Source organism: Dipodomys merriami, unplaced genomic scaffold, assembly GCF_024711535.1.
Source record: "Dipodomys merriami isolate MVZ:Mamm:240054 unplaced genomic scaffold, mDipMer1.0.p SCAF_72, whole genome shotgun sequence".
NCBI lineage: Eukaryota > Metazoa > Chordata > Mammalia > Rodentia > Heteromyidae > Dipodomys > Dipodomys merriami.
This window is the reverse complement of record NW_027206313.1, coordinates 956,464-1,100,642: the sequence shown is the minus strand read 5'-3', so window position 1 is coordinate 1,100,642 and position 144,179 is coordinate 956,464. Positions and strand designations below refer to the sequence as shown.

At 43.3% G+C, this 144,179-nt stretch overlaps 2 protein-coding genes and 1 long non-coding RNA gene across 10 annotated transcripts; 2 read left to right on the top strand and 1 right to left on the bottom strand.

Moving 5' to 3' along the window:
- Positions 1-50,073: 50,073 nt before the first annotated feature.
- On the top strand, positions 50,074-93,849 carry LOC138818226 (maestro heat-like repeat-containing protein family member 9). 6 transcript variants are annotated; one of them, XM_070009239.1, is made up of 23 exons: positions 50,074-50,172; positions 50,254-50,319; positions 51,499-51,557; positions 53,599-53,642; positions 54,951-55,030; positions 55,600-55,735; positions 56,270-56,356; positions 58,245-58,349; positions 64,709-64,844; positions 70,462-70,583; positions 73,026-73,175; positions 75,709-75,863; positions 78,205-78,370; positions 79,309-79,451; positions 80,405-80,542; positions 82,309-82,429; positions 85,410-85,547; positions 87,946-88,122; positions 89,637-89,789; positions 89,880-89,996; positions 90,582-90,684; positions 92,554-92,616; positions 93,408-93,849. In XM_070009239.1, exons 3-23 carry the CDS (start codon positions 51,533-51,535, stop codon positions 93,674-93,676), a joined length of 2,628 nt encoding a protein of 875 aa, XP_069865340.1. In that variant the 5' UTR covers positions 50,074-50,172; positions 50,254-50,319; positions 51,499-51,532; the 3' UTR covers positions 93,677-93,849. The 6 variants fall into 6 exon arrangements, with proteins under 6 accessions (XP_069865340.1, XP_069865342.1, XP_069865338.1 ...); XM_070009241.1 differs by lacking the exon at positions 50,254-50,319 and having other exon boundaries at positions 70,465-70,583; XM_070009237.1 differs by lacking the exon at positions 50,254-50,319.
- Positions 93,850-100,611: 6,762 nt separating this feature from the next.
- Positions 100,612-119,934, top strand: LOC138818174 (flavin-containing monooxygenase 3). 2 transcript variants are annotated; one of them, XM_070009119.1, is made up of 9 exons: positions 100,612-100,696; positions 102,053-102,189; positions 108,398-108,586; positions 109,035-109,197; positions 109,770-109,912; positions 112,543-112,742; positions 114,954-115,309; positions 118,135-118,207; positions 118,918-119,934. In XM_070009119.1, the coding sequence occupies exons 2-9, from the start codon at positions 102,058-102,060 to the stop codon at positions 119,258-119,260; spliced, it is 1,599 nt and encodes a 532-aa protein (XP_069865220.1). In that variant the 5' UTR covers positions 100,612-100,696; positions 102,053-102,057; the 3' UTR covers positions 119,261-119,934. The 2 variants fall into 2 exon arrangements, with proteins under 2 accessions (XP_069865220.1, XP_069865221.1); XM_070009120.1 differs by having other exon boundaries at positions 100,616-100,696; positions 101,994-102,189.
- Positions 118,014-120,251, bottom strand: LOC138818175 (uncharacterized). 2 transcript variants are annotated; one of them, XR_011368999.1, is made up of 3 exons: positions 120,110-120,251; positions 118,585-118,678; positions 118,014-118,152 (listed from the first exon to the last, which is right to left on the bottom strand). It is a non-coding gene; the product is annotated as an uncharacterized lncRNA (long non-coding RNA). The 2 variants fall into 2 exon arrangements; XR_011369000.1 differs by having other exon boundaries at positions 120,121-120,251.
- Between the last annotated feature and the right edge of the window lie 23,928 nt (positions 120,252-144,179).

The window sequence follows — 144,179 nt, the reverse complement described above, 5'->3', positions numbered from 1 at the left end:
CATAATCAATCAAGAATTCATCACTTAACCATAACTGGCATTTTCATATTTTAGTCTTCTAGCATCAGGATGAAAATGTTGGTTAAAAAATACTCAAGGTCAGTCCTAGCTCCAAATTTCTCTAATGTTTCGTGGATCCTAAAGAGCCAATGTGCCCTTAAAACTCATGATGTTTAATGAGCATTTTAAAAAACAGTTGGATTATCCTGCAGAGGATTTCTTTCTTTGTGATATGAAACTATGTATGCATGTGAGGTTAAACGAGACGGTCACAGGGCAGGGTCTTCATGTTCATTCCCTCAGCTAGCCTGAATTGAAAAGTACTATTCTGTGTTAAGCTCTCAAGGACACTGAGTTTTCCACGTGAGCGTAAGAGTGTGCAGGAGCCAACTGAACCTACACATGCAGTGTGTTCACCAATATGCTAATGCTGGTTTTGAAGTTCTGTTGTATCTAGGCTCCAGGGGCTTGGGGATAGCTCAGTGTTAGAGCACTTGCTTAGCATGAATGAGGCCCTGGGTTCAATCTCTGGTACTGGGGGAAAAAAAAACACACCAAAAAAAACAACTCATGCAGCCTCTGAAAGATACCCTTGTGCTCTAAAATCCACACACAAAAAGAATCTTGCACCCGTTTTTTTTTTTTTTAAATGACTGACAGAAATAGAATTCCAGCTAAGGGGAAATAAGTGGATCAGCAATAACTCACACATGAAAAAAATTAACCATATAGTAGTACAAGTGCTAAAGAATGACCTATGTCTACATATATGCATTTTGATTTAGCCTACATTTCTCTCCCATGTGGCTTTCATTAGTTAAGTAAACAAATGTTCATTTAGTTTCAAATCCATACAAGGCTTTCTACCAGGCACGAGGCGGGTTACAAAGATGAAGTCAATATAGATGTTTTCTGCTCAAGGAGCAAGCAACTGATTAGGAGGGTCACAGGCTAAACACAGGAGCAATTATAATACAAGAGAAAATATTCAGCTTCCCAGGGAAGCATCTAGAGGCTCCGTGGATGTCCTTAGGTGAGGGGCTTTCATTCTACTAAGAAGTCAGATGGAGCCAGGCACAGCAGCTCACGCCTGTCATCCAAGCTACTCAGGAGGCTGAGATCTGAGGATCATGGTTCAAAGCCAGCCTGTGCAGAAAAGTCCCTGTGAGACACTTATTGCCAATTAACCACTCAAAAACTGGAAGTGATGCTGTGGCTCAAGTGGTAGAACACTAGCCTTGAGCATAAAGAGGCTCAGGCCCTGAGTTCCAGCCTCACAACCCACAAAAAGAAAGTCAGATGGAAAGTACTTGGAAGGTCTACATGTGTACACAGGAGTCTCCGGTGGCTGGGGGAAGCACTTGGTTCTAAGGATTCGAATGCAGGGCTGGGAGAAAGGCTAGGCAATAGCATGCAATCTGGGCCAGGGAGCATAAACTTTATTCTCTAAGTAACAAGAAACCATTAACGTATTTTGGCCAAATGATTATATTATTGTAGTTGGGTATTAGAAAGGTGATTGTCAGAAGAACCCCAAAACGGGCAAATAAGGAAATAGATGGCCAGTGAGAAAAATGTCACAAACTGGAACCAAAGTAGCAAGGGCTGATCTAGGTGCTGGCTGAAGGCTTGGGGGTGATGGCAGGCGCTGGGAGATGAGTCTTCCTGTCAAATGCACTGCTTACTAGCCATGCAAGCTTGTGGGACAGGAAGCTCCAAAAAGGCCAAGAAGATGACCATTAGAAGAGCACAGGCTGGACACAGAGGACGCTGATAGAAATTTAGAGACTGGTCCGTGTGAGATCCTGAGAACCTCACATGGAAGTGACCAGAAAATGACTCCACAGGCCCAGCTCACATGCTGGAAGGGGAGGCTGGCCAGCACAGGCCCAGCTCACATGCTGGAAGGGGAGGCTGGCCAGCACAGGCCCAGCTCACATGCTGGAAGGGGAGGCTGGCCAGCACAGGCCCAGATTGCGAACGGCGTGGGTGTCCGCTGCAGCATTTTAACTGATGTTTGTGAGACCAAGTGGAAACGTCCAGGGAGACAGCACAGCGAAGACCACAGCAAAGCAGTGTTCTCCCTTCATCCTTCACTGTGATTTCAGCTACCTCTGCCTACAAATAGTCAATGGAAGGTTCCAGAAGACAAATTAAGTTCAGTCACGCAGCAAAGCCTCCGTCTGTCCCAGGCTGGGTCATCGCTCTCCCGCTGGCCTCAGTACCCAGTACTCAGTACCCAGCACCCAGTACCCATCCCCGTCATCAGCCTGCCTGTTCCAGTCTCCACCTGCCAGGCCTCAAGTGGCACTTGTTGCACCTAATAACAGCTCCAAAGCAAAGCGTGGCCATGGCGGCTACGCGTGTGTCCAAGAGAAGAAACGAAATCCTGCCCCATGAAAAGGTGTGTTTTTTTTAAATAACGTGCAATACGATATTTTAAGAAAGCACATTTCACCTAGAACTTTTATGACAGAATTATTCCATTGTACTATTAGTGATGTAACTCTCCTGCTGGGTCGTGAGCATGTATGTAATGAAAACATGGAATGCACGTAGGGTTTTCTATCAGCCATGGGGTCAGGTGTCTACTGTGAATTTGGGCTATGGATAGGGAAGGACATTGGTAGACACCTGTATTTTGGCAGAAGTGGACCAAAGAGCACCTAAGAGACAGAAGAGGAATTCTAAATTATACTTATAAATCAGGAAAAAAGAAGAACTGAGAAGCAAAGAATCCCAGGAAGAGACAAAACACACCAGGAAGGGGGTAATAACCATAAACAGTAGCTCCAACTGGTTCCGATTGATTCCAGTCCCACCCAGGTAACAGCATGACTTTTGCTTTCGTCTGAAGCAACAGGGAACACCAGAAGAAATGGAACCCACGACAAACAGCCCTGCCCGCCAGCCGTTCTCAGCCTGCTTTCCTTTCCTCGAGACTCCCGGGAGCCGGTCTTTCTATGGATGCCCGTGTTTATGTATTTTCATTTCTCTCGGGTAACTATCTCAGACTGGGATTTCTCTCTTTATGCTGTCATCTAATTGAATTTTTGCAAGCACCTAATGAAAGATCAGTATCGTTCTCATTTATCTTCAGTGAATTTTACCTCCAAGGGGACTCAAGGAGAAAGTGGGCTAAGACCTTTCTCACCTCATGCTCCTTCATCAAAGCTGTCTCCCCTTCTCTCTCAGGTCTGTCTTCTGCTGAGTGATGGTGAGGGAAAAAGATAGAAAGGAATCTGTGCTAATGTAGCTGACTCACATTACCAACAGATGGCATGTCCCAAAATGCATCTGAACCTTCTGTCCACATCCCCTCCAGCATCTGTTGTTATTAGAGTTCGTGATTATAGCCATTCTAACTGGGGTGAGGTGGTATCTCAGTGTTGTTTTGATTTGCATTTCTTTTATGGCTAGAGAGGTTGAGCATTTCTTCATGTGTCTATTGGCCATCCTTCTTTCCTCTTCAGAGAAGTTTCTTTTTAAGTCTTTAGCCTACTTATTTATTGGGCAGTTGTTTCTTTGAGGATTTGTTGTTGGGGGATTTTTTTTTTGTCAGCTGTGGGGCTTGAACTCTGGGCCTGGGCGCTGTCCCTCAGCTCTTCAGCTCAAGACAAGCACTCTACCGCTTGAGCCACAGCACCACTTCCAGTTTTCTAGTGGTTTATTGGAGATAAGAGCCTCACAGACTTTCCTGCCTGGGTTGGCTTTGAACCGTGATGCTCAGATCTCAGCCTCCTGAATAGCTAGGATTGCAGGCGTGAACCACTGGCGCCCAGTGGGATTTAATTTTTTGAGTTCCAGTTATATCTTAGATATGAGACCCTTGTCCATTGTATGGCTAGTGAAGATCTTCTCCTAATTCATGGGCTTTCTACTGATCTTGCTAGCTATGTCCTTTGCCATACAGAAGCTCTGCAGCTTCATGCAATCCCATTTGTCCAACATTTCTTTGACTTGTGTTTCTGGGTTTCTATTAAGAAAATTTTGGCCTGTGCCAAGGAGACCTAAAGTTTCTCCTATTCTTTCCTGTAATGTTTTCAGTGTCTGCTTTGAGTTTGAGGTATTTGATCCATTTGGAGTTGATTCTGGTGCAGGGTGATATATAAGGATCTAGCTTTAGTTTTCTACTGCATTGTTGGTGGGAGTGTAAACTTGTTCAACCACTTTGGAAAGCAGTATGGAGGTTCCTCAAAAGACTCCACATAGAGCTCCCCTATGACCCAGCAATCCTACTTTTGGGCATTTACCCAAATGACCACAAACAAGACTAAAGCTACCAGCTCGACTATGTTTATTGCAGCATCATTTACCATAGCTAAGATATGGAACCAACCCAGATGCCCCTCAGTAGATGAATGGATCAAGAAAATGTGGCATATATACACAATGGAATTCTATGCCTCCATCAGAAAGAATGACATTGCCCCATTTGTTAGGAAATGGAAAGACTTGGAAAAAATTATATTAAGTGAAGTAAGCCAGGCCCAAAGAAACATAGGTCCCATGGTTTCCCTTATTTGCAATAACTAGTCTGAGACAAGCAGAAAAGGTCAGATAAGTTGATGTTAGGGAAATGAACCCTAAGATGAGGACTCAAGTGCCTTTTTCTTTCTTGCGATTGTTTCTAACACATTTATATTTATAAGGTGATTTTTTTTGTTGCTTTGTATGTCCCTCCCCCACAGTATAACCGCTGCTTTCACTGTATTTGATGTTGGTATAATTTGGGGAGGGGAAGGGGAAAAACAAATTGTTTAAATAGGGATACAGGTGGATCCATTGCAACGATGAGATGTACAGGGGGTAGTTGTGGAGATAGGAGGGCAGGGATCGTAAGGGACAATCAAAGGAGGAGGCAACAATGCTTGATAAGAAATGTACTCATTACCTTGCTCATGTAATTGCAAGCCCTCGGTACAGTATTTTCACAATAAAAAACTTAATAATAAAAAAACACATCTGAAGTATGCATTCTGTACTTTTCCCTTTCATCTTGAGTGGTATGGTGTGACATAGCAGGACTTATCTGCTAGGACTCTTTAAATTACCCATCAAGTAGATGTTATGCACCAGGTAAGGGAAGAGAGTAGTCACCCACACAGTCTCACTGTGGCCCCCTGTGGCTCTCACGTTAGACAAATGACCTATGATTATTACATACTTCCACCAGTGTTCCAGAGAAAAAGGAACATAGCTGTGTGAAAGTATCTGAAACCTGATCAGAATATGGGATCAAAGTGAGCTTTCTAGAGGAAACAGAAATGTTTCAGCTGAGGTGTGAAGACAAGGTCAGTGTGACAAAGGTAAAACACATCTGCAGAAAGATCTTGTAACAGACGGAGACAAAAGGTGAGAGGGACTGGGCTCATACAGAACATGAATGAACGCCAGGGCATTCCTGACGGTGCAGTGCCAAGGATGGAATTGGAGCTCAGAACTGGGCATGGGGCTTAGGGACACATTAGGGAGCCACCTGTACTGTAATAGAAACGAGAAACCATTTCTACCTAGCAGCAGCATAATAGAAGTTGTGTTTTGAAAGTATTTCTCCACACAAGGGGTGACCACTTTTAGAAGAAATCCAAAGCGGATAAGATCCAAGTGACTAAGAAGCTCAGCATAATAGCGAGAGGAAGGAGTGCGCGTCAAGATGTTTAAAAGCAAAACTAAATGTCTGTGGGGTGGATGACAGAAAACTCTTAGTTTCTGGCCTATTCATGGTTATCTTGCAATAAATCCAATAAAATGGCAGCAATAGTAGCTGTTGTAGTTGATTTTGTTGTGTTGCTACCATCACCACCATTATATTACTTAAATACCTTGAATAGAAAAAATAGCAACAACACCTATTATTTCTTATGCAAACTCTTTTCTGTTATTCTAATAATTTATTTTTAATTTTTTTATTTTCTTTAAGTAGTGGTTCTGTTGTAAGCCACACTTTGGAAGATGGGAATCCTGGGGCCTTTATACAACACTAGGGTACAAAGGCCTGCAGCCCCCAAACATAACTAGCACAGTTAGGAAACAGGCCAGAGAGGAAAGAAAGAACAAAAACAGTACCAGTAAGCCAACTCGGCTCCAGTGGAGAGCTGAGTTGGGACACCAGGGGGACTGGAGACGAGCCAGGACACAGGACACGGGACAAGGGACACAGGACATGGAACATAGGACACGGGACAGGGGACATGGGACACAGGACAAGGGACATGGGACAGGGGACACGGGACACAGGACAAGGGACACGGGACACAGGACATGGGACATGGGATACAGGACATAGGACATGGGACACAGGACACGGGACACAGGACACGGGACGCAGGACACAGGACACGGGACACAGGACAAGGGACACGGGACAGGGGACACGGGACATGGGACACGGGACAAGGGACACGGGACAAGGGACACGGGACACGGGACATGGGATACAGGACATAGGACATGGGACACAGGACACAGGACACGGGACACAGGACAGGGGGCACAGGACACAGGACACAGGACACAGGAAACAGGACACAGGACACGGGACACAGGACACGGGACACAGGACACAGGACAGGGGACACAGGACACAGGACGCAGGACACAGGACACAGGACATGGGACACGGGACATGGGACACAGGACATTGGACACGGGACACAGGACACGGGACAAGGGACGTGGGACGCAGGACACAGGACACAGGACACGGGACACAGGACACGGGACACAGGACACAGGACATGGGACAAGGGATGTGGGACGCAGGACACAGGACATGGGACACAGGACACGGGACGCAGGACACAGGACACGGGACGCTGGACAAGGGACATGGGACACAGGACATGGGACACAGGACACGGGACATGGGACACAGGACACGGGACGCTGGACACAGGACAGGGGACACGGGACACAGGATACCATCATGGAGACACACGTGGCTGGTCCAGGCCTCAATAGGGCCAGGGCAGTGGACAGGTCCACGGGAAATTCCCAGTCCCAGGCACTGGACTGGCAGGTTCAATAACCTATCAGCCAAGGGCCCGCCCTGTCTCCAGGGGTCCTGGGAGGTCAGCATGAAGGCCGGACGCCAGGCCCTTCCCTCCGCCATGTGGCCAAGATGGTGCCGGCCAGACCCGACCTTCTCCTGCAGGACAAATGAGTCGCCATTGAAGCAGAGCAGCTGGGGGTGATTCGTCTTGATCAGTGTCGCCCTCCAACACGCACCCCCTTCCCTGCCTCTCTCGGTTCTCTGGTGCATTCTCCCTTCCCCACCCCCTCAATCTGTGTGTCACCTTCCTCTGGCAAGTGCCCATCCCCCACGCTCACGTCCTTGGACTTTGACCTAGTCTTTCTAAAGATTTATAGTATGTGAGCCCTCCAGAGCCCCTATTATACTTCCGTTAATTCATTTGCATCCACTGGCATACCACCCAAGAGTTTACTTACAGATTTATAGGCACCTTTGTTGCTATTCTGACTATTGAAATAGCATCTCTGTAACCTTGAAATTATCCGTGATGAAAGTTTAAATTGTTTTTACATGATTATGTTCATAAATAAACATATGACTAAGTGCTACAAAAAAGAGTTAGAACATTCTGGATATGCTTACCATAAAGAAATGATGGCTACTTTAAGTGATGAAAATATCAATTATCCTGAATTGATTTTATATTTACATATGGTATCTATAAATACATAAATATAAATTTGTAAAACTACATAAATCATTTTATCTATTTAAAAGAATTACTGTACTTAATAATATGTATAAATGTGATTTGTGGCTCAAAAATAGAATAATCCAGCAATAAGCTCTGCCCAGGATGGGTATCGAGTGCTGTACATGGAGAGCTGCACCCTCCCCAGGAGGAGATGCCGCTGCAGCTGCTTTACCAGCAGAGGGCCTGGTCACAGTGGGCAGTCTCACCGCCGGAGTAGCCAATCACAAGGCTCCAGGCCTCCTGGACAAGGAAATTCTTTCAGACAAGACTCAGCAGAGAGGGGGCTGAGAAGGTGGCTCAGTGGTAGAGCGCTTGCCTTGCATGCATGAGGCCCTGGGTTCCATTCCTCAGCACCACATAAGCAAAAAGAAAAAAGCCAGAAGTGGCGCTGTGGCTCAAGTGGTAGAGCGCTAGCCTTGCGCTGAAGAGCTGAGTGACAGCGCCCAGGCCCAGAGTTCAGGCCCCACGACTGGACCCCCCCCCAAAAAAAAAGACTCAGCAGAGAGATCTACATAAATGTGCATAATTTGAAAATCTCTAATCTAAAACCAAATGGAAAATCCAGGGCACAAAAATAGTGGAGCTGGGAAGTGGCGCTGTGGCTCAGGTGGTACAGCTCTAGCCTTGAGCTGAGGAGCTCAGGGACGGCGTCCAGGCCCAGAGTTCAAGCCCCCCATAAAATATTGGAACTGGGTTTGTTTGAAAGCACACAAAAAAACACTATAAATTGAATGCAGAATTGAAATGCAGAATTGTCTTGTTAGAGAAAAAATTAGCCCCTGAATGTAAGTTAAATATAGAGAATTCACCATCTCCAGTAGAGATCAGGGTTGTTTTGATGCTGGATATGAAGCTCAGGGCAATCTATCTTTGAGCTGTGCCTTTGGCCCTCAATAGCTTTTGATAAATATGTATAGTCAAGTTATCATCACCCTAATCAAGACGTATAAGCTATTTGAAAGAAAGAAAAGGTAAGAAAGAAATTTAGTGAATTTGTGAGGAGTTGACTTTAATTAAATCATATTACAGATTCAATAAAGACAAACTTGCTAATGGGTTGGGTATACAAAGGTTAGGAGAGAAGAGCTCAGGATAGCTCCTTAACTCCTGATAAATTGGCTATGAGAAGTATCACTTGTTATGAATGACTGACGTTTTGTATGGAAAATCAGTAGTTTAGTTCTGTTTGACAAGGAGGAGTTAATTTATGTAAGATAAAAATATATATGAATCAGCACTTAGAAGACTGGTCACACAAAGTAAAATGTTGCATCAGTGAGTGGTAAAGATAAGACTTGAACACATGCAGGATTAACTTCACAGCCTGGTTCTTTACCATAAATGTATATCTTTGTGTGTGTGTGTGTGTGTGTGTGTGTGTGTGTGTGTGTGTGTGTGTATGTGTGTGTGTGTGTGTGTATGTGTGTGTGTGTGTGTGTATAAAATCAGAAGAAAATACAAAAAGTGCCTTGTTATTTTTACACAAAACTCTTTGAATTTCTTTTTTTTTTTACTTTAGAATTTAGTGATGGTTTTGCCAGAGAAATTTCCTACCAGAAGGAAGAGAAAAAGAAGTTGACTAATGATCTTTCAAAGGTCGGTGATGTACGGAAGAAAATTACGTATGTTTTTGTTTGAGGAGAAGAAGGGTCAGGGGATTTGAGGCGAGTGTGGGGCGGAGATGGTTGACCAGAGGTCAAGAAAGGGGGTGAACAGCACTAAGAAAAGGTGAGAGAAAGGGGGAGGGAAGGAAAGGAAAGAAAAATTGAGAGGAAGAATATTGAGCAGGTACATAAAGAATAAAGCAGCATGGAGTATAATACCTTGCAAGAAAGCTAAGAACTGAAGGTACTGATTGCCAAGTTAGGCAACCTGTGCATGGTTATTGTCACAAGAATTGCTCTCTGTTTGGTTTTACAGTGTGTGTGTGTGTGTGTGTGTGTGTGTGTGTGTGTGTGTGTGACATAAAAATAGGGTTATGTTTAAATACCTATACAGAAAATATAGTAAAATTTTTAAGAAGAAAATAAGATAACTAGTCATACTTCCGGCCAAAATTACAGCTCAAATTTACCCTTTTGGATTATTTCCACTCATAGACACACACACACACACACACACACACACACACACACACACACACACACACACATTCACATTTCTTTCTACAAAAGCATCCATGTTGGTAATCTCTTTTCTATCACTCAATAATATGTCATAGCCATTCCCCAAGAAATCTCTTCTCATGTTTGTGTAGAATCTTGTGATACAGACAGATGTAATCTATTTAATCAACCTCCTCTTGATGGGCACTGGGTTATTTTGAATTCTGAGTTATTGTAAACAGCACCATGGTGGATATTCTTACCCTAACATTCCCGTACAGGTATCTATTTGTGTACATAGGATAAGTTTTGCTTCCTAACCCTGGATCCCACCTTCCTGTGGAATTTTTATCTTCTCCACTCAATTGCAAATTTTCTGCAAATTCAAATCTTCTGCAAAGTAAATTCCAACGAGAAGCTGTTTTTTTAAAGTGAAAAAAAAGCATATCAATCACTCAAGTGTCTTTCCAAGACAATATGTGACGACACTTCCTCCTTCAACAGGGTGTAAGAACATTTGCCCCTCCTGCCTTGCTGGTTTGGGGCAGTGGCCCGCTTTCTAATGTTACAGGTGACCTTGATCAAGAGCATCTAGAAACTTCTGGAAGGCATTCCTAATTGTGGAAAGTACCGCTGAAAACAAGGGAAACTTCTCTGTTTTACAACTCACTGGCTATGTTGTTTGATTTCTCTGATTAGAAAATAATCATAACCTTCAGAGATACCTGCCAAAAAGGATGCTTAATAAGACTTTAAGCAGTCTAGGGGACTACAGATTTTCTCCTTGTGTGAATCTGTAATAACTTTAGAGATTTCTTTCCTCCTTTAGAGAGAGAGGGAGAGACAGAGAGAGAGAGAGACAGAGAGGTGGGTGGGGAGAGTGTGTGCCAGTCCTGGGACTCTAACGCAAAGCCTGGGCCTCATTGTCCCTGGGCTTCTTTTGCTCAAGGCTAGCAATCTGCCACTGGAGCCATAGCTCTACCTCGGCTTTTTGTTTTGCTTTGTTTTTGTACTTTATTGGAGGTCTTGTGGACTTTGTGCTCAGGCTGGCTGTGAACTGTGATCTTCAGATCTCAGTCTCCTGAGTAGGTAGGGTTACAAGTTACAGGCCTGAGCCCCTGCTGCCTGGCTTATTTTGTGTCTTTTTAAAAGAATCAGTGTGAAGGAACTGCCTCCTCAACTCTTGGAAACTGAGCTCGGGAAGTCTAAGAAAAAGTCTCCTACTTTGAACTCTGATTTGAGGTTTGGGCAAACATTCAGGTATTAGTTTAACTCCAGACAAACTACAGAATTGTGATCATTTATTATAGGTCTAATTTGCTATAGGGAGAGCGGTAATATTTCTTCCAGTGTTTTAGAAGAAATTTAAGATGTATATTTACAACACTTAGTCACTTCCCTTAAAAATAAAGTAAAATCTTTTTTTCAGCCTCCATGTGAATGACCAGATGCCTAATTAGGAAACCTGGCAGTCGGCTGCGTGGCGTTAACAACTACCCGTGGCAAGAATAGCCACGGGTCACAACGGCCGTTCCTCAGCCGTGAGCAAAAACGCGTGTGAGGTGATGCAATGAGCGGTGTAAGAGGCTTGGTAAATTTCTACATATGATCAATATATTTTCTGATTCTTGCTAGCTTGGCGAGCCCCGACTTCTCTCTTTGAAGTTTTACTTTCTACCCTTCATCCCATTTTCCTGTGGAATTTTTATCTTCTGCACCCAAACTTTCCCAACTTTCCTGTAGATGGTTGGAGTTTACGATTTGTTTTCTTATGAACAGAAAAAAAAATCACCTACTTTTCGTTCGTTATGTGGGAGATGTGTGTGATGCATTATTCCCACATTTTCAGTGAGTACCTCTCAACTGTCTAAAAGGCATGGTGGTATTGTGGAAAATCAAGATGGACAAGATTTCAGGATTCCTGCGGGTCAAGTGGCCCCTCCCCCGTAGCTGAAGAGAACACAGTAAATATTTGTGATCACATGTTTTTAACTTGTACGGAAACTCTGCCTAAAATGTAACAGCGTACTTTGTTTAAAAAGTTGTAAAAAGTTGCAATCTTTCAAACTGTTTAACAAATTGCTAGTCTTCTAGAGCTTACTTGTCTCACATTAAATTGACCAACTCGAGTTTGCAAACATGCTAAGCTTCTTTTGGAGTAGCTGAAAGGTAAATGCACTGGTATTTTGTGCTACCTTCATTGCCTACAAGCTAAGCACGTGCAGGAAACCAAAGTAATCTAAAGAGAATGGCTGATCCCTACTTCAAAGTGTCAGCAAAGCAATGAGTTGGCATAAATCGACAGTGCCTGGCCATCGCTCTTACCGCTTGAGAAGTCGCATGGCTTGAACTCAAAGCCCCACCGCCACAGCATGCCTGCTCTGCATGCTCGGGTCTCCCTGGGCTCAACAATAAGACAATGAGAACACTAGTGTCCACTCCCTGCGACCTGGATTCATGCCTAGAAGAGAGCCTGGCATACAGAAAGGGCTCACTAAATGATCCTTTCAAGTGTGGTTGTATTTTAGGTGGTTTTCTTTTACTTAAAATTGGTGCTTCCTAACTGTGCATACTTATGGGGGTACTATGTGTAGATGTATGTGATGTTTAATAATTATAATCAAATCTGTGCACTTAACATTTCCATCTTCTCAAATGTGTATATTTTCCTCTATGGTGAGAATATTCCACATCCCCCACTGCCGCTCTATTGAGTGTATCCTTGTCAACCGCAGTCACTGGGTTGTGCGGTAGAGCATGCGCACCTGCTGCCCCTGCTTGCCTGTCTCTGGCAGTGAACTTTCCTCCATCCTCCATGCCCCCCCCATCCACCACTCCCACTCTGCGTGTCAGAGATCTGTTCTTCTGACTTACCTCATTTAGCCACGTCCTGGTACGTTATCACCGTGGGCTATATAGGCCTCCTCTTACTCATTAGACTGCAACAACCTCAGAAAGTAAAGATACTGTCTAGGTGGTGGTGGTGTGGCTCTCGCCCTTTCTGATTTTGCATTGTGAGCACAGAAGCCCGATTCTGTAAATGCTGCTGTCTTCAGGCCTCAGGGTTTAGTTAATTCATAAATGCAAGTGGTACGAATTATGGTCAAAGTGGTCACTGAGAGAAGTAAAGAGAAAACAACACATTCGTTTCCAGTTCATCAAGAGAAACCAAAAGGGGAAAGCGCCTTGGTTCTTATCACTGACGAAGGCGGCCGGGAGCACGAAGGCTGGCCACGCGCGCCTTGGAGACGTAGGCTCTCTGTGCTTCTCCTGCCGTCCTGTCTGTGGGAACAGGTGGGATTGCCTATAAAAATATGCCAGGCGAGACGCGAGCATTTACAAATGTATGACTGGAGATATGGTGGTTTCAAGGGTGAACTCAAATAGTGAAAGTCCTTAGAAAAGCAGCGCCAGCGTTTGCAGAGTAAACATCAGGAGGGGCACTTGCCAGGGGTCCAGCGTAGAGAAGCAGACAAAGAGGAGGAGAAGGGAGACAACCGGTCAAGAACTCAAGGTATAGATTACAAAAAACTAACAGAGGGGGAGGGGTGGGCGGGAGGGAGGGATCAAGACACAATGTACATTGTGTTGAATGGCAGCTCCTTTGTGCAACTACTTAAAATAATACAAAAAAGTTAAATTAAAAATCAATGGTGACTGCTCAGCTTCTTGTTTCTGATGCCATTCGTGAAGCAACACTGCCGCCTGTTGGATCGAAGAGACAATTCCACTGATGCTGTTTGTGGTGTTTTGTTTGGAGGAGGGTTCACTGTGCCCCTCCTGAGTGGCACAAGGTGTTTGATCGAGAGGTGACAGAGACCGAGAAATGAAAACGACCCCCTGGCAAGAAGCCCCCTTTGTAATAAGCCAGGTGAACTGTCCTCATTCGGCACAGAGCGTTGAAAGTCTGTGTTTTAAAACCCGCGGCAGATTTTGTTTTTCTCCCGCATCTTTGCAAGGCTTTGTCGTCTGCCTTGGCATTTTCTACGGCATTCTTCCTCTCTGTGCACACGTTCCATTTTCATGGAACAGCTGATAGTCAAACAGCAGCAGCCAGCCTCTGTCTTAACTGAGCAGAGCCATCCCCACAGTTTTAAGTTTGTTTTACTTTAAGTGAGTCACAGTCCCTTCGGTCTGGTCTATAACATAATGTGAGTACACATGTGTGGGGCCAATACATCAATGCATGGCCAAAGCACCAAGCAGGGGATCGCCACACCCACCGCCCCAGACCCTCATCACCTCTGCCGTGAGAGGACTCCACGCCCTCCCCCGCTGTCTGACTGCAGCACAGCGCTCACAGTGGCGGCTCCATATTGGGCAACGGAAGGCCTGTCATCCTGTCTGTGAGGTCAAGGCTTTGAGCTCGTACGTACGAGTGGTGGTCACAAACATCAGGGGCATGTCTTCCCGAAGGGGAGATAATTACTGGTAGCAAATCAGGTGATTGTGTTGACCATCCAGCCCAATGTAGGCCTGTGATGTCTCGGTGCTTTGCAGGTCTCCCTTGTAATTGTGGCATGGCCATAAACCTCTGAGAGGCTTTCAACAAAGACAAACCAGACTTTAACACTCTCTGTCTGTCATGACGTTACGTCTGACTCCCCCACTTGGAAAACCAAAACTTTCCTTTTGAGACAGTTAACAAATCCTAACTCCTTAGAAGGCCGAGCTTGGAGGATCTTGGTTTGAAGCCAGCCAGGGGGAAATGTTAGTGAGACCTCAATCTCCACAGACCTTCTGGGTGTGGTGATTTGCTCTTATAATCCCAGCTAGAGAGAGGCCAAAAGCAGGAGGCCAAGCCTGAAGCCCCACAGACATTCGCTGGCTTGCTAAAAACAATCATCTGAGTCTAGTAGAAGTAATGTCTCCTCCATAAAAACATAAGACCCTATCTGGAAAATAATAAAAGCACAAAAGGACTAGAGGCATGGCTCAAGAGGTAGAGTACCTGCTTAGCAAGTGTGAGACTTTGAGTTTAAACTCTAAAACAACAACAACAACTATAAAACGTTCGTTTTGCCTGGGCTTTGGTGTAGAAGAAAAAGCCTGGAATTGCGTGCTGGAATCCCACGTACAGAAACCTAAAAAGGAATAAAAAGTAAGCAGGGAGAGTCAGAATGTCAAAGAAGACTCGCAGGACTAAAAACAAAACGGATCAAGCAGCCATGGAGCTCTCAAGGAACAAGATGTCTCTGCTTCATCCTGGCACTGACTTGCTGGCTTCAGATACCACCCTGCCATGCTGCCGACCAAGAGAAGAGCGGCGCTGATCCTCTGTGCGCAGGGCATAGGCAATGCCCATACACTGGAAAGGAGAAGCGTGTGGGTCAGACACCTCCAGGTGCAAAGACCAGCATGGTTAGCTCGAGGAAGCCGAGTTAGAGACAGGGAAAAGCCAGAGGGGCATCAGAAGCAAGCCAGCCTATGAGGAATCAGGAGTACACAACCACTTCTTTCCACGTTCTAGTCTTCAGGTCGGTAGTACGGTTGCACGCCCCTGCCTCGGTGGACGCCAGCAATGGTGGTTTGACTCTCCTCTGTGGACATGACGGGGGAGCTTTCCTCCCAAAGCCTGAAAGCCAGCCGAGGGGCCTCCGACGCCATCACCAGGCTTAGCGATGTCGCAGCCGCCATGTCACCTGTCCCATCTGCCTCGTGGATATCCAGCGCACTTACAGAGCGTAATGGGAGTGAGAGGAACGATCCAAAGGAGATCTTAGGGAACCCATAACTATACATCGCTGGGGGGGGTTGGGGGGGGTCCGGTCATGGGGCCTGAACTCTGGGCCTGGGCGCTGTCCCTCAGCTCTTCAGCTCAAGGCTAGCGCTCTACCACTTGAGCCACAGCACCACTTCCGGCTTTTTTCTTTTTGCTTATGTGGTGCTGAGGAATTGAACCCAGGGTCTCAGGCATGCAAGGCAAGCGCTCTACCTCTGAGCCACCTTTTCCCAGTCCAAATTGCCGGTTTTGAGGGCACTAGGGGACAGTGGTTTACTGAGTGAATGATAGAGAAATGTTTGGGCTGTGTGAATACCATGCGTTTCTCCCAGCTCCAAACGTGGCAGCCAGAACAGGGCTTCTCAGGGATCTCTAAGATTTCTCTCTGTTATCCATAGTCTTTATCAGTGCCCAGACTAGAAATGAAAGCATCAGCTCGGTTCTCTGTCTCCACCGCACCTACTCAAGCTGTACAGAAGCCAGCAAAGCATCCTTTAGGCACAAGTTCAGGCAGCGGCACTGCGCTCAGGGGCGCTGCGGCTGACCGGGAAAGCCCGTCTTGGCCCTGCGCTCCCTCCTCTGTCCCTCCTTGCCCGTCTCACTCTGTCAAGGTCACTGCGGCCTGAGGACAAGCGACGCTGCCGCTGTCTGTGTCTTCAGACTTCTCCTCCCCCCATCTCAACTTGGCTCACACAGGACCTTCTCTGGTCACCTCCACACTTGAGTAGCTCTGCCCGCCACACGCATCCTGCTATCTCTCTCTCTGGCATGTCACTGATGTGTTCTGCTGCACAAATGCACCACATCCATCTGCTTCTCTGTCTATTCATCATCTGGCTCCCTTCGCTCCTTGAAGTCAGGGACTGGGTGTAGTTTTCGGTGGAAAAGGATCCAGCGTGCATTTGGACGTTGTGCGTAGGTAAAGGGTGGATGGAGAGTATTCTCTCAGTTCTGAACTACTCTGCTCTGCTAAGCCACTCTTGTACATTTTGAGTTTACCATTCAGCACTCCGTGTAACGGCTTGGTCTCCAGCCAGCAGTGCTACAAGGAGGTGATGAAGTTTGAAGATGTCTCACTGACCCCTGCTTTCTCCACTTCCCGGACACCATGAAGTAACATCTTCACCAGCCCATCCTTATACCTTATAGACAGACCGCAGGCCCCAAACCCGGACCCTACAGACAGACCGCAGGCCCCAAACCCACACCTTACAGACAGACCGCAGGCCCCAAGCCCACACCTTACAGACAGACCGCAGGCCCCAAACCCGGACCCTACAGACAGGCCTCAGGCCCCAAACCCAGACCTTATAGACAGACCGCAGGCCCCAAATCCAGACCCTACAGACTGCAGGCCCCAAACCCACACTTTACAGACAGACCGCAGGCCCCAAACCCATACCTTACAGACAGACCGCAGGCCCCAAACCCGGACCCTACAGACGGGCCTCAGGCCCCAAACCCAGACCTTATAGACAGACCGCAGGCCCCAAATCCAGACCGTACAGACAGACCGCAGGCCCCAAACCCAGACCCTACGGACAGACCGCAGGCCCCAACCCCACACCTTACAGACAGACCGCAGGCCCCAAAACCCACACAGCAAACCTCTCCCAGACTCCAACCTCTGGAAGCATGACCCCAAATAAACCTGTCCTCCTTTGTGGTAATTTGTGTCAGACACATTCACAGCATGGAAATTTGCCTAGCACAGAAGCTGGGTGCCTACTATTGGTTTTTGTACCACAAGGTAGACATTTCATTCTTTTCCTTCTACAGATTTTTACAAATATACCTAAATATTTCTTTGTGCTTTAAAACAATAACCCAGAAGAGAGTGGAATGAAATATAAAAGTTACAATCTCCTCCCTGCCACAGTAAACATGTTTTTATACTTCCTTCCAGACCTTTGTTGTATGCATTTATATATGTACACATGTATTATTCTAGGAATAACATGTGAAAGACTTTGTAAATTTGTGAAAGGTAGAAAGATAGAAAGATATATATATATATATATATATATATATACACACACACACACACACATATATATATATGTGCTAGTATATATATATATAAATAAGGTATATACATATGTATATATATACCGGTATGCTAACAGTACTTTATGTCTGAGTGGTCATATTAAGAATGATAAATAATTTTTATATTTACAAATATAGTACTAATAATAAAATTCCAAAATTTCAGCAAGCTGGGGTTGTATGGAGTTGGGGCAAATTGGGGGATGTAAGGATGGAGTTCTAATAGAACAGAGGGCATATTCATCGCGCCTGTCAGGCTAGGTTACACAGGTAGCGGAGGGTGTGCTTTCCATAATTAATTCCTAGATGTAATATTTTCTTGTCCCCCCCACTTTGCTGTCTTGCAGGTTGTTTTGTACTATGTGTATGACTTAATGACTTCTGCTTTTGATTTTTTTTTAATGCCAGTCCTAGGGCATGACCTGGGTGCTGTTCTGAGCTTTTGTGTTCAAGGCTAGCACTCTACTGCTTGAGCAACAACTCTACTTCCAGCTTTTTGGTGGTTAACTGTAGATAAGGGTCTTATAGATTTTCCTGGCCCAGGCTGGCTTTGAACCCTGATCCTCACATCTCAGCCTCCAGAGTGGCAAGGATTACAGGCGTGAGTCAGCAGCTCCAGCAACTTCTGCTTTTATAGATTCTCGGTCTGAAAGAATCCTGAGCTACAGATTGCTCAAGCTGATCAGACATCTTCCCCCCACCCCCATCCCATTTTACCATATTGGCTCATGAACCTTCCTTCAGCTTTGTTTCTAGTTGTCTTGGAATCTGACCTAGAAACTGCCCGGATATGCCAAGTTCATGCCAGGTCACAACCAGCAAGGACCAGCCATCAGTGCCCGCAGGAAGAACGGAGCCCTGAGTCTCATACACCAAGCAATCGACTCCCATGCCTGCCCATTCTCAGAATGGTCTGACTTCTCCTTGGGAGAAACGTGGCCACTATCACAAAGTACATGTACACTCAGAACGCCATCGCCATGCCAGGACCTTCTACAGATAAGGGATTGAAGACCACTAGCAATTTAGATAAGACATGTATATTTTCAGAAAGTTTGCTTTTCACAGATGTGAAGGTTTGAAATCTCTTCCTGAAGCGATTACCAACTGATGTTTCACTAGTAGATGCCAGCCCTGTGTTACACGTTGAAGCCAGAAACCTGGATGCGGTGCAGCTTTAAGAACCTTGTAGCTAGGTGTAAGACCTTTGTATAAATATATGATTCACATGATACGTGCATGTGAAATGATGTGTGTTGTTTTGGCATAAAAGCCAGATGGAGGAGCACCAACACCGTTTGCTGGCACAACAAATGGAGGGAAGATGTCTGTCGCCTCTCTAACTGGCTAATCAGAAAACTATTTTGTCAGCTGTTTATCGAGCAAACCAACTATATCATCCCGCCCAAACACCCACGTTTTTTTCCCCTACACACATAACAGTATTAACTGGCTCTATGGTGGCTGAGTCCCTATCCTTACTCCACTCCAATTGGCCGTCACTCTATCCCTAATCCCGCCATGATCCACAATCTAAGCCTATCAGTGCGTGGCATTTTCTCTGCTGACAATTAACCAGGTAAGAGGCAGGAACGTTGGTTTGATAAAAATGATGTCTGTCCTCAGTACTGTGAGAAACATGCAACACACTTTCTAATGGAGAATACCTGCTATCCAAGCGAAGCCAACATTGCCATGAGGATAGAAAGACTCTGGATTCTTGATTGCACTATTGATGGATAAAGTAGTCCTCATATTCACTTCCAGACATGTGGACCACTAAATGTACCTAATCTTGTCGTTGGCTTTATGTTACATACAGCTAGTCCATCCTACAGTATTCAATCTGCCTAAAGCATTTTTATTTACTTTATTTTATCTTCTGCCAGTCCTGAGGCTTGAACTCTGGGCCTGAGCTCTGTCCCTGAGTTTCTTTTGCCCAAGGCTAGCCTTAAGCCACAGTGCCATTTCCCCCAGACTTTCCTGCCTCTGGCTGACTTCAAACCAGGATCTTTAAATCTCAGCCTCCTGAGTAGGTAGAGTTACAGATGTGAGCCACTGTCACCTGACCCTGAAGCGTTATTAAAACAAAATCACATTACTTCTATTGGTGTTTTGTGGACAAACCACTCTAATAATATTAAAAGGCCATGAGCCTTTCTCTCCTGTGCCTTGTGTGTGTGTGTGTGTGTGTGTGTGTGTATGTGTAAATTATAGTTTCTAGTGCCTCAAGTCACATTTTCCTGGAGAAATTGTTCTTGGTCCGCTCATAGTCTGAGTAACCGTAGGAAGCATGTCAGCCCTACAAGCATTGATTACACATCTACTCTGCGCTCTGCATTACACAGCGCACACAGGGTAATCCTGAATGAGATATGATTCCACTCGTCAGTGAGCTTAAAAGCTTTTGGAAATCAAATGTAATAGAAGGAGCCCGAGTCCTTAAGTCGTAGACTCAGTTTCAAACCTTGTCATGCCTATTAAATGTCAAGCGCTATATACGTATGCTGTCTCATCTGATCTTCACATTGACTGTTAAGATGATTATTTATGAATGAGGAAATTATCTTCAAAGAGGTAACTAACTGTTTCAAAGTGACTTGTCAGACATAATGGCGCTGGAATATAAGACTTAGTCCAAAGTCCGAAGGTAGATCCAACATTTAGGTGGCATCTGTGTGTGTCATTAATAGCTATGTTCCTCTGACAGCCAATTTATGTCTATCGTAGTTTTGCTGTTTTGCAGAGACCCTCTCAAGTCAAAGGTTGGAGCTCAATGAGTCCTGTAGGAGAAAAACTATCTCCTAAATCAGGCAAAGGCTCCATCTGATGGCAATTAGAGCCACAGACTAGAGCACTGGACAAGCGTTTTTAGTTATTCATCCATGCAATGAGGATTTATTATACCTAATATGTGACAGGCATTGTGCTAAAGACAATGAATGGAAAGATTCATGAGGTTCCATTTCTGCTGTAAAGGAGCTGTGACCTTTTAAGTAACAATAGCTGCTGTGCATCAGATGACTACCAACAGCAAGACATTTCTAAATAAATCTGTAATCTTCAAAAGGGCTTGTAGGTAAGTATTGGGGATCCTATTTTATGGGAAAGGCTATTCTCAAATCACACAAGCAAAGGCAACACGTGGCTCTGTGGAACACAAATTTGACGGAGAAGAGTGGACCCTGTCCCAGAGCTGCTCCTCTTTTATTCTCACCCCTCAGCACCCCATGCCCCCCAAAGTGCTGTTTGCTGCAGACACTGGATGCTTGCAGACACTTGGGGGCGGTGAGAGGGGGCTCCACCTGGGATGTGTGCAGCTTCTGGCAGAAACTGTCATCCTCCCCGATTCTATTCAGGTGATTGATCTCTGAAATCTGAAATCTGAGATCCAAATGTTACATTTCCTCTTCTGACCATGACAGCCGGTCTGGCTTCTGCTATCTGAGCGAGGACTTCTATGTGTCTACCTGAGTTCCTTTTTAAAAAAGAATCTGAGAATGTTGTAAACTGTTTGAGGTGAAAGTCAAAGAAAAGCCATACTCTCGCATAGAAGGTGTCCAAGTGTTCAATATAGCTTCGAGGAGATGTCTAAGATGAGTGTATTTCCCGTTCAACGGCGTGGGACGCTATGGCAGGTTTTGTATGGTAGGAACTGCTTCTCTCTAAGCATTGGCTCTTTGTTCCCCTCGTTCCATGTCCACTGTTGCTTCCAGAATCTCTCACATGCATGTGTGCAACCTCTGCTTTGACCCGGGGTGTCTGGTCATAACGGGCCCCGGCTCCACACTCTCTCCGTGGCTGTTCCCAGCGGCCTTCCCTCCACCCCTCCATCCAGTTCACATTTCATGAGAAATGTCTCCTTTGTGGCATTTACCAGAGGGGAAAAACATCTCCCGAGCATCTCTGAAGAGAACAGAGGGTGCTTTCCTCACAGTCTTCTTTTAAATGATGGGGGCAGGCTCTCTTTCCCAACTCCATGACGCATGCCGTCGGCAGGACCCATGGTCTGCCTGGTGAAGACTACGGGAGACACTGAGCTACCCTCCTGCCTCCAGGTAAGTCTCCAAGGAATGTTCTCTTCCTTCCAGAAAGGAAGGAGAGAGGATTGAAATTGAACGTCAGATTTATTTTTTAACCAGTACCTACAATAAAACACAGTAGGACAGAGGAGCTTGTTTGGGTAGTTTTTTTAATTCTGTTCCCCTTTGAAGTATTTGGTAACAAATTAGATTGTTCTGTATTTCTAGAATGTTCGCAGGTTTGTAAAGGATGGTCCTGAAGCAGAGCCATCAGAAGAGAGGGTAAGTGGGAAATGAGCAGGTTCACCTCTTGCTACGTTTGGAAACTTGCGTTTCTGGATGGTCTATCAAAACAAACTTGAAATAAATAAGACTGGGACTGCCCTCGAATTGTGAAAACGCACATAGAAAGGAGAGATGGTCTGTGGAGAGGTTGTCTAAACACCATGCGCTTATCCAACAAGCCTCGCAAGGTCACGAAAAGCAAGGACCAAGGAACAGTAGACCCAGGTTCTTTCCCACCTCAGTTCCTCAGTCACGAAACTGGCTCACCTCGCTGGATTAATAACAGATGCTACCTCAAGAGATGTTAATGAGAAATGATGATGATGATGATGATGATGATGATAAGCAAAACCACACACATAGTATCCAGGTAAGATTCCAGCTGTGATTGTTTTCCAGATGTAAATCCTCGGTGCAGGCCCTGTGTTCTAACAGGGCCTTACGACTTAGATATCTAGCTCCCACCTCAAGTCTACGTGGATTTTTCTGAGATAAAAATGGGATGAAAGAAAAGATAAATATCACCGATGGAAGGAATAGATGAGAACAACACTCTGGCCACCAATCTCATACCCCCAACTGACGCTTGCAGACGTAGTTTCATGTCCGGGAAGCTGGCTCTGGAGGAGGTAGAGGCCTGGAGTTCTCAGCACTCAAAATGTAGCAAATGCCTCTAAAACTCACATGACATAAATCCAATATTTTCCGGGGAAGAAAGCTTCGTAAGAAGGAATTAGGAAGCTTTTGATCAATCCCAGAGTGATTTGAGAAGGAAAGTACAAATGGAACGTTGGATTTATCCAGATTTTGAAACGCAGCACTTCTAACCCAGGAATCTTTAACAACAAGTCCTTTATTAGAGTTTATTAAATTCTTGTGTTACCCTAACAAGGAGGTGGGCAAAAAGGAAGACTGGGGTTCTGTTTTATAATCTAGGAGCTTACAGGCTATTTTAGCATATACAAAACATAGGTCTTCCTAAGTTAATTTACTTGCCTTAGATCTTTCTCTGCTTAATTACAGTCAGACGCTGTGATATCTGTGACGCAGATATTACAACGCCAACCTGGGTGGATTGGCTCTGGATTTTTACAAAGCTCAGTTTCTGGTCCAGCAAGCAAGAACTGAGTTTTCCCTCATCCTGAAGCTGGCTGGCCATTCGCTCTAGCGCTGCTTCTGTTGAGAGGTTGTGGAGAGACAGGGAAAGGCAGCCAGGATGAATCGGACTCTAGCTCTACCGCCCACCCAAATTTCTTTCCGATAACTATTAATTAGCATTTGAAAATGCATTTGAATAACCCATCCTCCAGACCTCGGTGGCTTGAAAGAACCATCGTCAGTTTTCACAAGTGGGCAGGGCAGGGCCAAGACTGAACTGAGCGAGGTTGACCTGTTTCAGCTCTGCACATGGCCCTGCTTCTCCCTGCAGGTCCCCAAGCCGGCCAGCTCAGCTCCACACATCTCTCACTGGGTTGGGGTCTGAGAGCTAGCCAAGGCACATGGACTCATCGGGAGAGCAGAGGCAAAAGGAGACATGAGGAGACATGGAAGGCTGCTTGCGGCCTAGGCCTGGCATGGGCCCGATGTCACTCCTGCCTACCAAGTTTAAAAGCCAGTGTCAAAGCCAAGTCTACAGTCTAAGAAACTAGGCAATACGCTCCACCGGCCGGTAGCACGCAAGGAAGTGGGCAGAAGAGGGGTGAACATCAACGTGGCCTACCAGGCAAATCCGTGCCTCGGGTGAAAATCCTATCTTCTGAAAACAGGACTTATTGAAAGGGGTTTCTTTCTTCACATTTTTATAATAACACCAAGTTCAAAGCCTCCAATACCTTTCCCTTCTTCATAGGGCAGACTTTGACCTTCCTTCCCTTTGTGCCCCAAACTGGAAAGCGTCCCCCCTGCGTGTTTATCATGAGTGTGATTACTCTTGGCATCATCTTTCATTTTCATTCTTTAGGAACAAATCTACACAGAGCTCTTCTTGAAGGATGGTACTAACATAAAAATGACACAATACCACTGGTATTGCGTCAATTCATACCTATAAATTATATATATGTGTGTGTATCAATTATATATAGTATGTGTATATACACGTATATACACATACTCTATATATATACTATATATACATATACTGTATATACGTATATATAATATGCATATAATTGATTTATGAGCATACATACAGATATACTTTTCTGAAAGCTATTTATGAAGGATATCCAAAAATGAGAAAAGCCAATTATTGGGTAAGATGGATCAGAACATCTTTAAAGACAGTTTGAACATTGGGTACACTCTGAAGGAAACTGCTGCCCTTTTAAGGGCTTGTTTCTAGTAAAAACAAATTCCACCAAATCCAATAGCAACAATATGCTCACCATCTATGTGGAGAGGAAACGGAGGTAAGGATTGGCTAGCTCTTGGTTTCTTATTCACCATGACCCAACCTTGTCCTCAGGAACATGCAGACTATGGGTGAGAGCCAGGCAGGCTCAGGCCTGACTCGACCATCACCGTGACTGCCCCCTGATGGCAAGAAGAAGCATGCCACCCGTGTGTTCTGTCAGTCTCCACCTCCATGGATATGTGTGCATGTAATGTGTGTTTGTGTGGACACACAGTCCAAGATAAATATCCTGTTCATTAACATAGGATAAGCAGTCAATAAGCTGGTCCTAAGGAATCAATCAACATTATATCTGGCTGACCATCGCTAGCACCATGAGGAGCCTTTGATTCATTAGAAAAAGCACAAGTGCTCAAGTCACTATCTTCACATTGTACTATTGCTTCGCTTTTCTATCTCTAAAATTAAGATTCAAGTTGGGTTATGTACCTCTGTTTGCTGTCTGTATGACACCATGACTACCTTTCTCTGGCACTTACCTCATGTATTATAATAATCTGCTCACATCTTCATGCAATCATAAACAAGTAAGTGAACTTCTCGTTAGGGGGCAGATAATGCCTGCCAGGTGTTAGGTACTCAGTAAGCTTTACTGAGGGCAGTAAATATTTCACTCAAGTATCACTCCAAATGATCCATAAGATCATTACATACAGATGAAGTATTTTGTAAATTGTTAGCGCTGTATAGGTATGTTAAGTCTATGATAATATCCATTAAAATTACCTAATGATGAAAACGAAGGAAAGCAAACCCACAGATTAAAAATGCATCAACACAGGCAATTTGGCAGTATTGCACGCTGTCTCCCGTAAGGCCTTTCCATATCCGTTCTACCATAAACTTGCTTGGTATATTCTTAGGATGTGGGTTATGACAAAGGAACATGCTTAAGGCTGTGCCCACTGGCTGCACGCACACACACACACACACACATACACACACACACACACACACATTGGTGAAAGATCACCTTGGATTTAGCACTGAAATGATTTCACCTCAAAAGCTCCTAGAAGCTATGGAATAGAATTGAAATTTGAGTTAGAAATAAGATATAAGTTTTACCAAAGGAAAAAAAATGCATCTTCTTAAACTTATATTTTTTCACTCTGCTGAACGATAGCACCATAATGATTCAATTTCTCCCACACCAATCAGCACTAGCCTGTGAGATACAGACCTGGCACATGGAAATTTCAGCCTTAAGTCAAATATTATTTCAAAGTTAATGACAAAATCTATTTTTGCAGTGGTCTTGTTTAAAATATTTCCCCTTAATACTCTTGAAATGCTGTAATTGAAAGCAGTTATTTGAGATGCCAGCGCATGCTTGTTTAATTATGTCCTGTGCCATCTGTTTCCAATGAAAGGCCGGTATCTGTTTGCAGTTACCAATCTTATGAAAAACAGGCTTGTCCCGAAATAGATTGGAGCTAAAACCAGAAAGCATTGCTTTCAGAGGCATCCTTTCAAGCCAATTAACTTTAATCATTACAGAAATGTTTATTTCCCATCTTAAGTCTCTCTTCACATGTAAATTCCTTCAGGGGAAAAGATCTCTTTTTGTGACTGTTTGAATAGCTCCAATTTGGATTAATCAGAACCTGCTGGCCTGTTTATGTTCCAATTGTGAAGGCTGGCAGCTTTCTTGATGAGGGAGGGACACATCCCCTATCTCAAGTAGATCCTCCCCCATGGGAGACACACACCTCCAGGCGGGAGCAAGCAGAGCCCTGCGCGCCCCTCCTTCCCTGAGACTTCCTTCTTGGCTAGAGCCACGCAGCCCTTTGGTGGAAGGCGGAGTCCTTAGCTGCATGCATGTGGCAATCAGTTTGCCAAAGGCCTCAGCCACCCTCTCAGACCACACACTCACAAGTCCCTCACACAAGCTGTGAGACGCTTGGTGGCCTTGCAGGCTACAGCCTGCTGCCCAGGAGACCGTTATTTCTGATCCACTTTGTTCTTCAAGAAAACTTTTGATTTGCAAGTCAAAAAAACAAAACAAAACGGTTTATAAGGGGGGAAATGTGTGCTAGGTGCTACTGGCTCACACCTGTAATCCTAACTTCTCACAAAGCTGAGATCTGAGGATTGGGGTTCAAAGCCAGCCCAAGTCCATGAAACTCTTATCTCCAATAAACCACCAGAAAACCGGAAGTGGCGCTGTGGCTCAAAGTGGTAGAGCACTAGCCTTGAGCAAAAGAACTCAAAGACAGTGCCCAGTCCCTCAGTTCAAGCCCTCTAAGAGATTAAAATATATAAAGTGCCAGTTCTGGCTCCTGATCCCAGGGCCTGGGAACTGTCTGTTTTTCTTTTTTCCTTTGTTTTTTTGTTTTAGATGTCAGGCTTGTGGCAAATCTATAAAGACTGTGATTATGTAGCTTCACCCACTCATTCATTCATTCATTCAGTCAGTCAGTCAGTCTTTAAAGGCAGTCTTGGCTGCTGTACCCACTCACGTGTCCCAAACACCCAGAAACAGTGTCAACCAAAGACAGGCTCTCAGTGAGTATTTGTTGAATTTTTTACATTGATATAAGACATAGATTCTGCTCTTATGTCATTTGATGTTAAGTGTCTGAGATTCAAAATCAAAATGGTCTATAGACACAATATATTGACTGTAAACTTCTTGAAGATTAAATAAGAGCAAGGACTTAGCTCTTTTTCATTTTGTTGCCTACACATACAGTGTCTGGAACAAACAGTGTTTAATACATATTTGATTAATTTAACACAGCAAGCCTGTGTGTGTTGGCCACCATCTAATAAACCCATCCTTTTACTGAGCTTTTACTAAGCGCCATTCACTGTGATGAATGTTCTATATACATCAGCTCCTCTAATCCTCGAAACAAACAAAACCTGGGAAGCAGATATTACCAACCTCTTATGTCTAAATGAGGAGCTGGGGCCTAGGTACAGAAATAATCACCTTGGAGGACCAATCTGTTAATAAATGCCCACATGTGGCAAAGATGGTCTTAAAGTCAATATACCCTCTGCTGCCTCCTCCGACTGTGTCCTGTGGAAAGTCTTGCCTCTAGCATGCCAGACACAAGCGTTTCATGGTCACATATTTAAGATTGCTAAAAACATTAGTAGTATCATTTTGGGCATGACATTTCTCCTCTTCATCTCTCCCTTGAAGTTTCTGGAATTTTATATTGACTGGGTCTTTAATAACAGCTATATCCTTCAAGCTCGGTTTTCAAAAGCTTGGATGTCTGTGGTTTTTAGATCTCATGAGTTCCATCCAAAAACATATATTCTCCTTGTCTCCCAAGAATCATGCGATTCAGTAATGTATACACACGCATGCACACGCACACACACAGACGCACACGCACGCACACACGCACACACGCACACACACACACACACACACACACACACACACACACACACACACACACACACACACACACACACACACACTGTCATTGAAACATGACCCTATCAGGTCGGATGGATTTGGCAGGCTTGAAGTAAAGAAAGCCACCCTTCCGTCCCAGGCTCTCTCCATCTGATTATTCACAGTAGACACGGAACAAAATTCTTTCAACTTTCATAAATTAGTCCCATCACAAAACTTTCTAGAAATCAGTGGGGAATTCCCGGGGGAACGTCCCCTGGGAGTAGACAGGGTGGCGTAGCAGAGGGGACGCTGGAGGGAGTGGTGGAAGGTTGGGCAGGAGAACCGAGGCGGTGGACGGTGGCTTGCACCCAGTGGCTTCCGAGAGGAAGTCCTGCAACCTGGAGATGGACTCCGCGTCTCCACGCCCTTTCTGCAGTGGCTGTTCCTCATTTCTGGATCCGAGCAGACTAATGAATTATGACCAAACCACAGGCACTAACTCTGCCTTAGCATGGTTCTAATTTATTTCTCACTTCGGCATGTGTCGTGTGGAAGTAGCAATCATGACTCCTCGGGGTGGTGAGTTCCATCCCGAGAAGTAAATGGCATGCATCTCTAGCCAGAGATCATCACATCACCCACCCTTCCACACACACCTGGGAAAAGAGCTCTCTCAAAGAAAATGAGCATCAGCGTAGAGCCAAAGTCAACAGCAACGAAGGTAGTCAGGTTACCATCTAACCAGTGTTTCCTGTGTGCCAAGCACTGTGTGGAGCTTTGCCCCTTTAAAGACCCTTTGAGATGCAGACTCTCATTCCCACTTTACAATTGAGAAATAACCAGTGCCGACATGGATGAGTATCGATGAAAGTGAGGCACGTGTCTGGAGCAGCTGCCTGCCACAGTGACACCGAGATTCAAGGCAGCTTTTGTTAGGAGCAAGCGAAGACCACGGGAGCAGCATGTTCAAAGTGATCACGTATGTTTTGTACCCAGGACTTTCTATTGAGCTAACCTCTTATTCAAACCAGGAATTACACTCAGCTTACCCCATGCACAATCTCTCACTACAACAGCTAGAGGGGGGTATGCTTTATGGCATGACCATTCAGGTCAGCCAGCTCTCCAAACCCTCGTCCCCTGGCGATTTTCTTTCTGCCTCCATTTTTGTTGTGCAATTCCCATCACAGAAGCCTTGAGTTTAAATGGAACCTGCCTTTCTAGTGTAGATGTGTAGAATACTAGACCACCCTGCCAACACCGCCCTAAGCTCTCTTCTAGATCCTTGTGTTATCCCAAGAGTTTGAGGTGCTACCAGTGGTCACACCTCTAGGCTCAAGAGGTTGTCGTCTGTGGTGTTATAGAAGGAGATTGGATAAACGAGGGAGCAAATGACAAATGGACGTGGGAGGCTCTTTGCTCCGTGAGACAGAGCATCCGTGACAGCAGCGTGGATGACTGACACTGAAAACCAAGGCTGTGACAGGGCATCACTTCCTGCCTTGGAAATCCAGTAAGCTCAAGATGGAGAGAGATTTATTTAACAGCTTACAGGTTATACGTAGAAAGCTTCGAATAGATAATATAGTAAGTAGGCCTAAACTCATATTCAGCTCTACACCCTGTGAATATTGGGAAAAGCCTGGAAGTAAGGAAGCCCACGGGAATATAAGAAGCAAGAGTATGTATGAAAATTAATAAACTGTGCTACTGTGTTATTTAATGTGACTTACAAAATAATGACCGGTGCCTCATGCCTGTAATTCCAACTACTCAGGAGGCTGAGATCTAAGGGTTGTGATTCAGTCAGCCATGAGACTCGTATCTCCAATTAATCACCCAAAGCTAGAAGTAGCACAAGTGTAGAGGGCCAGCCTTGAATGAAAAAAAACTGAAGGACAAGGTCCAGGCCCTGAGCTCCTGCCCCAGGATCTGAACAACGATAGACCTATTTTTGCAGGTTAAAATATGATAAAGCTTAGCTGGGTGCCGGTGGCTCACACCTATAATCCTAGCTACTCAGGAGACTGAGATCTGAGAATTGCGGTTCAAAGCCAGCCCAGGCAGGAAAGTCCATGAGACTCTTTTTTTTTTTTTTTTTTTTTTTTGTCGGTCGTGGGGCTTGAACTCTGGGCCTGGGCGCTGTCCCTCAGCTCTTCAGCTCAAGGCGAGCGCTCTACCACTTGAGCTACAGTGCCACTTCCGGTTTTCTGGTGGTTATTGGAAATAGGAGTCTCACAGTCTTTCCTGCCCAGGCTGGCTTTGAACTGTGATCCTCAGATCTCAGCCTCCTGAGTAGCTAGGATTACAGGCGTGAGCCACCAGCGCCCTGCTTCCATGAGACTCTTATCTCCAATAGCCACCAGAAAACCAGAAGTGGTGCTGTAGCTCAAGTGGTAGAGTGCTCACCTTGAGCTGAAGAGCTGAGGGACAGCGCCCAGGCCCAAAGTTCAGGCCTCATGAACAACAACAACAAAAAAGATAAAGCTTATAGAAAATTAAAAGCGTTTTTCAAATAAATGATAATTATTCAAGGGTAGAATGCAAATATTTTACCAAAAATTTAGAGCTTATTAAATACAGTAAAACAACAACAAAAAATATTTAGGGCAAGTACTAATGGTATTGAAATACTTAGTTTCTAAACTAATAGAAGAAAAGTGAATATTAAATTCTATTAATCAAACAGAAAACCAGAGAAAGGAAAAGCAGAACAATGAAATAGTGGTAAGCAGAAAATAAGAGGAATAAATCTATATCTTACTACTTAAACATGTGAATGCAATTAAACTACCTATCAAAAGACAGGTGAACTGTTTGAATAAAATAAAGAATAAGATCTAGCTACATGCTTTTTATAATTGAAATTAAACTATGCAAGTTGAAAATAAAGTTAGCAAAGATAAGGCATATTAAGTCTAACAAAAACCAGGCTTATTTGATACAGCTAATACCAGATAACATAGGCAGAACAAAACAGTTAATATGAATAAAGTATGAGGCCATATAACAAAATAAGTGGCAATCCCCTAAGAAGAAATACCAGTCACCAATACAGATGCCCCAAAACATAGTTCCCAGCACAGATGGGAAGCTCATAAAGGTATGGCTTCCGTCAAAGTAAACCAGTAATAAGCAGGGAGTCAGAATACACACACTCCCAACCTTGGTCTCATGTCCATATTTCTGTCTTTATGTAGATTGTTCACATCTTCATTTCCAAGAATATAAAAATTAAACACATAGTTAAAAGTAAACAAAAAATCAATAACAAAAAGATAGCTATAAAAAGTCAATAACAAAAAGTTATAGTAGTCCAATTTTTAAATACTTTTAAGTAACACGTGACATAAAGATAATAAAACCATATTTATAACAAATAATGAAAATATTAAATTTAATAATTTCAAAGGATGTAATAGTATGACACTTATGGAAGCAAGCAAAAGAAAACTTAGCCCCAGGAGAAAGAGTAGTAATTAATACTATTTCAATATAATAAAATTATACAGAATGTCAGCGAATAGAGATGGAATTAATTTTGTAATTTAGATCATGCCTAAATAAAATAGCTAACGCATAAGTATATATTAAAAAGGAAAGAAACAAATAGATTGCTGCCTTGAACTGTCACTTTTTTCAAATCCCTAGGAACATAAAACGAAGAAAGATAATTGGTCAAATTTTCAAACTGCATTTCCAATTTTAACATAAATTGTCTCTCTTTATCATCCAAAGTATTATTAGCTCTTTAATCCTATTTTTGTTACTTACATTATTTTTACTTATTTAGGAATTAATGTACTTACGGTATGCAACTAACATTGCTCCAATGATTAGGTATTGTTTAATTTTTTTAATTGGCTCAAAACTTTCCAGGTTCTGTTTTCCAAACAGAAGCTCTTAATTTCTTTTAGAAAATCACTTGGTTGAATGGTTTTGACTAGTGAATGTTTTAAGCAACAAATCTCCAGTGGATCCTATAGTTCTTTGCTTTTACCATATATGATGCATCTGTCATTACTCCTGTTTCTCTAAATAGTAATTTCACAGAACTAAATATACTTAGGCCTCACAAACTGTTCTAGAACATTGTTGTCATTGCTTCATTGTCTTCTTCTTTTCCTCCCTGGTAACTCAGATCATATGCCCAAATATGGGAAATATATGCTTTAAAAAGTATTTTTAAATTTGGCAAGTTAACAGTAATTTAAAAATAATGCTTAACCATTGTTTCCTAGTATACAGAATTTCCTCCCAAACTGTTAATTTAATTTATACTTCATGCCAGGAAAAGTTTGTTACTGTGGTCCATGGTTGTTTTTTAATTGTATAAAATAAAGGGGTTTGCTGTGACATTTTCTTTTTTTAATACTTTTTATTGTAAAGGCGCTGTACAGAGGGGTTACAGTTATATATGTAAGGTCAATGAGTACATTTCTTGTCAAACATTGTTACCCACACCTTCATTTTTCTCCCACTATCCCTTCCCTCTCCTGCTCTCCCTCCCACCCCCAAAGTTGTAAAGTTCATTTCCAACATAGAGTCTTGTGAGTATCCTTGTTGCATTGGTTCATCCTGTGTCTTGTTTCACCATTTTGTTATTCCCCTTCCTTTCCCCAGACCAGACAAATGTATATACAAGATGCAGGGGACCAAATTCAAAGACAGTGATTACCAGGGACAACCCAAAGGAAAAAGAAAAATGAAATAAAATAAAAAAAGAATGGACGTGATACAGTACATTGATGACAACAAGGTCAAAGACCAAAAAAGGACCTGTTGTTTCCATATCTTGAGTTCATTTCAATTAGCATCATTTTATATGGGCATATGTGCTTAGCTATTGAGCTATTGTGATCCTCTGCTAGGACATATACTAATTATTACAAATGAGGGACACCACAGAGCCCATGTTCCTTTGGGTTTGGCTTATCTCACTTAATATGATTTCTTCCAAGTTTTTCCATTTCCTTATGATTGGGGTGATGTCATTCTTTCTGATAGAAGCATAGAATTCCATTTTGTGTGTGTGTGTGTGTGTGTGTGTGTGTGTGTGTACCACACTTTCTTGATCCATTCATCTACTGAGGGGCATCTGGGTTGCTTCCATATCTTAGCTATGGTGAGTAATGCTGCAATGCTATGACATTTTTATACACATGTACAGTATACTTCAATCTTATCCAACCCTCATCATCCCCTCCTGTCCTCCACCCTAACTCCAATTGTCCTCCATTTGCTTTGATTCTACTCTCCTATTTGTTCTCTGTTTATCCACTGATGGGCACCTAGGTGGTTTTCATAGCTCAGGTGATGTGAACAGTGCTGCAATGAGCATGCGCTTGCAGCTGATTGCATACGGACTGCGATTCCCTTGGGTATATTCCAGGAATAGTAGCACAAGATCATATGGTACCTGGGCTTCTAGATTTTGAGGAAGCACCATCCTAGCTGGCTGCAGTCATGTACATTCCCGCCAATGGTGCATCAAGGTCCATTTTGCTGACATACTCACCAGTATTTTTGTTTGCTTTCTTGATGGCAGCTATTCTGACTTGTTGAGATGGAATCTGAATGTAGTTTGGGTCTGCACTTCCTTTATGGTTAAATATATTAAACACCCTCTCTATATCAGCCATTTTTTACTTTTGCTGAGAACTGTTCAGTTCATTTGTACAACTAATGATTGGATTATTGATTGCTTGGGTATTGAATGAAGTGCTGTATATATTCTGCAAATGAACTCTTTGTTAAATGAATAGCTGGCTAGATTCCTTCCCATTCATAGGCTGTTGTATCTGACACTTGCTTCCTTTGTTAGACATAAGCATTTGTATCTGATGCTACTCAGTTCTTGTTCTTATTCTGAGTCTATTAGGAAGTAAATATCTAAGACAAAGGGCGCAGATATCAAGAACAGTGACAGAAGGGAACAAGCCAAAGCAAAAAGGAAAGAAAAGAAACAAAGTTTCTTGTCTGATCTGGGGAGGGGAGGGGGAAGCCCAGTGGGACAAAGGGTGAACCAATGCAGTGAACCACCACACCATGTTGGAAACGAACTACACAACTTTGAGGGGAGGGAAGTGAGGAGGAGAAAAACTCGGAGAGAATGAGGGAGGGGGGTGACACTGTCCAAAAGGAAATGTACTCACCACCTGACTCATGTAACTGTGACCCTCTGCACATCACCTTATAATAACCCTTAAAATGGAAAAGGGAAGAAAGTACCTATGACCTAGCTATTCCCCCCTTAAGTGCTTACTCCAGAAATATCAAACACTGGAATAGTCACAGCACTTTATTCATATTTGTGACAAAACTAAACATTATCCTCCAAGAGCACCCACATTAGCAGATGAGTGAGACCTGCCCAATGGACACTGCGTTCAACAATATGCCTGAACTTCAAAATCAACCAAAGAGTTAACGAAAGCAGACATAAAAGAATGCATACTGTTCGATTTCATTCACTGTGGTTTAACTCTTATTCACTTGTTCTACACCAGCTATAACTACTCTCTCTTGAAAGAAACCAGAATAATGGGTCCCCGGGCGGTACCATGGGTGGCAGCAGGGACAGACGGTGTAGAAGGAGGAGAGCTATGTACGGGCTGATGACAATGTTCTGAAACTTGGGAGGAAATGGCTTGCATAATAAACAATTGATATGACATTAAACTTCATTTACTTAAATTTTTGGCCATCTTCATTTAATTACAAATTAAATATAAAATGTCAGTGGCAGTCACAACAATGAGTTTCTCCTCTTAGGACAAGTCTTAAATCATCTTTTCTGACCAGGGATGAAAACTAGAAGCTATGGCCAGTTAGAGAAAAATTAGTCATGCTGAAGAAACTCTTGGTGGTGAAGATCTGAGTTTTGTTTATTCCATAACATCAGATAAAATAATTACTGAAACAACTTTAATACTTAAAAATAACATTAAGGAGGGATTTACCAAAACTCACGAGATCAGCCTCAGGGTTCATTTAACAGGTAGAGAGGGATACATGCCAGAGGAACAGGCTTCTCCGATAACCTGAGAAAAGATGCTCTGTTGTTGGTGGTGTTGGTGTTGAGGATGATTTGCCTGTTTGTTTTTCAAATTTTACTGTCAATAAAACAATGATTTTCTGCTCATTCTTGACCACAGCGCTGTTCAATAAAATGTCCAGCCACAATGAAAGCATTCCATAGTTGCTCATTTCTCCTTGGAGCCACGTGGAACATTTCCTCCTGATTTTGTCTATTTTTAAAAATCAAATTTTTTATAAGTAGTTGGGAATAAAAATGAAATTGGCTCTGTCAGGTCATTCTGGAAATCCACAGACAATCCTGATCTGGGATACTGAGAAGATTCTCAGTGAAAAATTCAACCCTTTGTCAGTTGTCACAGAGATGCTTCGTTTGTCTCTCTTTGAGGGTGGAAGAAAAAAGATCTGAGCTTCAGAGATGGAGCAACGTGATTTTCTAATGCACTTTGTTACATATATATTATATACACACATATATATGTGTGGAAACCTTCTGTTAGTTCTGTGTTACACATGCCATTCTTTGCTTAGCTTTGTTTGCCATCCTCAATTCCTAACAACACATCATGTATTTCTTTCTCCAGTGAGAGAAGGAAATTGTCAAATATGAAGGAAGACTAAAAGATCACTGAACTCTAGAACTGTCTTGGCTTCCTTTTAAAATCCTGATATCTTCTCTCTATAGTAAAAAAAAAAAAAACATTGATTTGGCCCTAAATAATAGAGCTTATCTATAGAAATGATGAGTATGTTGCTAAAACATAACAACTGAATACGTCTTTGCCAATTATATAATTGGCCAAATAGATATCCAGTTCCGATTAGGAAGTGTTAGCATCATTTCTCATTTCAAACCTCCATACTCTCAGCTTTGAAATAAAGAGCCAGCGAACAGTGTGTTTCTCGGGTCCTTTCCCAGTACAGTGGAAAGACACATGTCAATCACTGTAATTCATTACAGGCACTGGTCACTGCTTCCTTCAATAGTCAAGTGAAGAGCAAGTGACATTTCATAACCGCTAATCACTCGTGGAGATGCAGTAATCATGAAGACAAGTAGAAGCAGTATTCTCCAGCAAGTTTTAGTAAAGCTCCTTCAAGCTAGCTAACTGGTCATTTGGTGAGGCTCATAAATAACTAAGTCTTTAGTGCTTGCTGGCGGCCTAAAAGGCTGAGGATTCAGGAATGAAGATTTTTAAAGAAGCCAAGATGTAGGACTGATTCCTTGATTTGCCACAACGTCTGAAATTTCTCTGATAAGTGATTATCGCACTTACATATGATTACATTCCCTGCATGGTATATGATTGTAACACATACGTGACATAAATGACATGCAAATAATAATTGTAATGGAGTTCATGTATTGGTGTAATTGTCTACTTTTTTTTCCTACCCAGTGCAGTGAGTCCCAAGATAGCAATAACTATGGATTATTTTCATGCCACATTGTGCACAGTAAATGCTCAGGATACATTCTTGAATGTACAAATCAAAAGTGAGTAATTCAGTCCAAATCAGAGTGAAAACTTAAATATTTACTATGAGAATTAAGCTAACCAGCTCTCGAAGTTGGAATAGCTAATGAGTTGTTGAAAGAGTGGCATGTCAATTACAGTAATTCATCATTCTCTGCATCTTATCAACTGCCGCTCCCTAAAATAAACAAATGCATCTATGGTAGCTAATTTAGACTATACATTGCTTCAGAAACCAAAGGACAGACACAGCTGTCAGACTTACCACGAATAATGGGCAAAAAGATGCAGCAGCCCTTTGCTGAGCTAAACAGTTCATAAGAAGAGATTTCTTTATTAAGTCAGAACACTAGTGAATGAAATCACTGCTTTGAAAACTCTAAAGAAGCAATGGGAATAATCAATGAACATCAATAGGCACTAAAATCATTAGATGGAAAACTAATGGGAATATTCCAGTAGAGGGCTCAATACAACAGCACTTAAACGGAGTGATATTTACGACATAAAAAGAAATAAATGGACAGATAGTGAGTATTAATGTGATGAATTTCAATAGTCCTGGAAATACCTGTAAAATTATTCTTACTCCAAGTCCCATTTATATGCAGATACAGTAAAATCTAACTTTTAGATAAGTCTGCAAGGGTAAAAAAAAGCATGAAAGGAGACATTTACTTGCTTCCTTTGAAGACCAGGAAACAATCCTAGCACAGATTTTTTTTTTATTGTGGACTTTCATAACTTGTATAATCAACTCTTACCCTTATTTTATATTTATATTGTATATATATTTATATATTTTTTAATATATTTATATTTATATTGTGCCAGTTGTAGGGCTTGAACTCAGGATCTGGGCACTGTCCCTGAACTTTTGCTCAAAGCTAGCTCTCTTCCACTTGAGCCACAGCTCTACTTCCAGCTTTTTGGTGGTTAATTTGAGATAAGAATCACAATGAACTTTCCTGCCCAGGCTGGCTTCAAGACATAAGCCTCAGATCTCAGCCTCCTGAGCAGCTAGCATTACAGGTGTGAGCCACCGGTGCCTGGCTCTTTCCTTTTCTTTCAGTAAAGAGAAACCCAAATCCTAGAGAGGTCAGGTAATCTGCTTAAAAACAAATACACAACTGGCAATTAAACAGCCTCTGGAATCCAGATTTCAAGATTCCCTCCACCCACGAAGCCAATTATGACTAGAACCAGAAGGTATCTTATTCTGAGATCTGGCAAGTGATCCTAACAATAGGAAATAGAAAGAAGTCAGTGCAGTGTGAATAAGGGTTGGAACAGATCGCTTGACAGAAGTCCTTGGCCAGCAGGACACAAAATCATCTTCCCTCACTCATCTTTTGTTCAGAGAGTCAAGTTTCTGATGAGTTTGTAGGTCAGCCCTTCAGGAGAAATGCCTATTATTGGTCAGTCACTGGTGTCTTCCTTACTTGAACACGCATAGCTAATGAGACCCCTGACTACTCATGGCTAATAAGGATCCTGTGCATGGTCATTCTCAGTAACTCAATAACAACAGAGGCATGGGCCACTTTTGAGGTCTGTTTGGAGGCATCTAAAGCACCATTCATTTGCCTCGAAATGACAACAGTGTTTGTTCCATTTGATGGTGTCATACCTGCTCATGGGAACGTCCAAATGAAGCATTTTCTTCCCAGTGGCAGCATCAAGACACTTGGGAGGTACGGAGTATGTCAAAGTCGTAAACCAAGTCATATTTTCATAGGCCAGGTTTTCTTGGGACATTTCAGAGGCTCAACTGTAGAAATGCTTACAGGGAAATTTAAAAATCGAAATCTTCACTTAAAACAGGATTCTTTAAAGGCAGTCTTGAACAAGTGGGCCTTTACAAAGGTCTATGAACTAACCATTATTATCATCATTATTTTACTTTCTTATCCAGTAACTTGATAGGAAAGAGAACTATGATGAAGTTACTCTACTCGGAGATCACTTCCACAAAGAAAGCATTTTCCAAATTAAGCAGTGATTTTCACAAAAATGGGTTAGGGTCTTAAAAACATTTCTAGCTACCTGATAGACTCACAAGACAACCACTGTTCTAGTCATTATTGAACTATTCTTAGTTCCCCTGACACCAAGATCTTTCCAAATGTTCTTTCTGGGATGTCTGTGGCTACTCTTTGCTACTAAAAGACTCTACGCAGTAATTTATTAAAGGCTAGTTGCAACGCGCATCTTGAAGCCATAACTTTCCATACTCTGTCTGTCTTGCACTTTGAGGCCATCTGTCACTCATGTCATACATTGGTAGTTTGGAACATCGCTAGCTTACCATGCTATTCCGACTTTCCAAATGTAGACATAAACTCACACTTATCCACAGCACCACTGAGTTTTCAGCAGCACAAAGTCAGCATTGGAAAGCCTCCAAAGATGTGGGGGTGAATAAAACTTTCCAAGATTCAAATTTTCTCTTGAACTTTAATTTTTATCATCAGCAATGGAGACTTCTTGTCCCTGCAGTGACAGATTCATCTCATTCATGTTTGAGAAATTGCCAAATATCTCAGTCTGAAAAACCACAGTCTGTTACTTCCTTCAAGTAATAAAAGATGTGTCATGAATAACGCGGGCAGTTCAGCTCACAACTCAAGCAACTGCACAAGTGTTTCTCCTCGAAAATGTAAAACCACCGGATCTCATCCTGTAGCAGGAGTGTTTATGTACTTCCCATTTCATTATACAGCACATTTAAGGTGCGTCTGATTTTATCTGTTGCTGTCATTTGTCTGCTTTCTATTTGTTTGTACTTTGTATGTGGCTATAAATAAAACTGTGACTACTGCGTATTGATTCAGCTAAAGGACTGGCAATTTGATCCACCAACGCTTTTATCTCACCAGTACATTCTTATAAAAATACTTTTGCTGCCACAGGCCTCGTGGTGAGATCTCAAGGACCTCCGGGATCTGCGTAGGGCACTTTGAAAACTCTGCCCTAGAGTGTAATAACCCTGATGCATTCCTGCTGACAAAACAGGATTCAAAAGAAAAGAATGCATAGGAGAGCTAAGAAGATTCTTAGCTTATTTGAGAGAGAGAGAGAGAGAGAGAGAGAGAGAGAGACAGAGACAGAGACAGAGACAGAGACAGAGACAGAGACAGAGACAGAGAATCTGAATTTCTACTTGAAGTATGTCAACAGTAACTTTCTCTTTGCAACTGAGAATTGAATTTTTTTTTCTTGACCAAGAATAGGAGACGTAGGAGATAAAAACTCATCAATCAATTTCTTACTCCATGAGGGTTAAGAGAAAATACATAGAGTAAACTAACTAACAGAGGAGTGGGTATGATAATTAAGGGGATTTTCATGACTTCTGGGAATGGGAAGACTTTCCAGGGATTTGGTGCCATTGCTCTTCACTCTTCTGCTTTGGCCCAGTTCTCATCCATGGCAGTTGTCCACTGTCATGGTGCTGGGGGATGTGTCATTCAGACCAGAGGTGGGACTATTAAAAATGCATATTGTCTGACAGTCACCTTAGATCCCATCAGCATTGGCTGGCACACCCAAAGAGAAACTTAGAGTCGATAGACATCTTTGTCCTTAAAGATAAATGCAGTTTGGGATGGTCATCTACACAGCACTTGGGGTAACAAATCCAAAGTGTCCAATAGAGACATGGAGATCCATGTACAGTGTCACACACACACACACACACACACACACACACTCACACACACCACCCTACCTCTGGACAGGCTAATAGTGGAGATCCTCAGCCAGCCTTAGGAAGTAAAGTTTCAGTTACAGGAAAGGTGGAAGACAGGTGGGAGGCAGGCGTGGGGAGCATGGAGGGACTGAGTACAATTCCACGTTCCTAGAAGATGGAGGGAAGATAAAGCATTGAATAGAAGAAAATACCTCCAGCTGAGGCTCTTAAGAAGCAATCACAATATAGGGCAAGAAATGACAACTTGTTTTTGCGCCACTCGGAAGCTGTTTGAACGCCTGCCTTTTCTCTTTAGGCCCTAAAAAAGACCCTGATAATTGCCTTTCCTTTATCCTGAAGTATGGTGCTATTCAGTTAATTAAATAAGGTCCTATCTTCCTTCCCAGTCTACACTCGAGGTGTCAGAGAGTCACACGAATAGCCGAGGAAGGGAAGCAGTGGGGAGCAGCAGGGCTCACGGAGCTCCTGAACTCTGAGGTCTCTGCTCCGTGGATCCCGCAGGCTGCGTGGAATTATGTTCAGTCTCAAAATTAGCAGGAAGCAGCTTCTATCTGTAATAAAGCGTATTTTCTTAGAAGTAACAGTGTGGACGACCGCGAGGCAAAGGCAGGTACCATTGGTCTTTCATCTGCTGGCTCATTAGTATCACTTCTCGGATTGAAGGTCAAACCATTCATTTCCCAAATCCTAGCAGTCATGGAGAGAAAGCAGTCACTGCGGGCTTCGGTAACAATGTGTGTCAGGTAGACTCTGTGCTGTAACAAATCACAGCAACATTTAATTTCTTGCAGCAATGAAGATTTACTATGTCTCAGTATTCGGTGGGTTTCCTGGGAAGTCTTCCATGTCTGGGATGACTCTGCCCGGGTTAGAATGTCTGGAATAGTAAGGGCATGTGGGAAAGGAAAGCCTTCCACTCACTGTCTGAAGTTTTGCTGAAAGAAAATGGACTACCATCTGATGACTGGGAGAAAAAGAGATGGCAATTTATTCGTGTGCACCAAGAAAGATCACCATGCACAACTCCGAAAAGAAAGAAAAAAAAAAAACAAGTCTTGCCAAGATCATAATTTTCCAAGCTACAAAGAGAGATAGAAGCTTGGATCTGGGGGGTGGGGGTGGTGAGAATATTCTGGAGGGTAGTGATTGACAAGCTACGGGAGGTGTCAAGTGAGGAAGAGCAGGTGGAAGAAACTGTGTCTCCTTATCCAGACAGTCTGCTAGAACATCTTCCAGGGATGTGCTCACAAGACCTATGGACAGGGACAGTGGACGGGGCACTAGGCATGGAGATCTGTAGACACGTCTACTGTTTCCTGATGGTCAATCTTTGCTGGTGATTTGCTGAGAATCATAGGGAATAGACCTAAAAGAACCATACTCCTCACTTACTCAAATGAGACAGCCCTCAAGAGCGCTTCTCCCTGAATTTGGGGTTGGGGTGGAGTGGGAAACCACAGGACAAAGGATCTTTATTCTGAGGAAAGTTCTAGCATCTCTCAACATGGCAAAGCACTTGCCATGAAAACTTTTATACTGCTGGGCCGCCTAGTTCCTACTCATGGTGATGGTGTCTTTTTCTATTCTAACATACGAGGAAAAAGGGGGAAATTGTGAAGAGAAATCAACTTCTTAGAATAATTTGTGAACACAGGAAATGTAGATGGACTAGTCTATTTCCTACTGCTCTTCTACCACAAACTTGGTAAGTCAGAAAGTAAAGAGGTTTGGTTAGACTCTCAGTTCTGAGGTTGGGAGTCCATATCTAATGGAGGATAGATAGTCCACCACATGGACAGAAACGCAACCTGTGTGCATAGGGGTGTGTGTGTGTGTGTGTGTGTGTGTGTGTGTGTGTGTGTGTGTGTGTGTGTGTGTGTGTGTGTGTGTGTGTGTGTGTGTGTGTGTGTGTGTGTGTGTGTGTGTGTGTGTGTGTGTGTGTAAGAAGGGGGAGGGAAGGAGGGAAAGAGAAGAGGGAAAGAGAGAGAGGGACAGAGGGAAGGAAAGAGGTAGGAGAGGAGAGAGAAAGAAGGAAGGAGGGACACAAAGAGAGGGAGATTGTTTTTATCTTTCTTCCTCTTTTTATAAAGCCACCAATTTTCAACCATAAGGGCTTCAAGTTACTGTGCTGGTGCTGGGGCTTAAACTCAGGGCCTGGATGCTGTCTTGGGGCTTTTGTGCTCAAGGCTACTGCTCTACCACTTGAGCCACAGCTCCACTTCCAGCATTTTTGTTTTTGTTTTTGGTACGTAATTGGAGAGAAGAATCTCAAGAACTTTCCGGCTAAGCCTGGCTTCAAACCCTGATCCTCAGATCTTGGTCTTGTGAATAGCTAGGATTATCGGCGTGAGCTACCAGCACCTGGTATCTTGCTACTTTTGTTGTTGTTGTTGTTTTTAAAACCCTAATCAGTTCCTAAAAGTCCCACCTCCAAACATTATAGCCCAATTAACTTTCCACCAACTTACTAACTCCCACTGGGGATTAAATTCCAACAGAAGTTTTGGAAAGAGCAAGTCATATTAAAAACAGAGCATGGAACATTTGAAAAAAACTTGGAGGAAAAAGAATGCAATTCCTGAATGCCTTCCCCTTTTCTTCTTCTCCTACCCCTCCATTGCCTTCCTACTCCCTCCTGTGTCCTAATTCAGTACAGAAGGATGGCTCTCCTGTTAGTATGTGCCTTCTTGACTTTTACCATAAAGAGCATCAAAATATATTCTATAAACAAACCAAGAAGTAACTTTCTAACAGACACATGGTACCATACACACATAACATAAAATCACAGCCATAGAAACTCTTACATTGGAAAATTAAGTCATAAGTATCAATGACTGATTGTTTTTTTTTTACTTTTTGCTGTTTTCCAAGTTGTATATATTCTTTTTTTATTTTTATTTTAATTTTTTGTGAGGTGATTACAGAGGGGTTAATTACATAAATCAGGTATTGAGCACATTACTTTCTTAGCATTATCGCCTCTTCCTTCACTCTCTTCCCCTTTTTAACCTCTCAACCCCTCTCCCTCACAAGTTCATTTCCAACATAGTGTCTAGGGAGAATTATTACTGAATTAGTTCCCACCATTGCTGTGCTTCGCCTTCCTCTCTCCAAATAAGATAAACCCACATATAAGACAAAATGTACAGAAATTGAAAAGTGACAAAAGAAAAGGAGAAAAACACAAAAAGTAAAATTTAAAAACTTTTTATTTCCATTTCTTGTTCATTTTGACAAGCATCATTTTATATGATGTTACACACATCGCTATTGAGCCTTGTGATCCTCTCCTAAGAATATCCTGTTGCTTGCACTATGAGAATGTTCAGAGTTCTGTTTAATTTATCATGTCCAGGTGTAGTTTTTGCCTTTTACTATACATTGGGTCTACTTGTAGATTTATAGACACATTCTAATGATTACAAATGAGGGAAATCATGTAGCCTATGTTTCTTTGGGTCTGACTTACTGAGCTTAATGCATTTTTTTCCCCAAGCCTTCTCATTTCCTTACAAATTGGGTGGTGTCATTCATTCTGAAGGAAGCATAGATTTCCACTGTGTCCATATACCACATTTTTCTGATTGGTTATTTTTAATGTTGTCCAAACTAATGTTGGCTATCTGCTCATTTATTCTGAAATAAATACAATCAGTACCAAAGACTTACACAAAATATATGAAAGAATAATCTTGAACTAAGGAAACTGTCCATTTCACCTTTTATGTTCAAAATAAAATAGATCATTCTTATTTTACAACATCAAGAATCCAGCTCAAAGATATTTGCTATAGGAAGTGCATGTAAATTTAATGAGGAAATAACAGCGTCTAGTGCCTTTGAGCATACAGCAGAGTTTGAAGTTTGTGAGGAAATCAGTCATAAACTGTGGGTCAGAATTAATAGAACACTGAGCACATAGATAAATGTATGTATGTATAAGTGTCATAGCATGTATGAAGCATATAAGAAGCTCATTCTATATAAGTATATTAAGCATTAATATACGTGAGTATATGAGTATAAAACTGATAAACATCGAGGTGATACTATACAAGCACATATGCATACATATATACATAAGTATAGTAAAAGTATATGAAAGCTAATGGAGAAAAGTGCACTAGAGAGGGGAGGGAACGTAGGAAAAAATGAGGGAAGGGGAAACACTACTTGATAAGAAACATACTCATTACATTCCTTATGTAACTGTAACCCCTCTGTACACCACCTGTACAATAAAATTTTAAAAGTTAAAAGAACAAATTTTGTGAAAATCCTGATTATTGAAAGATCAGTCATGTGGCTGATAGGAAAGTTTAAAAAAGTAACTTTGTAAAATAAAAAATATATAAAAAAGAAAGGCACAGAACAAAATGCATACTTGCGTATTGGGACTTGGGATGAAAATTGTCTAGTAGGAGTGGATGAGTGCGCCCTCTTGTGGGCCGGACCTCCCAAATTTCAACTTCCACAAGGAGATTGTGCTATTCATGTAAGGTAGCCAAAAGCCAGAGGCATGAATAAGTATATTTTTCTAATCTTCATTATACCAGAAATGTTGCTAAAATTAAGTCTTATTTAGTAACACTGGTCTGTCAGGTCTACAAGCAATAAAAGCTTTAAATAACAGGTTAGATATTGATCACCCAGGTGCAGAGTCTGGAAGTGGGCTGTGGAGGGCTGGCGGCCAATGCTATGACCCGAGGCCTGCAGCACAAGCTGGCCCTCACTGTGAGTCTGCAACATGCAGGTGCTCACTGCAGTGAGCGGGAAGGGGGAGGGGGGAAGGGGGGAGGGGAAGCAGAAGCAGCCGCTCCATTGCGGGAGGCTTCACTGGCTCATGGATCATGGAAACAAAAAGAGGTTGGGAAATGTAATCTATTCCAAATGTGTGTGCTCTTACCTTAAAAAAAAAAATGGAATTCGATTTCTATAGGAAAAAGAAAATATCACATCGTTTACTAGATGGCCTTCATTTAAGGACCTGAACGTTGATAGAAAAATATCAGGAGAATGGTCAGCTGTAAGAAAATGCACAGCTTATGTCTGGAGACACTGCAGGCAAATGTTTCTAGAGAAATATTTGCATGCCTCCAAAAGTGCCACTCAAAGGAAGACATTCACTGCTCCCCAGCTCTCCTCTTCTCTCCCATCCCAAGCGAGGGAGAGCAGTTCTGCATGTCCCTCCTAGACGCCGCCAGCCCTGGCCTGGGAAAGGAAGAGTAGTGAGTCTGAGTGACAAATAGCACGGTACTCTATGAAACTGGAAAGATTTTTTTAAATTGTTCTACTACAGGGCTTTCAGGTAGCAACAAGAAACCCAAACTGTCATATAGGTATGCCAAGGTTTTTATCCCAGGACATATACATGTTTTCCTATTTTATACTACAGTTTAAAAGGAAAGTAAGAAATAAAAGTCAGTATCATTTGTGATTATATCCCACAAGTATTGTTTGTGTAAGTCAATGACTATAAAAGCTACATCACAATTTTTTTCTGGTGAAGATTACGTTTAAAAACAAAAAAACAAAAAGAGCCAGTTGGGCACCGGTGGCTCACGCCTGTCATCCTAGCTACTCGGGAGGCTGAGATCTGAGGATTGTGGTTCAAAGCCAGCCTGGGCAGGAAAGTCTGTGAGACTCTTATCTCCAATAAACTACTCAAAAAACTGGAAGTGGCGCTGTGGCTCAAGAGGTGGAGCGCTCACCTTGAGTTGAAGAGCTGAGGGACAGCGCCCAGGCCCAGAGTTCAAGCCCCATGACTGACAAAAAAAAAAAAAAAAAAAAAAAAGAGCCAGGCACTAGTGGCTTATACCTGTAATCCTAGCTACTTAGGAGGCTGAAAACTGAGGATCACTGTTCAAAGCCAGCCCACCCAAGCAGGAAAATCCGTGAGACTCTTATTTCCAACTAACCACCAGAAAACTGGAAGTGACACTGTGGCTCAAGTGGTAGAGCTTTGAGCTTTGAGCACAAAAGCACAAGGATAGCACCAAGGCCCTGAATTCAAGACACACAACCAAAAAAAAAAAAAAAAAGCAAGGAAACAATAGAAAGGAAGTACAGAGAGGCAAGTTTCTTTCCTTGACTCATTCTATTCACTTTACAAAAATATATCAAATTTATATCCGTTGTGGTTTTTCAAAAATATAGAAAAGAAACATCACAGCAAGTGATGGATACATTTAAAATTTTTTCATATCTCCAGTCCTGTCTAAAGATTCGAATCATCTAGCTCATTACTACTAAGAGAAACTTTTGAAATTTTAGACATAATTTCCAAGAGGAGTTCTGGAAATTTTGAGTTAAAATAAGAATTTTAACCCTATTCCAGAGTCATAATCATGACATACTTCTTGAAGATTTTTTTTTATTTCATTATTTTTCTTTCAAAAACTGACTTCAGCCACTACCCTGTACAGAAACACAACGCTGCAAGTCTGAAACCATCAACGCAGAGCCACTGCGTTGGTCATTTTACATTGTTTCTTGTAAGGGTGGAAAATATATTCCCCATTAACATGAATTCCTTTTCTGTTCCTCTCCTTATAAATCCTGTGCAACGCATGCAAGATTTATCTTGAGTGACACCTAGTGGCTCATGTTATAATGAGGGCACGTTGGCTTTGATGGTTTGCAACAGGCTGGGGTGGGTAGGCTAGAGGTTTTCATCTTTATCATGGCTAAACAGTCATATGAGAATAATTACTTCTTATCAGAGCAATTCAGATTTCCCACTTCCTACTTGTAAAAGGTGACTGACATTTTGGGTTCCCACTTCATCGATGGGATGTCACAAGTCTCTGGAAGAGAGACTATGTGTTCTTTGAAGTGGTTGTGGTTATAAAACGACTTCCTTCTCTTCTCTGAGAACTAGGGAGGTGTTAAAAACCAACACAGGATGGATGAGAAATGATGCCAACAGTTTCCAGTTGCTGGCCAGGGAAAAGAAACACTACAGAGATTTTCAGATATGAAGAAGCCACGATTCACATTTCTCTATTTGGCTCCAAGTTCTTATTTAAAAGTAAAATGAAAACCAGAATTTAACATTCCATGTTTGGAAGCCATTTCAAAACCATTGTATGACAGACCCTACTGTGGTTAAGCAGTTGTTTCTCTTACTGTTTTACCTCTTCTTTCTACTCATAGGTCATAAAAGACTAGTCAGAGAGGGAGTCAATCCATTTTGACTTTCTTCTTAAATTTTAAATACTGAAAACAACATAGGAAAACAGTCCTGTATCAAGATTTTTCTTTAATAAAAATATTATGGAAAGATTTGACCTTATGACTTTTTTCTTCTTTCCAGTCCTCTCTCCACAATAGTATCATTCATGAAGTATTTGTCTTCAGTCTATTTTTAAAATTATTTGCTCCATATCAAAAATACTACTTTATGCCAGGTGGCACTGGCTCATATTTGTAATCCTAGCTTCTCAAGTGGTTGAGAGCTGAGGATCTCAGTTTAAAACCAACCAGGGCAGGAAAGTCCATGAGACTCTTATCTCCAATTAAACACCAAAACCCCAGAAATGGAGCAGTGGATCAAGTGACAGAGAACTAGGCTTAAGCAAAAAAGCTCAAGGATAGCACCTAGGCCCTGATTTCAAGCCCCAGGACCAATATATACATACAAAAACACTACAGCCAAAAACAAGCATCATTTAATTATAAGTGAATGAAATTAGATATCACTTATATAAGTATTTTATATAAAATTATATAAACTATATATTATCTACTTCATCTAGAAAATATTATATTGTGCTTATATTTATATTATATAAGTGTAGTATATAGTTATCCTTAAAAGTTGTGTTATATAATTCTGTTTATATATTATACTTGCTATATACTTCTATACTTAATTATATAAATATCATTAACTTATAAGAATTGTTCTACAATTTTCTTAACGATTATTTTCTAATAGCTATGTGTTTAAATACATACCATATAGTACGTGTAAATACATAATCTTACATAACTCTAAGTCTTGGCTTCTAAGTCCCCTTGTATGAAGGGGGATCACTGTTTGTCTATTGGAGTTCTTCCTGTCAGCATCAACGTTCTGAATGAGCTCAGCACGGTCTGGTGGGGCCTTCGCCAAGCGAGGGCAGTAGGGCAGAACCCCATCACATCACCAAGCGAGGGCAGCAGATCAGAGCTCCATCACATCACCAAGCGAGGGCAGTAGGCAGAGCTCCATCACATCACCAAGCGAGGGCAGTAGGGCAGAGCTCCATCACATCACCAAGCAAGGGCAGTAGATCAGAGCTCCATCACATCACCAAGCAAGGGCAGTAGGGCAGAGCTCCATCACATCACCAAGCGAGGGCAGTAGATCAGAGCTCCCATCACATCACCAAGCGAGGGCAGCAGATCAGAGCTCCATCACATCACCAAGCGAGGGCAGCAGATCAGAGCTCCATCACATCACCAAGCGAGGGCAGTAGATCAGAGCTCCATCACATCACCAAGCGAGGGCAGCAGATCAGAGCTCCATCACATCACCAAGCAGGGCAGCAGATCAGAGCTCCATCACATCACCAAGCGAGGGCAGTAGAGCTCCATCACATCACCAAGCAGGGCAGTAGATCAGAGCTCCATCACATCACCAAGCAAGGGCAGTAGAACAGAGCTCCATCACATCACCAAGCGAGGGCAGCAGATCAGAGCTCCATCACATCACCAAGCAAGGGCAGTAGATCAGAGCTCCATCACATCACCAAGCGAGGGCAGCAGATCAGAGCTCCATCACATCACCAAGCGAGGGCAGTAGAGCTCCATCACATCACCAAGCGAGGGCAGTAGAGCTCCATCACATCACCAAGCGAGGGCAGTAGAGCTCCATCACATCACCAAGCGAGGGCAGCAGATCAGAGCTCCATCTCGCAGAGCTCCAACCAGGCCTGGGAAGACGGTCCCGGGCTTGTTCACGTGCGAGGAGGCGCCGATCCGGGCAGGATCCTGGATGGGCGTCCGCGCCCCCCCTCCCCGCCCTCCCCTCTCCCCCTCCCCTTCCCCCCCACCCCGCCCTCCCCGCCCAGCTCGGATCCTCCGAAGATCCACCCTGGGGGGCGGCGGCGCCTGGAGGGGCTCCTGGAAACCGCCGCGATCTCGGTACACACAGTCCAACCTCGGAAGCGTTTGTTCTGGAAACTTCAGCAGCCAATTTTCACTCGTGTGTGCCTCGGGTCATAGTACCGACGTGGCCAGCGAGAAAACTTCGAGGAGCCGGAGGGGAGGATGTGGCCACAGGGCTCCGGAGGCTCGGATCGAATCCTGAAATCCAGCAGACTGCGCACGCGCACGCGCACGGACGGGCCGGGGCGAGCAGGCCCCGGAGAAGATCCTCACCTCTCCCTTCAGACTGAGCTTGAAAGCGCTGAAGAGATGCCGCGCACGCGCACAGCTTGGCGAAGGCCGGAAGAACCGTGGGTCCAAAGCCTTCCGGGCAATGCGGGCCGCGCGGAGGCCTCGGCCCTGGCCCTGGCGCTGCCCGGTGCGGCCGGCGCCCCGTGAGAGCGGCCGGCCTCCGCAGGACCCGGATGCGCGCGGACGCGCTCCGCCCGCTCAGACCCACGCTTGGCCCGCACCCCGCGCGGCGCACCGCACGCCACCACCGCCCTCGGCAGGGACAGGGCCGGCTCCGCGTCCACCGCCGCCCGTCATCTCGGGATCGGCCACCGGGGGCGCTGACGGCCTCCACTCGGGGCGGCTCCACGCCGGCGGGAAGGACCGGAAGCCCGCCCTCCCGCGGGCCTGGGCGCGCATCCGGGGTGTCACATCCGGTCCCGAGGACCCCTGGAGACGAGTTCCGGCCTGCACTGACCCCTGCAGACGAGTTCCCGCCCGCACGGACCCTGGAGGCGCTTCCGGCCCGCACGGACCCTGGAGACACTTCCAGCCCGCACGGACCCTGGAGGCGGTTCCGGCCCGCACGGACCCTGGAGACACTTCCGGCCCGCACGGACCCTGGAGGCGGTTCCGGCCCGCACGGACCCTGGAGGCGCTTCCGGCCCGCACGGACCCTGGAGGCGCTTCCGGCCCGCACGGACCCTGGAGGCGCTTCCGGCCCGCACGGACCCTGGAGGCGCTTCCGGCCCGCACGGACCCTGGAGGCGCTTCCGGCCCGCACGGACCCTGGAGGCGGTTCGGGTCGCTCCTTGCGCACCGCTGGCGAGCAGGCGGCGCCGCTTCCGGTGCCCCCGCCGTCTCATCAGAAGTCACAGACAGACACAGGTGAGCGGGGGGGCCGCCCGGTGAGCCTCCGGGCAGCCACGGCCTCCGGTCCCCACTCCTGTCCATCCCCTGCCGCTGCAGCTGCTTTGTTCACGGACTAACCGCGGACGGCGGGCGCGCGCACCACCTCACCGGCTTCGCAAGCCCGTAAGTCCCGCCACCAGCTGCCCACAGCTGGAGACGACCGGGAGAACCAGCGCCCAGCCTGAAGGCCTGTGAGAGGCTGGGAGGGGCCTGCGGGGAGGTTCGGAGAGGCCTGGGGAGAGGTCTGCGAGAAGCCTGGGGAGAGGCTGGGAGGAGACTGCGGAGAGGCCTGGGGAGAGGCTGGGAGGGGCCTGGGGAGAGGCTGGGAGGGGCCTGCAAAGAGGCCTGGGAAGAGGATCGGAGAGGTCTGCGGGGGGCCTGGGGAGAGGCTGGGAGAGGCCTGGGGAGAGGCCTGGGAGGGGCCTGCGGGGAGGTTCGGAGAGGCCTGGGGAGAGGTCTGCGAGAAGCCTGGGGAGAGGCTGGGAGGAGACTGCGGAGAGGCCTGGGGAGAGGCTGGGAGAGGCCTGCGGGGAGGTTCGGAGAGGCCTGGGGAGAGGTCTGCGAGAAGCCTGGGGAGAAGCTGGGAGGAGACTGCAGAGAGGCCTAGGGAGAGGCTGGGAGGAGCCTCCGGGGAGGCCTGGGGAGAGGCTGGGAGGAGCCTCCGGAGAGGCCTGGGGAGAGGCTGGGAGGGGCCTGCGGGGAGGATCGGAGAGGCCTGGGGAGAGGTTTGGAGGGGCCTGGGGAGAGGTCTGCGAGAAGCCTGGGGAGAGGCTGGGAGGGGACTGCAGAGAGGTCTGCCAGAAGCCTGGGGAGAGGCTGGGAGGGGACTGCAGAGAGGTCTGCCAGAAGCCTGAGGAGAGGCGGGGAGGAGCCTGCAGAGAGGCTGGGAGGGGCCTGCAGAGAGGCCTGGGGAGAGGCTGGGAGAGGACTGGGGAGAGGCCTGAGACAGGCCTGGGGACAGGCTGGGAGAGGCCGGAGGAGGGGCCTGAGAGAGGCCTGAGGCCTGCCAAGAGGCAGGAGGAGAGGCCTGAATAGACGCCTGTGGTTTGCAAAGAGCTGGGTGAAAGAGATGTAAGCAGAAAATGTGCCTACAGTAAGACTAAACCTGACTGCAGAAACTATGAAGTGAAAAAGTGGAGGGGGGGATTTTAAGTAATTCAGTCCTTGGTAATTTGACATAGGGGTTGAAAATTAACACAATCTCCCAGTCAACCAGAATAGTCGCATCAAAACTGGTAGAATAAAACAAAACTCTTAAGAAAATTACTGCTCGGTGTGGTAATATATAATCCTCTTTTGTAGCATTGGTAGAAGACTTTAATTCACCTCTATCAGCATGTCCTTAAGGACCTCAAAAATAGGTAAGGTTTTAAGGTATATTAGAAAAAGGCATGCAGAATGTGTGTGTGTGAAAGAGAGAGAGTGCTATATATCAACTTTTATCCATGAAAACAAGGAATATATACTTTATCCCTAATATCCATTGTACATGTACAAAAATAACATAGGCCAGAAATATTTATAAATTTCAAAAATATATAGAGAAGAAATATGCTCTCATCACAATTCAAGAAAATAGAAACTAACAATTTTAATGTACATGCTATTTTCTAATGATTGCTTATATTCCAGTAATACCCTCTGCAGAGAGCTGGATTTCTGTTTATCACATTAAGATATTAGCTATACATAGGTGTGTATATTAATTATTATTGTGAAGAATAGATTTGAAATCTTAACAGAAAAGCTTGCCTCTAGCAGAGAAACTGAGGCCTTCCCTGACTTGCCTGTGGTCTCCCCAGCTACTCTGAGGCAGAAGCCAACTCCCACTTCTGTGTGCTTTTCTCCCTCCAATGCCATTTGTTTGCCTTTGTGTCCCCTAAGAACAGAACTCACACCAGAATCAGTAGACAGATGCATGACACACAGAGATCTCCTCCATCACAAAAAGACCCATCACACCAGGGTCTTGGACCTCTCCTGTGGTGTCCTGCCCCAGCCTATGTGGCATCACAAAATGGCAGCTGCCCTGGCTCCTAGTGTTAGAGCACTACCTGATTGCACAGCTGCATTGCTTGTGACTGCGCCGTTTTACTTGGTGTGACTGAATACCTCAAAGGCAGCCTGAAAATGCAACTTCATAAAACAGGTTTAGTCTCTCCATCCTAGACCTGCATCAGAAGGGAAGGGATGAAAGGAAACAGTAACTCGCAGAGCAGAAAAGCATGGTAGAGTGAAGCATGAAGCGTAGCACAAAAAAGATAGCTGCCCATTCTCTTAGCTGCCACAGGAAGCATTCTCTTGCTGAAATAGCTGGATGAAGGATCAGAAGTGACCACATCTTGGTGCTCATTGCTAGGAGCTCCCAGTTTCAAGCTCCTCCCTGGAAAGATCAAGGACCTCTCAGTTAAGACAGAGGGCAGGGTTCAGCTTTTAAGCCCTAGATAGGTCTGCCATTACAACTGTCTGATACTGGAAGGAAGGACTTTGTCCTCTCCTCCTGCTACTGTAGCTCTGCTGTGTAGGTGTGTACCTTTCTCAGAATCACTACACATTCTTTTAGTCTTCCTCCAAGTTCCAGCATCATGGCGACAAATACTGTATTGACACTAAACACATAGTACTTATGATGAGATACAATAGTGCAGAATTCATGCTACTTTTCATAGTTCCTTGATTGGTTGAGGCAGCTCAGCGCCTAGTCAGGCCAGCATGCACGTGAGAATTCACTTTGACTTTGAGATTTGATGCTGATCATTTTGGATTTCTACAATTATTAAATCCTACAATTATGTCTGAAAAAAAGAAAAGCTTGCCTCAAGTGAAAATGAATATGTAAGTTTTCTCTTTATAACAAAGCATGTTAAGAATTCATTGTAGGTTCTCTTTCAATGAACTATTAGCCTCTGGAACAAATGTTATTTGGCTAGGGGCCATATTCTGTTTTATTAAGTGTTCAGAATAGTCATAATGCACTTGTCTATAGTGTGTTATGTTGTGCTAATATATATATGTGTGTGTGTGTATATATATATATATATATATATATATATATATATCCACCCTCATTAGGCTTCATCACCAAAGTAATACTAGCTTCTAGAAACCAGGCCTGATGGTGTATACTTATAATACCAGCTACTGAGGAGATACATGTAAAAGGACAGCAGTCAAAATAGGCCCAAGGAAAAAGTAAGAGACCTTACCTGAAAAACAAACTAAAAAGAACTGGACATGCCTAGCATGAGGCCCCGAGTTCAATCTCAAGTATCCCTAACATAAATAAATAATAAACAAATAATAACAGTTATTCTAGCCTCGGGTTTAGGGATAAGTTCTGACTGAGGTGAGGAACGGTGTGTCCATTGCTTTTTAATGACGCTCCTTCTTTCTGGCTGTCAGGTCACTTCCAGACTCTGCACAACTGTGTGAAATGGCACCGCATGGTATGTGAAATTCTATGAAGACATAGTGCCATTGAAATCTCTTAGGAAACCAAGAGACCTTGTTCACCAGTTCCATTACAAGGATGTTACACTTAACACTTAAATTATATGTGGGGTTGGGGGAAATAAAAGGTAATGTGGCTGAAAATTATTTTTTACTTTGTCTTCCCATGAAGCATTGCCTTCTTACCTCCTTCAGTCCTTAAAAATGACTTTCAGCTAACCTGGACACTGAAGGTCCATGGCATAATCTTACCAATGATGAGGCCTAGGTAGGGTGGATTGTAGTTGGAGGCCACACCAGGCAAAAGAGTGTGCAAGACCCCACCCAACCAAGAAAGGGTGTTATGGCACATTCTTGCCATCCTAGCTGTGGCAAGAAGCATTAATAAGAGAACCAAGGTGCACGCTGGCTTAGAGGGAAACTGAAACACTATCTCTAAAAGTACCAGATCAAAAATAGGTGGAGGCATGGCTCAAGTGATAGTAATGCTTACCTAACAAGCACAGAGCCCGAGTTCAAATCCAAGTACCATAAAAATAAATGGCCTTCAGTTAATCAAAAAGTTTACTTTTCCTTCTCCCTCGCCCTACCCCCATCTCTTGATCTTTCTATAAGATGTCCTTACCATGGAAAAACTTCTCAACAAACTGCAGCCGCACTCCCCCAGCCTCTCAGTGGAGGCCACTGTCTCCTTCGCATCTCTCCTTTCTCATTTATCTTCTGTATCGCTTTGGACAATTTTCTTGTACTTCACCACCAGAAGGCAGAGACTCTGATTTTTCATTGTTCATGAAGTGTGCAATACAGTATCGTCTCAGTTTTCAAAATTTATTGGAATCTTTAAAAATACACAACACAGGGAAAAGCTGCCATCAGATATATAGTAATCTTTTATTCTGAGAAAGAGGAATGGACTGAATGTGATTATTAAAATATATAGCACCCAGGCCCAGAGTTCAAGACCCACGACCGACAAAAAAAAAAAAAAGAATATATAAACTGACTATACTCTTATAGTGAGGCACAACAATACCCACTCCTGATAAAAAAAATAACCCTCACAAATGCTGTCTGAAAATGCTAATTGTAGAATCACTGTCTTTGGCTGTAAAAGGTCACTATCTAGCTAACCCAATAATGTGGATTAAGTTATCATTTTTCCAGTCTCAATTCTTCTACTAATTCTTCAGCTTATATTCTGATTTGCTTTCTTTGTTTCTTGTAAGAGAAACCTAGTATGCTTTTCTGAGTTTCACAAGTCTGTAATCATTCATTCTTTCTGGGCTTTTGTTTATGATACCTAGGAGAGTATAGCTAACAGCCTACTAGATACATTCTCAGACCTGCTGTGTCACCAGTCCATGATCCTGGCCATGAACTCCAGGTATGCAAAATGCAGTGCTCTCTTGTCTCACTAATTAAATATCCTTAAAATATTATATCTTTTTGTAAGTGAGAAATAATTAAATCACTTCAAATTCCATCATCCAGTATTAGCAATTATTATTTCTTTCCCATGTCTCAGTCTTTTTTCTATTGCATGAATAAGCAGATAATCTTAGCTGATGATGGGAAGGTTTTCTTTTACCATCAACTTGAGATTGAAATAGAAAAAAATCTTAAAATGGGGAAATACAATATCATCAAGTACAGAAACTGGCAGCAACACTTCAACTATCTAAAACTTTACATGGGTAGGAAACTTGGCTGAAATGTAGCCAGTCATAATTTTAGAAGCATAATTCATGGAGAAATAAATGCTGACTTATGGGTTATATTTATAAAGACATTTATTATTTCATATTAAAATCATTGTTGTTAAGAGAATTATTTAAAGCCAGATCTGGGCCTCACTTTCTGGTATACATTCTTCTATTACAAAAATAAGAGCCAATAAAGTTAGGTTACATTTGAGCTCTTACTAATTTAATGATTATACTTTGTTCTTATCAGTTTTATAGACCCTTTAGTTCAGTATGAATCTCAATTGAGCATAATAGAGTCATCATTTAGAAAGGCCTTTGCTATTCCAAGCCTTGAAGTAGTGAAAACAAGGGGGACAAATGCTGAGGACAAGGAGGAACTGGAGGTAAGATCTTTTGTTCCTTAAATCTGGACGAGGCATTCCTATATATCATGGCACACATACAGAATGTGTCTCGGTAGGTTGTAATATTTACTGCCTACTCCTTCATTTTTCTTAGGTAAATAACATTTTCTAGCACTGATCTATACACTAGATCATCCTGTGAATACTAGATTACGTAGTGTTTATAGGAACAAATGTGTGAAGATTTTTTGTTAATGGCTTATTAGTTTACAAGGGCAAGGAGTTTACTAAAAGTACAGTACAGAGGGAGACAGAAAGAGAGAGATGGAAGAAAGAAGAGTCCTACACTAAGATTGGCAATATGTTTTGTCTCTATTTCCTCAACACTGTGACATAGTGCACTTAACTTAGAAGCTGGAAAAACAATTCCTTGCCTATGAAACTGGATGAGGTCTTAACATATAGCCATTTTTCTCTTGTCTTACCTGTAGTTTATGGGAAGAACTTAGGACATCTAGATGCCCAAACTGCATGTATTAGGTAAAATTTTATTTGTTGTGTTTTGTATTTCAGAGTGTTTATATGAGCATTTTCAACATGTATGAGGACACTCTTCTGATTTTAGTATCTAAAGACCTCTACAAACTACAGATCTTAAAGGTGAATGAAAAAGAAACAATGCTACTTATTGCAAACATGAAGCATGCATGCTTCACTTCTCATTTGCTGGATTTGTATCTTCTTCTAGGATTAGATGACAGAATTGTTTTTTATACTTCCAGTAAAGTAGGATTACTCACAAAATAAAATCACTTACATTGACTTACAAAAATATACTTTTAGGTATTAGCCAGGTGCCTGTGGCTCACTCCTGTAATCCTAGCTCAGGAAGCTGAGATCTGAGGATCGTGGTTCAAAGCCAGCCCAGGCAGAAAAGTCCATGAGGCTCTCATCTCCAATAAACCACTAGAAAACTGGAAGTGGCACTGTGGCTCAAGTGATAGAGTGCTCACCTTGAGCCGAAGAGCGCAGGGACAGCGCCCAAGCCCAGAGTTCAAGCCCCACGACCAACAAATAAAAATTATATATATATATATATATATATATATATATATATATATATATATATATATATATAAATTTTCTGCGACAATATATTGGTGAACATCATGTGGGTGAAGAATACTATTGTCCTTAACTACCTTATTATCTGTCTAAACAACAGAGCCTGTACACTTGCTGCCTCACAATCCCCACCAAAGGGAGGGAACCCTGTGGGGGTTCTGTTCTTGCTTAAGTTTGATTATCTCCCCCCAAATTCATATTTGGAATTAATCCCCAGTGCAACAGGTTAAAGGGGTATCTCTGAGAACTGATTATATCTCAAGGATTCTTCCATGATGAATGGATTGAAGACACTGTCATAGAAGTAGATACTGTAAAAGAAAGATGAAATTGGCCCCTTCCTTTTCTGTCTTTCCTCTGTTCTCTCTGCTCCCCTCTGTCATGAACGCAGCAAGAAAACCCTCAGCAAATGAGAGCTCTTACCCCTTGGATTTCATACCTGGCTGAATTGTAAGAAATAAATCTGTTCATTATGTATTTCCTAATCTCAGATATTCTGAAAATGGGTGGTATGAATGAACAGTATGCCACATAGGGGAAGTCAGTGCAACAAGATTTGCCCCCAATCATTGGCATATATACTCTGATCTTAGGTTTTAGGACAAATAGAGGGTGCAGTGTGACAGATTTAAATACAAATGAGCAAGACATTTTTAACCAAGTATGCATTGTAATCATAAGTTGAAATGCTGAAACCCTTTGTACAACTATTTAAAGATAACAAAAATAAAATGAATTTAATGAAAAAAATATAAAACTAATGAAAGCTGAAGCCAAGAAAAAGACAATTTTATAAGATAAAATTTCAATTCTCCTTTAAAACTGAAAAGTAAGTAGATGCTATCTTTTTCATTTGTTTGTTTTTTAGGAGAGTATGTCTTAGGAAAAAAGCACAAAAGCAGCTGGTTATCAGATCATTACACATCCTACTAGGCTTTTTGTGATGTCTGATCTGACAAATGGCCATTGTAATAAATATTAGTAACGCATTAACTGTAATTAATTTAAAATATAGATGGAGTTATTATAATAGGAAAAGTAGAATATTAGTTATTTGAGAATTGCTAATTTCTGAGATAAAATTAGATAACTTGTGGATTTTCATGGGAAACCACAGGGATCCCAAGATTGATCAAATTGGAGAATAGAAGGGAATGTTAAGAAATAAAAATGTGGACTGGGAATGTGGCTTAGTGGTAGAGTGCTTTCCTAGCATGTATGAAGCCCTGGGTTCGAGTCCTCAGTACCACAGAAAAAGCTGGAAATGATGCTGGGCTCAAGTGGTACAGTATTAGACTTGAGCCAAAAAGAAGAATGGTCAGTGCCCATTCCCTGAGGTTGAAGCCCCAGGACTGGCAGGGGGGAAAAAAAAAGCAAGAAATAACAATGCCACATTCTAAGATGACTTTTGTATTCCCAATAGGAAATGATGAAGTGGATGGATGAAGATAATTTGTATTTTCAAGAAAGAGTGATGGTGATCATCAGCAGGGTATTAAGCTTTGCATCCAAGAAAGCCAGGGGACACGTAAGTCGGAGACTACAGTAATGCCACTGACCCTGCCAAGGGCCTGTCTGAAGTACTGCGCGGCATGCTTAGGGTCTTGGGAGCACTAGATGGTCCACGTGGCATTAGTTGTATTCTTCAATGGAGATTTCTAAAAAGGAGCCAATATTCTGCACGACTTTGAGCCCATCAGATTCAGCAGATTCAGATGCCATAGAGTTCTCAGAAATTGAGTTGCTTAAGCAATTGGGAAGCACTGTGTTTTATAAAATCGGGTGTGTGTCCCAACCTGCGTTTTCTAGGGCTCCGTTGACCGCCGTGAATTTTACTCGAGACCTTTCCAATGTTCCATCCTGGCCTGCTTCATCCATTCTCCACATTTCCCTATTGTTTCCTCATTTTAAAGCTAGGCCACTAACTCTCCAGTGAAGGCAAGTTCGGTAGCAAAGGAGAGCCTGCGTTCTGAGGCCAGGACGGAGGAGGCCGTTGGGGTCACCGAAGGTGCGGGAGGAGAGGAGCCCAGAGCCCCAGCCTGTCCCACATGGCGGAGACGGCGGGAGTGCGGGTGAGATCGCAAATGAGGCCTGGGGCCCCAGCGACGCCGTGGAGGCGCGTGGAGCCGCCCTGGAGACGCGCAGAGGCGCTGCTGCTGCGCCCTGGAGACGCGCGGAGGCGCTGCTGCTGCGCCCTGGAGACGCGCGGAGGCGCTGCTGCTGCGCCCTGGAGACGCGCGGAGGCGCTGCTGCTGCTGCTGCGCCCTGGAGATGCGCGGAGGCGCTGCTGCTGCGCCCTGGAGACGCGCGGAGGCGCTGCTGCTGCGCCCTGGAGACGCGCGGAGGCGCTGCTGCTGCGCCCTGGAGACGCGCGGAGGCGCTGCTGCTGCGCCCTGGAGACGCGCGGAGACGCTGCTGCTGAGCCCTGGAGACACGCGGAGGCGCTGCTGCTGCTGCGCCCTGGAGACACGCGGAGGCGCTGCTGCGCCCTGGAGACACGCGGAGGCGCTGCTGCGCCCTGGAGACACTGCTGTGCCGTGGAGGCGCGTGGAGACGCGCGGAGGCGCTGCTGCTGTGCCGTGGAGACGCGCGGAGGCGCTGCTGCCCCCTGGAGACACTGCTGTGCCGTGGAGACGCATGGAGGCGCTGCTGCACCCTGGAGACACTGCTGTGCCGTGGAGGCGCTGCTGCTGCGCCCTGGAGATGCTGCTGTGCCGTGGAGACGCGCGGAGGCGCTGCTGCTGTGCCGTGGAGACGCGCGGAGGCGCTGCTGCGCCCTGGAGACACTGCTGTGCCGTGGAGACGCGTGGAGGCGCTGCTGCTGCCCCCTGGAGGCGCGTGGAGCCGCCCTGGTGATGCACGGAGGCACTGCTGCTGTGCCCTGGAGATGCGTGGAGGCGCTGCTGTGCCCTGGAGACACTGCTGTGCCGTGGAGACGCACGGAGGCGCTGCTGCTGCGCCTTGGAGATGCTGCTGTGCCGTGGAGACGCGTGGAGGTGCTGCTGCGCTCTGGAGCCCCTGCTGCACTAGGGAGACTCGTGGAGGCTTGTGGGGACGCTGCTGTGCCTTGGAGATGCGTGGAGATTCACGGAGATGCTGCTGTGCCGTGGAGGTGTATGGAGACGCGTGGGGGTGCTGCTGCGCTCTGGAGCCGCTGCTGCACTAGGGAGACTCGTGGAGGCTTGTGGGGACGCTGCTGCGCCTTGGAGATGCGTGGAGATTCACGGAGATGCTGCTGTGCCGTGGAGGTGTATGGAGACGCGTGGAGGCGCTGCTGCGTTCTGGAGACGCTGCTGCACTAGGGAGACGAGACGCGTGGAGGCTCGTGGGGACGCTGCTGCGCCTTGGAGATGCGCGGAGATGCTGCTGTGCCGTGGAGGTGCATGGAGACGCGTGGAGGCGCTGCTGTGCCGTTGAGGCCCGTGGAGATGTACGGAGACGCTGCTGCGCCATGGAGGCTAGCCTGGTGGCCGGCTCCGTCCCTGGGCATGGAGAGTCATGGCAAGACAGTGCCTGAGATTGAAGACTTGAGAACCAGGAGCATCGGCGGCCCGCGAGTCTGAGGACCCGCAGCTCAGCCTGGACGAGGTGACTGGGAGAGGGAAGGAGTCTGCGCCGCAGGTCCCACGAAGAAGCCCAGGCCGTGGGGATGTCGATCCGTGACGTGTGCAGAGGACCGAGGCCCCCTCTCCCGGATGGGCCACCCGTCCCACTGTCCTGGGGTCAGGATGGAGGCAAAGCCTGGGAGCCGTGGGTTTCCCAGACTCCAAGGCCAGCCTCCTGGCTGCTAACAGAGGCTAAGGCCCCAGCTCAGCGCTGCCAGTCACATGACTTCAGGGGAGCACATTGCTGGCCAGGTCAAAGGGCACCAAGAGTGCACACACCCCAGTGTGTGCTCGTGACAAGTGTAAAGGCCCAACTCACATGACTTCCACCGGGGCCCCGAGGACCCTGAATCCAACCTCCTGAATCACAGGCTTCTCCTGGAAGAAGACTGAAATAATCGATCCCTAGTGCTCCAACAGTCAGTTCAGAACTCAGGGCTCTGTCTCTGCTCCCACCCACTCCCAGACGCATGTGGAGGTCAGCCCAGGCTCGGATGTTAGCTGTCTCTGGGAACCTGTCTACCCACCCCACCGACGAGAAAGCTTGTTTATGAAAGCACGCCAGGAGCTGATCACAGACTTCTACAAAAGACTCCTGTCTGGTTAGCCTGATCGTATCAGTGTTGGGGACCAGACCTGGTGCTCTGGAGACAAGAGCTAATTCTGGGCTCCTGAGTCGTCTCCCCAGTGCAGTGATGAGAAATAGCACCCCAGTCCCACCACTGCATCGTCCTGCCTGCCCACCGAGAATATGTCACTGCCGAGAGCAGGTGCTTACAATGCTGAGCCAACTACTCAGCCCCAGGTGCAAAATGGTCAGACGCTCAAAACCAAGGCAACAGGACCCTGCCAAACGCAACACTTTCTTATTGTTAATCACATATAGGACACTTTTAGGACAAGACTAAGAGGATCTCTCCATGTCATATTATCATTTAAACATTAGGGAGAAGAGTGAAAGCTGGAAGGAAAAGCAGAAAGTCGCCTATAAATGCAACCTATCAGAATAATAGCAGATTCTGAAAACAAACTTTGAAAGCATAAAGGGCGTGGAATAAAGTATTTCAAGCCTAGCAAGAAACTAACTGCCAACTTGGATTGCCATATCCAGCAATGCTGTCTTTTATAATTGAAGGACAAATGAAAAAAAAATTCCCATGATACAACTAAAGTAATTATGAAGATTAAACCAGTAAAGGAATCCCACACACACAAGAGAAAAGAACCACAAAATACAGAAATGGATAAATATCCCTGTGTAAGTAGATAAGCAAAGATTAAAGAAAAACACTATGAAACCAACAAAATATCATGAAGTGCGTAACTTTAACAAACCTGAATGCTAATGTTCTCCATTCTCTAAGTAAGACAGAAACTGGTGGATTGAATTATAAAAGAAGACCTGGCCATTTGTTACCCACAAGAAATGCACCTGACTGGCAAAGACAAACATAGGCTTAGTCAAGCAGATCAAAATCAGAAAAGACAGTCACTTCATATCAATAAACAGAGCAATCAATAGAGATAACAATTATAACCATATGACAACTGTCAGTGCAGGATTCTAGTAGGTAAACACTACTAGATGTAAAAACACCAATACACTCCAATACAATAGTAGTGGAGGATTTTAATACCCCACTCTCACCAATAGAACATCCACTCAAAAAGTCAGCAAATAAACATCAGATTGAAACAATGGTATTGTACTAACAGACTTAACAGACAGCTACAGAATATGCCAACCAGCATCTGCAGAAGACATGCTTTTCTTTGCGGATTTGCTCACTTTCTCCGAAATACATAGTATCTGAGGACATACAGCAAGTCTTAACAAGAATATGAAAATGTAAATAATTTCCTATGTCTTATCAGACCACAGTGGAATAAAACTAGATATCAGTAATGAAAGAAAGTGCACAAAAATAAATACATGGGAGACTGAATAATTCATTCTTAAGTACAAGTTGTCATGTCAAAAACGAACTTTACAACTTTGGTGGGGGGGAGAATTGGGTGGGGGGGTGAGGGGGAGGCTGGGAAGGGATGGGAAGGGTAAACAAAGGAGGAGGCTACAATGCTTGATAAGAAATGTACGCACTATCTTGCCCATGTAATTGTAACCCCTATGTACAGTATTTTCACAATAAAAAAAGTCACAGTGAAATCCCATATATGACAAATATATGCTAATTCTAAAGTAAAATAGTCAAAAAAGAAAAAAAAGAATAAATTGAAGAAATAAACGGGGAAGTAAAAACTTGCTAGGATCAAGTGAAAATGAAAACAGTTATCAGAACTCACAAACATTAGTGGTGAATTACACTTAATCTCGTCTCTTTTTTACAAATTTTGTACTACAAACCTTCCAGATATTTATTTGTACAGAATCTCAAGGCATTTTAGAAGAGATTCTTTTAACAAGTCAAAAGATTTATGCAAGCCGCTCAAGTCTCTCTTTTGAGCATTGAAATAGGTATTATGTGAAAGATAAGAAGGTGAAAGATCTCTACAGTAAAATTAGAGCGCACTGCCTGGCACCAGTGGCTCACACCTGTAATCCTAGTGACCAGTGGCTCACGCCTGTAATCCTAGTGACTCAGGAGGCTGAGATCTGAGGATCGCGGTTCAAAGCCAGTCCGGGCAGGAAAGTCCGTGAAACTCTTTATCTCCAATAAACCACTAGAAAACCGGAAGTGGCGCTGTGGCTCAAGTGGTAGAGCACTTGCCTTGAGCTGAAGAGCTGAGGGACAGCACTCAAAGCCCATAGTTCAAGCCCCACAACCGACCAAAAAAAAAAAAAAAATGGAGAGCACTGATATTCTAATGTGCTGAACTCAGATAACTGGGAAGATCGTATGCAGTTTCCTCTTCAATCACCTACCTTCTCTCTATCTTATGCTGGAATATGGGTCATTCTAGTATAGCCTGGGTTTCAACTATGAAAGAATAAGTGTGCAAGTTCACGTGTGTAACAGGAGGCCTTCCTACGTGTTGGCTAGGGTTCCCAGTTCTGGATTGGTTCCAGAAGCTAGGTGGATTACCCTGTTGCTCTCTTCTGCAATGTGGCACTACATGCCACCAGGTGGCGGTACATGAGCACTTTTGAAAACATTGAATCAAATCTAGAACCTACCACTTACCTTAGTCAAGGAAATACAAGTTTCGCTAAGTTAGGTGTGTGTGTGTGTTTGAATTCAGGGTCTGGGTGCTGTCCCTAAGCAATTGTGTTCAAAGCTAGTTTACTACTTAAGCCACAGCTCCACTTCTGGCTTTTTGGCAGTTAATTGGAGAGATAAGTCTCAGGAACTTTCCTGCCTGGACTGACTTCCAACCATAGCTAGGGTAATAGACACTGGCACTACGCATAAGTTAGCTTTCTTTTTAAATGTATGTCCTTTATAAATGGTTGTCACTGGAGGTAATGGAGGAAAGACAATAAATAAGTTTTAGTGGATTAAAAACAAGCTTCCCACAGGCCTACAATATACACACACACACTTAAGAAAGTAGATTTCTCCCCTCCCCCACGGTATAACCCCTGCTTTCACTGTATTTGATGGTATAGTTTGTGGAGGGGAAGGGAAAAAAAACAAATCGTTTAAATAGGGATACAGGTGGACCCATTGCAACAATGAGATGTACAAGTCGTTATGTCGAAAAACGAACTTTACAACTTTGGGGGGGGATCAGGTAGGGGAGCAAGGGGAGTATGGGAAGGGATGGGAAGGGGAAACAAAGGAGGAGGCAACAATGCTTGATAAGAAATGTACTCATTACCTTGCCCATGTAATTGTAACCCCTCTGTATGGTATTTTCACAACAAAAAAAAAAATTAGATTTTTCTGGGAATAAATTCTAAAAGGAAAAAAAATGGCACGTCACTGATTTTACAGCTTTATGTAAAAAGTTTGACATAAAAGTGGAACAAGAAAAATTTTGGATATCCACACACCAATCTGTTCTCCTCCCCCCAGATCCAAGGATTTTGCTACCTGTAAATTGCAGAGTGATTTAATGAATAGAAACTAACATTAATTGAGTCACTATATTGTTTTCAGATACTTTTTCTAGGAACTTTCTGTCATGTTCCCATTCCCATAGTAAATGTTACAAAATGGCATTTGTTCATCTCCAGCAAATTGGAATTACAGAAACAAGATTTAAGTATAGACTTTTAAAACCATGAGGCCTACCCTCAGATGCAGTTTTGATAAGACGAATATTGACATTTACTGTTGGCTCTGCACAGGAAACAGTCTCCCCTCTGTTTCTCCAATAGGCGAGCGTTGATGTTCCATGTTCAGGAGTCCTGGCAGCGGAGCTGTCTCTGCTGTGCTGTCACACTGACCCGTCAATCATACAGCAAGCATCCTCGGCAATGTACTACCTTCTCAGCATTGCGAAGCAGCAGAACGGTGAGAATGGTCTGCCTTGATTTCTCAAAGTTACCATGAATATGTCAATAATTATCTGACTAGCCTCCGAACTACTATGCCTGTGGATTTCTTCGTCCTATCTCAAGAGCTATAGCTCCCATTTCTAAAATGTGGTTTCAAAACAGTAGTTTTGGCATTGTGAAGAAACGCTTGTAACAGTATAGTCAGTTCAGGAATTACTACACTTACGTTAGTTTGGTGTGAATGGTGGGGTCAGGCATGCCATGTGGAGCCAGGGAGGGAGAGGAAAAATAAAATGTACCCATAGGACATTTTTAAAGGCAGGTTTATCTCTGCAAATTCAAGCAAGTCAAAATTACTCCCTGTATCCTGTCAGAGCACAGTGGAATAAAATTGTAGCTCAACAGCAAAAGCCATCACAGAAAATATTCAGAATCCCAGAAACTGAACAATATCTTGCTGAGTGATCAGTGTGTGGCTGTTTCTGGAATTCAACATAAATAAACACATGAAATGTCAGCCCCTCTGGGACAGGGCAAAGGCAGAATAACGTGTCTAGCTACGCGTGCCCAGGCCAACAAATTAGACATCTCCAATCAATACTCAGATGACGCACCTCAAGCTCCCAGGAAAACAGAAACAGGACAAACCCAAAACTAGTAGAGGGAAAGAAATAATAAAAATTAGATCAACTGCCCAATAAATAAGTGGGCTAAAGACTTAAAGAGAAACTTCTCTGAAGAGGAAAGAAGGATGACCAATAGACACATGAAGAAATGCTCAACCTCCCTAGCCATAAAAGGAATGCAAATCAAAAACAACACTGAGATACCACCTCACCCCAGTTATAATGGCTATAATCAAGAACTCTAATAACAAGAGATGCTGGAGGGGATGTAGACAGAAGGGAACCTTACTGCATTGTTGGTGGGAGTGTAAACTTGTTCAACCACTTTGGAAAGTAGTATGGAGGTTCCTCAGAAGACTCCACATAAAGCTCCCCTATGACCCAGCAATCCCACTTTTGGGCATTTACCCAAATGCTCACAAACAAGAACATACTAAAGCTACCAGCACAACTATGTTTATCACAGCATTATTTACCATAGCTAAGATATAGAACCAACCCAGATGCCCCTCAGTAGATGAGTGGATCAAGAAAATGTGGTATATATACACAATTGAATTCTATGCCTCCATCAGAAAGAATGACATCACCCCATTTGTTAGGAAATGGAAAGACTTGGAAAAATTATATTAAGTGAAGTAAGCCAGGCCCAAGAAACATAGGTCCCATGGTTTCCCTTATTTGCAATAACTAGTGTATGTCTGAGACAAGTAGAAATGGTCAGATAAGTTGATGTTAGGCAAAATGAACCCCAAGATAAGTATTCAAATTTTTTTTTTCTTTCTTGAGATTGTTTCTAACATATTTATAAGATGATTTCTTTGTTGCTTTGTATGTCCCTCCCCCACGGTATAACCCCTGTTTTCACTGTATTTGATGTTGGTATAATTTGTGGAGGGGAAGGGAAAAACGTTGTTTAAATGGGGATACAAGTGGGCCCATTGCAACAATGAGATGTACAAGTCGCTATGTCAAAAAACGAACTTTACAACTTTGGCCGGTAGGGGGGGGAGGTGGAATGGGGAGGGGGAGATGGGAAGGGATGGGAAGGGGAAACAAAGGAGGAGGCAACAATGCTTGATAAGAAATGTACTAATTACCTTGCCCATGTAATTGTAACCCCTCTGTGCGGTATTTTCACAATAAAAAAAATTAGATCAAAAATTAATTAAGAGACTAAAAACTAAAAACCAACAAAATAAAAGGTCAGTTCTGTGAAAAATGTAACAAAATGGACAGGCCTTAGAAAACCTAATCAAGAGAAGAAAAGAACTCACCTGAATAAATAAAATTAGAGATGAAAAAGGGGAAATCACAACAGAAACAGCAAAGATCAGAATTTTGTGAGGGAACATTTTATAAACCTTTGTGCCAATAAATTGGAGAATCTGGCAGGAATGGATGCATAAGGAGCAGTAAAACTGAAATGGTAATATAAGATCTCCCACCCAAGGAAAATATAATAAATATAACAAAGACTGTCTAAGACAAACGTACAGTCAACATACTACCAAGCTAATTCTAGGAAGCTAGCATTATGCTTATATCACAACTGGATAAGCACAAAACAAATAGGAAAAAATTGTAAAACAGTATCTTTGATGAACATAGAGCCAAAAGAATCCAACAAAATACTTGTAAACCTAATTAAACAACACATAAAATAGGTCAAATGCCATGAGAAAATTGGTTTCATTACAGGGATCCATAGAAGCTTCAACACATATAAACAACACAACAAGGAGAAAAACCACACGATCCTCTCAATTAGTGCAGAAGATGCCTTTGTCAAAATTCAATTTAATTTCAGCATAAAAGCAAAAAAATCGCTTTGATCCATACCTAATATACTACACATTTTCACTCAATAGAACAGTAGTTACCAAAGCTGAGAAAGGGTGGTAGGAACATAGAGACCAAAAGGTTAATGGATACAAAATGCACTAACAATATCTCCTAATGTGCTTTTTCAGTAGGAGAACTATGGCTGACAATTAATGAGTAATTGAAAATACCTAGAACAGCCAATTTTGAAAGTTCTTATACAAGATATGATGACGCCTGAGGGTCTAAAATGCCAGTTACCTGAAACACTGTATACCTGTGTTGAAATTTCATATTGTATCTCAGAAATATTTTATTTATGGGGTATATTTTTAAATCTCATATTTTAAAATAGATTTAAAAAGTTAATTCAAAATAACAAAATTAAATGTAAACTGAACCTAGAAAAAAAATCTTTAGGATTGGGCTTTGCATAAGGAAAAGATTTCTTAGATACAATAGTAACACAAATTTAAAAAGATAAATCTTTCTGCTATTTTGGAAGGTGCAGTTAATAGCTGAGCCATACACTAGGAGAAAATACTTGCTAATTACATATGTGATGAAAGTCTCATACCTCTAATTTGCAGAGGACATGTAAAACTCAGTAAGAGAATAGACCACCAAAATAGAGTTAAAATAAATGTGAATAGTCATTTTACAAAGTACACCAAATGATGTTCATATATAATCATTAAAGAAATGTAAATTAAGCCAGGTGGCTCACACCTGTAATCCTAGCTACTCAGGAGGCTGAGATCTGAGGATCACGGTTCAAAGCCAGCCTGGGCAGGAAAGACTGTGAGACTCCTATCTCCAATAAACCACCAGAAAATGAGAAGTAGCTCTGTAGCTCAAGCAGTAGAGTGCTAGCCTTGAGCTGAAGAGCTGAGGGACAGCGCCCAGGCCCAGAGTTCAAGCCCCACGACCAACCAAAAAAAAAAAAAAAAAAGAAATGTAAATTAAAACTGCAATGAGATACCAATACAAATGCATTAAAATGCCTAAAATTGAAACAAATGACCACAAATGTGTTGTTAAAGATATAGAGCAACTGGAACTCCAATACTTTGATGTTGCTCAGGAAATTTAATCTGGCAGTATCCTAAAAGTTTAAACATTGACCAACATGATCTAATCATTGTAGAAGTTGCTATCTACCTAAGAAAAAAATCTCCATATGAAAACTTATATATGATGATGTTTATATCATCATATATGTTTATAAATGATGATGTTCTTTAATTTGTAACAACCCAAACTGAAAACAATATGAATGTCTGTCAAGGGGGTGAATGGCTTGTGATATATATAGTAAAATAGTATTCATCAGCAAAAAGGAATGAACTATTGATCCAGACAAGAGCAGTGACCCATTGCAATAGTTCTGCAGACTAAAGTCTCATTCAAAAGAGGATATGCTTTTTCATTTAAATAAAATAAGAAGACTCAAATTTGACAGAAAGGAGATACAGGAAGTAGGCCAATAGCACCTCAGAGACAAATAGAGAGAGCAAGTTTGAGAGGTTAAAAAAGATGGGGCAGTTTTAAGCAATATATATGTTCATTTTTTACTTGTCTACTTGCAATATTATGGGTAAATTATATTTTTATTTAGCTACTGAACAAACAAAATTCTTTTTTTGCATTTAAAATTTTTTACTTAATGTACCTTGTTACAGGTAATTTTTCTAATTTGTCACAATAATGCAGTGGCAATAACAAGGAGAGCAATAACAATATCTCTTCTTGTTAGATGCTTATTGAAACTTTCGTATTTGTTCTAAGTATTGTTTTTGTTTATTTTAATCTTTACCACTGCTGTTTCATTACTTCAGCATTATTAGTGAGCAAATTGAGGCTTTTAGAATTTAATTTACTTTCCAAATTTACACAGCTCTTTAGCATTTAAGTCTAGGTTTCTGGACACAAAGTCTGTGGTAGTAATTTTTTTTAATCCATACACTCAGTTTACTAAATATGTCCTGAAACCCTCTGTGGAAATGTCACTAAACAAGCATCATAGTTCTTGCTGCGCCTCCTTATAGTTTCATCAAACAAATTGTTAAAAATTCAGCTTTTCAATAGTACATGCTTCTTGTGATTTTTCCTTTTAATGGATTACTCTTCTCAGTTTACATTGTGTTAGCAATTCTGAGCTAATTCATTAACATTTTTTGGGGGTCCAGTCGTGGGGCCTGAACTCTGGGCCTGGGCGCTGTCCCTCAGCTCTTCAGCTCAAGGCTAGCACTCTACCACTTGAGCCACAGCGCCACTTCTGGCTATTTTTCTTTTTGCTTATGTGGTGCTGAGGAATCAAACCCAGGGCCTCGTGCATGCAAGGCAAGCGCTCTACCACTGAACCACCTTCCCAGCCCCAATTCATTAACATTTCTGTCTCAAATTTTATACCCCTACAACTCTCTGAAGCTATTGATGCATGGTTGTAAAAAGAATGGATGCTATCACATAAAGATAACAAAAATGCAAAATCAACAAACATGAGCAGCAAAACATCAACTTGAAGGTATACTTGCTGTGATAAATGGTCCCAGATACTGAATAAGTATCAAGACACAAAAGCCACCAACCACTAACTCACTGGTTCCGAGGTGTGCTTTGAAGAGTGTACAGTAAGAGAGTAAAAGGATTTCTGTCCGGATCATAACTAATTTCAATATCATCATACATTTCAAAGTTGTGACATGTTTGTGCTCTCTCAAACCACTAGTTTCCTATAGTCTACTTAAATGACTTTGGGGAAACACAGTTCCTTGACTTTGTATTTTGAGATAATTTTAGATTTATAGAATAATTAAAAGAATAGTTCAAAGAGCTACTTGTCTTTTATCAGCATCTCCTAAAGCTGAAAACCCACAGAACCTTAGTATAATTACCAAGAGATGTAATGCTTTAAACTAAACTGCTTTGGTTTACTGGCTTTATGAGTGCTCACCAGCAGTTTTTACTAATTCTCTATTTCCATCCCAAAATCTCATGTAGCCTGTTTAGTTATCTTTTCTACTTAGCTTACCTAATCTGTCCCAATTCCGCTATCTTGTCTTTCATTAACTATGGCCTTGAGGCTTTTCAAGCTTTCAAGTGAAGGCTGGAACAAAGTCTTCCCCTGTCCTAGATGGAACTAGTAATCAAATAATCCTGAAAACCTTTTCCTTTACACAGCAGGCACGAATACCACAAAAAGTACCAAGAATGACGGACCTGGAAGTCACGACTTTCTGCTTTCTTTAGATACACAAGTCCTATCCCAAACCATGAATCAATTCAAAACTAAAATTGCTCAGGTATCTTACCTTACTTTTCTCCCCGTAGTTTTGGTTTCATACATGTTATTACTCTTTGCAGTGACTTATTTTAAGCAAAGCTTACGTTCTTAAGTATCTTGCGTATAGTTAAAAATTTTCGTGAGGCAACAGGGAAGTACAATACCTTGTCCCTGGATTTCACTCCTATTTGTAAAATTCGTCTACTGCTACCCATAGAGCAGTTTCTATGATCTCATTTAATGGTGTAACTTATAAATGAGGTAGGTATTTCCTAGTTAAACTTGTTTTTGTTTAATTCATATATAGTTCCCTAAAAATGGGGAGTTTCTTAGCCTTCATTCTTGTCATTCAGCGTTTGGGACTGGAGGCAGAAGGGTTTCAAGTCAAAAGCCAGGCCAGGCTACTGGGCATGTCCCTATCCTAACAAATAGTGGAGAGGATTTCTGATTATCTAGCAAAATCAGTAAGGCTAACCATTTAACCATTTTCAGTCTTCCCAATACTATCATAGTATCAGAATGACATTATGATATGGGTTTTTTTTTTTTGTTTAAAAGAGCTAGTTAATAAAAAAAGCGTTTACATGATAAGCATGAGTACTAAATGACTTTATACTGTCCTAATCTTTGGGAGAATCATGAGGCTCTCTATAGCTCTCCATCCCCTCTCCATTTCTTCAAAGTACTTAGGTTTGATTCAGCGGCTCTTGGAGTTATTCAGTGCCAGGCCCGGTTGAACTGTCAAGCGGATGGACTCCTAGTCCTCCACGTGGAAGCCAGTAGCTCACAAAACTGTGAGGGTGGCCCCCGGGCCTCCTGGTCCCTCATGGTGGGAAGGCTGAGGGCTTCCTCCACCAAACTGCACAGATAAAGGCAGTGTTTCTCCCCCATGACCGAAGTGTGGGGATGGTGGAAGGCTGAGCATGTAGCGTAACATGAACTGGCCTTTTCCAGTGTTTCATGAGGCTTATCCCCCCCCCCCCCCCCCGCCCCATCTTGGTGTTCTCTCTCATCTGAATTCAGTGTTAATCAGACATAGAAACTTGCTTCTGGAGAGCTATATATAGACCATAGCTGATGAAGCAAACTACCCTTTGAGACAATTTTCATGATACTATTGTCACGTGTATAGCCTCACATGATAGAATCTTCTTGTGTTAGCTATTCTACCAATAATTGCTTCTTCAATTATCAGACAGACATTAGAGTAAAAATTCTGTTGAGTCAGCAATTATCCAAAAGAGAATATTCTCCTTTCCCAATTATATGATATTTAAAATTTTATTTTCTTAAATCAAAGCTAACTTTCCTCAAGAAAACTATCATCTTCAGTCTACCTCACCAAACCTTTATTATCCTCTTCATTTTCTTCTATAGCTTTCTAAGATTAATCTCCCTCACCCTCAGTGGGAGAGGTCATGACCATAAAAGAGCAATACTCCATTCCTTTAAAGAATATGCAGAAAAGCTTTTATTAATTACCTTGGGTATCATCTCTTCATGGAAAGATAATGTTTTTCTTATGAAGACAAAAGAAGAAATGTGGCTCATTCATCTCTTCTAGATTCATACTTACATGTGTTCAAATTGTATGATCTATGAATACTCCTCGAACTTTAAAAAGGCTTTCTTTTCACTGCAGCTCTGATACCCTCGTCATGAAATATAGAATTCCCTTCCCTCCTGCTTTTTCATCTCCCTCAAAGAAAAAGTTCACATCCTTAACTTCCCTTGGCTTTCTCTCCCACCACCCCTGAATCTTCCAATAGCCATACTTATTTTTGATCTGAACAAACTCACAAAAGCTGAAGATGTTCATAATAATTCTTGACAGCAAAGTTGTTTTAAAGTTGGAAGAAAAACTAAACATATTCAGTCTAGGATTACAGACGTCGTTTTAAGTATTTTTATTTGCGTTTAATCACTGAAAGGACTTTATGAACTATGGTTCATGAAAATCTAGTGTTCTTGCTTGGCTCTTGAGCATCCCCTACAATGTCTGAGTTTAGTTGTCTTTTTTTATTATTCTTTTATTATCTTCAGCCGCACAAAGGAGTTTCCATTAAACAAAGCAGTTTATGTATACAACGCATCTTACTCAATATCACCCCTCCCAACATTCTACCCAGTACCTCTCAACCTACCCCTACCCTGGCTTTGCTTAATTTGGTAGGATGCACATTGAAGTCTTGACTGCCTTCTCTTCCCCCTTCTCTTCTCCATTCATCTGCTCCTCTCGCCTTGACCCCACTCCACCCCTGTGAGTACTCTACCTGCTTCCTGGTGTTTGTTCAGTCGAACTTTGACTTTGCCTTTCTAAGGAATTGCATTGTTTGATTTCTCCCTTGACTCTCCCTTTCAGTTAATACATTTGTGTACCCTTGCATCCCTCTCAAAGTTCAGCTGTTGTCCTTTTTATGCTGGTGTATGAGACCTGAGGCCCTATCTCTCTCGGTTGCAGAGTGTAGGACAGTACTTAATGCCTTCCTTGCTGACTGACTTCGTGTGGAGTCTCCTGAAGAAACTGTCTTCACCTAGTCATGTGACTGCATTTGAGGCGGCAGCCATCCTGAAGCTAACGCTGGAGTCTCACGCCCAGAAGGTCACTAAGGTGAGGCGCGCACTGCACGATGAGAAGGCCACCTTTTCTCTCTGAAGTGGTTTGCTGTGTGTCCATTTCTTGCCTTTCTTTATTATGTCACTATAATATGTCACTATTATGTCACTCTGGCAAGATACTTCAAGCATATAGAAAAGTCTCACCTGTCACAATATCGTGCCATATTTGCTTTGCTTTTTCTTTCTTTCTTTTTTTTTTTTTAAAGATAACCTTAAGAAAGCACAGTTGTGATTGAAATCCCCTGTATAGCAATTAAGGAACATTTTCAACAACACTTAGTTTGATGTGGGGCTAACTATATAATTTGTGAGGCCAGTGCAAAAATGAAATATAAAAAAGCAAAGTATGCTTATGAAGCTTTTTGTTCCTTTTCTCTATAGTCTCTCATTCTCAATTACTCATTGTGTGCTTATTTGTTATTAATGTCTTTATAAATAGAGGCAATTAAAAATTAGAATTATCACACATCTGGCTGGTCATATTCTAGTTGTAAGTATAAATACAATGATATTTAACTCATAATGTAGATCATCAAAATAATGCAATTTGTATTTTATAACTTATACATGAATACACACACACACACACACACACACACTTCAGTCTACCTAGAGGAACAGAAACACACAAAACTACCTCAACTGTCTTTTATTTCACTTCCTAACTTTCACATAGTCTACTAATAAGCGTTATTTACCTTCAGCTTAATGGTGGGTAAGGAAAGACGGAAAAGGTGGGTCTCTTAGTCTGTTTTTGTGTCGCTACACTAGAATACCTGAGCGCTCTTGGAGGTTCATTTCTTATCGTTCCGGAGGCTGTGAAATTCAAGGTCAAGAGGTCTACACCCAGCAAGGGCCTTCTTCATCTCAGAACAGCAGAGACCACAGCAGAGGGGTGGAATTCACCCTTCGGGCAGGGACTAGGCCCGCAGTCCCTGACCTATGACTGCCTAAGACCCAAGGCCCAAGCCCAGGAATGCAGCCCTGGTGGCGGCCTAGAGCTGACTGCTCAGTCCATCTCCTGACCCAGCTGTGAATTGTGGCTAAAAGTCAGCGAGAGCTTACTTCACATGAAAAGCAGGAAAGGAGACGTGACACCTCACTGAAGATTCTCAATGCTGCCACAGACAGCAACACTCAGTAGGGCAAACACAACCAGAGGGGAAAACAGGAAGTCCGCAGTCATCTCCGGCTAAGCGGAATTCTCCTCTGACCCAACAGGAAAAGGCACTCAGAGGAATACAAGATGATGCCTTAGAGAAGAAGAAAAGGCCAAACAGGGAAGACAGATACATTCAACTACGTTACGGTCCGTCACTAACCACACAGAAACGGAAGAAGAAGCGGCATTTGTCCATTAAACCACTCCTCACCCAACACCCCACAAACAATTACAATCATTCCCCCCTCAAAGAATACGAGACTCTAAAGCCAATTATTCTGAAAAATACCGTGCACTGTTAAAAATAGCCCTGAAAATCCTCTACACTGTATATGTAGTACATCAAGCCCTTGGGAATTAAGAGATTGTCGTTCTTACAGGTGAACTCCTGGCAGCCCTTCTGGCTTGTAGTAGAGGTGTGTCGATTTTCAACAGAAAGGCCACTGCACAAAGCATCCCCAGTCCCCAGAGTGAACAGCCCATAAAGAACAACAGCAGCTTAATATCTCGTTTTGAGTTTATATTGGGGAACAACTGGTGCAGGAAGATCTTGGCTATTTAACACAGCTTTTCTTTTTGTTTCTGTTGTATCATTGATTTAACATAAACTCCAAGTCTAGATAGAACTTTCCTTGTTCAAGAAAGAATAAAAAGGAAAATAATATAACATAATATGTATGAATCATTAAGATTTTTGGCTCAGTCTATACATTCTGGGTTATTCCTCTTAGTTTTTAATATATAGATTCTTTTTTTTTTTTTTTTTTTGGGTCCGGTCGTGGGGCCTGAACTCTGGGCCTGGGCGCTGTCCCTCAGCTCTTCAGCTCAAGGCAAGCACTCTACCACTTGAACCACAGCACCACTTCCGGCTTTTTTCTTTTTGCTTCTGTGGTGCTGAGGAATCGAACCCAGGGCCTCAGGCATGCAAGGCAAGCGCTCTACCACTGAGCCACCTTCCTAGCCCTATACAGATTCTTTTAATCTACAGATTCAACTATTTAATTTTTTTTAATTGAAGCAAATGCTTCCACTGTTATTTTGCTCAATTGTTTGGACTCCTCTAAAGATCTGAGTTGCAAGCAGGTTTTCCTTAATTAAGCTTATAAGTATTTAAGGAAATTTAGCTTCCCAAAACACATTGTAAATGGGAATTTTACCAGTATCTGTTAATACATGGCTCTATTCCTTATCTAAATAAATATTTTGTATTTTGTGATACATGTAAATATAATTTCTGCTAGTATTTATTTGTATTAATTGCTCCTTTGGTTATTCTAAGAGAGACTGAAGTCTCACATTCAAGAAATGCTTCCGTTTAAGGGTGACATCAGACTCTGGCTGACATATGGAATTTCTCCTCCAGGTATCTAAGATTGTGGATGACATTTATCAGCAAATCAGTCACAACTTTTCCCACACCATGAAACATGCTCTCCTGCGGGTTATCACCTTGCTGACACGCACGTCACCCAAGAAAGTCATCTTTCAACTCATGGACTACCCGCTCCCAGCAGACAAGTAAGGCTCCCCAATCCTGCCCTTACACAGGTCTGTTCACAGGCACCACTGCAGACGGCAGGGGCTCGGACCTTCATCTGTCACACTCAGGCCTGACTTACATCTTCTGAAAGAGATCTCTTTTGTATCCAGTAGCATAATTGTAAGGCTGGATAAGACCCCATTCATATCTCCATACCATGCTTGACCCCCAAAGTACTGATGTGTTGCTATTATATAACCAGTTTTGTTACCTATCCTAAAGAACAAACTCTCTTCAAAGTGATAATGGATTCTCTTGTTTTTCTTGTCATTTGTAAATTTACTCATTTTTCTTGAGGGGAAAAAAACAAACATAGAATGTTTTCTTTTTTTCTTATTTAGGGAGGAGAGATACAGTATTTTAACAATAAAATAAATATTTGAAAAAATGGTACATATAATTGGGAGTCTCCTTTTCCCTGCCAATCAGAAGCCCATAATCCAAGATCAAAAGAAATACTTAAGGCTGGGCAACCATGGTTTACACTTGTAATCTTAGCCTCTCAGGAGACTGAGATCTGAGGATCATAGTTCAAAGCCAGCCCATGCAGGAAAGTCCGTGAGACTCTGATCTCCAATTAACCACCAGAAAACCAGAAGTGGCGCTGTGGCTCAAGCGGTAGAGCATTCACCTTGAGCTGAAGAGTTCAGGAACAGAACCCAGGCCCAGAGTTCAAGCCCCATGACAAACAAAAAATATATTTAAGAAGAAATACTAATGCGTGCCTGTGGGCCAGCAGGGCTGTAATGGGCACACTGTCAGAGCTTAGAAAAAGCACAGCACTCCACTTCTAGCTTGTCCATTGGAAAGGAAGGGGTCACATCAATACTACAAAGTTCAGTATAAGTGGACAGCCTTTCAAATCAAAACAATGTTCCAGCCTTGACCCTTACAGTCTCTGTAACATGAGGCAAGTTTTTGATTAAAAATCCCTGATGCTTAATTTCCTTATCTGTAAAATAGGAACATATTCTTTTACTTATTAAGCTGTCATACACCTAATGAGTTACTACTGCTTCTGAAAGGGCTGTGAAATCAACGAAGTTCTAAACAATTTATGTAACTTCCTTTTCTATCTGAAAAACTGTCAAGGGGAAGTTTGAACTCACAAAGAATTTTAAAAGAACTTCATGAGACTCAAGTGTTTTCTCATTCAAGCATGTAAAGTATTATGGCCCTCGATTTTGTGGTGGTTGTCATTTTTGGAAGAAATATACTCATATAGACATATGATAAAAAATAGTAGAAACAGTATGTGGTGTGGAGGTAGAGAATGAAGACACGCTTAGAGTTAACAGTGTAAAGAAGTTTCTAAGGGCCTTACAGATGAGGGATGGAAAATGCCAGGATCTGGAGTTAGGTTAAAGTTAGAGAAACAGGAAACCATCTGATCAACAAGAAGGTAAGAAAATGCAAGCTGGCATGTGAGTGTTGATGCCCACAAGGTCCTCGGGAGCCCTGCCAATAAGAACAGTTCAGTCACAGGTTCCACAGCGTTGGCTTATCTATTTTTTGAGGGAAGTCCAAGCAATAGACATCAGAGCCAAGCAAGCTGGACAAAGTATCAGCAGTATATTGACCTAGAGATGTGCAATGGTTGTTCAGGTAGATGGCAGTAAGGATAATCAGGAGGGAAAGTATGGAAAGGAAAGAAGATAGAACATTCAAAGTCAAGAGGGAAGAACTCAGCCATGTGAGGCGGCATGCACTGGACTTCTAGGGACCGGACAGAGAAATGATCTAAAAGTGGAAATACTGGGAGAATGGCTCAACTGTTAAAATAGCTTTCTAGCAAGTATGGGCCCTGAGTTCACTCCTCAGTACTGTCAAGTGGGTACATGGATGGATGAGTGAACAGACAAGAGACAGACAGAGCTGGGTGTGTGGGTAGATAGGTAGGCAGGTAGGCAGACAGATACATCCATACATACATAGATGATAGATACATGTGACATTTGGCAAACTATTTCATGCATTTGAGCTCAGAATTTTTTGTTCATGATTTTATTTATTTAGGGCTTAAACTTGTATAATCTTTAATTGTTACTATTCCAGTGTTAACAAGGTCACTGAGTGGAGAAGTAGAGAGGACAGGGTGCAGAGAATTGGTCGGTGCTGACACTGAGCTGGAGAGGTATTTCAGTTGCAGCAGGAAATGAACGTGCAAACTGTATGCTGTACACGATGCTATTCAAATCCTTGGTTTGCAAGGACGATACACTTAGGATTGTTTGGAAAGTGAACCTTGATTTGTGTTGGGCTTTTTAACGCTGTCTTTCCGGCGCGGCTCCCCTAAGGTGGTGGCCTCTGTGTCCGCAGCACGGTGATCCTGATGTGGGAAGCGGCAGGCTACGAGTCCAGCGTCGCCCCCGACGTGCTCAGCACCATCTTGTTGATCCTCAAAGGGAAGCCTGGGGAGATGGAGGAGACCCAGATGGAAAGAAGACGCTTCTCTCTCGATGCCACCAACATGATGCCCGTGGCGGTAACCCACACGAGGGGTCTTTCTTCTCAGTGGTCTCCTGGGTCATGGAGTTTCTTGCTGCGCAGACTCAGTCCTACTGACTGACACGCGCCCAGCCCAGGGTTACGGGGGCTTGGCCCTGATCCTAGTGCTAATGCGCTGCGCAAAGCCCAGGAACAAACGAGTGTGTTGTAGGGCAGAAGCCCAGTTACAGGGATGCCTTGGGGAATTGGGCCAAGGCAGCATCATGGACGTGGGTGCCTCTGTTCCAAAGCTGCGGCTGTGTGAGGGGGAGGGGCCTGACATCGACCTTTGGGAGACAGAGGGGCAACATTTCTGCAGAGACCAAGGCTTCCCTGGGGGGCCAGTGAACGCAGAGCAAGAGCGAAGTGTGGGAGATGACACTAGAGAGGAAGTCAACAGCCCACCCAGCATAGAGACTCTTGTAGTTAAGCTAGGGCCTAATCGCTCTCATCTCCATCATCGTTGACTTTCCGTGCCCAGAATAAATCCCGGTCTTTTAGAAGAAGAATAGGGGGGAAATGGTACTTCTTCATAAGGGTGAGGTCTTGGGAATCACAGGGGTGTGTGGGGTGTCGGTCAAATGATCGTTGACTGACCTGGCCCTCCTCCCTTTCACTATCCTACTTTCCTGGGGGCGAGTACAGAGAGGACGTGGGTGACTAGTACAACAATTCCTCATGGCCAGGAAACCTTGGGGTGCTGGGTTGGCTAGAAGAACAAGGGCTACTAGTGTGTTTTGGAAGCCCCTTAGTAAAGAATACTTGCCACGGTCACTCGTTCCCAACTACCACAGCAGCTGTTATTGAGTGGGTGATTTTGCGTGAGGAGCTGAGGCCCCTTCCCCGCTGAGGGCCAGGAGGGAGGAACGGCTTCTTAAGATTAGGTCTGCATAGGGACGTGGTGACCTTCTTAATTCCCTTTCCCTTGCCTTGCAGGCGTCCCAGGCCCTGTGCACGTTCCTGCCTGTGGGGTCTTATAAGAAAGCAGTGGCCCAGTTTTTCCCCCAGCTGCTGATGGCCCTCATGCTCCAGCTGTTCTACACCAGCCAGCTCCGAGTGCTGCCGCAGGACAGACCTCTGTGAGCAAGTGCTGCTTACTTCCGACTGAGTGAGAGACACACAGCCAGCCACCCCCCGCCTTCCTGTGGGATTCTTTACCCTTCCTCTGCACTGTGCATTCATGGACTGTACCACCTTTCTTTCCTCTAAAGGGTAGAATGTCATCAGAAAAATAAGTTTCCCGTGTGCCTGCCCATTGGCACCTTCCCTAAGGGCTTTGTGCATCATAGAAAGAAACTTGGAACACGACACTCACTGACAGACCAATGAGAGAGGGGAGAGAGGCTGGCGCTAAAGCCAGACACATTCAGGCTCTGCCATTTACTTCTCCTCTGACAGCGACCTCTCAGAACTTTGCACGTATGCATCAAAGTGGTGTATAATAGTGTGTTGTGAACTAGAAAGCTGTTTCACAGTTGAGAAGGTGATTTGTGTGGACCCATGGACCTAAGTCCTCTGTCTGCACAGAGCAAGCTTTAGTCATTTCCTCTGGCCCACAAGAGTAGAAGAAAAACCTCAGTCAAAATGTGAGCCTACTCTGGAGTGACTAAGCCAGGTGCAGAGGTCTGCAGCATAAAGTTCTATTACAATGCACGTCAACTCCCTGTGCTTTGAGCAGACATCCACCAAATTGCTGCCGAATCAGTAAGAACTGTCTTACTGATCTATGGCACCCACCCAAGAAAACTGATGCTTTGAGCACATCATCGCATGGCAAAGGCATCTCTTGCAAACAAGCTAACTAGTTAGCTGTTAAATGATTAACCCTAAATTTTATTCCCGACACTCCAACTTCATATCCCACATACTATTCATCAAGGGAAATTAAACAAAACACTTGACAGGATCAAGTCTCTGAAATATGTTTCTCTAAAACTCTATCCTGTCCAAAATCGTATGAAAAGGCAGGTGATGTGTACTTGCTAGGTAAAGTTCACAGTCTCCTGATGCTGCTTCTTCTCTGGGGCTTCAGCTTTGCCCGGGATGCCCTGCGAGTTTTGCTGAACTGTTCTGGACTGCAGGAAGTGGATCTTGCTCTCAAGAAAAAGAATTGCTGGAACCAGTTTTCCCAAGTACTGTTTCACCATCATGGGGTCTACCTCATTGCCAAGTAAGGACGGGGCTCTGTGCAACTCTCCTGGTCTCTATCCTACCTTCAGGCAGGCCATGTGGGAACCACATCAGCATCGATGCCAACTTGTAAACACCTTAATGATCTGATTCCCACTTGATTTCTATTTCTTACTCATCTTAAAGTGCTTTGTTTTGGGATAACTTGCCCTTTCTTGTCACCTGCTGATGTAGATATTCAGCTACTCAATGTCCATAGAACAGGGTTCTCTTCCAGACCCAAAACACTAATAGTAAATCTGTTTTGTGGTTTTCTCCTCTGATGTAAAAGGATTTCTAATCTGCTGATATCCAACAATTCTAGATGTTCTCTTGCTTTTTGCTTTTTTTTGCCTGTCCTGGGGCTTGAACTCTGGGCCTGGGCTCTGTCCCTGGGCCCCTTTTGCTCAAGACTACTTGGGCTCCTTTTGCCCAAGACTACCACTTGAGCCACAGTGCCACTTGCCGCTTTTTCTGTGGTTAGTTGGATATTAAGAGTGTCACAGACTTTCTTGGTTGGCTGGTTTTGAACCACAATCCTCAGATCTCAGCCTCCTGAGTAGCTAAGATGACAGCCATGAGCCACTGGCATGCTCCTGCTGTAAGAGGGGAATGTTGGAAAGCATACTGGAAGAGAGCTTTCCTTTTCCTTATATTGAAAAGATAGTTTTTTAATTATCCTTTTAGTGAATACCAGAGTTCTGACTATAGGATCAGATTTTTTTTCTGATCAAAAATCAAGATATAGGGCCTTGGTAATACGACAGAAACTTGAAGTTGTGACTGACCCACAAAGTGCTGTCTTTCTAGCCCACTGGTTCTTGCTCCTTTTAAAAGTGACATCTTATTTTACACCCATTGCAAGAATACCTCTTACTATTTAAATTTTGGGGTATGTATTTGTCCTGCAAGAAGCTTTTAGTACTTTTGGGTATTCTTTCTCAAAAGACCAAGAAAACTACTATATCACCTTAGAAGTAAAAATTCAGAATCTCCTATTATCAAGTTCCCCGTATAGTCTATATGATTCTTTATGCACACTATGGTTTTAGAAGAGCAACCTGGAGTCTTAAAATGGAAACTTTGTTGTTCCATCCTTCCCAACTCCACCTCTAACAACCTAACCTGATGTAGGCCCATCAACAGAACAAATGTGAAACCCGTCCCCTCCCTGAGTATTTGGAAATGGCTTTATGAATCAGAGTCACTGTCTCTTGTCCTGACCTACCCTAATAGTCCCAAACTCTCTTCTTCACTATACTATTCATAGAAAGAGCTTGGGGCAGGAGGTGTGTTTCAAGTGGTAGAGTTCTTCAGTGGCAAGTAGAAGGCCCTAAATTTAATCCCCTGTACTGGAAAAAGAAAAGGACAAACTTGATGTAAAATCACAAAGGTGACTCATGATCTTCACAGTATCTTGCAGTGAGTTTGGAATATTTAAGATATTTATTTCTTCTCCTTTTAGTCAAGTATTGATGGAATCTTAGGACAGGCCTTTCATCATACAGCAAAGGATGAGAAAGACAAGAAAGAGAGGTAACATTAAGAAAAGAAATACTGCAGGAAGACGCGATCATATCTAATTCCCCAGCGTGTGTCTAGAAACCACAGTGGGCTTCAGTGGAGTACAGATTAGGGGGAACAGCGTTTCTTTTTCATTGGGGCAGGAGCAAGTAGGAGGTTAATGAGGTCCCTTTATCACTATCGGTATTTGCTAATGCAGAACATACTTCATTCTTTGCTAATCCTGTTCTTTGTTTTCCGTAGAACTCTCAGTGAACATAATTTTCCACAGTTTCCGGAGACCTTACATTATCTCTACAAGACCTCAGTGGAAGGTCCTAGAAGGTCAGAAGACAGTATCATCACAATAATATTCCTCACTGAAGTAAGTTTTAATGGGAAAATGTGAACAACATTTTCTTACTTAATCGAACTCTACCCTGTACTCTCTCCTCTCTCCCTCTTCCCCCCGCCCTCTCCTATTTGTTCTCACCAAGAGAATTTAAAGAGCATTAAATTGAGGCAAAGGCTGGAGGGGAGGAGCGGCTGGATTATGGCTGTTTGCCCCATTCGCTTTCTGGGAGCAAAGTATAACTTTGCAGAAATATAAATTATTTTTATAGTACCAGTTCGTATGTTTCTGTATGCTCATTAAAACATCTAGGATAATTGAGTTTGCCAAAAATAGCAGTGCATCTGGGATCTAGAAGATACATCACATTATCATGGAGAATAAAAAGAAATTTCCCTCCTGGGTAAATGCAGGTATAATATTCACTGTGCATGTGTAAAAATGGATCCAGTTAGCTTGAAGGTCAGGTGGGGATAGATGAGCAATGATGAAAAGCCGACATTCATCAAGATGCACCGCCCTCGTAAAGTGCCATGTTGAATAGAAACCTCTTTGTACAACTACCGAAAGATTAAATAAACACATACATAATCACATCCATCCATCCATACAAGAACAAAAAGGAATTTCCCAGGTAACTAAAAATGAAAGCATGGAGTCATATAACTTAGAGTCAACTGAACTGAGGAAATCCTTTTGCATACCAAAATACAAGTGATCAGTTGGACAACTGTTCTTCATGCCTGGAAAAATCCTAGCTACTTGAGAGGCTGGGATTGGGAGGATTGTGATTCAAGGCCAGCCTAGGCTAAGCTTTTGCTTTGGCTGCTTGAGTTCTTGATGTCATATACTAAAAAAATAAAATAAAAATCTATGGCAAGATCAATTTAAGGGAGTGTTTTCCCTGTTTTCTTCTAGGAATTTTATACAATCAAATCTTATATTTAATCTCTTTTGACTTTATTTTGTATATGGAGCCAAGTAAGGATCCAGTTTCATTCTTTGCATGTGGATGTCCTGCTTTTCCCATTTAATGACATTTTTATTTATCTTTTCTCCATGTGTAATCTTGCTAGTGGGCCATAGATAGGTAGCTTCATTTCTGGGCTTTCTGTTCTTGTTTTATTCATCTTTGTGTTTGTTTTCATGTCAGCATCATACTGTTTTGATACTGTCATTTTAGTAGGTTTTTTTAAAATTAGAAAAGGTCATAGTTTCCAGCTCTGATGGCTCACATCTGTAATCCTAGCTACTCAGGAGGCGGAGATCTGAGGATCTCAGTTCAAAGTCAGCCTGGGCAGGAAGGTCCTGAAGACTCTTATCTCCAATTAACTGCCAGAAAACTGGAAGTGGTGCTGTGGGTCAAGTGATAAGAGTGCTAGCTTTGAGCTGAAGAGTGTAGGGACAGTGACCAGGCCCTGAGTTCAAGCCCCACAACTGACAAAAATAAGTCTCAGATATATTCTTCTTTCACAACATTGCTTTGGTTATTCAGAACCATTTGTAGATCTATGTGAATGTTTTGGATGTTTTTCCATTCTGCAAAAATGCCATTAGAATATTGATTCTATATATTATCCTGAATCTGTACTCAACTTTAGCTGCTGTAGACATTTCAATATTGAAAATTCTTCTAATCCATGAAGAGAGGATATACTTCCATTCATATATGCCTTCTTCAAACTCATTCATCAACAATTGATAGTTTTCAATACAATTGTTTCACTACCTTGTCTAAGTTTTTACCTTATTATTTTACTTTGCAGTCCCTATTGTAAATGAGATTGTTTTCCTGATCTTTTTAGGATACTTTATTGTGTATATAGAAATGAAACTGGTTGTTGTGTGTTGATCGTATAACCTACAACTTGTTTGTTTTTCAGTAGCCTTTTTAATGAATTCTTCAGTGTTTTTTGATATATATGTTCATGTCATCTGCAAACAGAGAAAATTTTACCTTTTCTGCTCTGATTGAGATGCCTGTTACTTCTTTCTTCTTGTCTATACGCCTTGTCGAGGGTTTGCAACACTCTGTAATGAAAGTGCTGAATGGGACAGTGGGAATGATCGTTCCTGATTTTAGGGTCAAAGCGTTCAAGAGTTCATCACTGAGTATGGAATGGCAGTAGAGCGAGGTATGTCCTTCCATATGTAGTTTTGAGAGTCGTGGACATGAAGAATGTTGACTTTGTCAAGTTATTTTCACACTTTGGAAATGACCCTGTCTCTCTATTCCTCATTCTGGTCGCAGGATGCATCTGTCTTTTAAGTTTCACAGGTTGCGTCATCCTTGTCTGCCAGGCACATGGAGCGTGGTCTCTCAGTAGACTGCTCAGTTCTGTTAGCTAGGATGTATTTAAAAGGTTTTGCGTGTATGTTTGTTAAAGATGTAGGCAGGCCTACGGTTTTTCTCTTCTCTCAGTGTCCTTCTCTAGCTTTGGCATGAAAGCAATGGTGTCTCATAAAATGCACTTGGAAGTGTTTTCTGCTCTTCAGTGTGGGTGGAGCTAGGGAGGGAATTCACAAAGCGTTGTTGTTAATTCTGCTACAAACCAGATGGCTGGGGTCTCTCTGCTGGACCCAGATAGAAATGAATAGGCAAAAAAAAAAAAAAACAACCCGCCATTTATCTTAGACGCTTAGGGATATTTCCAGGTGGTAGAGTATCTGACAGTGGGTAATCGCAGTTAGCCTGGAAACTTTGAAAATAAGTGTAGCAGACATGACTCCTACTTTAGGTCCAAGGCCCTAAGTGAGATGCTCTTAGTAACCCAGGTAACCTGAGACCTTCATGTCAAGAAACCCTCCAATCTGACTACAATGAAGTAGTTGTACAAGAGATTTCAACTAAACATATCCATCTCTGAGTACAATGCATCTTGTCACCTTCCATCATTCCATCTTAGCCCAACCCCACCCATCTCAAGTTACATGTCTTCACTTTTAGAACAAGCAGAAATCATGCCATGAAGATCCGACTCCTCTCATTAACTTATTAACTGTTTTCTTTCAGCTTCTGAATAACTTCTTCAAGGACCCATTCCCAGAAGAATTTTTGGTTCTCTTCAGAGACTGGGTTAATGATTCCAACCCTGAAGTTAGCAAACTGAGCCTTCAGAAAATCGCCAGCATGGCACCAGTTATAAATGAAGTAAGTGTAGCTTCTGTCCCTCAGCCCACACAATTATATTCTGATATTGCTCAATGTTTTCACAACTAAAACGGTGTTTTGCACTTTCTATAGAGCTGAAACAATGTATAAGCCTTACTTTTTTTTTTCAATTTTCAAACTGAGTTGAACAAAGAAGATGAAAATCAATACCAATGGCTTTATCATCTCGTACTCTTTTCCACAAAAATCTCATGGCATTCAGAATTTACCATCTTGACCCTACACAAATATAGTACTTATAGCCCAAACCAAATACACATCAGTCCATTTCTCCTCTAATACGCACCTGTGTACTCATTAATTCTAGCTCATAGTACACAAGCTAGCATTTTCTTCCACTTGTTTGATTTTCCTCCATCATTTCTACATATTCATGTATTTTTTCCCTTTTTCAGTGACCTCTTTAAATCAGTCTTTACTGAACATTCTGCTCTCTAGTGGCCTTACCCTTCTCAAAGACATACCAACCATGAGCACTTATGGAATATTTGATATCAGTGATGCTTAAAAAATGGTTTAACTGCCAACGTCAAAATCATCCCTAGTGTATAGAATCAGGTATTCTGGGGTGGGGCCTACCAGTGTGAGCTTTTACAAGTCTGTGGGTAACACTAATATCGACTAAAGTTGAGAATCACTGCCTTACATTGTTTCTAACTAACTCACCTGAGTATTTCTCGCTATCCAAGGTGATGGAATTTCCACATGCCCCTCTGTTTTGTAATTTGTAGATGTTCTATACACTGTTACTCACTGCTAATCTGTTGAACATAATCTCCAAAAGCTGAAAGCCTATCAATGAATATTCATTTTTGCATTTAGCATGGCATGAGTCATGGTCTTATCTGCTTTAAATCAGGCTGCGTACATTGTTAGCTGCGTACATTTGCTGTTTTTTTAAGTAAGCACTATGTTATTTATTGTTTTGTATGAAACCGTTTCCCATGTTACTAACACTTGTGTGGTGGCTAGCTAGGAGAGGGACAAGGACACAGTGGGGTGAAGCCGGTAGACGCGTCACTACGGTTAGTAGCAACTTTCCAGCTCGACAGAGGCAGAATTGGGCACTGATGGAGTCCCTAACTCCATGTTTATCTTCCCCATAATGTTATTGTTTTAAAAATAACCTTATTCATTTCCTTTCATTGAAAAAATTGTGGCCTTTCTCTTCTTTGATGTCTTTTTGCTTTTCTTCACCTTCAACTCTCCTTGACTCTGATCTGAAGCTGACTTCCACGAGTTGACATTAGTTCTGTGGTCTAAACATGCACTGCCATCTAACTTACAGGCCACACTGAAAGGTCAGTGGTGTGTTGGTAAATACTTAGCAACCAGATATCTGGAAATGAGGCCAATCTTCCACTGTAAATATTCCCACCATGGCTAATTGAAAACTAATATGAAGCCAGGCACCAGTGGCTTATACTTGTAATCCTAGCTACTCAGGGACTGAGGTCTGAGGACAACAGTTGGAAGCCAGCCAGGACAGGAAAGTCAATGAGATTCTTAACTCCAATTGACCACCAAAAAAACCCCCCAAAAACAGAAGTAGAGCTTTGGCTGAAGTGGTACAGCACCAGCCTTGAACAAAAAAGCTCAAGGACAAGTGTCCAGGCCCTGAGTTTAATCCTCAGGACCAGTATACACACACTTTCCTAAAGATGGAGCTGTGCAGAAAAGCACAGTAACCCACCATACAAACATGATATACCAACACCCCTTGAATGCGTGAGAGAGTAACAGGCTCCCAAAATACTAACTTGACTTTCATCATTTACAATGTATGTATTTGAGATTTCAATAACCATTTTAAAAATATTTTTATTACATTTAAGAGGTTGTACAAAGAAGTTGCCGCGAGACAAAGCGGCTCACGAACGCAGCGCCAGTGACCAACAGCGCCTTCCCACCTCTCCCCCGCCCCTCCCCCACCCGCCCCCCTTTCTCTCAGTTTTGTACAGTATGCATCCCATTCCCGACTACCGGCTCCTGCCCGTTTCTTCACTCCTTGACCTCCCTCCTTCCTCGGGATCCCAACCCACCTTGCAAGTACCCATTCGCTGGTGTTTATTTTGCTGAACTTTGATTTCACTTTCCTAAGAAATTATACCGCTTGAGTTCTCTCCTAAGTCGTTTGCGCATACTTGCCCACCTCCCAAAGCATTTACTTATCTATTTGTGAATTAATTCCAGCTTCCACATAAGAGGGAAAACACGTAGCCATTGTCTCCCTGAGCCTGACCTCACTTAACACAACTTTTAAGCAAGGGTTTACCAAGCTTGTCACAATCTGGCAAACGAGCCAGGGCTAGCCCAGCCTCACCCCGAGCCCCCTCGACAGCTTCCAGCCTCACCACTCCGCTCCTCTCGTGTGTAGATAGAGAGCGCCTGCAGCCTGATCACATCCATCCTTGAGGCCTTCCTTTCCAAAGAGAAGACAGTGGTCATCCGGGCTTTGCTCACCCTCCGAAGGCTGCTCGGCAGGTTGGACAAGGTGACCTATTCCTCGCTGTGCACCAACATAGCCTCCAGCTACTGTCCTCTGATGGATCATGTGAGTCAGACAGTTCCGTACACACGCCCATTAGGTTCCTGTCACAACTGAAGTCCAGCTGAGGGGATGACTTCATGTCCCAGAGTAACCCATAGCCATCTTTTCTTTGAGGCAGGGGAGATGATATTTGCCAGATCTTTTTATCATTATTATTATTATTATTTTGTCGGTCATGAGGCCTGAACTCTGGGCCTGGGCGCTGTCCCTGAGCTCTTCAGCTCAAGGCTAGCGTTCTACCACTTGAGCCACAGTGCCACTTCCAGTTTCTTCTGCTTATGTGGTGCTGAGGAATCGAATCCAGGACCGCATGCATGCAAGGCAAACGCTCTACCACAGAGCCACCTTCCCAGTTCCAGGTCTTTTATTTTAAAGCAACTAAATTCTAGAAAAGTTTGTTCATAAGAAAGGAGAATCAAAGAAAAATCTCTGTCTTTGGAAAAAGACAAATTTTAGCTTTGGGGCTATATATTGTTCAGGACTGGCTGGATTCAAGTGCTACTTTATGTATTACTCATCCATCCTTCTATTAATGAGCACTTAGGTTTAGGTTTCTTTTATGTCATGTCTATTGTGAGTGCTGTACAAGCGAAACTTAAGTTAAAATCAAAATCAAGAAAGTTCTTATTCTTTGCTTAGTGTTAAACCACCTTTATTGACCTTTATTAGTATATGATATAATCTATTGGGGGGGGAGGAGATGGGAAGGGATGGGAAGGGGAAACAAAGGAGGAGACAACAATGCTTGATAAGAAATTTACTCATTACCTTGCCCATGTAATTGTAACCCCTCTGTATGGTATTTTCACATAAATAAATAAATAAATAAAGATATCTCTAGTTTTTAATATGTTGATGAAGTTCCATAGATCCACAGCCATCAAAAACAAGATACAAAGTATTTCCCTCACCCTTAAAGGAACAGTCAGCCTCTCTTTCCTCAGAAGTTGAGCAGAGGCTCTTCCGGGAGAGTACCCCATACCTGTATCCATACACGTGACAGAACAGACAATAACAATGTCTTGTTATTCTGTTATCCAAAAAAATGAAGAAGAAAGAGAAGAAGAAGAGTTGGAGGCCTCTGGCTTATACACATAATTCTAGCTACCTGGGAGGCTAAATTTTGGATGATCACAGTTCAAGGCCAGCTCAGGCAGGAAAATGGGCAAGACCCCTTGCCACAAAGGTGTACATCTGTTACCTCAGCTACAACAGGAAGCCTGGTGTAAGCAGAATGTCACTGCAAAGCCAGCTCTTATCTCAAAACATAAGCAAAACAAACAAGACTGGAGTAATAGCTCAGCAGTCAGAGCAGCTGGCTAAGCAAGTTCCAACCCTGGTACTGCCAAACAAACAATGCATAAATAAGTAAGAAGGTCTTTCGTAAAGGTAAATTGTAATGATTCCATGTGTGTGAGCATGAACCTGATAGAGCGTACCCACATGCTGCTGGATAGAAAGCTGTACAATCATGCCCAAACGCGGCCTTCTTTCTTGTGTGTGTGTGTGTGTTCCAGAGTAATGGAGGCATTCGGAGCATGGCCATTCGACACTTTGGAGAACTACTTAGAGATATGAGTCAGTACACATGGATGCTGAGCCACGTGATCCTTGGAGGCCTAGTGCCCCTAATCTTGTTTCTGGAAGATAAGGAACAGAGAGTAGTCAAAGTAAGACCACTGGTCTTGTTTTTCTTTAAGAAAAAAGAAAGGTTTAATGTAAAATCAGATGATGTTCACTGACATGTTCTTATCTCACAGGCATGCAAATACACACTAGATATCTGTGCCTCCCAACTGAAGTGGTCAATATCATATTTACTTAAAGACGAGAATTACAATTTTGAGCTGGTGGTCATCAACATCTGTAATAATCTTGTAAGTCACCTTCTGTCTTTTCCTACCATACGAGTTACAGATAGTGCACAAGAACATTCAAAGTTATGAAAGGTGTGAGGGGGGGAAGGTGGCTCATTATATCAAGGGCTCGAAATATGAGAGACCATTGGGATGTCATATTTCTTCTCCCTCAATCTTGGCCATTCATCTTCCCTTCCTTCAATCCACATACTTGGAAACTTGGATGGATGTAAAATTAGGAAGAGAGTTCCAGACCACCAAAGGAAGGTTGGAATGATTTTGCCACCACTTTATGAGTTGGCCCTCTGAAAGCCAGCATGGACAATGGTAGACAAGTAGGGAAGGAAGAATGCTAAGCTCAGTTAGAAATACCACTTTGATGATCAAAGTCGTGATATTTGTTTGATGTAGGATTGTCAAATCATAAGCAGATTAGTCTTTGCAAGTGGCCAGCAGTGTACATAGTCCACACATAAAAAGTCTAAAAATTCATCCTGATTTAGCATAAGCAATTAAGTTCTTATGTCCTAAAGTCTCCTTGGAAGCAGCAAATACACCTTTTCAACAATTGAGAGATGATGTTTTCCTACTTTTCTTTTTCAGGTTGCTTCTAATGAAAACCAAATTACAGATTTAATATCTGACACCTTAGGGTTCATGGGAAGTTCCCGAGTCTATCTGAGGAGAGGAGCAGTTATTTTAGTTGGTAAGTAAATTTAATTCTTCTATTTCTTAATTTGTCTCTAACAGTACAGAATAGGGTGAAAGTTAGAAACATTCATTTGAAATTTATAAATTTTGTGTACTTATGATATACACTTGGTGCTATCTATGAAAAGTAGAGATTAGCATATGTGATAAGAATAAGTTTACTTTTATAATACACAGTGAGTCAGACTAAATTGTTACACCAAAAATATACAACATGACAGATTTCATATTTTAACTGTACACACCACTACTCGCTCTCTTACTCCTCAAAAATTCCAATCCAAAAAATATACACCATCATCAGCTTCAACAAAACTGGGATAACAAAGGAGAAAGAACTAGCAAATCCAGTAAAGTTTTCAAAAGTGCAGGCACAGGGCTTCGAGGAAGATTTCTAGGGGAGTGCAGCTAACGTATTTGATTTTTCAAAAAATCTAACCAAAGCATTTCCCCATAAGATGCTCACTGAAGATTTACAATTTTAAATCCCTCATTTTGGAACGAGGGATTGTTAGTGAGTTCCCAGCTCGGTAGGAGGATTTTCCATCCACCCCATTAGTCACATGGGATCTCAAGTGAGCAACAGTGTCACATGATCACGTCATATTTGTAAAGGTGACTATCGATCAGGGGAGATGACAAATTGAACAATGATGGTCACTAGAACTCACAATCTGTATAGAGGAGCAGAGAGACATAGGCACACACATACACAGAAAGCCCTGTCATAGCATTTATTTCAAAGTTAAAAGTAAGATCCCTACTATTTTAAATTCTATCCTGGAGCTTTCCAGAAATAAATCTTGGTTTTTAATTGTGAGATCCCTAAGTTAATAATTTTTAAAAGGAACTAGTATAAACTTTCTATAAAGGTACATCCAGAGAGAAAATGAAAGATGAAACTTAGAAATTTCTACAGAGCAGATGAAAATCATGATAAATATGTCTGTGAATCCAAAACTTCTGAAAATAAATTTCCGAAGTAGAATAAAAAAGCTTATAGAAATATAAGGTAGGACAATAAGAGCACATGGAAAAATAAGATTTCAAGTATGAAAAATATAGAAATACACATAAATATTTTGAAAATGAAAACTCCAAAGAGGAGTAAAAGATAAGCAAGTTTTTACAGGGAGCATGAGTATATACTCAGTTTGCTGCAATGATTTAAAATTTACATCTATTCTATATAGTCCTTTGTACATACATTGTTAATTTTAAAATGAATTATTTAAACTATTAAAAATCATTTAAAATTATTTAAATCAATAACTTTCTTACACAGAAGCAATCAACACATTAAAAATACACTAGAATAACAGTTCCCATTTACAGTAGATAAAAAAGAAGAAAGGGAATAAGGAAGAAATGGGGAGTAAAAAAATAGGAAAAGGAAGGATGGGGGGAAGAACCTCAGAAGGGAGAGAAAGAAGGTAGAAACCAAGGAAGGAAGGAAGGAAGAACTCCTGAAAAAGACAGAAGAACACGAATGAGAAAGACATGGCAAGAGGAAATAAAAGAGAAAAGGAAGGACAACAGGGGAGACATAAAATAAACCTTGAAATGTTTATCAACGAAGAAAACATGTAAACATTTACTGAAGAACACAAGGTGGAGACACACAAAATGCACAAACTTTATTTTCTTTTTGCATAAAAAATCAAAACATTTTACAAATCACTTTGTAGTTATCCATTGACACACATACATTGCGATGAATCATCGAGATAACTTTAGGCATGAAAAGATGGCTCAAGGATAATCTAGAGCTACCTTTGCTTTAAAGAAAGCACAGCAGGTATGCAACACCGCATACCACATTTTCACCTGTTTTGAGATAACTTTCATTTTACTTCAATCATAGGATACTTGGCAAAATTGGGTGAATATTTCCTACTCAAAGATGAAATGGCAGTCATGTTTGAAGGTGAGTGTGAAGGTAATCAGGGACTCTTTATATATAGGTTAAAACAGATTAGTGATTTGTGCCTTTAGTCACATATGAGACCCGTATAAGGATGCAGGACGGAATGAGGGTGGTAATGGCGGTGGCTGGTTGCGGGGAGGACTGGTTCTTATTGTTCCACTCTGCTTCTCTTAGTCCATTAATCCTGTGATTGTCGGAGACCTTGCATCCCACAGCCCTTGGGATCTGCAGAGTCCCCATCAGCACATCGTTTTCTAGCCTCTCCTGTATGATAGCGCCATTCTCACGGCTGGGGCTACAGCATCAAAGAGGCCAAAACCTTTTTCCCTGGAGAATTCCCACTGTAGTGGACAGTAACCTTGCCTGTGTGTCACAGACATCTCCCCATACCACAGGCTACGTGCCTACTTCAGTATATTAAAGTATGTGTATGAGGTCATTGTATGATCAGCATAACTTTTAAGATGTAAGATGTTCCCTACTGATAAACATTTAGATCTCTTCCAACTTTTTCATTATTGACTAATGTGATGTATATTGTGTGATATATAATGTGTATATATTTAGGGGCCTTTCTGTGAATAAATACATGTTTTTGCTGCTGAGCAGAATGCTCAGAACATAACAGGTGCAGGCAGGCATTTAGTGAGTCCTCCCAGGTTTCCTTGAATGGGTTGCTAATAGTCCGAGAAGAGTGGGCAACAGGAGAAGGCAGGCTCACTCTGCCAGGTGGCAGGGGGGCTCAGGGCTGGAGCTGCTTCGGTCACCCAGGACCCCTCTCCTTGTTACAGTGATCGACAAACTGCGCTGGGATGAAGACCCCATTACTCGGGACCTGGCAGAGATGACCCACCACATTCTAACAGAAATCGCCTACAAAATGACCTCCTCCACTATCAAGAAAAACTTTCGGAGAATTTTTAGGTTTATCTACACCAAAAGATTGAAGCCCCTTTATAACTGGAACATGGACCTAACAGATAGTGACAGTGACACTAAAGAGATGAAGAGTGACAAAGAAGGCTTTGCAGAAGATAATGATGATGACATCATTATCTAGAGAATGAGAGATTCTCCTGTGCAGCTAGAGGTTCGGTTAGAGCAGTCACACACTGGGGCAGACCACAGAAGAGCAAGGAATCCCCCCTTGATAACCTGAGTTCATTTGTCGATGTTTTTCTGAAGAATGCTAGAACATTTAACTATCCTTTCTTAATTCTCTATTAAAACATATACATCGGAAAAGTCTGCAGCCTCTCTGTATCACAAGCCCATCAAGTCGATTGAAGAGACATACGGTCATCCCTCAGTATGGGAGGAGAGTTGGTGCTCAAGTGTAGAAAAGCATTCGTATAAGATACAGATAAATGATAAATAGATGATAGGTAGATAGGTAGGTAGGTAGATAGATAGAAATATGTATCTCCTCTGGAAAACTACAGATATGGAGAGTTGAGTATAGAAATGAAATGTTGCTGCTGAGAGACTTTTGGAGTCAAGTCAATCAAGAAGTTACTGAGCTTTTTCTAAATAGCAGTAGAGCTATCTAGGTGGTATGGGCAGGGCTCTTGTTCCGAGGGGAACGTCCAGTGACACAGTGTGCTGTTCCTCTCTAACCCGCCAGAAGGCATGCTGCTAGAGACTTTGGCATAGGAGGTGATGGGCTTGAGAGGGAGGGAAAGGGAGGATAAATGTGTTGTTGGTGGCCATATTAAGACAGTAAAAGTGGAGAAGAGAACTGAGGGGTCTGTCAGTATAACTGTGTGTAGGAATGGAGGTTGGGAAGAGCTGAGGCCTGAGGGAGGGTTAAACGCTAATGGATGTGAAATTCTGACATGGAGATTTCATGGTCAGTCGTAATGTTCCCTACTGGCGTCCGGAGGCAGTCAGTTTGTTCTGGGTTATAAATTCTTCAATGATCTGAAGTGCTCTCTCACTACCGACCCATGCAATAACCTCCTTCATCATCTCCTTCTTCTCTCTCCTCTTTCTCCCATTTCCTTGTTCTGTATTTCCTTGACTTCCCCAGGACCTCTGAATTATTTTTACTTTATTTGGTTCAAGCCCCAACTGAGCACACTAAGCCTATTCACCCTCAAACAAAGCAATATGAAGTGAAAAAAACCTGAGCATCCTCGGACTGGTTCTTCTCCACAATCTTACTTGTTGGACACTAATCCTGTTCCCATTTTACAGATGAAAAGCATAAAGCTCAGCAAGACTGGCTAAACCTTTGCATACCTTGGGGACAGAAAGGTGACCTCACATTGTCCAGTTCAGAGACTCCAGAGGTAAGGGGCTTCACAAAACACTCCTGTTCATGAATATCGTTTCCCACTGAGCATCAAGCCAGTTTTCATATCAAAAGCACTTGGACTGGCTTTGTGTTTCAGAGGTTTTGTTTTGGTCGGTGTGTTTTAAATCCCAATAAACAGTCTTTACTCTGGGTCATTTACATTAGGATACTTGAGAATGAAGCCTGGAATACCGCCAGTTTGGCTCTTCCCAGAACCTGCCTAGAGTTCCTTTGGCCTCAGACAGTATCTCTCACAAGAGTAATTTTTTTTAAGTTGAAACAATTCAGATATCTACTTTCAGATAAGTGGATGCAGACCAAATGCATGTAGTTATACAAGGGACAGCGTCCCTACCCATGAACCTTGAAAATATCATCCTTGGTGGAAAGCCACAAACTGTAAGAAATGTCCTGAGCAGTTAAATCTGCAGGCATGGGGAGATTAGAGGTTGCCTGGGGCACGACCGGGCGGAGCAGAGAATGGGCAGAAGGGCTTTTGAAATGATGAGAACCTTCTGGAACTAGACAAATGACATTCTAAGGGTACTACATACCACTGGATCTTACACTTTAAAATGATTGATTTTAACTGTAACCCCTCTGTACATCACCTTTACAATAACAATAACAATACAGGAAAGTGATTGATGTGATGTGATGCGAAATTTACTTCCATTTTAAAAAGTGACAGGCCACAGTCCCACTCCGCCTAGCATCGGGAAGACGGACCCAGCCTGGCCTCCTGCCTCAGCCCCTGGTCCTCCAGACCTGGCCTGGCAGGCGACGGTCTACCTTCCTCTATGGAAGGCGTGCCAGAGACGGCCAGGCTCCGGCAGGCGCTCCCGTGAGCTCCTGCTTGGTGACCTTAGGTGGCCTTAGACTAACGAGAAAGTATCTACCATCAGGTCCTGGCTGCTCTGGTGTTCAGAGGTGCAGGGAAGATCACCCTGTGCTCTTATTACATGTAGTAAATGGCACCAGATTAAAAGCCAGTTGGGGTATTGAAGCCCAAATCTATGGACCCACTTTCTAAAGCTGCAGATGCACTGTTGGCACACCTGTGCATAACGAGAAGCGAGTTCCTTTCTTTTTCAAAGGGAGAGGATGTGTAATTTCTAAACACGGAGTGCAGTGGTAGTGAACCATATGAGGTAGGACTAAGAAACAATTTCAAGACAGAGGAAAGCACTCCATTGTTGACTGTCCCCACAGGTCACATGACCAGAAACTACTCCAGTTGGGAGGCTAGATTTGGGTTAAAGTTCTCATTAATGGATGATAAGCAGAAGAAACATTAACAATTTTTCATGTTGCGCTTTATTGCTCCTGCAGGGTGGCACTCAGGTATTAAAAAGTCAGCTTTGCTGTTGCAGCGAGTTGTGAACTCTTGGTGTTATGGCAGACCTATCTCCCCCTCTTATGCGCCTGGCCGGACACTTGGGTGATTTCTCAGTGTGGAGCACCCAGACACTCAGGTGAGGAGTTGGAGTAGATTCCAAGACATGGACACAGTCAGAGTGAACCAGGACTCTGTATCTGGGAAGAATAATGGTTATTATTTTTGGATATTCTTAAAAACATGGTATCTGAAGCCCTATAATATTAATATATGATTAGAAATATATTTGTGAGACCAGAATCACTAAGCTATGACCCAATGTGACAGAATTTAACTCCTGATATTTTTAGGTCCTATTTTTAGGTTCTATACAGTGTCATGTCTGTTATTCTCATTTTCTCCAATCACAAATACAAAATGTCATTTTTCTGTAACTAAAAGCATTCTCTCTTAATAGGATTGAGAAAAATCCCAAAAAGAAGGACTTGTGTAGACTTAGAATAGCTACAATAAAGATGGCATCCTTTGCGATAAACAAACCAGGAAAGATTTCACAAGATGCTTCACAAAAAGATTTTTTTAAGTCATAAATACACATGACCCCAAATACATACAGTGTTAATTACATAAGTCATTGCATAATGTCAAGGAATCTGGGAGTATTTCAGCTCCTTCCTTACTCAGAACACATCAATCACTTTGCAGATGCATTTGCTGAAAACATCTATAAAATAATCCTGACAGAAACCAGACACTGAAGAGAAATCCACAGGAATTTCAAATGCTGATGAGGTTTCTACTAAGCAGGAACGTATTTCTTTAAAACACTATTCTGTCAGGAAATTAATGTTGGTTTATAAAATGCTTTGAATGTTTTGTTAGGCTCTGATCATAATAAATACATCCCTAGCTCTGAAGCGCCTCTGAGTTTTCCACTCTCATCTCCAGAGTATGTTCTATGTCTAAGCTGCATACAATGGTGAACATTTGTTAAGCTCCTCGCAAGAGCGAAGAAATTTATTTCTAACAATCTACATAGAAACCTTCTGAAGGTAATTTAATACCCTTTGAATAAATAAAGAAACCAGAGACAGACAGACAGGCAGAGACAGAGAGAAGAGGATGAAGAGAAAGAGGAGGAGAAAGAGGAAGAGGACCAGAATACACTGGAATAATTTTCTAAGACACATAGCTTGTCATTGGAAGTCCAGAGGTTTAAATCTATACTTTGATTGAACCTACCCAACTTTTAGTCAGCTCTGTTGTTTCCACTCTGATTTGGTTCACGATGAGGTTTTCATACTTTGTGGCTATATTACCTTACATTCATTCGTATGAAGATCCTGATTATTAAAAGCCTTTTATATTGGTTACATTCATGATCTCTTTATTTGTTGAAAAAATAAAAAAGATCCCTAGTTAAAATGAAAAAATGTCTTCAGGTGTATTGTCATCCTTAATCAAGAACTGGTCACAGACCAAAAAAATATGGTAACCCCTGGGTCATCAGAAGAGCACCCAGGTTCAACTCCACTTCCACACAGATTCCTGCCCTGAATTTCTTACATTTATTATTGAGTTAATATTTACCAAATATTTCCTGCCAGACATTCCCAGAAGTACAACTTCAAGTGAAATATGCCCTTGCTCATGGCATTTACTATGTATTGCAAAAATAACATTGAACAAATAAGCATACAAATGCATGTATAACTATAAATAACTATGTATGAAATGAAGGTGGGCTCAGAGATTATGCCCTAAAGGGACCTAATAGAAAACGGGGATTTTGAGGCTCTCTAAAGCAGAAATGTAGGCATATATAAGAATTTATCATTGAAGAGTTGGAGTTCTGGTCTTGGAAAAAAAGAAAAGTGAAAGCTATTAATTAATTTCATCCCCCCTGGAAATAAAGACTGATGAACTGGTGTGATGCTTAGGAGAAGTTCTGGACTGAGGGAAATAGGGATTGAATATTCACTCTGACCTACAGGTTCCAATTTGGGGAGAGTTTTCACCTAATTCAGGTTCAGTTACACACGTGTACACGGGGGTGGGGTTGGGGGTGATGACTAGAAGCCCTGCCTAAAAGTAAAAGCAGGATGAAATGAGGAAACTATGATCACAAACATGGCAACATTCCTGGACTATATTGAACAATAAATGCTACCTGTTGGGCTGATTTGGTCACAAGCAAAAATTTTAACGTGAGAAATTTTGCTTTCTATATTACCTCTCCTTCTGCCAGGAGCTGGGTTTTTAGGAGGTCCGAGCAAGGAGGCAGAGGTGAATGAAAAAGCCACCAGGTCAAGGGAGGTGGGGGCCTTTCACATGGGCCCGCAGAGGAATGTTTACAGCTGGGCTTCGGTGGGCTGCCCGGCCTGCACTTCAAACAAGTTCACACACGCCTTGGATTTTGCCTGGCGTCTGTATGGGCCTGGGACCACTGGGTGGGGTCAATTCTTCCTGTTCCATCTTTAGATCCGGCCAAGAGGGGAGCGGCAAGGCCTTCACAGACTACCCCTGCCTCTCTCCCAGGACTGTATAAGGGCGCCTCTGAACACAGCCCGGCACCATTTCCCCCTCTCCTGTGAGAGAGCTGGCCTGTCAGCCCTGCTGGCAACAAACTCCCTTTGTTCTACGTTAGAACCAGGTTACTTTAAACCACTAAGGGTATTAATTAGGCCAAGGAAGAATGAAATTTGACTAGGGCGAATAAGCCCCAGGTAATCTGAGAAACATACACACAGACCCTAGGAATGGCACTTGCTGAAACTGGCAAAGTGAGGAAGAAGAGAGCAGACCTTGAAAGGCGGGATCTCCCCGTAGAGAAAGACTCCCGGAGAGTCATCAAGAGGAAAAGTCCAGAGGTGAGGGCCTGGGTATATTAGGGAGTTAATCACCAGGTTACTGGAATTTGGTATATAACAGTGAAACTCAGAAAGAGCCAGGAAACCTGGACGGTTGTCTGATTTGGGGTGTGATTGGTGAGAAGTTTGGAATGGGGTCTTTGCTTTGAGGACATACTTCTTTTTGTATGGAGACCGCAATCGCTGTTTCACTCACTTGCTGCTTTGGTGGAAGCTCTGGGATAAGGACTTTGCCCTCTGACTCGGGGCCTTGGTTATCGGAATGACTGGAATGGTCATCGCCATCTATAATCCCTACCTGCCAGCTGTGCTTCTGTAACTTGCTTCTTTGTAGATCACTGAAGACCCCTGCGAGTGGTGCCCCCTCCCCAGGGACCTTGCCTTTAATAACCTGAGCGATGTGACTTTATTGCTGGTCTTTACTGTGTTGGTAGGGTGAGGGCAGTGGCGGCGGCAATAAAGACTCCTAGCCTAATTGACGGGGTGTTGGGGTGTCTTGTTGGGAAATCGGGGTGCTACACGATGTGACTTAGTCCATGTGATCTCCTGGGCTGGTTCCTAGGCCTCACCCTACAAGAGCACGTTTACCGAGAAGCATGCACAGGCCGTCGCTGGCTTCCTCTAAGCCCTATGAACAGCATGCTGACTGCAGAGTACATGGGGCCACCTGGGATTTTAGGGGTTAAAAGAAAGTGGGACAAACTGCTGATCTCATTGCACAACTGCCTGCCAAACAACTGTGTGACCCAGGTTTTCTCCAACTTTCTTTATCAGTATTGCCTAAGCTCTTTTTGTTTCTTTTTATGTGACTGGACATGATGATCTCCAGTTCCATCTATTTTCCTGCAAATGACATGACTGTTCTTCTTTGTGGTTAAGGCGTGTGTGGATGTGTGTGAGGGAGACTTTCCTTATCCACTCATCATGGATGGACACTCTGGTTGTCTCCATACTAGTTAGTTGTTTAAATGTTTCATTGCCTTCTTTAAGACTACAGGACCTTAGTGTTCACCGTCACCGGGGCAAGGCTGTGTCCCAGCCGGTCTCGTGACAGTAGCTGCGGGAGGGGTTGTGAAAGGTCTTGGGTTTCTTTGCCCCTTTTAAAGCCGGGGGGGGGGAGGTTGTTCCTGGTGGGGGAGTCATGGTTCCCTGTGTTGATTCAGACCACCAAGCCCTGTCATGGCAAACCATCTCTGCATCTGGATGTGGCCATCTCCATGAGTGTCCCTGTTCCTGCTTTGAAACAGCACAGTAGAATAATGGAGAAGAACCACAGTGTCACCTCCAGACACTGCCTGGCTCTCAGGAGTGGGTGGACCAGTGTAACAGCAGACCGTGTTCATTGGGACCAATGGAGAGGAGGAGCTGGGAGAAGGTGAGATCTGGCCCTTAGCCCCACCTCCTACCGGGGTGTGTTCTTTCCTTAGAGGGCTAAGAAATGGCTACCTCTTTAAGAACAGCTCCTCCCTTTTTGCAATAATCCTTTCAAATGTGGACTCAGTAGAGCACCTTTTTCTTTCAAACCTCCTTCAAGATTCAGCCTGGGCACTCAGAATAAAGAAAGGTGAAGAAAAGGTAGGATTCCAAACAAGAGTGACATTTGCAGGCTAAGAGGAAAGAGGAGGTGGGATGGTAAGAAGAGAATGTGATGTTTTTCCTATTAATGTGGCTGGAATGGGAATAACATGTAATTTAGGAACTTTTCATAGACAATGATTCTCAGCACACAAGTACCTCTTTCTGTCTGCTGCTCTCTCCTTCCCTTCTTGTCTCCCCTTCTTAATCTCTTTCTTTCATTGCTTTGTGACTTTATCTTTAAAAAAAAATAGAGTAGTAGTAGTAGATGCTAAAAGCAGTCTCAGGACCAAGAAAATACTAGGAAATGGGAAAAATTGCTTTAAGGCAATGGTTTTACTTCTATTAACAAAAGAAAGGAAATGACTACCAGGCATACTGAAATAGAAATATTCATAATATTATGTCAGGCAGAGTATATATAGAGATATGTGTGTGTGTGTGGAGGTAGCCCTCAGAATCTGTGGATCAATCACGAATGGAAAATACGATTCGGCCTCCAAAGGTTCAATCTGCACTGAATGCACACAACATTTTTCTTGCCCTTACTGTCTAAATAATATAGTGAATGACTGTTTACATAGCATTTATATTACATTAGGAACTATAAGTGATCTAGAGGCGACTTAAAGTACAGGAGAACCAGGCCTACACAGAAGGCAGAAATGAGAGGATCACGGTCTGAGGCCAGTCCAGGAAAAGTGAGTGAAACTCTATCTCAAAAACCATGCCAGTCGTGCTGGCACACACTTAGAGCCACAGGGAGGCAGGAGTGAGGGGAAGAGGACCACGGCTCCAGGCCAGCTCTAGCAAAACACAAGACGCGACGTGAGAAACAGACAACGAGACACAAAGGGCCAGGGCGCGGTTCAAGTGGTGGAGTGCTTAGCTAACAAGTACAAGGTCCTGAGTTCAAACTCTGGTACCACCAAAAAAACATTTTTAAAAATTAAAGGTAGATGCGCTTGGATTAGATGCAAATAGAAGGCATAAGGGAAACTTAAGCATCTTCAGATTTTCATTCTGAAGCCAGTCCTCAAAGAGACTGGAGGAGCCATTCTTTATGTATACACATTTCCATTTGTATGCTCAAACATGCACGGTGCGGGGTGGGGAGGTAGGGTAGAGGGCTCCTGTGAATCTCTTAGAGGGCTAAGTGAAAACAAAATGGTCCATTTTGGGGAGGGGAGAAAATATTCTCTTTACGTATCAGCAGCATGCAACATGTAATTTGAGTACTGAATTAATGTTCTTTTCCTTGGGTACGACGGGACACTCTTCTCTAACCCAAAATCAGTCTCAAATTAAAGTGTGGGCAAGACTGCTGCTGGAAATGCTCTCTGGGCCTTTGCACAGGCAACATGGGCAAGCGGGTGGCCATCGTGGGAGCCGGCGTCAGCGGCCTGGCCTCCATCAGGAGCTGCCTGGAGGAGGGTCTGGAGCCCACCTGCTTCGAGAGGAGCGCGGACGTCGGGGGCCTGTGGAAGTTCTCAGTGAGTAGGCAGCTCTGGGGCCCACGGGGAGGGAGGGGGCAGCGGGAAAGCAGGCTCCCTGGGCCTGGCGCCCACCTGCTGCCCGGCAGCCATGACCCCTCCTTGAGTTGAAATCCACACTGTAGAACATCAGGAGCTGGTTGAAAACCAACCTCCCTGCAAGTTAAATGTGCATGCAGGCACAGGCTGGCTTCAAAAAATCCCAGTGAACAAAGTACACCTCTGAAGAATCATTGCCAAGAGCTGCCGCAGATCAGAGCCATTGCCTATAATAAAGGGACAGGAGTCACTCACTCCGAAGTCGTGACTTTGACAAGGTCCTCTTGCTGACTCAGACCAAAGGCTTTGAAGTTTCAGATGTGTTGTTGTTGGTGGTGGTGGTGGTGGTATTACGGGTTTATTTTATTTTATTCTGCATTTTTGTCATCAGGTGACAAACGCGCAGAGTTATTTCTGGACTCTGGACTCTCTTCCATCTGGTCTGTCTACTTTTGTGGCAGTACCATCCAACTTCGATTACTCAAGCTTGGTGGCACATTTTAAAGTCATCTACCTTTATCGATTTTGTTACATTTTGCAGAGGCTCTTCAAGGGTCCCTGGTGTTTCCACATGAATTTAGAATTTCTTCCCGGTTTTGTAATGAATGCTGTTGTTTTAATGGGGATTGCTGGAGTGAACATATTAACATTCATTCCTCCCATCTGTGAACACAAGAGGCCTCTTTATTTTTGGAGTCAGATCTCTTTGATGGAAGTTGGATCATACCCACTGTAGTAGCCCCTACGGGTCCTTGACTAAATTTATTCCCAAGGTTTGTTTTGGCTTGATTTTGTTATTTGTTTGCCACTACTAGAACTTCAATTCAGGGACAAGGTGCTATCCTTTGCTTTTTCACTCTACCACTTGAGCTACACCCCCACTTTTGACTTGTTGGTGGTTAATTGGAGATAAAATAACCTGGGGTATGAATCATAGTCTTCAGACCTCGGCCTCAGGAGTAGCTAGGATTACAGGCATAGCCACCAGCGCTGGGATTGGCTTTATTTTTGCAGCTATTCCCAGTTTCTTTCACAGTCACCTGGCAAGTTTCTGAAAGAAACACTGCCTCTTGAGTAAGTGGTATGAGAAAACCGGATATTTACATGCAGAAGATGGAACTTGACCCCTATCTCTTTCACCCTGTACAAAAATAAATTTATAACGGATCAAAGACATAAATGTAAGACCTGGAGCTGCTAATAGAAGACCAGTTCAAACTACTAGAAGAAAATACAGGGGAAATATTTCAAGCATAGGCAGTGTTAGAGTAAACTTTGCCAGAAAACCACGTAGACATCCAGGTACAAAGAACAAAGAAGATGTATTGACAATAAAGGGGCCAGCAAGACCCCTCCTCACAGGAGAGAAGTGCCGGCATTGTCTCGGGTGACTTTTATAACCTCTGAGACCTGGCGAGTCCTGCTGCCTCCTGCGGTGACAGCTGCCTCACAGGAAACCCCTGGAGGCTGGAGGCTGGAGGGAGCCATAAATGGGTCTAGTGTTGCCCAGGAAAAGCGCATACTCAACTATGCGGGAGGAAGCTCCTGGCTGAGCCGCAGAGTTGTTGCTTTTGTCCCTAGGACTTCGAAGCTCGGGAAATACAAACAAAAAACACAAAGATGGGATTATGTGAAATGAATCTGCTGCGCAGAGGAAAGCTACAGAGTGCAGCCACAATTCACAGAACAGGAAATAAAAACTGCAGACTACGCATCTACTAAGGGATTCGTATCCATAATGTATTCGGAACTTCAAAGACTCAATAACCAAAAATACCCAGTTAGAAAAGGTTAATGAATATACGTGTCTTAAAAGGAGAAATTGAAATAGCCAACAAATATATTCATAATGGAATATCATTGAACCTTGAAAAAGAATAATATTCCATCATTTGTAGCAAACATAGATGGGATTGTATTGGAGGCTATTCTGTTAACCAGACACAGACACAGACAGACAAATTCTGAATGCGCTCTCTCACACGTGAGTATTTAAGATCTGTAAGAGTAATTACTAGAGAGCAGAAAGTGGATGATTGGGAGAGGAGTAGGTAGTAGGTTAGAGAATAGGAACTCAAATGCAACTAAGCAGAAGGAAGAAGTGCCAGTGTTCTAGAATAACAACATATATTTCATAAGTAACTAGAAGAGGAGCTGGAAGTCTCCAAACACAAAGTGACGGGAAGGAGATGGGAGGCTTCATTATCTTGATTTGTAGGTACGTACTGAAATTTGAAATATCACTCTATACCCCCAGACAAGTACAATTATTATGTATTATGTATTAATTAAATGGTTTTGAAAAGTTTAAGAAGATGAACATTTTCACTATTTTGATCTGATCACTGTGTGCTATCTATGTGTATCGGACTACCTACCCCCACAGTAACTCAAAGATTTGTACAATAAAATGTTGCCAAAAAGTATTTAATTGAAACCTTCAGGTATTGGCTCAGTCTTACAACACTGCATACTTAGTGAGAGTTGCAAGCTTCATCGTTTTCTGATGCCAATTTGACAGTGGATATTTATAATACAGACTCATCTGAGGCTGGTGGCTCATACCTGTAATCCTAGCTATGAGAGGATCATGGTTCAAAGCTAGCCCAAGCAGAAAAGTCTTCAAGACTCCATCGCCAATTAACCAACAGAATGTTGGACTGGTGACATGGTTCACGTGGTGGAGAGTCATCTGTGAGAGTGCAAAACCCTGATTTCAAGTCCCAGTACCAGCACACAAACACAAAACTAAAAGCAAAATGAGGACTCTGCCCAGGAGACACGCATGTGTGTATCCATTAACCACTCCCTAAGCCCCGGAAACTGCATGAGCCACCCTGTAGGAAACCAAAGATGTCCTTAGCTGTGATTTACTTTAAAATCCTGAGAGGAAGACACTATCTTGGATTAGCCAGCTTGTCCATAATACATCCCTTTATAAGAAGGAAGCAGATGGAGATTTAAAAGAGGGGTAAAAAGAGGACATGATGTGATGATTGTATCAGAACAAAAGGGATTTGAAGATGCCGTGCTATGACTCTCAAAGTGGATGATGGAACCAGAAGCCAAAGAACACCAACATCTCAATGGCTCAAAAGAGAAAACAAAAACCAAGCAAAGGCTGACATTCATCGGAAGCTAGAGAAGCAAGGAACAGATTCTCCGCACAGAGCCTCTGGGAATGAACCTGGCGGCTGCCTTCGACGGGGCGTCGTTCTGAGTTCCAACACCTGGCTTCCATAGGCAAGGGAGAACACATTCCCGGTCTTAGGCTCTCAATTCCAAGCAACTTATCACCGCAGCCACAAGAAATTAACACTGGGTTATTCCCAGTGTCCTTAAACGTGTCTCCAGCAAGAGGGAGACGATAGTTCACAAATGACCATTGGGAAGGGCAGTGTTTCTCAAACAGAACTGGGATGTGCAGTCACGGACTTAGTATTCACATTGTGTGATGTGTTAGAAGAGTACATTGCTTTATAATGTACTGCCAGGACCTTTAGTTTCTACATTCTTTCCATTCCTGTTAGCTCTCACTGAGATCTTTGTTTGGACATGTCACAAACTAGGGGGAAGTTACTTTATATTTTGTAGCTATTTCCTACAGGATTTCCTTGTGTCCATCTAGTTCTTACTTCAACCCTGGTTGAAAGAGAAGGACGTTTCCCGCCTTTGCTCACAGATCAAAGTGCTTTCTGAGGAAGTGGAAGATGGAGACCAGATGTCTTCCTTTCTCAGCAGCAACATAAACAATGAACCAGTAAATGACAGATTTGGGCATGAGATTTTATGAACGAAGGCTTTCTGCCTATCTTTTTTTTTTTTTGCTTTCTCTGGATTTTTCTATCTACAAGTTGAGTGTTATGTGCAGTAGGTAGGGCCAGTGGTTTTCAGATTTTGGAATATTTATGTCACATAAGGCGATATCTTGGCGATGAAATCCAAGTCTACGCATAAAGCTTGTTTATGTTTTCCTCGCAGTCTGAGGGGAGCTTTATACAGTAGTGACAGTGTGGCTGCAGGTGACCCGGCCTGGGATGCCAGCTGTGGAATTTCCCACTTGTGTCATGGTGGAGCTCCCAAAGTGAGATGCTCCATCTGTACCAATTCGTTCCTTCACACCCCTCCCTCCTGTATCGATGGCATTCCTGCCACACTTCCTAAACTCACTAAAAGCTACCAATGCCTTCAGCTCCCTTCTTAAGTGTACAGACTGAAGATGCGTGGTCGAGTTCTGTTTCCCATGGCTTTCTAAAACAAACCAAGAAGCTCATGCCCCGGTACTGCTTTGTCACGATCGAGCTGCAACCACAGTGGGCTTTGCCATGACGAAACTACCCTGATTCTGCACGAAAACTCTGTATCCTGGGCGTGCTGACCGCTTGGAGTTTCATAAACCCAAATGAGGCTCTTGGAGTGGTGGGCCTGCGGTCTGGTCTTGCACCATGGCCATCAGGCTGAGATCCAGGCAGGTCAATGGATTGCGGCCGAGGGGTGGTTACGAAAGACACTTCACCCAGACTTGCGGTCTTGTCAGGAGGGATCTTGGCAATTCAAGAAAGCTGCATTACCATTCATCTTCTTCATTGTGCGTCTAACCAGATGGCTTGTTTCTCCTCTGAAATCTTTTTTTTATATTTTTAATATCTTTAAATAGTGGCACAGAGGAGTTTCAATCGGGCACGTCATGTGTGTGCCTAACAGCTCTGAACAATGTCATCCCTGCCCAACGAGATTTCTGCCCATTCGATATCTTCTAGTCTTTTCACCAGTTTTTTTGTTAAGAAAAAAAAAGTTTTTTTGAGACAATCTTGCTTCATAGTTGAGATGGCCTTGAGCTTGCTCTATGGCTCAAAGAACCCTCCCTTCCTCGGAGATTACAGGCGTCCACACCAACCTGGCCCTCTCCTCATCATCTGCACTGACGAGCTCACAGCCTCAACAGACTTGTCCAAAGATGTGCTTCTGCACAGTAACTGCACCGCGTTAGCTTCTTCATTAGCTTCTTCTGTTTCTTTTGCTGCACACCGTGACGGCCAAACTTGGTTGAACCTTCGGATTATTTGGAGAGTATTCAAAGTTCCTCATCACCGAAAGCAAATTTTCTGAGAGGAGAAGCTACGTGTATGTTTTTAAAGCCCTCGGCTCCCTTCCCTTTTTTCTTTTTTCTGATCACTTACTATCTCCTGTACAATTTTATTAGCATCATTCCATAGCTTCCTGGAGTTACTATATATAACCAAGTCATGGATTTTTACATTTCTGGAAGTCGTAATTTTGTTATCTGCATAAATGTCCAAAAGGTGGCAATACTTAAAAATTTAATGTGCTTGGTTCAAATTGGTTATATGACTTTTTTTATTGTGGAGTTGACACACCGAGGGTCACAGTTACATGAGTAATGAGTACGCTTCCTTTCCACGTCTCCCCTTCCGTCACTCTCTCCCAGACTTTCCCTCCCGTCCCCAGACACAAGACACCCAGCTCATTTTCCATACAGTGTCTAGTGAGCATCACTGTTGTGTTTGTTCATCCGTGTTCTGACAGAAATCCTAAGCCTCATTTTAAGCTTAAATTAAGTTTTAATACTGACACATTTGCAAATCCTAGAAGTAGCTGGCAACCATCTCTCATTATTTGCGTTTATAAATTGACCAGAAATGTTTCCGAAATGATACATGGAAATCACACAAAGGTGAGCTGTAGGACATATCCTTCACATATTTAACTGTCTGAGGTGGGGGGGGGGATTAAAGGGTCCTAATGGCATATTTCTGAAAAGGACATGAGGAAATGGTTTACTAGGCCAGGGATGGAAATGCACACCTATAATCCCAGCTATGTGAGACCCTATCTGAAAACAACCTAAAAACAAAAGGACTGGAATCAAAAGCCAACTGGTAGAGCATAATCAAGAGGCCCTCACTCAAGTTCCAATACTCTAAAAACAGAAAGAAATTGTTTTCTCTCAGGAAAAAAGCATGTTATTTTATATTCTAAACTCCCTTGACAAGCTACGCAGATAAGCATCAATTGTTTGAGTGAAATTAATTGATGTATGTCTTTGGTGTGCATAAAAGCCCCTCAGTCATTTACCACTTGGCACTGGTCCTGAGCAGAAACGATGCCCTCATTCACAAGTTCTTCCATCTGAACCTGTTCACCCCAGGACCATGCAGAAGAGGGCAGAGCTAGCATTTACCAATCAGTCTTCACCAACTCCTCCAAAGAGATGATGTGTTTTCCTGACTTCCCATATCCGGATGACTTCCCCAACTTCATGCACAATAGTAAGCTCCAGGAATATATCACTACCTTTGCCAGAGAGAAGAACCTTCTGAAATACATACGATTTGAGGTAAGACGCCATCAACACACGCAGTTGGCATGTCAGTGAGGAGAATCGTGTCTGTTCCACTATTCCTAATCTTCCTTTCCAGTGTCCCATTCTTATTTGCTCACATTTTTAATATGGTTTTATTGTAAAAATACTGTACAGAGGAGTTACAGTTACATAATTTGCTCACATTTTAAGTGTGGCTTCTCTAATCCAAGATTTAGAGAATTATAATATACACTATATATAACATATCATATAATTATATTATAGCATATTATATATCATATCATATGATGTACATCATTACTTACAATTATATATGCTATAATATATTATAGTGTATAAGTTAATGCTTTTATTTATTTAAAGGTAATTATGAATAGGTAAAAATGTACCTTACTAATGAATTCTTTTTCTTAAGCCAAATGGACCTATCAGCCCAGTTTTCTTTCTTTATTTCTCTTAGACATTTGTAACCAGAATAAGTAAACGTGATGATTTCTCAATTACTGGCCAATGGGACGTTACCACTGAAAAGGATGGCAAAAAAGAATCATCTGTCTTTGATGCTGTAATGATCTGTTCTGGGCATCACGTTTACCCTAACCTACCAAAGGAGTCCTTTCCAGGTGTGGCTTAAACTTAGGCTGGTGTCTGACAAGAATGCATATATTGATGATGTCTGAATTAGTCTCTTTCATGTTACTATAATAGACACCAAGGCTGGGTATGTTATAAAGAGATTTATTTGGCTTGCACTTATGGGGAGCTTGCCTTTCTCAGTGCACCCTGGCTGTATTTCAACATGGTAGAAAAAACGGACAGGGTATCAGCATGGATGGAAAGGGGGGATTACATGATATATCTATATAACTATATAGATAGATAGATAACTATACAGTTATCTATCTATCTATCTATCTATCCATCCATCCATCCATCCATCCATCCATCCATCCATACTGGGAACCAAGCTTCTAGAACATATCCTTTTGAGAATGTATTTAAACCATACCAAATCATGGCCCTGTCTTTTTTAAAGTATGTCATGTAAATTCAAACACATTTCTGTCATACCGTTAGCTATTTGAGGTGTTAATTTCCTTATTTATGTGACTCAGCCACAAGCCCATCTCTGAAATGTGGTGGGCTTTCTTAATGGAAATCCAGCCAATGCACGCCCTTCCTTCTTTTCTCTCAGGACTGCAACGTTTTAAGGGCAAATGCATCCACAGCAGGGACTACAAGGAGCCAGGCGTGTGGAGGGGGAAGCGAGTCCTGGTGATCGGTCTGGGGAACTCGGGCTGTGACATTGCCACCGAACTCAGCCACACCGCCGAGCAGGTGCGGCACCGCACATCCCCAGTAGACAATCTTCAGGCAACAGAAGGGTGTTTGCATTGGCCAGGTGTCACATGCGATGGGGTGGGACGAGGTAACTACGTGGGACTGTTGTCTTCCAACAGTCTGCTCTGGACCTTCAAAGGTTATGGTTTCGATTTTGAGAGCCAGCAGCAAGTTTTCAGTTGCTCTGAGTCTCGGGTTACTCACCCATCAGACAGATAAAATGGAACCTACTTTGTTCCCGTTTAAACTTGACTTAAGCAGTCATGTGTAAATCCACATACTAACTCATTTGTGCAGACATCCATTCTATGAGTATTTGTTGAAAGCGTGTGGGTAGTAGAAGTCTTTCTACTTTTCACATTGGAGCTGATGGTTGGCATGTAGGCTGCAAACCATACGCTAAGATAGGCACAGTATCAGGAGATGGCTCCAGGCAGCTGGTCTTAAAGTAAGAAGCCTAGTGTCTGCAAAAACTAAAAGAGGGCTTTTCGGTTGCAGCTCAGTAGGGTTGAGAGTGAGGAGATGAGAACTTAGAAGGCCAGAGAGGCTGAGAAATGTAGAGAGGCTGAGAGATGACGAGAAGCTGAGAGATGTAGAGAGGCTGAGAAGGCCAGAGTAGCTGAGAAGGCTAGATAGGCTGAGAAATGTAGAGAGGCTGAGAAGGCTAGAGAGGCAGTGCAGGACCTTTAGAGCTTTGGAAGATTCTTTAGAGGTTGACTGCTCAGAAGTCAAACTTTAGGAATCGTGTTTCCAGATGCTGCGCCCATTGATGCACAGCTCACCCTCAGCAGGTCTCCTGGGCATCCCCAATGCATGTCCAACTTCATGCCATGATGTTACGTGCAATGGAAACAAAGGAGATGCTAGGACACACGATAGGAAAAGGTATTCCTGTTACTCTGTCAATACATCATACTCGATAGGGAGACACACAAAGAAACTCCAGTCTCTCAGGAAGAAGTGAGATCTAGTTAAGAAATTTAAATATTGATGCATATATACATATATATATATACATATATTAAACATACCCTTAAGAGTTAGGGTAATGCGTCACAGTAGTATTTGAGCTATTATTGGAATAAAGAATAAATGAAAGCAATTCAGACACCAAATGTCTAAATGATTATAGACCCACGCCTCACAAAGGGGAAACTGAGCCAGTCTTTAAAAGGTAACTATAAATCATAAAGGTGAGGAAGGGCCCAAGCTGTCTGTGAAGGGAAAACGGTATCAGCAAAGCATGAAGGTATGAACCAGCACTGCATAGTTGAAGTGCATGTTCTTCATAAGAACAATTTGTAAAATGCATTAATACTTTTCTCAACTACCTCAATATAAATAAGCTCCTTCGATGATGAGGAGAAAGCAATTCATTTTATTATGTTCATTCTATAGAAGTGATAACCGAGGGACTGAAATGCCAACTGTTTTCTTGAAAATCAGACAGGGAATTAACATTTGAGCCAGAGAAATGTTAGAGAACTGAGATTCAGATTTTTCTGATTCCAAAATCAGAGTCAGGAAAGAAAGATTGATGTCAGCTTACAAAATCTGTGTAAGGCCCTTGGTAACAGGCTAAAGAATTTGGATTCTCTATAAAGAAAGATAAATCACGTAAATACTCCTTGTACCAAGTAAGGATACGATGAAAACTTGTTAGAAGCAAGAAGACTAGTGTCTAAGACTTTGAGGTTAATTAATTGGCACTTCAGTCCTTTCTTATTTAGCTAGCTTCCCTTATACACAAATATATTCTATTTAAATTTGTTTTTTTAAAAAAGAAAACATAAAGAAACGCTGAAAAACTATGTCTTATAGCAGAGAGGAAGGGAATGGGCGTTGATTGAACACATGCTCCAGGCTAGGCAGGGTTAGCTGCGTTGCCCACATTCACGTTGAGTCCTCACGCAAGTGAGATGCATGAGGGTCTGATTCCCTCCTGTGTTAGAAGTGAGGAAACGCTATTAGAGAACTGAAGGAGATCAGAGTCAAGTCTTTGCAGATAGCCATAGTAAGATAACCACTAAAGGAAGATGACTAGAGTAAGTGGTCAGTCCCCTATCCTGTCGGCATCCATGCTCTACAGGAGGAGAAGGAAGCGTCCTTTAGCCTTACACTGAAAACGTTCTTTGGAATTATTCTGAGTGGAGCAAGAGTCTGAGCCTGGGAGGTCCGCAGCACCCAGAAAAGGGCTCAAGGCTTTGAGAAATGCTCAGCTCTTCCACCCAAACGACGTTTCTCTTTAATTATTTGTCTTGTCTTAACTAACCTTCCATGTAGTTGTGCTAAGGGGTCTCGATGCACGGCCACTGTGTGAGTACAGCACATCCTGACCAGTGCCAGCGCTTCTGTCATTTTCCTCCATCCGCCCGACTCCACCCCCATGCACACGCGCATGCGTGTGTGCTAACATTGTCACCTGTGTACACTGAGCCGTACGACTGCACTCACCCACCCTTCCTCTCTCCTTTCTTCTTCTCTCCTCTCCCCTGGACCTCACAATGGCAACGCTCCCAAGAGCCGGGGTGATCAGCCCCTTCCTGAAGGGGGTGGGTGTGAGGAGCCTCTTCCGGCATCCAGTGTGAGCAGTCACCCCTTTCACGGTGGAATTGGTGTTTCTGAAGGTCATCATCAGCTCCAGAAGTGGATCATGGGTGATGAGCCGCGTCTGGGACAACGGCTTTCCTTGGGACATGGTGACGATCACGCGATTTCAAACCTTCCTCAAGAACAACTTGCCAACAGCCATCTCCGACTGGTGGTACATGAGACAGATGAATGCAAGATACAAACACGAGAACTATGGCTTGATGCCTTTGAATGGGTAAGGCAGAGCCCAACAGGCTAAGCCTGCTGGTGCTCATCTCCATGTCAGCGACCTTAGCTTGAGTGCAATCCTAAAGCAAAGTCTCTGTGTAGTAATCGCCTCTCCTGTATCAAAGGATACAGAACTACAAATATTAGAGGTGATTTCTGCACGTCCTCCCAAGTTGCACAGGTGGAAAGTCATAAAACACCTCAGCAGAGTGGAATATTATCTAATAGCTCAGCAATTAGACGCAGAGCAACAGTAGCAAACCTGTCTGACGCACGTCATGGGTCGCACAGCCTCTGTCCGGCGTCTACCAAGACTCTGAACACTGTGACCTCACTTTTTGCTCACAACTATGAAGAGGGCTCAATTCGAACACTTGTTTTAGAGATGAGAAAACTGAGGGTCAATGTAGTTAGTAACTTTGCCAAAATCCCACATCTAGAAAGAAGCTACATTCAAAGCAAATCAAGACCTGTGTATTCCAGAGCCCCTAGTTCTTCGGGCATTTTTCTGCCCCCTCCCATTAATGCATTGCCAGGTTGAATTAAGCAAAGCAAGAGTCTCATCATCCTGGTGCTGAACCACCACTGCTACAAGCCTGTGTCTTTAGTTTCCTTTTCCCTTTCTCCTCTATCTCCCCCTACGCCCACTCTGTAAGAAATGACTAGGATATGAGATAAAGATCCCAACTTTTTCCTTCTGAGTGCAATCATTAACTCAACAAATATTAGTTCCATTGCTCATTATATGTTAGGTTCTGTAGGCAGAGCAATAAGGAAACAAGCAGACATCCCCATGGAACCTATGATCTAAGCAGGAAAGACTACTGAAGAAGGCGGAAGGTCTAAGGGGTGTGTGTGTGGGGGGGGTGCTGGGAGGAGACAGGCAGGAAAGGCAGCAAGTCATCATCAGGACAGTTTTCAGCAGTCCTCAGAGCAAAGGCCTGGGGGGAGGAGGGGCGTCTGGGGAAGGGTTTCCAGGGAACCGAGGGAAGCCATCCTCTCTTCAAGGGCATGGCTAGTGTGACTGCCAAGGGGCTCTCTCTCTGGAAAAGAGACCCGAGGCAAGCAGCAGGCGGAAAACAGATACCTCAGAGGCGGGAAAACAGCTAGGCAGTGCTGGGCCTGGTGAACGTTGCCAGGAGGCTTGCTTCTACTCTAGAAGCAGTAAGAAGCCACAGATGCCCGGACATGGAAGCGGTATGGGTGATCTCTCTAAGCTGCTGTGGCCGCCATGTCGTCCTTGAGTGTAGGGACCCAGGGAATGAGTAGAAATTAAAACAACAGCAACAGTAACTTTTAAAAGTATTGTCAAAATTCCAGATGGCAGAGGTGAGTTGTTTGGACTCAGATCAGTAGCAATCAGCCAGCAGAGGAGGGAGGGGGGAAATGTGGGTATCAAATTCGAGGAATATTCTACAAAACTTGAGGGAAGGGGTGAGGCTGGAGGGCTGGGAGAGAATGATCAGATTCAGATTCAGATACTACTTCGGTGAGTGGCAAGTCCTTTGTACAACTACTCAGCAAGAAAAATAAAACTTTTAGAAGCAGAAGCGGACAGACTCTGGATGTAGCTTGAAGGACCAGAACCTTGGGGCCTTCTGCAGTTGCTGGGTACGCCTCCCGTCACCTGCGGGTGCTGTTACAGGCATGGAGACACACTTCACCCCTCCGTGAGCCCAGACCGAGCTTCCCGCCTCTCACTTTCTTCCTCCTATTTAGGTTTAGCATATTACGGGAGTATAGTTTATCAAGAATAGCAGATAGCATTCTTAAGGACTCAGTATTGGCTGGGGACTGCAAAATTCATCATATCACTATGAGCAGGTTAAGTATGAGAAAAGTAAGGTCCAGAGGATCTAGATGCTTACAGGTGAAAGAGCGCAAAGAAAAAAAATACTCAACTACAGGATATTCTTATGTTAGGATTTTTCCTGAGTTTGGCTTTCATAAGGGACTAGGCATGGGTGTTTAATGTGGAAGGAGCCCAATGACAGGAGAGAGAAAAGTTAGAGAAAACAGAGAAAGGACAAATGATGCTCACCATGTTCACACGCATCAGTTGTGTTTCCAGTTTGACTGGTGATACTCTGTGGCTCACTGAGAAACATCTTGGTAGCTTTTTCCTTCCTTAATAATCTGCATATATATATATATATATATATTATATGTATATATCAATTAGACAGTGTTGTAATCATTCTCACTCTCGTCCACACAGAGCCCTGAGGAAAGAGCCTGTGTTCAATGATGAGCTCCCAGCCCGCATCCTGTGTGGTACTGTGTCTGTGAAGCCCAACGTGAAGGAGTTCACGGAGACCTCGGCTGTATTTGAAGACGGGACCGTGTTTGAGGCCATCGACGGTGTCATCTTTGCTACAGGCTACAGCAATGCCTACCCGTTTCTTGGCGAGTCCATCCTCCAAAGCAGAAACAATGAGATCACCTTGTTTAAAGGCATCTTCCCGCCTCAGCTAGAGAAGGCCACGATGGCTGTGATTGGCCTTGTTCAGTCTCTGGGGGCTGCCATCCCCACCACAGACCTCCAGGCCCGCTGGGCAGCGCAAGTAATCAAAGGTGAGAACAGGCCGCTGGCCCAGGGGGCTCGTGAGGAGGCTGCCTGAGCCCAGGGGGCTCGTGAGGAGGCTGCCTGAGCCTGGGTGAAGCAACAGTCCTCTTGCAAGAGGCCCATCCAGCTGCACCCGCCCCTCCCCCCATCCAGCTGCACCCGCCCCTCCCCCCATCCAGCTGCACCCGCCCCTCCCCCCATCCAGCTGCACCCGCCCCTCCCCCCATCCAGCTGCACCCGCCCCTCCCCCCATCCAGCGGCACCCGCCCCTCCCCCCAAGAGGCCCAACCAGCTGCACCCGCCCCTCCCCCCATCCAGCTGCACCCGCCCTGCCCCAAGGGAAGGCAGGAGAAAACCAGAGGAGGGGAGGGTGCTGGATAGGAAATGCACTCAACACCCTATCTTGTAACTGTAAAAAACATATTAAAAATCAGTAACTATGAAAAAACAGAACCATCCAGTTTTGAGAACCTATAACTCTATATTCTTTGGTGTTATATTGTTATTTTTTAAATTTTAATATATGTTTTAGTATGTTATTGTAAAGATGCTGTTCAGAGGGGTTACAGTTACATGAGTAAGGTCATGAGTCCATTTCCTATCGAGCATTGTTACCTCCTCCTTTGTTTTCCTCTACCATCCCTTCCCTCCCACCTCCCGACTCTCCCCTCCCCTAGCCCCAAAGTTGTAAAGTTCGTTTTCAACATAGTGTCTTATACGTCTCATTGTTACAACGGGTCAACCTGTATCCTTGTCCAGCATTTTGTTATTTCCCTTCCCTTCCCCAAATTAGAAAATGTATATGCAAGATGCAGGGTGGTGTTATATTTTATAAGCAATTTATAGCAGGTCATGCTGGTTATCATATATAATAGTGAGATATTATTAGGGGAGATTTTATCACTTTTCTGCCACTTACAATTCCTTAGTGCTGATAACTGTCCAAGATGATTCCTTGAACTACAAAGCACCAGACATTTCCATCTTCTACGTGAGACAACTTGGTAAAATTGTGATTACAAAACTGAGCAGAATTATAGTGTTTGAAAGTTGAGAAGATAAAGTAATGCCAAGCCAGGATGCCAACTGGATGCCAACTGCAATATCCACAGTCATTGAAAATAGGCTTTCTGTGATTTTTTTCTGGTACATGTTTCTTCCCTGCCATGTATTAGCTAAGGACAATCAGGATGGGAATGTATTGGGTATAGTCCATGTCAGTCTATAAGATACAAGACAGTGACTTCTTACATTCTGAAAAGGGAAAGGGAGCACTAAATTTGCTTGGGCTGAGGCAAGAAAAACAGCATCTTCCAGCAATGGCACTGAAGTCCGATTCACTGTGACGTTTCAGTGTAGCTGTGAATTGCGGACAGATATTGATCATAAGACTACCTAGGGTCAGGATCAAAGAAAAAATACAGATGTTAAATTTATTGCACAAAGTTTAGTTAAACCTTAAGTTATAAACCTTCTGGATCAGAGAGTCTGAAGAGGCTTGGTCTCTTTGGAAGCCATGTCTAAGGCTTCTAGTTCCAACTCTGACTTGCTGGGGCTTTAAAGATTCCTCATTGTACGGTGGAACACAGACCCGGACAGTGTACGTTCTGGGCACCAGCATGGTCCTGCACATAGTGGTCTCCCTGAATCTCCTTTTCTTCCTCCAGGCAGAGATGTGCAGACCTCAGAGGGGAGGCTGGCCAGAGAGGCACAGCCAGGAAGCGGGGAGCAGGGGACCCCTCTCAGGGTTCCGATCCCCAGGGTTTGAGCCCAAGGAGACTGGAATGAAAGGGTGGGACACTCACTGTCCATGAGGACAAGTGTTGTCAGCTCTGGAAAAGGAAACGAGGCAATTGATAACTAATCAATGTCCAAGGCAGCTGCAGTCCTGGGAGAAATGGGACAGAGAACAAAACAATCTAGCTTTGTAAAAATAAAACAGAGTCCTAGGACCAAGGGGAACTATCACAGACAGCAGCGCATGGCAGCAGCTGGTGGACGATTGCCAACATTCTTTTTCTTCTCAAACTGTTTTCCTGCCTAAGGAAAGATAGGTTCCAGGATCTGGAACTAGGCCTTCTCTACAAAAGCTGTCCAATGATTGCAGGAATCGGGGAATTATGTAAGTCACTTGAGCAATCGTACCTTGGCTATAAGTTCTAATCTCACGTAAAATGGCTCCAAGGGAATGCCAAAGAAATCATCACAAGTTTGAAGCATCTCTGGCCACATAAACGTTTTTGGGGTCTGTGTTTCAGAAATCTCTGTAAACCTACATCAGCCTAAAATCCTGAAGCAACCCTCAAAGTGTCTCTTCCATCTTGAGGCTCCTCATGTGTCTCCGTCACATCCAAGAATGATTGGCCCTCCATAGACAAACACGAGGCTCATAAATCCTACATCTTATCTTCTCGAAATTCCTTTCTCTGGCAAAGCAAAATTCTTTCTTACCGTCTCTCAAATCTTCAAAATACCTTGCCAATTCCCTTTTATTTTGTTATGACTTATTAAATTAATGTCTTTAAAACATGATGGAGTAGAATAGAATCCCCGAAACGGATACTAAACTTCAGGTAACTGCTTTAAGAACACAGTACAAAGTTATTTTACCTAACATTTTTTTTATAACTGTGACAAGTATCAATTCTGAGAAGATTAAAAATAGAATTGTATATCTGTCTCCAAATAATCACTTGTTTATTTGCTCAAGATTTTATTTTTCCGATAGTGACGAAAGTTGAAAATATTGCTATTGCTCATTAGGAAAGAAGCGTGAGAGGATATTACTATCGCAAATGTATTAACTGTCCTCACGTCCATCCTTCTTTTTCAGGAACTTGTACTTTGCCTTCTGTGAAAGATATGATGGATGATATTAATGAGAAAATGGGGAAAAAACTCAAATGGTAAGACTACCCTTGTGGTAGAAGTCTAGGATTAGCATAGAAAAATCAGAAGTTGGCTCCATTTTTGTGTAAAATTGGGCCAAATAAAGGCATTAGGGTGACAGCTAGGAGTCACATCCAGCCATCAAGAAATATCCGCACCTGATACTGCGTGAAGTCCTGCTGAGTGCACGATGCGGGGGACAGAGAAGGACTAGGGTCTCGATTACAGAATTACCTTTACCCCACCGTGTCCCCTGCAAGTACACACATCACAGGAGACCCAGAGATGACGAGTCAGCAAAGGAGTTGGGGAGCTGTGAAGGTAGACTTTCTATTCTCTACCCAGAAACCTGAGATGCAAACATGACTTCAAACAGTGCCAGTAGTGAACATGCCTCAGTGAGCGCACAACAAATCCGGAACACTGGATTCTACTCTCCCACTGATGAGCTCAGCGGCCATGACTTGAGCAAGGGACAATTTATCCATCTGTTAACAGAGATTAAAAAAAAAAAAGTTCTATCAATTCCCTGAAATGTGGTGGAAATTCCACATAAGATCCAAAGAGCTTTCTTTGATAACAGTTCAGAGTAGAGGATTCGCAGGCAGTAATACTCTCCTCCCTCCGTCGACCTTGAACCCATGTCACTGACAGAGCAGAAGTGGGTCTCTGTCCCGGGCCCTGAGCGAACGGTGACCTCACAGTGTGCGTCCTCTCCCTCCTCCAGGTTTGGCAAAGGCGAGACCATACAGACAGACTACATCACGTACATGGACGAGCTGGCCGCCTTCATCGGGGCAAAGCCCAGCGTTCCGTGGCTGTTTCTCACAGATCCCAGGCTGGCCCTGGAAGTCTTCTTTGGCCCTTGCAGCCCCTACCAGTTTCGGCTGGTGGGCCCAGGGAAGTGGCCGGGCGCCAGGCACGCCATCCTGACCCAGTGGGACCGGACACTGAAACCCACGGCCACGCGGGCCGTTCGAGGGCCCTGGAAGCCCTGCCTGTTCGCAAGGCCGCTCGGGCTCCTGGCTCTCCCTGTTCTGCTAGTTGCTCTTTTTCTGGTGTTGAGCTGAGCGTTATTCCCTCTGGGGATTCTGGGAATTACCGTCCATAGCCAGGCAGGGACGCTGCTACTTAAACCTCTTACTTTCTTAATGAAGGTCATTGGCTCATATACCATAGATGTTGACCCGGGCAGCCGAGTTGTTTCTAGCCTTTTAAAGAAGCTTCCTCAAGAGTCACATGATCTAAGCTCATCATTAATCATTAATCATTCTCTTTAGGTCCCACTAACACTTCATAATCAGAATTGTGTTCTTTATGTCTCACTTAAATCATCTCCTGAAACATTTAGACATGATGTCTTTTCTCCTTTAAACACTGCTAAATAAAGTAGGCAGTAGGCAGAATATTTACAATATGATATTCTCAAGACCTCTGTGAGCGAGTTCGGCTACTGGAGATTTCCCTTACAAGGCATGTTCCGGCAGTACCTCCTACTCCCTCACCTAGAGACCGTCCGACCTGCCAGTTCTGAAAACATGCACTTTCCCTAAACTCTCAACAAGGAAACAAAAATCACTAACGTGTCTCAGCAAAGGAAACACATCAGCATTAACAATGGCCTTTGAGTTGGATAGAAAGACATTTTAAAACTTCAATAGTAGCTAAAATTGTGCCCAGAATTTAATATTACACTGTAAATTGAACTTCTGAGGAAACAGAATAAATCCAAACTTTTCCCTTGTTATCTTTTCTTATTAAAAGTTTGACAGTTATGATTTTAAATGTATAGAGCAGATAAAAGAGACTGCCAGCCTCCCCAGCCAACAGTGTTGGCTGAATCTTACCATAACTATCTTCCCAGAACTGAACCTGCTCCTCCCAAGACAACTACCGATCCAAGCACACCCTTCACCCACCCAAGCCTCACACTCAGTCTCGTCTCTGCCCACACGGCAGTGCCTTCCTTACTCCAGAAGCTTTCATTATAGTTTCTGAGGGAAGGAAAAAAGGAAGGCAAGATGGCTGGGCAAGTTGGAAGGATGTCAGGCAGCTCCGGGCCACAGAGGCTGTCCCCGTCTCACTCCCCGCTCTGCAGGGGGTGCGTTACTGGGAGAACAAAAGCATTCTAGAAGCAGTAGATTGTTTGGCGTGTAGAAAGGCGGAATCGGAAGGTGAGGTGCGCAAGACAAGTATGAGGTATTTATTCATAGTAGCCATAACAAGATCTATCACAATTTTATGTATTATAAAAAAGGACTAAAAGCATCCCACAACAGAAACAACTCTAACCACCAAAGAAGACAACAAAGGGGGAAAAAAAGAGCATGGACCCCATAGGACAATCTGAAAATTAAAAAAATAAGTGGCAGGAGCAAACCATCTATCAATGGTTACTTTGGATACACATAGATTAAGATGCAGAGGATTGGTGGGTTTAAAAACATGGAGATCCTGGGGCTGGGCAGGTGGCTCAGTGGTAGAGTGCTGGCCTAGCATGCATGAAGCCCTGGGTTCGATTCTTCAGCACCACATACACAGAAAAAGCCAGACGTGGTACTGTGGCTCAAGTGGTAGAGTGCTAGCCTTCAGCAAAAGAAGCTCAGGGACAGTGCCCAGGCCCTGAGTTCAAACCCCTGGACTGTCAAAAAAAATTAAGATCCAACCATACTGTTGCCTCCAAGAGACTGAAGGAATGAGCCTGAAGTGCCCATAATCCTGCACCGAGAGGCTGAGACAGGAGGCCCGTGAACTTAAGACCACCCGTGGCTATGTACCAAGAGAGATAGGGAAGGAGAAAGAGAGGGAGGGAAGGAAGGCAGGAAAGTAAACTATAGATAAGTGATCAATGAAGAAACTCTCAACACCACTAATCATTAAGGAAATGCAAGTAAAACCCACAAAATAGCACCTCACGTGTGTTAGGATGAGTTCTATTGAAATGATGACAAATACCAAGGGTTAGAGAGGATGTGGTGAAAAGAACTGTTGCCAATTGTTTTGAGAATATCAATTATGGAAATGAGTATGAAGGTTCATCAAAACTCCCAAAGTAGAATTCCCACTTCTGGGTATAGATCCAAACAAATTAAAATCACTCCGCCAATGCGTTTACCTCCGCATTTTTTACTAAAGCCAGGATTTGAAAACAACCTGTACGGGCATCGGTAGATGGATGAATAAAGAAATGTGAGGTATATGCGGACATAGCATTCCTTGTTTAAAAGGATGGAATATTGTGATTGTTACCACATGGATAAATACGGAGGACATGAGGAAAAGCAAAATGAGACAGTGCAGAAGGACAAACACCAAGTGGTCACACTCACACATAGAACCTAAGAGCTGAGCGCAGAGACCAGAAAAAGAGGAAGATGGCGTCATGGGAGCAGAACAGGAATCGGAAACTGATCATCAAAGGTAAGACATTGCAGGTTTGGAGATCTATTGTACAACAGTGACTATAGTCAATGGTAATACACTACATATTTCAAAGTAAGAGACTAAATTTCTGGTTTGTGTGTGTGTGTGTGTGTGTGTGTGTGTGTGTGGTATGTGTGTGGGGTGTGTGTGGGGGCTGTTGTGTGTGTGTGTGTGCACGCGTGTGCACACACATGCTCAAAGCAAACCCCACAAAGACATAGAATTTTACTTGATCGCTGAAAGTAATTAGCTAGGCACTAGAAAGTCACAAGTCATCCACTGACCAGATCTCCCTGCCGGACTAAAGGGAGCAGGAGTCAGACTTTCTAAGAGGGGCAGAAAAGCCAAAAGGCAGGGGTCAAAGTGAGGCCGCTGGAGCCAGGTACTGGGGCTCATGCCCATAATTCCCGGCTAGTCAGGAGGACGACACAAGGAGGCCAGGCCAGGCAGAAAATTGGAAGGATCCCAGATCAAACTCATAAGCCAAACAGCCGTGGCACAGAGTAGCTATGCAATAGTACAACTAGGAGAGGGCAGTCCAGACTGCCAGCAACAAGAGACATATCCAAAAGTAACAACCACAGAAAGGACTGTGTGGGCCGGGCTCAGAAAGTAAAGCCTCTGCCTGGCAAGCACAAGATCTGGAGTTCAAACCCGAGAATAGCCAGCACATAACTAATCGGCGGAGTCAGGATGCTCAACTTACGGGGGGCCGGCTGGTGGCACAGGCCGCCAGAGGGCCTTGGCAGGAACGTGGCAAGAATCCAGGCGGCCAGGCCATCTTTCAGCCTGGGGATTTACTACAAAAGCACGTGTTCAAACACACTTAATTACAAGGAGACGCTCCTACCGCTGGCCTTGTACACTTGGGCAATGTTCAGACCTCAAGAAGTTTTTCTTTGTTTGCAAATCCATGTGGAACTGAGCACTTTTTTCTATAAAAATTAATTTGTAGCTATCTGAATAAAAAGAGAGCCCTTTGTTGGTGTTTAATAATAGCTTTTCAAGGGAATAATTCTTTTTCCATTCATTTGGCTTGCTCTGTAGTGCCTGGGAATAACAAAGTGTTGGAAGCCACTCAAGTCTCTTTAACAAGAAATGAAGTAATGTCCTCTCTGTCCCCCACAGCCCTGCAGTACTGGCCTCTGCTCTCTGCCCTCTGCCCTCTGAGTGGCTGGGTTTTCTATTATTATTGCCAAGTCAGAATCTCTGGTGGCCAAAATATGTACTTTAAAAGTAATGATAGTAGGTCTATTTTTATTCAAGCATGCAACATGCATATTAAACTCTATGCACTGGCCTCTGTGCTGTATGACAGACACTTTCTCTACCGCCACAGAATTTACAGCCTAGGAGGTGAGGCTAGAGATGAACAAATACGTGCTTATATTTACATCCTTTTTAGGTAGTTAATACCTGAATGACCATTTCTATTCTTATCCAGGCACAAAGATTCATGCCTCTGATCTTAACTACTCCGGAGGCTGAAATCTATAGGATACCAGTTCAAGTCTGGCTAGGGCAAACAGAAAGTGCGTTTCAGGGCATTCACATGCCCTGAAAGTATCAGTGAGTCACACTGTACCTCGTAAACATGCATTGTCATGAATCAACTTAAAAATGGAGATAATAATTTAAAATCCATCCTCAGTGTCCTCAGTTGCCCATACTTTCAGAAATTACCAGTAACCTATAGAGTATTACAATCAGCCACTTACTAACCTAGAATATTCCTTTCAGGTAGGTCTGTATAGCAGAGACCTTTCAGAGGTCAAGAGAGGCTTGAGGTGGGTCTTCCATTTTCTGCAAATGTACTTTAATGAAGAAATGTAAGAAAACATAACTAATTAAAATATTCATGTAAGACAAACAAAAATTTCGCAACCAAAGATAACATTTCTGTATTGCATAGATTCATAAGCTCACTGTGTTATTAAAGAGTAGTAGCTCATAACCCTCTAGGGGTAGAAAGAGCTCCCTATTGAAACTTCTAAGATGGACATCTTCCTTCTTGCCTTTCATTGGGAACATGTGAATACATACATGGTCTTGTTTGGAAATCATGTAAAAATATGTATATGAATGTAAGACCTTTGAGGGGTATTTCCTGGGCCTTGCAGCCTCTCCAATATTGGGTGGCTCTCACTGAAAATATTGTAGGTCAACAGTTCTCAGCACAATTCACTTCAGTGAGTACCCGCTTTTATTTATTCTGTTTTAGGAGAACTAAAGGTATATCAGGACTCCTGAACACAACAGAGTGCCTTCTCAGAGGAGGAACTGAACTAAAGCTTCTATCTAATGGGCTGTACCAACACAAACACTTACACACACATTCGCTCCATACACCACTGTTGCCCAGACCATAATGTACTGGACCTCTGCAGACTTTGCAGCTGCATAGCTTCATCAAGTGAAGTGTGGGCTGGGAAGGTGGCTCATGCCTGTAGTCCTAACTACTCAGGAGGCTGAGATCTGGGGATCACAATTTGCAGCCAGCCAGGGCACGAAAGGTCTTAAGACTCTTGTCTCCAGTGAACCACCGAACGTCAGCAAAGGCTGCATCTTCTTCCCTGCTTCTTCTTCCTCCCCGCTTGTCGAAGGCAGAACTCCTAGGCACAGGCCAAGGGGAGGGAGGGCCTCTGCAGGGGGAGTGGGTGAGGAGATGGGACCGACTGAAGCCCACGGCGCTCGAAGTCTTCATACATCCAGGTCTATAGATCCCCTAAGACTCCCTTGGGTCCAAACGAGAGAATGAGAATTCTCCAAAGATGAGAATTGCAGCCCTCACCAACGCCTCTGTGGTCCCAGCATGTCTGATAAGCACTGTGTTTATCGCACTGTCGCTCCTTCCATTTCCGCCCAGAGCAGCCGTGCCACAGGCTCCGTGGACGCACGGGACAAGCCACCAGGGCACGTGGACAATGGCAACGTCGGAGAACCATCCCTCAGAGTAGCTGCTGCCTGACAAGCTAAACTTCATCTTCACTAGCTTATTAGCTATCTGTAAGGTTTCCTTGTGATACTTGCATACATGCATGTAATGTACTTTGCTCAAGTTCATCCCTTCTAGTTCACTCTTTCCTACAATCTTTAAGGAGTTTCTCGTGGGTTTTATTATACTATATCCGGGTACCTATATAATACACTCTTCTTGGTCCGTTGTGGGGCTCGAACTCAGGGGCCTCTGAGCTCTTTTTTGGCTCAAGGCTAGTGCTCTACCACGTTGAGCCACAGCTCCACTTCCTATTTTCTGGTGGTTAAACGGGGATAAAATTCTCGTGGACTTTCTTGCCTGGGTGGGCTTTGAACTGTGATCCTCAGATCTCATCCTCCTGAGTAGCTGGGATTACAGGTGTGAGCCATGAGTGCCCACCTTATATAACACATATATAATATTCACAACCATAACACCCTCCCTAGTCCTCCTCCCTCTACCCACTGGTCCTCCCTCCCACCAGTCCCCTGTCACATTCGTCACTGAAGGAGGACAGAGATTTTATGGCCCCTTAACTCTTCCCAGCCTTCTATTGAGAGAGCCCTGTCATTGGCAAAGCCCACACTACAATCCCTGAACTCCTAGAAGGCCATTTAATAAAAGCACTACTCCTTGAACACTGGAGATTTGCTAAGCTGCGTCCTAAACAGTGGCACAAGAAAACAAGGATCAAGGAACCTCTTTTTGGAAGACCCCATCTACCTAATTGTTGAGCTACGACTGCTACTAATCAGCTGTAAAGCTGATTAGTAAAGTGAGGAAAATGTAGAAGGAAGAGCCTGGGAAATAAAACAAACTACTACTTTGAATTTGGGATAAACTGCTGTCACTTAGGGATGCCTCGTGCAAGGCCAGGACGTGAAAGCTAACGGCCACAACGCAAAGACTTGCAGTCAGACCTCACGTGCAGAGGGAAGTGGAGGCAGAGTTCCCATGATTGTGTTCATGAGCAAATGTAGTTTTCACCGGTGTATTTACAACCACTGCACTCCACATCCACCCCAACCCTTCATGAATTACAGCAGCTCAGTGATCTCTGACCGGCGGCTCTACCTGACTGATGCTGCCTGCCCTCTGACACCTTTTGGTTTCTGCTCCTCAAACCCTTCCATTACAGGCGCTGATTCCCTCTATTCTACCCCTGTCATCACGAAGTAAGAGAGATAGCTGCCTTCTGGATCCATAAATGAGTGGAATATGGAGTGACAACACTGAGTGCAAGCGAGAGGCTCTTCCCTGCAGCATCAAGCTTACAGTCAGCCAGCAGCTCTCCACAGGCCCGCCTGAAGCTCTCCTGTGTGATATGTCCACGACGCAGTTCTGTGACGTTGCTCCCAGCATCAGTGATTTAGGCTAATTGGAGCAATGGCCTATGTGTTGACCTGGACTCTAGTCTGCCCTCGTCCCCACATAGACCTGATCTCATCTGATGTTATACTTCCTTGTTCAGAATCCTTGAAAATCAACCACTGTAACCTAGATGGCATCCAGGTCTTTCAGCGCGGTATTCTAGAGGCCTTCCTAATCTGTGGCCTGCCTGTAGTTAGTTCACTTGCTAGTCCCACCCCTTTCAGCCCCTGCCACACAAAGCAACTTGTACCCTCCGCCATGCTCTCTTACTTTTCTGTGCACTTGAATATATTTTTCTCTGTTTGTTGTATGTTCCTTTGCCCTGACCCGGCAAACCCACATGTATTCTTCCTGCAAACCCAGCTTTCTTCTCCTGTCCTCCGGAAGTCATCTTACTTTCCTCCTAGATAGACTTAGATGTTCTTGTTCTTTCCTGGGTGTTTGCCCTCAACCTTGACATATGGTAGGCACTGGTTACAGTGTGAGGAATGAAGGAACGGAGTCAGGGAAGGAGAGAGAAAAAATTGGAAGGGTAGAGGTAGAAGGCACAGAGTCAGAGACAAGACTCCGTGGCTTTGCAATGCTGACCTTTTGAGTTACCAGTTTCACAGACTCACACCTGCAAGAGTTACCTCAACTTCTCAAATCCAGTCCTCCTGAGTCTCCAGAAACCTGACCTGCCTCACGCTGTTAGCACAGCAAAATCTTTCCTTATAGTCCAGGTGCACAGAACGTGTTTATGTAGTCTATTGTTTCAAAGCAGAAAGAAATAAAAGAATGATCAGTCCCTTAATCCCCCAGAACTTTCAGCTTACGGCTCTGCTGACCATATCAGTTACACTGCTTTATTTTATTTTTTGGAACCAGGACCTCATGCCATTCTCCAGAGGGCAAGGTGGGGGGTGGAGGGCAAGGTGCCCTCCCCCACACAGCCCCCCTTCTCTTATTCCTGCCACGCTCGCTCTCTTTCTCCTAGGTTTTATCATGAAATAACAATGGATTTTTAACTCTGAGGAGAATGGATTCTCTTTTCTCAACACTTACATCAGAAGACATTGTTAACAGTCATTCTTTCCCTCACCTGGAGACCTGCGCTGGCGGGTTCAGAAGTCAAGTCTTGGAGTCTGCCATTCTGTGTGCACAGGGCTGATTTTGTACTGTGGGTTGCAGGCAAAAGCTCTGGTTTCTACTTCTGACCCCTTTGTTTCTTAGCTCTGAAGACAATAGAAAATTAATTTTGAGTCCCAAGTTGTCAAAACTTCATTTGACCTTTAGTGCATTGGATGGATTTATGATCGTCAAACTCCTTTCTGGGTGGCATTTTCTGATTCTGCTTTTTGGGGTTTTTTTGTATATTGAATAATCGGGAGAGGAAGCCAGTTTTCATGTTTTATCATAGCAAAGGTGGTACAAAAAGCTGCTCATGAGTATCTATTCCTTCTGTGCTAAGGTGAAAATCCTGGTATGTAAACTCTGGCTGGTGATTTCTACCAAAAAGCTCTAAACACGAAAAAGCCTTCTTCTGAAGATGTCTCTTCCAGCTCTCCCTCAGATAGCCATGGGTGAGAGAGAGGCTGTCTTCAGAGCTGGCGTCAGGGGCACGGCAGCCGCACAGCGCCCTCTGGACGTGAGCTAGAGCACACCTGCTCTCAAAGCAGTGAGGGGATTCCCCGTGAGTGAATCCTCTCTGGGACAGAGGAAGGGGTGGCTTTCTTGGTGGGGGTGGGTTTCTTGGTGGGGGTGGCTTTCTTGGTAGGGGTGGCTTTCTTGGTGGGGGTGGGTTTCCTAAAACCCCGACTCTAGACAGCAAAATATTCCCTCTCCATCGCACTAACATCTGACCACTCAAAACTATTTCATAGCAGCAGAGATTGTCTACAAAGGGCATCCGCTCACAAGCATCGCCTGCTGGCCGCTGCAGCCCAGGCTTTGTCTTCTATAAAGAGCGTGAGCATTAGTAAATACAAATAAATACAAGCCTATCTTTCCATATAACTGAAAGGATTCTGAGTCTGTCGTTCATTGCTCTTAAATTCTAAGGATACAGTTGAGAATGAAAGGTCGCTCAGACTGGAGTCAGTTCTAGTCTCAAGTCAGGCTTCCTGGCACCTGTGATGTAAGCAACTTGCTCTTTTCTTAATAGACCCCTCAAGTGCTCACTCGTCAAATGCAGACATTGGGCATTAGGATGCCTCTCCTGTGCCTTCCAGTTCTAGCAGGATGTGATACCGAAACGGGCTTACGTGATATGCTGGTGTGTGTGTGTGTGTGTGTGTGTGTGTGTGTGTGTGTGTGTGTGTGTGTGTGTGTGTGTGTGTGTGTGTGTGTGTGTGTGTGTGTGTGCGTGCGCGCGCGCGATTGTTGGAAAGTCTAACAAGTTCAAGTTCAGAGAAAAAATGATCGTCCTTGCCATCTTCTTGTCTCTCTCTGGCTCTGTCGGTACACATCCTGCAGCAGGTGTGTCAGTGCTAATGCAGCGTGCAATTCATCTCAAGAGGTTTGTGCACGGTTAAACCAAAAGTATTACATGAGAAATAACATCACTGGTTCTTATTTTCCATTAGAGAGTAATCAATAGGTTTGCTTTTAGCTGGTTTTTTTTTTTTTAGAACTGCAATGTCTTTATTTGCGTTTGACCAGCTTAGACTAAATCATGATCTGGCTCTCCACTCCCTAATCAGTAATGACTGAATGCTGCATGGGCACCATGTTTGGGCAGAGTTTTAGGCGAGGGATCACAAACAATCACTTTATATAAATGGTTTCTTCATCATTTGATGAAGCAAACCATAAAATAAACCCACAAACCTTTGATAGCCAATGACAAGGACTCGTTTAGTAGCAAGGCCCTTCTGGAAGTCATAAGGTCAAAAGCCATGAGCTGAGTCAACGTGCAGTTCAATATTACTTGTGTACACTGTGAATGACCTACTGCACTGGGACCCCTCTGTACATCACCTTTACAATAAAAATGTTTAACATTTTTACAGCATTTGATCATGGAGTTTGTACCCTAGATCTTACAAGAAGTATTATGAAATGAAAATGAAAACCGTACACATTCTAAAATATAACTAATAACAAAACTGATTCTACAATATAACCAATGACAAACTGTATAGTCCTGGTGATGGTCAACGCCATGGACAGGACTTTGACACTTCAGGAGGGGTTTTCTACCGAAATCTTAGTAGGTCAAGGGAAAATTTCTATAGGGATAACACTTCGCTGAGCCAGAAAGGAAGTCTCAAAAGAAGATAGCCGAGCACTCGGTATGAAACCCCAGAGTGCCTTCATGGGGTAGTGTAGGACAGTTACACACACACACACACACACACACACACACACACACACACACACACACACACACACACACACACACACACACACACACACACACACACACACACACACACACACACACACACACACACACACACACACACACACACTGTGCGTTCATGGAGGGCGGGCCCGAACCACAACTACGGAAGAGACGAGCTGTGCGTTCAGGTAGGGCGCTGAGAAGGGAGGGATCCCCGAGTTCACCTGTGTAGCTACAGAGGAAAGTTTGTTTAAGGAGGGACTGCGCGACAGATCAGCAAATTTGGACAATAAACGCCGATGGACACGTGAGCACCTTCATCCACTTGAAATCTGAGCCTCCTCCACACATCACCAACCCTCCCTTCTCTCAGAGAAGTTGGTTGGCACAGTATGTGATCCAACAGGGAGTTTTGGAAAAGAAACAAACAGATTATATAAGCTTTTATCCTGCCAGGCTCTGCTAGGTATGAGGTGTGCCGGAAGGCAGAAATCTGAGAGTTCTGACCTTTTCACTGTGTGCCTGGTCTTTGAATCGCCTCTCCCTCCAACCTCCTTCCACACCTCCCCGAGTGTTCACAATCCTACGTTTTTAATTAATTGTTCAAAATATAGTATCATTTTCCCCTGCAAAGTGAACAACAGGACGAAACAATAGACCGGGACTATCAGAACTTTTTCCTGTCATGGGTCCCTCCACTCGCTCCACAAATGCCCCCTGAGCACAGGATGTAGGGAGCACTATAAGGAGTTGCTGCAGGTAAGGAGCACTCCAGGTAGTTGAAGGACCGGAAGTAAGATTGACATGTCTCTGACCTGAGTGAGTGTGTGCTCAGAGTAGCAAAGGTGACGATGCCAGCAGCTGCTACGAGGGAATGAAAGGGAGGAATCATAAGGCAGCACCTGTTGTTTACGTTTTCCTTTGCCTTTGCTGGTTGGTTGGCTATCTTATCTTTTTTGGTGCTGTGACTCGAACCCAGGGCCTCATATGTGCTGGACAAGCACATTACCACTGAACAGCATCCCAGCCCCACCAGAGGCAAACTTTTGAGCTGGAGCTTCAGAGCATGTTTAGACAATGGGTGTATCTTTAGAAATGTGAGTGGAAGGCTAAGATGGAGAATGAGAAGGGGAAAAAAAGTAGGACTGTTTAACGAATGCCTGCTTGGCATTCTTGAATCAAACTCTGATCTCGCCCTAGAGATGCTTCCACTCTAGAAAGCAAGATGAGGGCTGTGCAGAGTGAATCCCGGGTTTACCATCGACACAATGGCATGGGCCACAGCCTCTGGTTTGCTGCTTCCGGGCCAGGGCTCTCAGCCAGAGGCAGCTTCTGAATCTAATTTTCATCTGCACACGTTGCGATCATGGGAAGGCATAGTCTTCCGAACACTCATCCCTAGTTATATATTTGTCTTCCCTTTGGGTGAGAACAGTCCCGCAGAGAAATTTCCAACTGTTTGTGGTAGGCCTGGCTGGAATAAAGGGGGGACACAGCAGAGATTCACTCAAGATGGAAATAATCCCAGGCCTTATTACCGCTATTTCCCACAGTGGAGTCCCACACCAGACCTCGCTCCTCCCTCCCTCCTCTTTGCTAATCATCAGCAGGAGGCCCGAGCTGTGAGGGCCCGGGAAAGGCCGGGGCCTGTCGGGCATCGGCCTCCACCCTTTATCTGGCCTCCATACAAATTCCAAAGTGAGGCGTAAATGGTCAAAATCTCTGAGCTTAGAAATTTATGAGAGATCCCATGTCCATGATTACAGGGGCTTGTAATTTCCATTTGAGGAGTAAACCCGAGGCCTTACGCAGCAAACCCTGCTCCCCAACACCTTCCCTGAGACACAATCCTGGCAATCTTTTCCAGAACTTTCTGTCTCCATCTTCCAGAGGTTAACTAGGGTAGGAGAAAGAAGTCTTGAATCCAGCAACAACAAGACATTCCAACCCTTTCCTCTATTGCCCAAGAATTCTTTCAAGCCTGAGAGATCCAGAGGCGTCCAGCTTTGAAATGTATTTTCAGGGCAGCACATTGTGTCCACTTTTATCCAGTCCTTGCAGAAGACAGGAAATGTTTATTTTCGATTTAGCTTTCAACCGCTCCTCAACAAAAGACACTTTTCAATTACACAGTGGCTTTAAAACGTAGTGCCAAGATTTAACACATGCTCTGAAGCCTGTGGTTTCCTGTGCTACTCTGGGAGAGTGAAAACCAATAACTGGCAGTTACGAGACTTTTCAAGCACAGAATTCACCAGGACAGAGCAGTGGTTCTCAGTCTCGTTCCTGAACCACAACACTAGTCTCCTGCGGAACTTCTTTATGTGGACGGCTGCTTCCATATGTTAAGGCCAGCTTGTACTTTTCTATTTTTTTAATAGTGAAAGGGTTTAGTCAACCAAGAGTTGAATCTTCTCTGCAGATTGGCTGCTTGTGAAAGCTTTGCCATTCTTCCTAGGACCATGTAGAACAAGGAAGAGCCACCATTTACCAGTCTGATTTCACCAACGCTTACAAAGACATGATTTGCTGTCCAGACTTCTCTTACCCTGGTGATTACCCAGACTACATGCGCCACAGCAAACTACAGGAATATATAAAGATCCTTACTCAAAAGAAGAGGCTTAGCCAGGCACTGGTGGCTCACGCCTATAATCCTAGCTACTCAGGAGGCTGAGATCTGAGGATCGCGGTTCAAAGCCAGCCCGGGCAGGAGAGACCATGAGACTCCTATCTCCAATAAACCACCAGAAAACCAGAAGTGGTGCTGTAGCTCAAGTGGTAGAGCGCTCGCCTTGAGCTGAAGAGCTGAGGGACAGCACCCAGGCCCAGAGTTCAAACCCCACGACCGACAAAAAAATAAAAAGAGGCTTATAAGATATAAACCGTTTGGGATAAGGGCCTGGCAACTTATATGGTTGACACTAATATGTTGTATAAGACAAGGAAGACTATAGCATCTGTTATAGAAGTCAGTACCAAATGTTCATCATCTCACCAGTTGCTGTTGCTTCTGATTATTCAAATATTCATGCATTGTTTTCCTTTCCCCCAACAGTGATTCTCCTCTCTCTCTGACACACTTTAGAATATGCTGGGCACTGTTTAAGTAGTATCTCCTTCTTCATGCTCCGATGTTTTTGGAATAATGTTTTACTGTTCACATTTAGATTCCTGTGGGCTCTGTGTAAATATGACATTTATGCCATTATGAAAAGAATAATAACTTAAATGAATGACTAATATAGTGACCATCTCCTTTATCTACTTAGCTCATTCGATTTCTCTTTGAAGACTTGTAAATATTTTGTGAAAGTGGCAAAGGTATTTTACATTTATTTGCAATTCTTAAACTCAATTATTTACTATGAAGTGCAAAACACATGCATCTAGGGAGAAAAAAGTATGAATTGGGGCTATAGTCACATATTTACCTAGGGTATTTTCAAATATACAATAATACACAATTGTATACTTGTCATTTCATCTCGTTCATTCCATTCATTCAATTGCGAAATCTTAAATGACATTTATGACATTCTAAATGCCACTAATTGCCTCAATTTATAGCAGTAACACCAATAAAGATTAATGAAGTTCCTTAAAAGAAGGCTAATAGTCCTCAAAAGGCTTATAATCTATAATTGGGGATTAAAAGTAATTTATAGGAAGTAAACAACAACATCAGATTCAAGTAAAAATTTAAATCAAGGGGCTGGGAAGGTGGTAGAGTGCTTGCCTTGCATGCATGAGGCCCTGGGTTCGATTCCTCAGTACCACATAAGCAGAAAAACCCAGAAGTGGCGCTGTAGCTCAAGTGGTAGAGCGCTAGCCTTGAGCTGAAGAGCTGAGGGACAGCGCCCAGGCCCAGAGTTCAGGCCCCAGGACCAACAAAAAATAAATAAATAAATAAATAGAGGAAAAATTTAAAAACTGTCTATAATTTAGAAGTTAAATAATACAATGGAAATCATGAAGCATGGATCAACACTTTGGAGCAGATATTGTTCTGGAGAAGACAAAATTTGAGGAGTGTTTGGTAGATATCCTAGATAAGTGTGTGTCATAAAAACTACAGTTATTGAAAAAAAGGCCTTCTTTGTCTGGAGACCACTAAAAACAGAAGACGGTTAAGAGGAAAATTCATAAAGCTGATAGGATCAGACAAAATCGTGCAAATAAATAAACCAGTGTGTTCTGAGGTGAGGCTTTAAAAAATAGAGGATCGGGGTGGGTGTATCCAGTCAATAAGGTCAGCTTTAGCTTTCTTAGCAAGAGGCCTACATCAACACGGTGGCCTCCTGGTCCAAAACAGGGCAAGAGCTATAGAGTCATCACCCACCTCTTCCAGTGAGAAAAAATTAAATAGGAAACAATGCAGGGCAAAGGACATTGCTTCCTGCTGACTTAGCTCCCTCTCAGAAATTCCACTGAAGAGCCGATCCGGCGTTCCCTGACTGTGTCTCTGAGTATTGTTACACGGTCACGCCAAAATTCAGGGTTCTATGATTCAGGAAGAGGGGAGACCGTCTCTATCACAGAAGAGATGTAGAATATGAGAAAATAAGACCCCCCCAAAAAAAGTAATTTTGAAGAAAATGGTGTAAACTTTTAGTGATAGCATTAAGGATACAGAACCCGTTCTAGACCACAGTGACTCTGAGCCAGGAACACCGAACGCAGTCCTTTAGAGAGAGGACACTGACAGGCAAGGTGGAGGGAGGAAAGTAGGGAACCAGACGCAGAAGTCAGGATATTGGTAGACTCGTGAAGCAGTCTGGCCAAGAAGTTATCAGGACTTGAACCAAGACAGTATTAGCAGGGCTGAAAAGGAAGCGGGGGACAGTGAGATTCTGAGCTAAATGTTCATGTGCACATGAGGATAGAGAGCTCTAGCTGACCGCGAGCAGTATGCCTTCCAAAGAACCGGGAAAGTGGAAACACATTCGCCAGAAAACAGAAATATGTCCATCACAAATGTGCTTGATTTGGAGAAGCATAGAGGCCCTTCCAGACAGAAAGGTCAAGCCAGACGTGAGAGCAGAGGAGAGACCCGGGCTCAATGTTTGCAAAGACCTTATTCTAGACATTGCCCGTATTTCCCAGGAAGAACGTTGTACAGAGCAAAGGAGAGGACACAGATCAAACCCTGAGACATGTTCCTATTTACTGGCAGAATCAAAGACCTAAAAGTCAGAACTAAGACTGATGTTGTTCTTATTTCATAGAAAATAATTCCAATAGAAGTCCTGACAACATATAGGGTCTATGAGCAGAATTAAATCCAAAGAAGTAGGGTCCAGGTAATAAGTAATTGAGAGAGAGAGAGAGAGAGAGAGAGAGAGAGAGAGAGAGAGAGAGAGAGAGAGAGACACACACACACACAGAAAAACACAAGATTCTAATTTCATTTTCATCTGCCATTTGTAAGTAAACTTTAGCAGCCTTGGTGATGTGTTTGTATGTGTGGTCTCTGCTAGCAAGGAAGTTCCTTCTACTGAAACCTTGGCAACTGCCAGCATGGATGAGGATATAAGTCAGTGTGTATGTTTATTTCTTGGTTATTCATTATTGGTTCTGGGTTGGGTGGTTGGTTGTTTTTCAGTCATGGGGCTTGAACTCAGGGCCAATGGGCTGTTTCTTCTTTTTGCTCAAAGGTAGCGCTCTACCACTTGAGCCACAGCTCCACAGCTGGTTTGCTGGTGGTTCATTGGAGCCTTTCAGACTTTCCTGCCCAGGCTGCCTTTGAACCATGATCCTCAGATCTCAGCCTCCTAAGAAGCTAGGGTGGCAGGTGTGAGCCACCAGCACCTGGCTATCTCTTGGCTTAATTTTATGTTCTGATGACCTCAAAAGCAGGATGCTCCTACTCAGGCTCCATCTTTACCTGACAATACTTCTTACCACCGCTCTACCAGGTGAGATGCACTGTGGTTGCCACTAAATCTCTGGAATATCAAATTTGGGGGTTCACCATCTCTTTTATTCAGTGGCAGCCAGTTACTAAAAATACAGTCACAAGTTAGCTAGTTCTTGACTGTGTCCTGACAGCCAATGAGTGATGGCGTGGCAGGCACGCAACCACCACAAAGGGAAGCGCGAGGCTTCCGGCGTAATCAGGTGCGCGGAGAGCCGCACACGGGACGAGAACTCACCTTCCCCGGGTCGAATCGCCATGGGAAGGGAAGCCACCTTCCCCGGGTCAAGTCAAGGGACATTCTCAGAGCACTGGGGCATGACCAGCAGGCCCTCCCCGACGAAGCCCAACATGTCTTCAAGGAAAAGTTACTCAGTAACTAAACTTTAAAGGCCATTTAAAAATCTAAAGTCTGAAAGTAGAATCCCTTGAGTTATCACCAAGATGGTAAACTAGCCCTGCAACCAGGCTTGCATTGGGCTGCAGCGGCTGCGGCGGTCTGGGATACAGGGGCACCTGGGATGTTAGGGTGTATGCGTATAGATGACTAGCAAAGGAAATGGGGACCGAGCGCAGGACTAAACTCTGGTATCCCGTCGGCCTGATTTAAATGGAGACTTAGCTACAGTGCCATACTCAGGTCACTGGTTTTCATCATCTACCACCCCGAGAGCCCACTGAGTTCAATAGTACCAACCAGACCTTCCATCTTAGTCTGCGGGCTTGTAAAGATCAAATGTGTAGCGTTGACTGCAAAGCCTTCTTACGTGAAGTAACACAATCCTAATTCTTTCAAGAACAGTCCACTCGTCCTGAGGGGCCCAGAAGAGTCTTGTCTCTGCCCTGTTTCAATGTCAGACGTCATCTGGGTTTACCTCCTCCATAGTGTTCCCACCAAAATACTGAAGAAAATGGATAGGAGGGCCCAAAGTATATCGTGTTTGCTTACTGCTTAAGCCTGTGCTGCTCTTCCCGGAAGCGGTTGCTGGGTCATGAGGCTGGCCTGGGTGATGACTGTGCTTGGCATACGGGAGATGTGACCCACTTTGCATCCTTCCTCCTAGCATTTGTCTCTGATTGGTTACATGTCAAGAAGACAAACAGGCGGTTTAGGGATGCATCCTATGGGCTGATTCCTTTCCATGGGTACTACAACCATTACAAGTTTTATTATTCAAATAGATGACTAGGTCAAGTGAATTCTTTCTCACTAGATATTATCTTAGCTATCCCACAGAGGCTGGTGGGATTAAAGACTCCATCGACGACAAGCTATACTCAAAGACCACGTATGAGTCAGAAATTTTTCTGAAGTTAGCCTAGTGGAGAAACAGGTTAAAGACAAAGGTGGCGTGGGGATCGATTACACACTAGGTCATCTTGACCTGGAGGATTCATTTAGGGTTGCTACAAACCATAGCATAGAACTTGGAATGCCTGGACTGGGAAGGTGGCTCAGTGGTAGAGCGCTTGCCTTGCATGCCTGAGGCCCTGGGTTCAATTCCTCAGCACCACATAAGCAGAAAGAAAAAAGCCTGAAGTAGTACTGTGGCTCAAGTGGTAGAGCGCTAGCCTTGAGCTGAAGAGCTGAGGGACAGCGCCCAGGCCCAGACTTCAGGCCCCACGACCAGACCCCCCCCCAAAAAAAAGAACTTGGAATGCCTAACAAACTCAGTTTGATTTTTGAAGAGCATCTTGACCAGGTTCATAGGTAAATGGGCACATCAATAGTAATATGTACTTCTCAAGTCTGTTGTGAGATGAAGACAGATATCATTGTAAATGATAAAGCTTCACAAAAAGCACCTAACAAGGCACCGTTATTCAACTTATATCAACAAGCAGGAAGTCTCAAAACAAAAGACAGTTCCCTTTATGTATGAAGTCTTCACAGTTTTGCAAAACAGGAAATATAGAATATATCACATAATAAAGATTCACAAAATTAATATGGCTTGTAAAATGGTAAGATTCATGTAGCTTCTTCTTTGGGATATAGAGCCCAATAAATTAATTAGGAAGGCGTTCTAGATAGAATAATCAGTATATCCATAGAATAAAAATAATATGTTAGTGGGTGGGAATAAGAAGAATTCACTAAGAAATTTTACCTCTGGCTAAGCAAAAAGTTCCATTGTGTTTATAGAAACTAGTTAAGGAAAATTAAGAAGGAACCATAAATCAGAATGCCAAATGCTAGATGTAGGAGCCAACTTCTCGTTCCAAGCCTTGAAGATGACTATATCACTAAAGACACAAAATACAAAGAAAAATGTTGATTTGAAACATTGGAAGTTATATTCAATATAATAAATGTTCCAATGCTTGATTTTTGTCTTCTTATAAGAGCAACTTCATGTGAAGCACTGGAGGATCACACCTGTAATCCCAACTATGCAGGAGGCTGACATCTGAGAATTATGGTGGGAAGCTGCTCAGGCAGCAAAGTCAGTAAGACCCTGATCTCCAATGAAGCTTCAAAAAAGCCAGAAGTAGAGTTGTGGCTCAAGTGGTAGAGTCCCAGCCTTGAGCAGTACCCGGACCCTAAGTTCAAGCTCCAGGATCGGTGTGCACACATGCACGCACGCACACATGCGTGCACAGACACACACACAGTAATTGCAACTTATATTCTGGCTTCACTGTTTAGACAAAACATCATTTTAGAAATCCATTCATTCTAAGAACTAAGCTGTCTCTCCCTGAAAGGAGTCCAATTACCCTAAACTGCTGATACTACCTTGCACCCCTCCCTCCTTGGGTGGAGTGGAGGAACAGGGAGAGAAAACAGGTTTTGCTGTGACCTGTTTCTTGTCACCTTTTAGAACAAAAGAAGAGACCTTAGAGACACAGAGGTAGAAAAGAGTGTGGAAACACATAGATCATTTCCAAATTCACCAAGTTTCTCTGTGTGTGAAATATTTAGAGGAAATTCCAGAATCTCTGAAGGAACCTTAAGTCAAAATGAAATATGTTGTGTGAAAAATATCATTCCTAGGATTTGGGCAACCAAAACACAGTATCAATGTTGTTTTCCCTGTTTTGTTATCACAGCTAATGGAAGAAAACCAAAGCAGGCAATAAAACATTCTACCACCAGGAATCAGATTTCCCTGTTTAAAACAGTACATTTACAGCAATGGTGTTTGCACGTGCCAAATGCAACAGCTTTGTAGTCACTTGATTCTCACAACAACCCTATGGGGAAGATTCTATCATTTTCCACACTGAATAAATAAGAAAATACATTGAGAATTAATGGTTAAAAAAAAAGATAGAAAGAGGTGATAAAATTGGACCACCTGCCTTCAGAGTCTAAGCTTTATAATGTCTAGAATTAATTGTATTCTAATATAGTGGATCAATCTCCAAGATAGATGGATATAGGTAGGTATGTATAGATATGGTATCTAACTCGGTATCTAGGCATATATAAATGCATGCATACATATGTGAGCTTCACATTTCAAAGGTCAAAAATTCCCAGACAGAAATCCTTAAGGACAGTAACAGACAGGAGAAGAGACGTCCGTGGCTTTGCCGCTGTTTAAATAACCAACTCTGGTTACAGTCGTGAGGGCTGTTAAAGGCGTTCTGTGGAAATAAGGCACTATGACGAGACGGCCTGCCTCCTGTTTCTTCTTCGTCCCTTGAGGAAAATCCCAGGGCTCGCAGCTCGCATCCTCTACGGCCAGCATCCATCAGGCTACCAGTATGATGAAGTTCACAGAGACGCTGGGCGTATTTGAAGGTGGAACTGTGTTCGAGGCCACTGTCGGTGTCACCTCTGCCACAGGCTTCAGTTATGCTCACCCCTTTCTTGATGGCTCCATCGCCCACACAGAAGCTGTGGGTCACCCTGTTGAAAGCTCCCCGACTCGTGGAGATGGCCTGTTGGCTCTGGCTGGAGACGCTGACGTGCTTGCAAGCAGCCGCATCACAGGCTCTCACTCACTGGACAGTGGGTTACCACTCCGAATCCGTGCTAGGAATCACACGGGCGCAAGACAGACATGCTTCTTAACCTATGAAGTAACAGAAGGAAAAGCTCTGGGGAGTAGCACGGAAATGTGTGAAGAACTAGAAAGATGTCGGTGTCGGGCAATAGAAAGCCCAGGGAGGGAGGAGAAGGGTATGGAGGAGACAGGCTGTGGAGGAATAACAAGCGCCTTTAAAGAGCCTGGGCTCAGGGAAATCGGGAGAAATGGGCAAGGGTTTTGTGCATGAGCCACCCTGCAGTGGGAAAGCGGCAGCGTTGAGCTACTTGCCAACGTTGGGAGGACTCTGGTGGTAGTGGGTCGCAGTATGGCCGTGACAAGTACTGCTGGCCTGCTGCTGGCCTCCTATGAGGAGAGACGGGGGTGCTGCGAAGCCCCTGATCGCGCCGGGAGCCGTCACCCAGGAGTCTGAGTTAAGGAATGAAGCCACAGGCTCCCTGGAGCTGCTCCTCACCAGCACACCTCTGCCGGCAAGCCAGCCAGCGGGGCGGTGCGGGCCGTCCGCTGAGCTACGCTATGAAAGCCAAGCGAACACTCAAACATGCGTCCTGATACCTCATATTTCCTACCAAGAAAGAGATTTTCCCTTTTGGCTCATACAACGCGTTTTCAAGTGTAATATCAACGAGCGCATAAAAAGTCATTTAAGTGGCAAGAGACCCAGATATCGTAAGTGGAGGCGTTCGGGTTAATAATTCCTGCTAAAGACATGATGTTCAAGTTGCATCGTAAAATAGATTGAGAGACTAATTAAGCACCGATTACGCTTGGATGAAGGCATGCTTGTATAGGAGGCTTGCTTCGCTTTTCGAGACTCCAGCGTATCTCGCACAGAATGGCCCAAGGCAGACACTGAGGCGGACATGCAGTGCCCAGCTCGGGTAGAATGGCTCCCACGTGAGCTGATCCCATTCACAAGAAAGATTTCAGCAGTGCCAAAGATTCCTGCAGCTTGATATCAATACAAGAGGAGAGGAAGGGCCTGAGCTTACGGAAAGCCGGTCCTCCTACTTCTAAAGCAAAGGAGGCCAACTAAAACATAAAATCTACGTGAACACATTTCAACTTTATTAAAACCAGACCCAACCCCAATTTTAAACAAACCAATATAAAAACTTAATGTTGGTAGATATCAAGCAATGCCATATAAAGAATAATCACGGGATGACCAGTGAACTGAGGTGATGTGGAGATGCCGCTGAGTGGAAAAGCATTTGCTCTGCATTTAATCACCAGCACACACACACACACACACACACATGCACGTGCCACACGCACAAGTGCGTACACATGCATGCACGTGCCACACACGCATGCACGTGCCACACACGCATACATGTGCCGCACACGTACATACTCACACACATGCACACACACGCACACACACATGCACACACACGCACACACATGCACACGCACACACACACGCTCAGCATCGCCACAGATGTGCTGGGCCTAGACATGCAGTCATGGAATATCTCACTCACACACTCACACGCACACACACACACACACTCAGCATCGCCACAGACCCCCTCCTTCCCTCCCTGCTCAGGTAAAATGAGTTCTGAGCCACTTTTTTCAGAGTATAAACAAGACAGAGCATTCCGAGCACATTTCTGATGAGAACTGTTCTCCAAAAGACTTTTCACATGCTGAAATAAAGCCGGAGACTGTTTAAGATAAAGAAAATCTGATGGGAAGTTGAAAAGGCATAAACAGAGGCCTCCAGACTAAACAAAGTTTATAAAGCTTTATAAAGAACATCTTATCTTATAACCTAGAGTATCAATCCATGTCATTTCCACAATCTTAACGAAAGTGCTCGAAAATAAACTAGTTTATACCGATACAACCACTTGGATAAAATGAACACACACCACAAACCAAATACAAAACCTTTCTGGCCAAGGCTTCACTAGTGGATACCTCTGAATATTTTACAAGCGGTAATGTCAGTTGTATATAAACTCTGTCAATAGAAAGATAACACTCCCACAATAATGCTCTACAGATATTAACAGTCTGATACTAAAACAAGACAAAAAATCAATAAAAATTAAATCCAGCTTCATATACCTCATACACATACATGCAAAATTACCTAACAAATGTCAGATATAATCCAGTGATATATAAAATGGATAACATATGTGACCAAGTAGGACTTATTTCAGAAATGGATTATTGGCTTAGTAATCAATATGATACACTTTATTAACAACTAAAAATGAAGAACCAAATAATAATTCCAATCAATGAAGAAAAAGCTTCTGACAACAGCCAACATCTATTCTTGATGAAAACTCTAGTAAGTAAACTTAGAAATGAACTTCCTCAGCTTGATAAAAGATACATATATGTTTATGTATATATATATATATATATACGTATCTATATATGCATATATATATATATATGAAAAACCTGCAGCTAACATCTTAGTCAATGGTGGAATATGGAAATCCATATTCCTGAGATAAAAGGATGTGCTCTCTCCCTATAGCTATCCTATGTTTTACTACAGTTTATGCCAGTTCGATAAAGCAATAACAAAAAACAGAAGTCGTAAAATTGAAACAGAAGACAAACCTCTACTCTCAGACAATATGCTATCTGTATAGAAATTATTGGGAAATCTACTTAAAAGTAACTAAAACAAATTGCTTTATTTCTATGGACGAGCAATAAACAATAATACAATGGTTGGCTACCAGTTAAAATTACATCAAAAAAAATCCATGAAATACATGAAATAAATCTGGCATTAGATAGGTAAGACCTGTGCATTAAAACCCACAAAGCCCTGCCGAGAGAAAATGAAGACTTGGAGAGATGCATTTTGGAACACTCAAAGTTGCTGTGATTCCAGTTCTCCTATGAACTAATAATTTCAGCGTAATATTAATCAAAGTTTGTCATAGAAATTGAAAGCCTCTTCTGAACCGCATAAAAAATATAAAGGACTTAAAATTGCTGAAAAGGATTTGAAGGGAACAGGAGTGAATATGGAGTGCTAACAAAATCGCTTCAAAATTTAGGTTAATACGTAACCAGTGAAAGCCATGTGATAAATTGGGTAAAGATCAACAAATACATCAATCAAATAGAATGCACTTTCTAGGGGAAAAACTGCACATATCCAAACAAAAATGCAAGATACCCGGTGAGGACAAGAAGAGTCTTTCCACCAATGGTGCGGAAGCAAGGGACGCTCGCATGAGACCGGAGGAAAAAGAGCTGTGGGAAATTCCTTTCAGAAAGTAGCTCAAGATGATTACAAAACAAAAAACTAACACAACAAGCCTTTTAGAAGAACACGTAAGAGAAAAATATTTGGATTATACCCTAGCTGCAATACTAAGTTTATGATCCATTTTTTTTAAAAAAAACATTCATTGGATTTCATCAAGACAGATAATAATTCCAACAGGAACCTTAGGAAAAGAAAACAGTAAATATATTGCTAAGTATGACATTTATATTAAGTGTGCATGTATCTAGTAGAAGCAACATGAATATTCTAACTCAGCTCATCAAACTGGAGAAATAAGCATCATGGAAAAGAGAAAGCTGGAGAAATAAGATAATGATTTGAGAAGATACACTCTACCCCAGTCTACCGCAATTTGTTTATAGGATGTGTGAATCTCCTTCTAGTAATCAAAAATAGATCAAACCAGGTGTGGCTCCGAAGCACTTCTGTGTGTAGCTATGTTTGTGTACATACACACATATTTTGTTTCGTGTGGCACTACATCACATAACAGGGCAAGCGCCTATAAGATCGGCAGTGTGCTTTGGAACGCCGTCGGTCCACGCTCCTTTGAGAGCGGCTATCTGTGCTTCTGTGACATGTTCAGGGGCTGAGAATTTCCTCTTCTGCTCAGACTCCCTCCGTGCCAGAAGGGTCCCCTCCCCGCAAACACACTGTGAATGTGGGGCTAGTGCATTGTTGCATCCTCCAGGTGTACAAGTTTTGGGGCCAAATGGAAACATTTTTGATCGATTAAGCCTCATACCTCCCTCAGAAGGATCACAATAATTTTCATTAGGCTAAATCTGATGGAAAGCTATTTGCAAGCTCGGCATGCGTGATTCTGGTCAGCAGCAGACGCAAGGACTCCCTTCCCCATCATGTTCACCAGTGAGGCAAATGAGAGGTGCACAGGGGATGCGAGCGGAGATGGTAGCCAAGAACGAGGAAGCACGCTAAGTCAAAGGACGTAGCATTCTGGGTACTCGGTGGGTGTGTCTATGTGGGTGTGGGCTAGACCAGTCATTAGCAACAAATAAAACCAGCTGGGCACCCGTGGCTCACGCCAATCATCCTAGCTACTCAGGAGGCTGAGATCTGAGGATCGAGGTTTAAAGTCAGCCTGCCAAGAGACTCTTATCTCCAATTAACCACCTACAAACTGGAATTGGATCTGCGGCTCGAAGTGGTAGTGCACTAGCCTTGAGCAAAAGAGCTCAGGGACAGTTTCCAGGCCCTGAGTTCAAGCACCATGACTGACAAAGCAAACAAAACAAAACAAAAGGCTATTTTACACTGCTTATTATCAACGATAATCATTGACTCACCATGTATTTCTAGGCTTGCCTCAAACGCTCAATCCTCTGGCCTCAGCCTCCTTTGTACTGGAATTACAAACATCCACACCCAGCAAAAGGCTACTTTTTATTAATGATACACTTTCCTTCTAAAATCCCAGCATTAATTAGCACCTGAAATGTAATAATAGGTCAGGGAATATGATGTAGAAACTTGTTACTGTTGATTATCTTCTCTGTGTTATGTTTATGTATTATGTCATGTTTAAATCTTGTACAAACATTTCTTCATTAATCTCTATGGAATTTCCTGCAAGTATTAACACTACCCTGCCCTGCTTTATAATGAGGAAATTAAAACTTTAAAGTAGCGCAGGGATTAGGAGCAAAGCTAACGCTCTTGCACTCTAATCCAGCAGTCAGT

Excerpts from the sequence above, each read along its gene's own strand:
- LOC138818174 (XM_070009119.1), top strand. The coding sequence starts at position 102,058 with ATGGGCAAGCGGGTGGCCATCGTGGGAGCCGGCGTCAGCGGCCTGGCC. Across the intron at positions 102,190-108,397 it reads GGGGCCTGTGGAAGTTCTCA|GACCATGCAGAAGAGGGCAG; the intron begins GTGAGTAGGCAG and ends TGTTCACCCCAG. Across the intron at positions 109,913-112,542 it reads TCAGCCACACCGCCGAGCAG|GTCATCATCAGCTCCAGAAG; the intron begins GTGCGGCACCGC and ends GTGTTTCTGAAG.
- LOC138818226 (XM_070009237.1), top strand. The coding sequence starts at position 51,533 with ATGTCCTTAAGGACCTCAAAAATAG. Across the intron at positions 58,350-64,708 it reads CCAAGAAAGCCAGGGGACAC|GCGAGCGTTGATGTTCCATG; the intron begins GTAAGTCGGAGA and ends TTTCTCCAATAG. Across the intron at positions 78,371-79,308 it reads CCAACATGATGCCCGTGGCG|GCGTCCCAGGCCCTGTGCAC; the intron begins GTAACCCACACG and ends CTTGCCTTGCAG.